Source organism: Heterocephalus glaber, unplaced genomic scaffold (genome assembly GCF_053883595.1).
Source record: "Heterocephalus glaber isolate CG9 unplaced genomic scaffold, H.glaber_assembly_v1.0 deba00001733, whole genome shotgun sequence".
In the NCBI taxonomy this organism is placed as follows: Eukaryota; Metazoa; Chordata; class Mammalia; order Rodentia; family Bathyergidae; genus Heterocephalus; species Heterocephalus glaber.
The window spans coordinates 10,743,265-10,865,160 of NW_028258444.1; the positions used below are offsets into that span (position 1 = coordinate 10,743,265).

Sequence of the window (121,896 nt, forward strand, 5' to 3'; positions counted from 1 at the left end):
ATGAGCAAATGAGCTTCATGGGACCAGGGACTGAAGTATGTTCCCTATATTCCAAATCCATACACGTCTTAAGAATAAAACTGGGCAATTTTTTTAGATTTTTTAAATTTTAAAAAAAAATTGTTATTAAACAAAAATTCTTTTTCCTCCTTCCACATTTTAAAGCAAAAAAATGCCTTTTTAAATTATTTCTTCTCCTCTGTTGAGCTGCATCACATTAAAAACATATCTTTCTAAAAGGAACCCTTCTCCACTGTTGGTGGGAGTGCAGACTGGTGCAACCACTGTGGAAATCAGTATGGAGATACCTCAAAGAACTAGGACTGGAAGTCCCATTTGACCCCGCTATTCCACTGCTGGGTATCTTCCACAAAGAATTAAAGGAATCATACCTCAGCAATATATGTGCACCCATGTTTATAGCGGCACAGTTCATAATAGCTAAAGCTTGGAAACAGCCCAAGTGCCCATCAACTGGAAACTGGATAAAGAAGATGTGGGTTTTTTATAAAATGGAGTACTACTCAGCCATAAAGAATGAGAAACTAGAGACATTTATAGTTAAATGGATGCATATTGAAGCCAAACTTTTAAGTGAAATAAATAAGACATGCATGTGTAAATACTGAATAGTTTCTCTAGTGTGAGAAACTGAAAGTATAAATAAGGATTAAAATGATTAAAATTAATAATTGATAATTTGAAATAGGTAAAGGTCCAAAGGTGTAGGGGTGGTGGGAAGGGTAGGGGGAAGAAAAGAAGGGAAAGGAAAAATTATGAGAAAAGAAAAAAAATGGAAATTAAATCTATGTAAATAGGGAAGGGTGGAGGGGGTGAAGGGTGCACAGGTAATGGGGGAAAAATAAGAACCAAGATACATCATGTACAGATACAAGCACCCAAAGATAAATGTAAACATATTGTATAACTGAAATGTACCAATAAAAGAATAAAATAAAAAATTTTTTAAAATTTTAAAAACATATCTTTCTCTGAGAGGTTGAGAAATTAAGCCAAAGGAAATTTATTTCAGTGCTATTTTCCTAAGGATTATCACTCCATCAGGTGCACAGATTTAAAAAATCTTTTTGAACACTTCTAGGCATGCTTAACATTTGGTCAGTTATCCCAGTAATCTGAAAGGGCCCTTAATGTCCCATCTCCAAAGTAACCTGCTGGTAATATGATCTTACTCCACCCTACTGGGGCCATGCACAACAGTGAGCCTGTAATAAAGGAATGGGATGGATTTCTGAATTGTGCTTCCTTGAAAGAAAGGAAGCATGTATTACTTGTGAAAACAGTTTATAGTTTTAGATGCTACTAGAACAAATGCTTTAAGAGTTCAAGCAGTAGCAGCTGCTGGGGGCACAGTGCTCATCTAGCATGCAGGGGGCCTTGGGGTGTGGGGAGAGAAGGAAATCATTTTTATGTTTGGAAAACAAAGAACTGATACAAAGTTCTTAAAAGGTAGAAGAACCTTTTAGAACAAGGTTATTAGAACCTTCTTAAAATAACTGGCATGTAAAGATAAAATATTCTTTAGCAAACAAATGCAGATATGGTAACCATGGAAATATTCACTGGAGACAGCTGCGGGTAAGTCAAGGCAAATTTGTCAGTGGTTTCAGCTATTATTATAAAAATGTGACAGGGAGGGCCAGGGATTTAGCTCAGTGCTTCTGCCACCTGCCTCGCAAGCACAAGGTCCCAAGTTCAATGCCCCATATGAAAAAAAAAATGTGACAGGGAAGAAAGAATATAAGTTGTCTAGCAAAATAAATAAACAAAAATTGCTATGAAGATGTACAGTAAAAAGAGATGTTTAGAAACCACTAATGAGAAAGCTGATAAAATAATGACAGCCAATTATATGAAAGCTCTGGATAATCTCTCAAAGCTTAGAAAAAAGAATTAGATGTGGTCAACCAAAGCCAGTACAATACAACAAAGATTCTGGGACACAATTTGGAAAAACAGATCAACTGCTTGAAACATCTTCACATACTTTTGAATGAGAAATTCTACACTTATAAATTTAGCCTACACATAATGAGACAAATACATATATTTATATTTATATAAGTGTTTAACAAAATGTTATTTAAAATAATATCTTAGAAATAACCAAAATAGAGAACTGGTTAAAAATATGTACAAATCATTGAAATAATTGTTTTGTTCTACATTATTAATATGTAAAGATCTAATATAATACAATAAAGGTATCTTCAATGGATAAAAGCAAGTTTTAAAATGTTATATAAACTAGGTAAGTGTGCACAGATCCCAGTGAGCAGCAGTGCAGACCAGAGCGGCGTAGCTGCAGGCAGATCCACCCAGGGTCTGCCCCACCAATCCCAGTGGCTGGGAAACAAAGGCCCAAGTCAAAGCCCTGCCCAGAAAAAGCTGTACAAGCACACGAGCATCAGCCAGAGCCCCATCCCAATACCATTGGTAAGTGCATGGAGACCCTAGCATAAAGCCTACTCAGACACCAGGGACTGGGGTGCACAGCCACCAGCCATAGGCCCTCACACAAAACAGCTACAAAGGGGGGCAGGACCCAGCCAGAGGCATTCCTACATACCAACCCAAGAGTGCACAGTCACCAGCCAGAAGCCTGCCCAGACAACAGGTCTGCTCACGGACCAAGAAGGCAACCATTCTGAAACCCAGGAATTGGTGTGCTGGTGAGCACCAGAGAAAAGGACGCTCAGTGGCTTGCTGAGAAGTGAAGACTACTGGGTGAGCAAAAAGATGCCTCAACAAAGGCACAGCAGGCTAAATGTGTTGAAATGAGAAGACATGTAAATAAGTCTCAAAAACAGACTTCCAGATCACCTAAGGCGACCCCAAAGGGAAACGAAATGGAAGAATCTGATACTCAACCACCTGGACTCCCTGAAGTAGCAATGAAAGAGGAACTGGAAAAAATGAAATCAGAAATAATTTCTCATATAACAGCAGAGATTTTGCCCATAGTGCAAGACATGATTATTAAATCATGAGCGGACACAGATAAAAAAAAATAGAGGAGCTGAGGAACATGATGGAATCCCAACATAGGAAACAAATGGAATCCATAAAACAGATGCAAACAGATTTCTAGGAGGCTAAAACTGCATTAAAAGTTTACACAGTAGAATGAGCCAATGTGAGGACAGAATTTCAGATATAGAAGATAAGATTGCAAATAGAGACCAGGAAAAGAAAAATTTCTTTAAAATTGTAAGGGGCCAAGAGAAATCAATCCAGTAGCTGCTAAACAATGCAAAGAATAACATAAGACTGATTGGAGTAAGTGAAGAAATAGGAGAGCATGCAGATGACATAAAAAAAAAAAAACTGTTCACAGAAGTGATGGCAGAAAACTTCCCAAGGAGGGGGAAAGAACCTGACATTCAGATAAGTGAGGCATATTATACTCCAACTAGCCTTGATCAAAAAAATCTACACATAGGCATATAATTGTTAAGATTCCAGAAACGCAACAGAACAACAAAATTCTACAAGCAGATAGAGAAAACAACCAAATCATATACAAAGGAAAGCCCATCAGAAACACAGCAGGCTTCTCAACACAAACCCTCAAGGCAAGAAGAGCTTGGAGTGATGTATTCAAAGCCTTAAAGGAAAAGACCCTCCAACCCAGATTGATGTACCCTGCAAAACTATCTTTCAGGGCTGGGGATTTCACTCAGTAGTTCCAGCACCTGCCTCACAAGCACCAGGTTCCTAACTAGAACCCTGGTACCAAAAAAAAAAAATCTTTCAAAATTGATGGAGAAATAAGATACTTTCATGAAAAAGAGCACCTTAGGAACTTCATGAATATCAAACCAGCACTCTAAAAAATTTTAGACAATATCCTAGAAAAAGACAATCAGGATCACAACCTCAGGAAGCCCAGCAGAATGAATCCATTGGACATAACAAGAAATTAAATGCAAAGGGGGAGAATCCAACAAAAAGAAATAATCATGACAATGATAAGTCAATATGTATCAGTTATAACCATTAATGTTAATGATCCCAATACACCAATCAAAAGAAATAGACTGGCAGAATGGGTCAAGAAGCAAGATCCAGAGCTGAGGATTTAGCTCAGTGGCTCCAGTGCCTGCCACACAAGACAAGGTCCAAAGTTTGAACCCTGGTACCAAAAAAAAAAAAACAGAGAAACAAGATCCAACAATATGCTGCATACAGAAGCTCCTAGGGCAGAGAAGCACCTGGAAGGAAGCTTAGGATTCCAGAAACCCAACAGAAGAACAAAATTCTACAAGCAATTAGAGAAAAGAAACAAATCACATACAAAGGAAAGCCCATCAGAATCACAGCAGACTTCTCAATACAAACCCTCAAGGCAAGAAGAGCTTGGAGTGATGTATTTCAAGCCCTAAAGGAAAACAGCCTCCAACCCAGATTGATGTACCCTGCAAAACTATCTTTCAAAATGGATGGAGAAATAAGATACTTTCATGACAAAGAGCACCTCAGGAACTTCATGAATATCAAACCAGCACTCCAAAACCTTTTAGACAATACCCTAGGAAAAGACAATGAGGATCACAACCACAGGAAACCCAGGAGAATGAATCCATTGGGCATGACAAATAAAACACAAAGTGGGGAGAATCCAACAAAAAGAAAAAGTCATGACAAGGCTTTTAAAACTTTTAACTTCATCTCCCTGAGTATATAATTCAATCTTGTTATTGTACTGATTAGTATTTTTCTGATTCTAGAGTTGCACACCTTTCCTTGTGCTGTACTGGCTATTTATCATCTTCTTATGTCTACTTTTTAATTGGGTTGTCTATTAATGAGTTCTAAGAATGCTTTATATAATCTGGTCATAGGTTATATGCATTGTAAATATGGTCTGTTTAAGGACTTTTCATTTTAATGATGTCATTTAAAGTTCTAAATTTTGATAGAATCTCATTTATCAATTTTTTTCTTTTATACATCATGTTTTTTGTATCCTAGGTAGTTCTTGCCTACCCTAAATTCATAAACATTTTCCCTTATAATTTCTTCTTAAAGTTTTATACTTTTAGGCTTTCATATTTAGGTTCATAGATTCCTTCAAATTATTTTCATGTATGAAAATAAAGGATTGAGGTTAATTTTCTATATACGGATACCAGGTGTTCTAGTGCTATTTGCAGAAAACACTCTCTTCCTCAGCTCTTGAATTGAGTTTATATTGTATAAAATGCTAATGTTAAATAATCTTTCAAAACTCACTGGACCATATATGTGTGGTTCTATTTCTAGATTCTCTGTTTATTACAATGATCTATATGTCTTTCCTTACACCAACACTGCCTTGATTACTGTAGCTTTAAAAGAAGTCTTAAAATTAGGTACTAAACGTCTTCCAACACTGTTTTTTGTCTTTTTTTTTTAACTTTCCTAGGTCCTTTGTACTCCTACATAACTTTTAAATTTCAATATCCAATTCTTCATTTATAGCAAGTATACACAGACCTGAATTTTTATATATACCTTGTGTTTTCTAATCCTGCTAATTTCAAATACAAGTTCTAGGGGCTCCTAGAGATTTCTTAGTATTTTCTTTCTAGATGATCATTTCATCTACATATAAAGATTTTGCTTCTACCTTGCCAATCCTATCCTAATTGTGTCATTTTATTGCCAGACTATTTTGGTTTGGGCCTAGGTTTCAAAGTTTAATGGACAGATGAAGAGTAAGCATATCTGCCCTTGTTCCCCACCTAAAGGAGAAAGCATTGTATCTTCTCCATTCATATAAGGCATTTTTGCTGGAAGTATGGGGTACATGTCTTTAATCTGTTGAGAAGGTTCTGTTCTACTTCTAGTCTCATGATAGCTTTGACCATAAACAGCTGTAGAATTTAGTCCAATACTTTTTCTCCAACTAGTGACAGGATCATATGGCTTTTCCCTTTCCTCTGTTAAAATGATGACTTTTGGGGGTGGATCTTCCAATGCTGAACCAACACCGACATCCCTATAACAAAACCACTTCCTACATACTGCCAGATCTGACTTCTAAGAGTTTGTTTTGTTAAACAAATTTCTATCTATGTTCATACTTTTTTCTTCTTTTATCTTTATCCAGTTTTAGGATTAGCACAATGTTGAGGTCCTAAAATGAGGGGAGAAGTGTTCCTTCTTCTTTCTGCTTTACTTGTTTGATATAATTTATCAGTTAAAATCTATATGAGCCTGCCGTTGTCATATAGGTAGGTTTTCAAGCTAGAAATATACTTTCTTTAATAGGTGCTATTCAAATTTTGTATTTCCTCCAGAGTTAGTTTCATTAATTTGTCCTCCAAAGTACTTCTTAGAAGTTGTCAAATTTATTTCAAAATAGATTTTTGAAATATGCTTTCTATATCCTTTTAAATTCTGTAAAATCTGTAGTAATGTCTCCTAGATCTTGATATTGTAATTTTAAAAATGTATAATTGATATTGTGTAACAGGAAGAAAAGGTCTAAAGGTGCAGGGGACGTGGGTGGGGTAGGGGAAAGGAAAAAAAGGGAAAAGAAAAAATATGAGAAAAGGAAAAAAATGGAAACAAAGTCTTTGCAAATTGGAAAGGGTGGAGGGGGTGAAGGGAGGGCAAGGGAAAGGGAAAAAAAAATAAGAACCAAGATACTCATGTAATGGTACAAGATCCCAGTGATGAATGTAACTGTATTTTATACCTAAAATGTACCAATAAAATTAATGGGAAAACATATACTGCATATAAGAAACACACTTAATTCAAAACAAAACTCATAATTGAAAATTAAAGAGTGGAAATCAATACTCCATGTGAGAGGAACCAAAAAAAAAGCAGGAGCAGCTATCTTCTTTGCAGATGAAATGGATTTCAAATCAACACTGATTAAGTGAGACAAAAAAGGACACTGCATCCTTATAAAGAGAACAATCCAAGAGGAAGAGATGAAAATCATAAATATATATGCTCTTGGGACCAGGGATTTAGCTCAGTGGTTCTGCCACCTGCCTCGCAAGTGCAAGGTCCCAAGTTCAATCTCCAGTACCAAAAAAAAAAAAAAAAAAAATATATATATATATATATATATATATATATATATATATCAAGCACTAGTGTGCCAAACTATATAAAACAACTACTAACAGACATGAAAAGTCAAATAAGAATAGGGAAAAGGAAAGAAGGGAAAAGAAAAAGTATGAGAAAAGGAAAAAATGGAAACAAAGTTGTTGTAAGTAGGGAAGGGTGGAGGGGTGAAGGGAGGGTGGGGAAACGGGGAAAATGTAAGAACCAAGATACATCATGTAAAGGTATAAGATCTCAAGATTGAATGTAAGTGTATTGTATGCCTAAAATGTACCAATAAACTTATTGGGGAAAAAAAGAAAAATCGAATAAGCACGAATACAATAGTAGTGAGGGACCTCTATACCCCACTCTACTCACAAATAGATAGATCAACTAGACAAAAAATAAACAACACATTACAAGAACTCAATAAAACTCTTGAACAAATGAACATAACAGATGTTTACAGAGTCTTCCACCCCACAAAATCAGAATACACATTCTTTTCAGCTGCACACGGGTCATTCCCCAAAATAGACCACATACTCTATCATACAACATGGTTAAGTAAGTGCAAAGGAATTGAAGTCATCCCCTGTACATTATCAGACCATAGTGCAATGAAATTGGACATTAATAGAAAAATAAACTGCACAAATTTCATGAACACAAAGAAATTGAATAAAACACTTCTGAATAACCAGTGGGTTACAGAGAAAATTAAAGAAGAAACCATACAATTTTGACAATTAAATGGCAATGCCAATACAACATATCAGAATCTATGGGACACAATGAAAGCAGTCTTATGAGGGAAATTCATAGCAGTGAATATTCATATTAGGAAAACAGAGGGAAACACTAAACTCACTGGAAGATAAGTTAGGTAGAACTCTTGAAGATATTGGCATAGGAAAATACTTTATGAACAAAACCTCAGTAGCATGGGAACTAGCAGAAAGAATCAACAACTGGGATTTCATCTTATTTAAAAGCTTCTGCATTGCAAGAAAAACCACCAACAGAGCTAACAGACAACCTACATTGTGGGGGAAAAAATTTTAGCAGCTGTAACTCAGACAAAGGGCTACTATCTAGAATATATAAAGACCTGAAAAAATTCACACCTCTCAAATTCAAAGACCCAATTCAAAAATGGGCATCTGAAATGAACAGACATTTCTCACACAAAGAAGTAAAAGCAGCAAATAAACATATGAAAAAATGTTCAACATCACTGGTCATTCAAGAGATGCAGATGAAAACAACACTGAGATTCCACCTCACCCCAGAAGGAATGGCTGCTATCATGAAATCAACCAATAACAAATGTTGACTGGGCTGTGGGGAGAAAGGAACCCTTCTCCATTGTTGGTGGGAGTCTAGACTGTTGCAACCACTGTGGAAATCAGTATGGAGGTATCTCAAAGAACTAGGATTAGAGGTCCCATTTGACCCAGCTATTCCCCTGCTGGGTATTTTCCCAAAAGAATTAAAACAATCATAGCACAGAGATATATGTGTACTCATGTTTATTGCAGCACAGTTTATAATAGCTAAAGCTTGGAAACAGCCCAAGTGCCCATCACCTGGAAACTGGATAAAGAAGATGTGGTTTTTTTACAAAAAGGAGCACTACTCAGCTATAAAGAATGAGAAACTAGAGTCATTTATAGCTAAATGGATGCATATTGAGGCCATACTCTTAAGTGAAATAAATAAGACACATGTGTAAATACCTAATAGTTTCTCTAGTGTGAGAAACTGAGAGGTAAATAAGGATTAAAAGGATTAATAACTAACAATTGATACTTTGAAATAGGAAAAGGTCCAAAGGTGTAGGGGTGGTGGGAGGAGATAGGGAAAGGGAAGAATGGAAAGGAGAAATTACGAGAAAAGAAAAAAAATGGAAATGAAGTATGTAAATAGGGAAGGGTGGAGGGATGAAGAGCGCACAGGTAATGGGAAAACAATAAGAACTAAAATACATCATGTACAGGTACAAGCACCCAATGATAAATGTAAACATATTGTATACCTAAAATGTACCAAAAAAAGAATTTAAGAAACAAAAAAAAAGGTACTGCCAAATAGAATGCGGAAGATCATCCAGAAGATCATGCACCCTGACCAAGTGGGATTAATCCCAGGGATGCAGGGATGGTTCAACATAAGCAAATCAATAAATGTAATACACTACATCAATAGAGCAAAGCAAAACACCATATGATCATCTCAATATATGCAAAAGCATTTGACAAAATCCAACAAGCATTTATGATAAAAACCCTACAAAAAATTGGAATAGATGGTCTCTACCTCAAATTGATAGAAGCCATCTATGAAAAACCAACAGCCAGTATCATACTAAATGATCAAAAACTGAAATCCTTCACACTAAAATCAGGAACAAGACAAGGATGTCCTCTCTCACTGCTCTTGTTCAATATAGTTCTGGAAACATTAGCCATGGCAATTAGACAAGAGAAAGAAATAAAAGGAATAAAGATAGGTAATGAAGAAGTCAAATTGTCATTATTTGCAGATGACATGATACTCTATATAGAAGACCCCAAGAACTCCACCAAAAGTCTTCTAGACTTAATAACAAAATTCTGTAAAGTAGCTAGACACAAACTCAACACAAAATCGAATAGCTTTCCTGTACACAAACAACAGACACACTGAAAGAGAAATAGGGCAAACAATTCCTTTCACAATAGCATCCAAAAAATTGAAATACCTAGGAATCAACCTAACAAAAGAAGTCAAACACCTCTACTCTGAAAACTTTAGCACTCTGAAAAAAAAGATTGAAGATGATATGCGATAATGGAAAGATATTCCTTGTTCCTGGGTAGGAAGAACAAACATAGTAAAAACAGCCATACTTCCAAAACTGCTATATAGATTCAATGCAATCCCAGTTGAAATTCCAGAAACATATTTCACAGAACTTGAGAAAACAATACAAAAATTCATTTGGAACAACAATAGCAAAAGTAATTCTAGGCAATAAAGACAAGGTAGGGGGTATCACAATCCCCAACTTGAAACCATACTGCAAAGCCACTGTGATAAAAACAGAATGGTAGTGGCAAACAAACAGACTTGAGGACCAGTGGAACAGTTTAGAAGAGGCAGAAATAACTCCAGACACACTCAGCCACCTCATCTTCAACAAATGACCCAAACACCCTCACTGGAGGAAAGATGGCCTCTTTAATAAATGGTGCTGGAAAAAGTAGGTTTCAACTTGCCAAAGATTGAAACTAGACCTATATCTCTCACCATGCACTAAAATAAAATCAAATGGATTAAAGATCTAAGTATTAGAACATAAACACTAAACCAGCTTGAAAAGAGATTAGGTAGAACTTTTGAAGACGTTGCTGTAGGAAAGGTTTTATGAACAAAACCTGAGTTGCCCATAAGCTAGGACAAACAATTAAGAAGTGGGATCTCTTCTTACTAAAAAGCTTCTACACACCAAAAGAAACCACCAACAGTGTGAAGAGACAACCCACAATGTGGGAAAACATTTTCGCCAGCTTTTCCTCAAACAAAAGTCTACTATCTAGAATATATAAAGAACTTTAAAAAATCAGACCTCCCAAATTTAAAGACCCAATCCGAAAATGGGCATCTGAAATGAACAGAGATTTCTCACACAAAGAAATAGAAATAGCAAATAAATACATGAAAAAATGCTCAACTTCACTGGTCATTCAAGAGATGCAAATGAAAACAACAGTGAGATTCCACCTCACCCTAGAAAGAATGGCTGCTATCAAGAAATCAACCAATAGCAAATGCTGGCAGGGCTGTGGGGAAAGAGGAATCCTGCTCCACTACTGGTGGGAGTGTAGACTGGTGCCACCACAGTGGAAATCAGTATGGAGATACCTCAAAGAACTAGGACTGGAAGTCCCATTTGACCCCACTATTCCACTGTTGGGGATCTTCCCCAAAGAATTTAAAGAATCATACCACATTGATATATGTGCACCCATGTTCATGGCAGCACAATTCATGATAGCTAAAACTTGGAAGCAACCCAACTGCCCATCCACTGGAGACTGGATAAAGAAAATGTGGGTTTTTTTATAAAATGGAATATTCCTCACCAATAATGAGAAACTAGACACATTTATAGCTAAATGGATGCACATTGAGGTGATACTCTCAAATGAAATAAATATAACACCAAATAGTTTCTCTACTGTGATAAACTGAAAGTGTAAATAAGGACTAAAAGATATAATCGATAATGTGAAATAGCAAGAAAAGGTGCAAAGAGGAAGGGGAAGTAGGAGAGATAGGGAGAAAGAAAGAAGAGAATGGAATTAATATGAGAAAATGAAAATATGGAAACAAAGTCTTTGTAGATAGGGAGGGATGGAGGGGTTGAAGGAAGGGCAGGGGAATGGGGGAAAAATAAGAACCAAGACGGATTATGTAAATTTGCAAATTTCCAATGATAAATGTCATTATATTGTATACCTTAAATGTTCCGATAAAATTAATTTTTAAAATTTTTTTAAAAAGAAAATGGGGTTTTTTAATAAAATGGACTACTACTCAGCCATAAAGAATGACAAGTTAGAGACATTTATAGCTAAATGTATGCACATGGACGCTCAACTCTTAAGTGAAATAAATAGGACACACATGCGAATACTGAATAGTTTCTCTGGTATAAGAAACTGAAAGTGTAAATAAGGACTAAAAGGTATAATAGATCATGTGAAATAGGAAGAAAAAAGGGCAAAGGGGAAGAGGAAAGAAAAGAAGGGAAAGGAATTAATATGAGAAAATGAAAAAATGGAAACAAAGTCTCTGTAAACAGGGAGGGATGGAGGCGTTGAACGGAGGGGCAGGGAAGGGGGAAAAAAAAAGAACCAAGACAGATTACGTAAAAGTACAAATTTCCAAAAATGAAAGTCATTATATTGTATACCTAAAATGCACCAATAAAATTAAAAAGTTATATAAACATTAAATTTAAAGCATGTGAATTTCACTGTATTTAATTTTACCTCAAAATAGAAGTAAAAATCGTACTCCAGTATATGATAAACATTTTAAGTATTTATGTCTTAAATTACTCAGACCTGCTACTTTAAAATGCTTCAAAAGATAAGGTGGGTTGATGATAGGCAGGAAGTCGAATAAGTACAAAGACATATTAGAGCAAATATAAAAAATTTTTAATTGTGAAGAAACAATCCATAAACTGGAAGCCCATTTCAGTTATTTCTGCTGTTAAAGTCATCTATTAACCCAACTTTTCTCACCAATCTATAAAGATTGAAATTATGGAAGTAGAGTGAAGAAAAAGAAAAGGAAAGATGAGATCAAAATGTTGAGTCCTCTGTGGGTCCTCTTTTTACTTTCTTTTTTTTTATATTAAATTCTTTTATTGGTACATTGTAGGTATACAACACAATTACATTTCTCATTGGGAATTATACCTTTATATAATGCATCTTGGTTCTTATTTTTTCCCCATTCCTAGCCCTCCCTTCACGCCCTCCACCCTTCCCCATTTACAAAGACTTTATTTCCATTTTTGCCATTTCTCATCATTTTTCCTTTCCCTTCTTTCCTTTCCCCTGCCCCTCCCACTACCCCTACCCCTTTGGACGTTTTCTTCCTATTTTACATTATCGATTATTCATTCTAATCATTGGTACATTTTAGGTATACAATATAATGACATTCATCGTTGGAAATTTGCACCTTTACATAATCTCTCTTGGTTCTTATTTTTCACCCTTGCCCAGCCCTCCCTTCAACCACTCCATTCCTCCCTATTTACAAAGATTTTGTTCCTATTTTTCCATTTTCTCATATTAATCCCATTCCCTTCTATCCTTTCCCCTAGCCCTCCCACTTCCTTCCCCTTTGCCCCTTTTCTTCCTATTTCACATTACATATTATACATTTAGTCCTTATTTACACTTTCAGTTTCTCACACCAGAGAAACTATTCGGTATTTATACATGTGTGCCCTATGTATTTCACTTAAGAGTATCACCTCAATGTGCATCCACTTAGCTGTAAATGCCTCTAATTTCTCATTTTTTATTGCTGAGTAGTACTCCATTTTCTTTAGAAAAAAAAAAACACACACACAATTTCTTTATCCACTCTCCTGTTGATGGGCATTTCGGCTGTTTCCAAGTTTTAGCCATCACAAACTGTGCTGCTATGAACATGGACACACATATATCACTGTGGTATGATTCTTTTAATTCTTTGGGGAAGATCCCCAACAGTGGAATAGTGGGGTCAAATGGGACTTCCAGTCCTAGTTCTTTGAGGTATCTGCATACTGATTTCCACAGTGCTTGCACCAGTCTACACTCCCACCAGCAGTGGAGCAGGGTTCCTCTTTCCCCACAGCCCCACCAGCATTTGTTATGGGTTGATTTCATGATAGTAGCCATTCTTTCTGGAGTGAAGTGGAATTTCAGCATTGTTTTCATTTGCATCTCTCGAATGACCAGCGATGTTGAACATTTTTTCCTGTATTTCTTTGCTATTTCTACTTCTTTGTGTGAGAAATGTTCGTTCATTTCAGATGCCCATTTTTGGAGTGGGTCTTTAAATTTGGGAGGTCTGATCTTTTTAAGTTCTTTATAGATTTGAGATAGTAGACCTTTGTCTGAGGAAGAGCAGGTAAAGATTTCTTCCCACATTGTGGGTTGTCTCTTCACACTGCTGGTGGTTTCTCTTGCTGGACAGAAGCCTTTTAATAAGAAGAGATCCCACTTGTTGATTGTTTGTCCTAGTTCAAGAGCAACTGAGGTTTTGTTCATAAAATCTTTTCCTACACTGATGTCTTCAAGGGTTCTACCTAACCTCTGTTCCAACTGGTTCAAAGTTTCTATTTCAATATTTAGATCTTTAATCCATTTTGATTTTAGTTTACTGCATGGTGAGAGATATAGGTCTAGTTTTAATCTTTGGCAAGCTGAAGCCCAATTTTTCCAGCACCATTTATTAAAGAGGTTATCTTTCCTCCAGTGAGGGTGTTTGGCTCCTTTATCGAAGATGACATGGCTGAGTGTGTCTGGCATTGTTTCTGCATCTTCTAATCTGTTCCACTGGCCCTCAAGTCTGTTTCTTTGAGAGTACCATGCTGTTTTTATCACAGTAGCTTTGTAGTAGAGTTGCAGGTTGGGGATTGTGATACCCCCTGCCATGTCTCTGTTACCTAGAATTGTTTTTGCTATTCTGGGTCTCTTCTTATTCCAAATGATTTTTTGGATTGTTTTCTGAATGTCCATGAAGTATGCTGCTGGGATCTCAATTGGAATTGCATTAAATCTATATAGCAGTTTTGGAAGTATGGCCATTTTCTCTATATTAATCCTTCCTACCCAGGAGCAGGGGATGTCTGTCCATTTTCTGATATCATCTTCAATCTCTCTTTTCAGAGTGCCATAGTTTTCAGACAAGAGGTCTTTGATTTCTTTTGTTAGGTTGATTCCTAGATATTTCAGTTATTTGGATGCTATTGTGAAAGGAATTATTTGCCCTATTTCTCTCTCAGTGAGTCTGTCATTGGTGTAGAGGAAAGCTATTGATTTTTGTGTGTTGACCTTGTAACCAGCTACTTGACTGAATTTGGTTATTAAGTCTAGAAGACTTTTGGTGGAGTTCTCCGGGTCTTCTATTTAGAGTATCATGTCATCTGCAAATAATGACAATTTCACTTCTTCATTTCCTATCTTTATTCCTTTTATTTCTTTCTCTTGTCTAATTGCTGTGGCTAATGTTTCCAGAACTATATTGAACAAGAGTGGTGATAGAGAACATCCTTGTCTTGTTCTTGATTTTAGTGTGAAGGATTTCAGTTTTTGACCATTTACGATGATACTGGCTGTTGGTTTTTCATAGATGGCTTCTATCAGTTTGAGGTAGAGACCATCTATTCCAATTTTTTGTAGGGTTTTTATCATAAATGCATTCTGGATTTTGTCAAATGCTTTTTCTGCATCTATGGAGAGAATCATATGATTTTGCCCTTGGCTCTGTTGATATAATGTATTACATTGATTGATTTTCATATATTGAAGCATCCCTGCATCCCTGGGATGAATCCCACTTGATCAGGGTGTATGATCTTCTTGATGATCTTCTGCATTCTGTTTGCCAGTATCTTATTAAGGATTTTTGCATCTATATTCATTAGTGAGATTGGCCTATAGTTCTCTTTTTCAGTTGGGTCTTTCTCTGCTTTGGGGATCAAGGTGATGCTTGCTTCCAGGAATGAATTTGGGAGTATTGCTTCCCTTTCAATTTCATTGAAGAGTTTAAACAGTAGTGGCAGCAGTTCCTCTCTAAATGTCTTGTAGAATTCAGCAGTGAAGCCAGCAGGGCCCGGGCTTTTCTTGGTTGATAAGTTTTTAATTACATTTTCAATTTCATTGGTTGATATTGGATTGTTCAGAATTTTTAGTTCCTCTTCATTCAACTTTGGTAATTCATATGCATCTAGGAATCTGTCCATTTCTTCCGTGTTGTCCATCTTATTGGTGTATAGGTTCTGGAAGTAGGTATTGATGATCCTCTGGATTTCTGCTGGGTCTGTTGTAGTTTCACCCTTTTCAATCCTAATTGCATGGATTTGGGCCTTTTCTTTCCTCTTTCTCACAAGGCTGGCTAAGGGTTTGTCAATTTTGTTAATTCTTTTAAAGAACCAACTCTTGGCTTCATTGATTTTTGTATCATTCTCTTAGTGTCCATTGCATTGATTTCTCCTCTGATCTTTATAATTTCCTCCCTTGTATGAGCTTTGGGGTTGTCCTGCTCTTCTTTTTCTAGAAGCTTGAGGTTCAGCATCAGGTTGTTTAATTGGGCTCGTTCTGTTTTCCTAATATGTGTGTTCCCTGCTATGAATTTCCCTCATAAGACTGCTTTCATTGTGTCCCATAGATTCCGATATGTTGTATTGTCATTGTCATTTAATTGAAGGAACTGTCTGATTTCTTCTTTAATTTCCTCTGTGACCCATTGGTTATTCAGAAGTGTGTTGTTCAATTTCCACGTGATTATGAAATTTTTTGAGTTTCTTTTGCTATGGATCTCCAATTTCATCACACTATGGTCTGATAATATACAGGGGATAACTTCAATTCCTTTGCACTTACTTAAACATGTTCTATGTGTGAGTATGCAGTCTATTTTGGAGAATGACCCATGTGCAGCTGAGAAGAATGTGTATTCTGTTTTTGTGGGGTGGAAGACTCTGTAAACATCTGTTAAGTTCATTTGATCAAGAGTTCGATTGAGTTCTAGTATTTCATTACTTATTTTTAGTCTAGTGGATCTATCTATTTGTGACAGTGGGGTGTTGAGGTCCCCCACTACAATTGTATTACTGCATATATGACTTTTCATGTCCATTAGTATTTGTTTTATATAGTTGGTTGCACTAGTGTTTGGTGCATAGATATTTATGATTTCATCTCTTCCTCTTGGATTCTTCCCTTTACAAGGAGGTAGTGTCCTTCTTCATCTCTCTTAATCAGTGTTGGTTTGAAATCTACTTGATCTGCCAAGAGGATAGCTACTCCTGCTTTTTGGGGGGTTCCCGTCACATGCAGTATTATTTTCCACCCTTTAACTTTCAGTCTATGAGTTTCCTTTAGAATTAAGTGTGTTTCTTGTATGCAGCATATTGTTGGATTTTGGTTCTTGACCCATTCTGCCAGTGTATTTCTTTTGTTTGGTGAATTGAGACCATTAACATTGATGGTTATAACTGAAACGTATTGACTTGTCATTGCCATGACTTTTTCTTTTTGTTGGGTTCTCCCCCTTTACATTTAATTTCTTGTCATGCCAGATGGGCTCATTCTGCTTTGCTTCCTGGGGTTGTGAACATCAATGTCTGTTCCCAGGATATTGTGTAAAATTCTTTGGCGTGTTGGTTTGGTATTCACGAAGTTGCTAAGGTACTCTTTGTCATGAAAGTATCTTACTTCTCCATCCATTTTGAAAGATAGTTTTGCAGGGTACATCAATCTGGGTTGGAGTCTGTTTTCCTTTAGGGCTTGAAGTACATCACTCCAAGCTCTTCTTGCCTTGAGGGTTTGCATTGAGAAGTCTGCTGTGATTCTGATGGGCTTTCCTTTGTATGTGATTTGTTTCTTTTCTCTAACTGCTTGCACAACTTTGTTCTTCTGTTGTGTTTCTGGAATCTTAACAATTATATGCCTATGTGTAGATCTTTTTTGATCAAGGCTATTTGGAGTCCCATATGCCTCACTTATCTGTATGTGAAGCTCTTTTCCTCTGCTTGGGAAGCTTTTTGCCATTATTTCTGTGAAGAGATTTTTTATGTCATCTGCACTCTCTCCTGTTTCTTCATTGAGCCCAATCAGTCTTATGCTATTCTTCTTTGCATCATGTAGCAGCTGCTGGATTGATTTCTCATGTTCCCTTATAATTTTGAAGCAATTTTTCTTTTCCTGGTCACTAACTGCAATCTTATCTTCTATATCTGAAATTCTGTCCTCACATTGGCTCATTCTGCTGTGTAGAGTTTCAATGGAGTTTTTCATGTCCTGGAAATCTATTTGCATCTGTTTTATGGATTCTATTTGTTTCCTATGTTGGGATTCCATCATGTTCCTGAGCTCCTCTCTAGATTTATTAATGAAGTCTTGCACTAGGGGCACAATTTCGCCTGTTATCTGAGAAATTATTTCTGATTTCATTTTTTCCAGATCCCCTTTTGTTGCTAATTCAGTGTGACGGAGCCAACTGTCACTTGTTGAACAGCACCTGAATTGGGGAGTGAGGATGAAGAAAAAGAAAGATGCAGAGATAGAGTTGGGAGCCTCCCAGTGAGACTGCTGCTGTGCTTTTTTATTCTCCTCCCCTTTTTTTCACAGGTGAGTTTGGTTATTAATCATGACCCTTATCCAAAGACACCTGCTTCCTTGTTCTCTAGTTCTTTGGAAATTCCCCACCCTCATGGGCTTTCTTGTTTCTCGGGTTTATAAAACATTCCTCGTGTTCCAGGACAATTTCTGAAGGTAAATATCTAATTTGGCAAGGACGCGGTTCCTCATAACATAGTCTCCTTGCTCTATACAATGGAGGGTAAGATTTAACATGGAGCCTCTATGGCTAACACCACTCTCCACATCTCCCCGTTTTATATATTATGATCAAGGTCCCTTGATCACGCAGACAGGCTGTTCCTGTCTTAGGTGAGGAATATAAAGAAATCCCTTACCCGTCATAGAGTCAAGAGCATCACAGTACTCTTGCTCTGTCTTAGGTTGGTGATTTCCTGTATTCCTCTTACCCGTCATTGACTCTCAGCCTCTGCAGGGAATTACACCATGGGTTTAGGCAGTGTAGCATGTGATTGTAGACCATGAATACTTCCAGCCATCCTCATTAAAGAATGCATAAACATCTGTAGTAGTGCCGGAAGGATCATGCATCTAAGAGGCAGCCCTCCTCCAATAATTACTATGGAAATGAGTTACAGCGTAAATGCAGATGTAGATGGAAGAACTTTTCTAATTTGTTCGATAAAATCCTGTGCAGCCTGGGCTGCATCAAATTTTAGGGGTTCTGCATTTTGGAGATCTATAATATCCAAATCTAAGAACACATTCGCAAAACCATTATCTGATTTTCTGTTCGGGTGACACAATTGCTTATTTGACAATTGAAGTAAATTACATTATAATAATCATAATCTTTCTGAACACTAATATTTCCTACAAGCAATACCTAAGAGCACATGACACATGCAGTGACATTTCTTTTGGGATGACAAGAATTTTCAGACCAGTCCAAAACATAAGTATCAAGTCCAGTAATATTATATCTCACAGGGGCACCCGCCACACATCTCTTCTATGGAACAGTCCCATTGGAGCATTAAAAGTTGGAGGCACTACACCAGTGGTCTCTATACCCACAGGTAGATGTAGATGGACTCCAGTGATCCTGCCTTTGCATTGATCTACCTGCCTTCCCGCCAGGGTGCGAGTGCTCAGTCTTATACAATCAGTTCTGTTGAGTTTGAAGAAACATATGGGGATTCTGGTTTCTGATCCCTTATAGTTGAACAATTGGACCTCTTTCTTGTCAGGTGCCACCGGCTCATCCAACAGCATGGTATTGTTCACCCATACCATTACTTCTCCATTTTTTTCAGCTCGTTGGATGTACAACAGGTGGATCAGGTACATAAGTCCAATAAACCTTCTCATTAAATGTCATCATTAGATTTATCAGCAGGACAGTTGTCGGGATCATCCTAAGGGGCAGGAGAATTTCCCGCAAAATGGACCAATCTTTCAGGCAGCCACCTGGCACCTTCAGCGTCCTGCGGAAAAACACAAACATGCCCTCGTCCCCATATTAATACCGGGTCGGGGCCACTCCATACACCCGTGAAGGGATCTTTCCACCTCACTTGAACATACGATGATTTAGTTTTAGGATGCCACAGCCATTCTGCTGCAGTCAATCCATAAGCATCCACAATCAAAAAGTTCAGGATGAAGAGAGCATGATGTAAATAATTCTGTGGGGATAAAGGGTATAACTCCCCCTTTTTTATTTTTTGCAATTGTTTTTTTAGAGCACCATGGGCTCTTTCCACAATCCCTTGACCTTGTGGGTTATAAGGAATATCTGTCTTATGGGTGATACCCATCTGTTTACAAAAGATTTGAAAAGCTTTACTAGTATATCCCATGCCATTATCAGTTTTAAGAACGACAGGGACCCCAGTTGTGGCGAAGCAAACAATGGGCTATCACATGCTTCGTAGCTTCTCCAGTTTGGGCAGTTGCCATAATAAATCCCGAAAAGGTATCAATACTTACATGTATATATTTCTGTTTTCCATATTCAGCAATATGGGTAACATCCATTTGCCATAACTGATTAGGTTTAAGGCCGCAGGGATTTACCCCATAATGAGGGACAGAATGATGTATAGGACAGGCAGAACATTGCTTAACTATTTGTCGAGCGGCTTCTCAAGTTATATGGAATTGCTTCCTTAAGCTGTGGCTATTTTGATGATGTAGATCGTGAGACTGCTGAGCTAATTCCAATTGACTGAAAGCTACTAGCTGTGTAGCCTGATCCGCGAGATCATTTCCCTTTGCCAGGGGTCCGGGAAGCCCAGAATGAGCCCTAATGTGACCCACATAACAAGGACAGGTCCGGACATGTATGCACCATTGTATCTGAGCAGAGAGCGCCTGTATTTGATTATTGGCAGCATCAATATAAGCAACTGTTTCAAGCACCTGTAAAGCTTTAACAATATAATGACTATCTGTATACTAATTAAAAGAATAATGGGCCAAAAGTTCAAATACCACAGCGATGGCATGAAGCTCAACAATCTGAGCAGAGGTGGGGGCAGTATGAACAATCTGTGGCTTTCCCTGAATAACATATGCCGCAATACCATTGGAAGACCCATCAGTGAAAACCACTTGAGCATTTTTTATGGGTTCCTGTTTCATAATCTTGGGAAACACCAAAGCATGAATATTAACAAATTGCAATAATTTATCCTTGGGGATATGGTTATCTACACATCCAGGGTAATGTGATTGGCGAGGTCTGCATATTGCCCTTCTCCTGCCAGCATGTCATAATCAATATCATTTCTATTATCCCGATTTAATTCAGCTGTTCTTTGACACTCCTCAGAAAATTCTGTTTTCCAAAGGAGGTAATCTCCCCCAGAGAGGCATGCCTTAGCAAGCTGTTTCCAATCTCCGGGAGGCAGCGCCTCCATGCTCAATGATTCTAACATAGCCTGAGTAAAAGGTGAGGTAGGGCCATATTGCGCACATGCCATTTTTAACTCTTTGAGTTGCTTAAAAGATATCAGCCGATGGATTCTGACCATATTCCTTTGAGCATCAGCTTCCTCAAATACTGGACAAGCTAAATGAAAGCCCTGGGTATCTTCCCCTCTGTCAACCGCATGTTGCAGGGTAGCTTGTAATGGCGACAGAGACCGAGAACTGACAGACAAAGGCCTGGGTCCTGGGGGATGTTTGATCATGGCTATAAGAGGGTCAGTTTTTTTCATTAATCTTGGACCTGCAACCAGTGGGGGATCGAGACCAGCAATTATACTAGGAACTATTCCTCCCTCGCCCTGAGTCTTCTGGTCTTCCTCTTCCACCGTTAAGCCTGTCTGCCACTGCTGACAATGAGACTCCAATCTCTTTTCCAATCTAGTAATCCTTTCGGTCATGTCCTCATTCGCTGGCTGTCTGGATTTTTCGGTTTTCCTGGCCACAGCTACAATGGGGGTGGGGGGGGAGTCCTCATTGTTATACCTAGGAGCCTCTTCTTCCAAATCATCAGCATCTCCCGGGTTTAGGGGTCCCTCATCCAGAAAAAAAACCCTTCCTTAGTGCAGGTTCTGCATCAGCATATACTGGCAGAGCAGATGGCTTAGTTCCACTTTCTATAGGAGGCGGAGGGACAACCTCGGGAACACCAGCCTTGTCAGGCTCCTCTGAGGAAGGACTTGAGGAGGGTCCTTCAACCCTCTCTTCCTCATACCGAGGATCCAAACTATCTCTAATTAAAGCCCATAAACTAAAAGCATCTATAGGGATTTTAGTGGGTCCATGACCATCGTAATAGTCCTGAAGTTGCCTTCCCACCTTATTCCATACTTCTAAATCTACTGTGCCTTCTTCAGAGAACCAAGGACAAACTTTCTCTACAAATTCTAAAAAATTACATAATTGTTGATGCCCTACCTTTACTCCACGAGCGCAAAGCATATTTTTAAGCATATGTTCAAAAAGCATTCGGCTATTACCAATAGACATCTTGTTACTCCTGAGTGTATTCACCACCCTTAATTTACTTATCTGAGCTCACGATCCGTGGTGTCCTTCACTATGGTCCCCCGTATTCAGGTCCCTGTTCGGGAGCCACCTGTAAGGGAGCCAGCCGTCACTTGTCGAACAGCACCTGAATGGGGGAGTGAGGATGAAGAAAAAGAAAGACGCAGAGATAGAGTCGGGAGCCTCCCAGAGAGACTGCCGCTGCGCTTTTTTATTCTCCTCCCCTTTTTTTACAGGTGAGTTTGGTTATTAATCACGACCCTTATCCAAAGACACCTGCTTCCTTGTTCTCTAGTTCTTTGGAAATTCCCCACCCTCATGGGCTTTCTTGTTTCTCGGGTTTACAAAATGTTCATCATGTTCCAGGACAATTTCTGAAGGTAAACATCTAATTTGGCAAGGACGCAGTTCCTCGTTACATAGTCTCCTTGCTCTGTACAATGGAGGGTAAGATTTAACATGGAGCCTCTATGGCTAACACCGCTCTCCACATCAGTGGGTCCAGGTGGTTGAGTATCAGAGGGTTCCATCTCATTTCCCTTTGGGGTTGCTGTAGGTGATCTGGAAGTCTGGTTTTGAAACTTATTTACGTGTTTTCTCATTTCGACTGGGGTGGGGGGCTGTTAGCACCTGCATGGATTACCTCCTCTGAGCTGGGTGAGGTGGGACAGGGGCCGGGAGCAGCAGTAGGGATGGTGACCCAAAAGCCCTTTCCTGTGGGCTGGGAGCAGTGGGAAGGATGGTGGCCGGGAAGCCCCTTCCTCTGGACCAGGAGCAGTGGGATGGCAGCTCAGAAGCCCCTTCCTCTGGGCCAGGAGCAGCGGGACAGAAGGTGGCCCAAAAGCCCTTTCCTCTGGGCTGGGAGCAGCTGGAGGGATGATGACTGAGAAACCCCTTCCTCTGGACCAGGAGCAGTGGGATGGCGGCTCAGAAGTCCCTACCTCTGGGCTGGGAGCAGCAGGAATCAGTACAGTGGTCTGGTGGTCTGGTGTCCTCTGTGTCTTTGTAGTGTGGAACCAGATGGCTGCCTGTCTGCAGCGGGGTGATTTAGCATCTTCTGTGTGACTCAGGACCTCAGTAGGGCGTGCACAGATCTGCCTGTCTGCAGCGGGCTGATTTGGCATGTTCTGCGGGACTCCTCTTTCTACTTTCCTACATTTTCTGCATCTTCCCACTATAAGTGTACATAAGTTTCATAATTTCAAAACCTGAAATTGTCACAGAGTCTCCTGTTTCCTTTCCAGTATTCATTCACCCCTTCTTTCTTGACAACAAAACCCCAACACTGTAGGTGGGCACAGGACTGGCCCACTTGCAGCCATTTGATTTAGCATGGCCAGGATACTGGCTTGGGGCTGATAGGGGACTGTGTAGAGCTCCATGACAAAGCACACTCTAAGAATGGAAACCATCCTGGCAGAGCAGAGAGGAACAGCCTGGGCCTCTGACATCATGCAACCACTTCCCAAGTCCTGGGCTATCCACTTTTAGAATTACTTTACAGGGAGAAAAGTAACATACATCTTGATTTCAGCCATTATTTCCAGATCTTTGTTGCTCACAGTTGAGTGCATCCTGCCTCATATAACTAGATCAATTTTGAAAATGTTAAAAATTTTAGAACTATCAGTGTTCCTTACAATCTAGATTTCTTAACATATAGGTTCAAATGCTGCAAGTAAAATGAAAACAGAAAAGGAATAATATCTCAGAATGACTTTAAGATTAGAGAATTGGAGGATAAAATGTGAAGGTAAGCCCAGGAGCAAATAAATAGATTTCAGCTACTTGCGAAATGAAAGGAGTTCTGCCCAGCACCATCAGTCACCAGCACTTTCCCTGTCTGACTGTTAGTACTGCCTTATATTATCCTTGCAGTCAGTGGAATCCTGAGTAGAATCAGCATTGGTTGGTGGGTGGAAGATGAGGCAGGGACAGACCCAGACTGGCCTATCCCATCAGCCACAATGACAAGGCTGAAAACATTCAGCCTGAAGACCTGGGTGTCTGGGGAAAGTTTCAGGAAGCTTAGAAAAGAAAGAGAAATATGAGCAAGAAACAGGCAAACACTTCACCACTTTTACAGTTGTGTCCAGGGTTCTCTTTGTCACCAAATCCCAACACAAAATCTGTCATAAATAATATCAAATTATTTACTAAGATCTCATGGGACAATAAGGATAGGCATGAAATAATAAAATGCAGTACTGAAGACAGAGGGAAAGCAGAGTTGGTAAAGAAATTCTATAAAAAGATGTTGATTTCATTAGTTAAAAGGATTTTCAACTGCAATGACAAAAAAAATCTTGTCGTCTGATGTAGAGGAGAAAATGCTATTAAAATCTACATTTGGGCCAGGGACTTAGCTCAGTAGAACCATGCCTGCTTCAAAAGAGCAAGGTCCTGAGTTTGATCCCTGGTACCAAAAAAAAAAAAAGAAAGAAATCTACATTTGAAGATGCTGCTGAGGAATCCATTTCATCCCCACATCTGCTCTATAAAATGGCAGCCAAATAGCCATGAAGTCCCACATGGATTTATTGCCTCAATGCGAAGCCACCTAATGCTGGAAGGGATTCAGGCCCAGGCATCAGAGAGTTTCCATTTTCCTAGCTAAATTCCTACAGTTGCTACCGGCATTGGTATTAGTACCTCCAAGGAATGGAACAAATAGGGTAAAAGCACAGGTCAGCTTGTTGGAGTATCCCACTGCAGAGGACCTCACGACTCCCCCACTTTTTTCTCTGCCCTGAAAAAATAGGGTCTATGACCAGTGAGTCATGAGATTACCTTGCAGGCCTGAGCCAGGCTGGGTCTTGAATGTTCTCAGGCACTGTGAAAGGTGTGCAGGTGGTTGTCTAAAACACAAAGAAACTAGCCCCAGCTCTGAACCACATCTCTGGAACCCTCATACAGACTCTACTCTATGTCCTGACCCCCTCATTGCAGACACAGGAAGGTAGATCATGAACATCTGTCCATCCTCTGTACTAAGTTCCCTAATAAGCACTGGGGACCAACTACTATAATGGTACGTTTAGCATTTTTGAGGGTTTAACTCAGGTATATTTTAAATTTTGAGATACGGTCTTGCTAAATTGCCCAGGCTCATCTTGAGCTTAGGATTCTCCTGCTTAAAGTTCCAAAGTGCAAGGATTACAGGTGCTTTCTTTGTGACCCCAGCCAGCTCATCTCAGAATAGTTGGAGACACTGTCTTGTGGAAATTCCCCTGCTGCCCCTTTGAAGGCATGTATTAGTCATTTTATGGTTACTGAGACATAATAACTGACACCCCTAACTTAAACAGAAGAAGTTCAATTTGGCGTATGATTTCAGTTCATTCAAACCATGGTTGATTGGCTCCAGGGAAGAAGTATCATGGTAAACTGGCATGCCAGAGGACAGCTGATCACCCCATGGCAGCCAGAAAGCAGAGAGACAAGGGAGGAGCCAGAGCAAGAATATATCCTTCTGAGTCAAGCAGGGGACTCAGCGCCACCTCCTAATGGCACATCAAGCTTATCCACTGATAAGTAACCCCCCACGATGATCTAATCACCTTCCAAAAGCCCCACCTTTAAACACATGAGACTACAGGGAGATATTTTAGATTTAAATTATAACAAGGTGACTCCAGAAATAGCAGAACCAACACATATCTAGAGACAGCATCCAATGATAGGAAAAAATAAAAAGAGGACTAGTTCCTAGAAAAACATGAAGTAAAGATGAACAAAGACATCTTATAGGATCCACTGCTCACAGCCCAGAGGTAGGGGCTTCTGGGCTGCCGTTCCACCACTCCCAGCCCATAGGAAGGTGCTTCTAGGCCACCATTCCACTGCTCACAGCCCAGAGGAAGGGGCTTCTGGCCTGCCATTCCACTGCTCCCAGCCCAGAAGTAGGTGTTTCTGGGCTGTCGTTATACCACTCCCAGCCTAGAGGTAGGGGCTTCTGAGTCCCCATTCCACCGCTCCAAGCCCAGAGCAGGTGAGCTGGGAGGGCACCAATAGCACCATCCCACACCCTGGTTGAAATGAAAAGAGACATAAACAAGTCTCAAAACCAAACTTCCAGATCACCTACAGCAACCCCAAAGGGAAATGAGATGGAACACTCTGATACTCAACCACCTGGACTCCCTAAACCGGCAATAAAAGAGGATCTGGGAAAAAATGAAATCAAAAATAATTTCTCAGATAACAGGAGAGAATGTGCTCATAGTGCAAGACATAATTAATAAATCTAGAGAGGAACTGAGGAACATGGTGGAATCCCAATATAGAAAACAAACGGAGTCCATAAGTCTACACAGCAGAATGAGCCAATGTGAGGACAGAATTTCAGACGTAGAAGATAAGATTGCAATGGGTGGCCAGGAAAAGAAAAATTTCTTCAAAATTGTAAGGGAACATGAAAAATCAATCCAGCAGCTGCTAGACAATGCAAAGAAGAATAACTTAAGACTGATTGGAGTCAATGAAGAAAGAGGAGAGAGTGCAGATGACATAAAAACACTGTTCACAGAAGTAATGGCAGAAAACTTCCCCAGCAAAGGGAAAAGAACTTCACATACAGAGAAGTGAGGCATATAGGATGTCAACTACCCTTGATCAAAAAAAATCTACACATAGGCATATAGTTGTTAAGATTCCAGAAACTCAACAGAAGAACAAAATTCTACAAGCAGTTAGAGAAAAGAAATAAATCACAGACAAAGGAAAGCCCATCAGAATCACAGCAGACTTCTCAACACAAACCCTCAAGGCAAGATGAGCTTGGAGTGATGTATTCCAAGCCCTAAAGGAAAACAGCTTCCAACCCAGATACCCTGCAAAACTATCTTTCAAAATGGATGGAGTAATAAGATACTTTCATGACAAAGAGTACCTTAGGAACTTCATGAATACCAAACCTGCACTCCAAAACATTTTAGACAATATCCTAGGAACAGACAATGAGGATCACAACCCCAGGAAGAAAAGCAGAATGAACCCATCAGGTGCGACAAGAAATTAAATATAAAGGGGGAGAACCCAACAAAAAGAAAAAGTCATGACAATGATAGCTCAATATGTATCAGTTATAACCATCAATGTCAATGGTCTCAATTCACCAATCAAAAGAAATAGACTGGCAGAATGGGTCAAGAAGCAAAATCCAACAATATGCTGCATACAAGAAACAAACTTCGTTCAAACAGAAACTCATAGACTGAAAGTTAAAGGGTGGAAAACAATACTCCATGCGATGGGAACTGGAAAAAAAGCAGGAGTAGCTATCTTCTTTGCAGATCAAGTAGATTTCAAACCAACACTGATTAAGAGAGATGAAGAAGGATGCTTCATCCCTGTAAAGGGAACAATCCAACAGGAAATGATGACAATCATAAATATCTATGCACCAAACACTAGTGCATCCAACTATATAAAACAAATATTAACGGACATGAAAGTCATATATGCACAAACACAATCGTAGTAGGGGACCTCAATACCCCACTGTCACAAATAGATAGACCAACTAGATAAAAAAATAAGTAATGAAATACTAGAACTCAATCTAACTCTTCAACAAATGAACTTAACAGATGTTCACAGAATGTTCCACCCCATAGAATCAGAATGCACATTCTTTTCAGCTGCACACTGGTCGTTCTCCAAAATAGAGCACAAACTCACTCATAGAACATGTTTAAGTAAGTGCAAAGGAATTGAAGTTATCCCCTGTATATTATCACACCATAGTGCAATGAAATTGGAGATCCATAGCAAAAGAAACTGCAGACATTTCATAAACACGTGGAAATTGAACAACACATTTCTGAATAACCAATGGGTCACAGAGGAAATTAAAGAAGAAATCAGACAGTTCCTTCAATTAAATGACAATGACAATACAACATATCAGAAACTGTGGGTAACAATGAAAGCAATCTTATGAGGGAAATTTACAGAAGTGAATGCACATATTAGGAAAACAGAGTGAGCCCAATTAAGCAACCTAATGCTGAACCTCAAGCTTCTAGAAAAAGAAGAGCAGGACAACCCCAAAGCTCATACAAAGGAAGAAATTATAAAGATCAGAGCAGAAATCATTCAATGGAGACTAAGAGAATGATACAAAAAATTAATGAAGCCAAGAGTTGGTTCTTTGAAAGAATAAACAAAATTGACAAACCCTTAGCCAACCTTATCAGAAAAAGGAAAGAAAAGGCCCAAATCCATGCAATTAGGAATGAAAAGGGTGAAATTACAACAGACCCAGCAGAAATCCAGAGGATCATCAATACCTACTTCCAGAACCTATATACCAATAAGATGGACAACACAGAAGAAATGGACAGATTCCTAGACATGTATAAATTACCAAAGTTGAATGAAGAAGACCTAAAAATTCTAAACAATCCAATATCAATCAATAAAATTGAAAACGCCATTAAAAATTTATCAACTAAGAAAAGCCCAGGTCCTGGTGGCTTCACTGCTGAATTCTACAAGACATTAAGAGAGGAACTACTGCCACTACTGTTTAAACTACTCAATAAAATTGAAAGATAAGCAATACTTCCAAATTCATTCCTGGAAGCAAGCATCACCTTGATCCCCAAAGCAGAGAAAGACCCAACTGAAAAAGAGAACTATAGGCCAATCTCACTAATGAACATAGATGCAAAAATCCTTAATAAGATACTGGCAAAAAGAATGCAGAAGATGATCAAGGAGATTATACACACTGACCAAGTAGGATTCATCCTAGGGATGCAGGGATGATTCAACATACGCAAATCAATCAATGTAATACCACTATATCAATAGAGTCAAGGACAAAAACTATATGATTATCTCCACAGATGCAGAAAAAGCATTTGAAAAAATCCAGCATGCATTTATGATGAAAACCCTGCAAAGAATTGGAATAGATGGTCTCTACCTCAAACTGATAAAAGCCATCTATGAAAAACGAACAGCCAGTATCACACTAAATGTTCAAAAACTGAAATTCTGGCCAGGGATTTAGCTCAGTGGTTCTGGCGCCTGCCTCACAAGCACAAGGACCTGAGTTCAATCCCTGATAGCAAAAAAAAAACTGAAATCCTTCACACTAAAATCAGGAATAAGACAAGGATGGCCACTATCACCACTCCTGTTCAATATAGTTTTAGAAATTAGCCACGACAATTAGACAGGAGAAAGAAATAAAAGGAATAAAGATAGGAAATGAAGAAGTCAAATTGTCACTATTTGCAGATGACATGATACTCTATATAGAAGACCCCAAGAACTCCACCAAAAGTCTTCTAGACTTAATAACCAAATTCAGTCAAGTAGCTGGTTACAAGGTCAACACACAAAAATCAATAGCTTTCCTCTACATGATAAACACACGCACTGAGACAAAAATAGGGCAAATAATTCCTTTCACAATAGCATCCAAAAAACTGAAATACCTAGGAATCAACCTAACAAAAGAAATCAAAGACCTCCTCTCTGAAAACTATAGCACTCTGAAAAGAGAGATTGAAGATGATATCAGAAAATGGACAGACATCCCCTGCTCCTGGGTAGGAAGGATTAATACAGTGAAAATGGCCACACATCCAAAACTGTTATATAGATTCAGTGCAATCCCAACAGAGATCCCAGCAGCATACTTCACAGACCTTGAGAAAACAATCCAAAAATTCATTTGGAACAAGAAGAGACCCAGAATAGCAAAAGCAATTCTAGGTATTAGAAACATGGCCGGGGGTATCACAATTCCCAACCTGCAACTCTACTACAAAGCTACCATGATAAAAACAGCATGGTACTGTCAAAGAAACAGACCTGAGGACTAGTGGAACAAATTAGAAGATGCAGAAACAATGCCAGACACACTCAGCCCTCTCATCTTTGACAAAGGAGCCAAACACCCTCACTGGAGGAAAGATAGCCTCTTTAATAAATGGTGCTGGAAAAATTGGGCTTCAACTTGCCAAAGATTAAAACTAGACCTATATCTCTCACCATGCACTAAACTAAAATCAAAATGGATTAAAGATCTAAATATTGAAATAGAAACTCTGAACCAGTTGGAACAGAGGTTAGGTAGAACTCTTGAAGACATCGGTGTAGGAAAAGATTTTATGAACAAAACCTCAGTTGCCCTTGAACTAGCACAAACAATCAACAAGTGGGATCTCTTCTTATTAAAAAGCTTCTGCCCAGCAAGAGAAACCACCAGCAGTGTGAAGAGACAACCCACAATGTGGGAAAAAATCTTCACTACCTTTTCCTCAGACAAAGGCCTACTATCTCAAATCGATAAAGAATTTTAAAAGATCAGACTTCCCACATTTAAAGATCCAATCCAAAAATGGGCATCTGAAATGAACAGACATTTCTCACACAAAGAAGTAGAAATAGCAAATAAATATATGAAAAAATGTTCAACATCACTGGTCATTCAAGAGATGTAAATGAAAACAACACTGAGATTCCACCTCACTCCAGAAAGAATGACTGCTATCATAAAATTAACCAATAACAAATGCTAGTGGGGCTGTGGGGAAAGAGGAACCCTGCTCCACTGCTGGTGGGAGTGTAGACTGGTGCAAGCACTGTGGAAATCAGTATGCAGATACCTCAAAGAACTAGGACTGGAATTCCCATTTGACCCCGCTATTCCACTACTGGGGATCTTCCCCAAAGAATTAAAAGAATCATACCACAGTGATATATGTGTACCCATGTTCATAGCAGCACAATCTGTAATAGCTAAAACTTGCAAACAGCCCAAATGCCCATCAACTGGAGACTGGATAAAGAAAATGTGTTTTTTTAAATAAAATGAAGTACTACTCAGCCATATAAAATGAGAAATTAGAGACATTTCTAGCTAAGTGGATGAACATTGAGGAGATACTCTTAAGTGAAATAAATAGGACACACGTGTAAATACCAAATAGTTTCTCTAGTGTGAGAAACTAGAAGTGTAAATAAGGACTAAAAGATCATGTGAAATAGGAAGAAAAGGGGCAAAGGGGAAGGGGAATTGGGAGGGTTGGTGAAAGGAAAGAAGGGAATGGAATGAACATGAGAAAATGGAAAAATGGAAACAAAGTCTTTGTAAATAGGGAGGGATGGAGGGGTTGAAGGGAGGGCAGGGGAAGGGGGAAAAATAAGAACCAAGAGAGATTATGTAAAGGTGCAAATTTCCAATGATGAATGAATTATATTGTATACCTAAAATGTACCAATGATTACAATGAATAATTGATAGTATGAAATAGGAAGTAAAGGTCCAAGGGGTAGGGGAAGTGGAAGGGGTAGGGGAAAGGAAAGAAGGGAAAGGAAAAATTGTGAGAAATTGAAAAACTAGAAACAAAGTCTGTAAATAGGGAAGGGTGGAGGGGTGAAGGGAGTGGAGGGAATGGGAAAAAAATAAGAACCAAGATACATCATGCAAAGGTACAAGTTCCCAATGAAAAATGTAAATGTATTGTATACTTAAAATGTACCAATAAAAGAATTTTTAAAAAAAGAAAGACATGGCAAGTCTTATGTGGGAAAAGAACATGTGAGTAAAACCACCTTGTGAAGTCTTGACTACATTCAGCTTCCATGTAACTGGGTCCCCTTAACAAGCAGTGTTATTGAACTAACCAGAGCGTTCACTTAGAGGCATACTGTAGAAAAAGCTACTTGTGGCTAGTCCACTGCCAGTTACAAATAATGTGTTAGAAGTGATGTTTTCTATGAATTTAATCTGAGTGGTATTAGGTTTAGGTAAAGGTAGTACAGAAGTTCTAAACTCTCATTAAAGAATTTGCTCTACATATGAGAGGAAAGGACTCTCTCATCAATAAGAGTGAAAAATGTTATGCAATATTAAACACTTTACAAAAAGACTCATTGGAACTTTTCTCTGCCCAAATGCTCCATGGCCACAAGGACCACGTGGTACACAGGGTTCCTCATCCATTTTATCTCAGGACATGAGCAGGGAAGCAGCTCAAGACAAGGATTTCACAATTCACTTTGTGTGACACTTGCTCTGAGTGTGAGGAAGGATTTTTTCCAGAGCTTACTCTGTTTAAAAATAGTAATATTTAAATGTTTATCAGTCTCTGAAGATGCTTGTGCTATGCAAATACCTGGGCCCCGGTCCCTCCCAGAAAGTAAAGAACAAAGTTCATGTCCTGGTGAGAAAGCTGGAGCAAGACCTTGTTTGGTAGGAGCTCCTGGCCAGAGACCTAGGATGATCCTCAGTTTAGTAACAGATTCTTATTTGCAGTAAGCAAACAGTAAATATTTATAAGAACCAAACATGAGGAGCATTTGATCAACAAATCCGTCTCCCAGAATGCTTTCCCCCTTGACTGCATGGCTCCTCCCACACTGCCCCATATCGGAATGGTCCCACTTCAGATGATATGTCCTTCTACATAATTCTTTTGCCAAAAGGCCACCCTAGGAATTCACCAGATGCTTACCTTGCTTTAGTTTTTTGTAGCACATGTCCACCTACCTATTATATATTTGTTTGTTGCTTGTTTCCTCGCTAGAATGTTTATCCAGTGAGTCTGAGGATTTTATTTCATTACCTCTGCATCTGGAATGCCTGAGACAGTGCCCCTCTGTCACAGAGTAGGACCTAGATATAGTAAGTATCTGCTGATTAAATACTCAAGATAATCAGCACTGGTTTCTTAGCCCCCTACTACAGATATTTTTCTTTGAAATATTTCACATACTCAAGTATTAAACTCCTTACCCCAGATTCCAGTTAAAAATAGTGAAGAAAGTGACATTTGTCAATGGTCAGGCTCTTTAGGGCTTGTTACATTAATGCTTAAAGTTGGGACTTTGATGGGGGTTTGGGGGGGGAGTACCAGGGATCAAACTCGGGTCCTTCCACTTTCGAGGCAGGCAGTGGAACCACTGAGCTAAATCCGTGGCCCTGGGACTTTCATTTTTGAAATGATTGGCAGTACAAACACCCAATGATAGAATCACCTTTCTATTTAGGACTGATGAGAGGTGAAATTATTCTTTTCTTTCATTTAAAACATTCCAAGCAGCAAGTAAGCAAAATTTCCCATCACATAGACCAAATATAAAATTTGCATAGCATCATAATACTGTTTTCTCTTTCTATGAACTGAGTCAAGTCTCCCAAAATTCATATATTGAAGCCATAACCCCCCCACCCCACCCCACCCCCACCCCCACCCCCCGTGACTGTATTTGGGAACAGGGTCTGCAAGCTGGTAAATAAGATTAGGCAAGGTCATACAGTGGGTCCTGATCAAAATTACTGGTGTCTATGAGAAAGAGAGACAGTAGAGATATTCCTCCCCCACTTGCGCATACATGGGCACATAGTTTGACTGAAAAACAAGCACATGCAAAATCAGAACCCCTGGAAGGCATGGTTGCGGACTAGATCAGCATCCCCCAAGAATCATTTCCCTGTGTTCAGCTGTCCAGGCACTCAGAGGCTACTGCAGAAATGGCCCAAGGAGCACTGGCTGTTGCTCAAGCTGGTAGAAGACACTGGCATTGTCCTCATAATGCTGGTTTTGCAGGCATGCAGAATGCAAGAGTCACGAGGTCACAGATGTATCCAGTCAGGGCTTCAAAGTAAGCCTGGGAGGTGGGGCAATATGTAATAGGGTCAGAACCCCTGAGGCAGCCCAAGAGAGCACAATGTGTGGAGCCACAACAGTGGAACTGAAGCTGCAGTGGAGACCCCAGGAAGTCAGAGATTCCAGGAATGTGGAACATCTGCCAAGGAGAGCTAGAGGCAGTGAGCGCAGCCAGCCCAAGAGAGGGGCCCTGGGAGCTGAAGCCAGCAAAACCACAGAGATGAGGCCACCCAAGCCCTTTGGATCTCACATCACACCATTAAATCCTCCAAAGCCAGGCACAGAGCTACAGGATTTAATGTTTGCTCTGCTGGGTTTTGGTCTGATTCCTCCTTACTATTGTCCTGTTCCTTCCTTTTGCAAAGGGACTGTCCAGTCCATGCCTATCTTACCATTGTATGTTGGAAGTACAAAACTTGCTTTTTTGTCTTTACAGGGGCCTACAGCTGAGAGCTTGTCTTAAGTCCCAAAGAAGATTTTGAACTTGGACTTTTGAGCAATAATGGAACTGCTGAGACTTTTGGGAAAGAATTAGTGCATTTTTATTGTACAGAGGAAAGATATATCATGTTAAATGCAATTCTGGCTTTATCTTATTTATTCTGAGATTAAATATGGTCTAAAGCAATATGATCAGGGAGTCAAGTTGACAAGGGGTGGGCTGAGATTGCATTGAGAAATGCCTAGAGAAGCAGTGGAGCAGAACTTTAGGTGTCTGTGAGGGTGTTTTCAGAGACACTGAGCATGTAGGACAGCAATCTGAGGAAGGAGACTCACCCCAAATATGGGCAGCACTGTCCAACAGGCTGGGGGCCCAGGCAGAACAAACATGGAAACAGCAGGAAGCCCACTCACACAGGTGTCTCCCTCTCCCTCTCCCTCTCCCCCTCCCCCTCCCCCTCCCTCTCCCTCTCCCCCTCCTCCCCCCTTTTGGAACCAGCTGACCATGAAGCCAGCTGAGCCTCTGAAAACATGAGCCAAAATAAACCTTTCTTCCTTTACCTTATTTTAGATATTTTATCACAGAATTAAATACAAGCAGCCCACGCAGACTAAAAGACCTGTCTTTTGCATGTACATTTTCTTGAGAAAACTAAATGATTCAGATCTTGCAAACTCAAACTCTCTGCATGAAGTGCTACCTAGAAACTATCTTGTTATGGATGCAGAAGAAGTTTCAGCCAGTTACGAACACTTTCCAAGGAAGTATGTTTCTCAGCACCAACTGGAACCACCCAAAGCATCTGCACAGGGAAAATTCTGATAGATTGATGTTTTAAAAGGGCATATACCAAAGATAGAAGGGCAAGTGGTAGCATGTGTAAGATTAGGACAGGAAAGTTAAATAGCACAGTGAGCTAAAGCTTAGGAGAAAACCCTAAGACAACACAAAGGTTAACCACATTTGATAAATCAATGAAATTGGAAGGCATAAGCCCACTTCTTGAGAAAGACTGTGTAAGAGTAATATATGACTCAGAAAGAGCACACATGTCTTAACAGCCCCTGTCTCCACCAAAAAGAAAGACATTCATATTGAAAAAGAAGAACAAATATGGTTAGGAGGAAATTGAACAGCTAAGTAAATTACAATACTTCCATCTCTAGCATATGAGGCACCCACTAAAAATTATGTTTATGAATAGTTCTTAGTGACATAAAAAGATGCATGACATAAGATTAAGGGGGAAGCAGGACATGAAATTGAATCATGAATAATTTTGATTTATGAAAAATTAAAATCAGAGTAGATATACCAGATGGTTATATGGTAAAATAACATGGGTGACTTCTAGTAAGATTTTTAGCATTTTTTTCCCTGAATGTTATATTTTTATGAAATTTCAAATAATGAATATATATTACTTTAAAAATCAGAAAAGTAGTCGAAAACTAAAAAGACAAACAAAAATAGCAGTTGAATATACTTCAGACCATTGTAAAGCAGCCTCCAGCTAGTATTCAAAGAGGCCAAGAATCCAGACCCAGGAATTGTGGTGAGAGAATTGTTATCAGTGACACCTCAAGACTCATAGCACTAAGCAAGAGGCAGAAAGCTCTTGTTTTCAAAGTAATGGGAATTTTAAACCCTTGGGCACTATATTGCAAGGAAAGACTTGATTTGATAGCTTTGAAAACCTGAAAAAGGTGATAGAAAAAGAGCAGGCATAGCTTTATTCTGCCCATCACTCCCCCAAATGTGAGCTCTATCTAGCTCGTGATTGTTACCAAACCCAAGTAGAGACAAGACAAGGGCCCCACAGGCGCCAGCGCTGAGATTTCTGTACTCCCACACAGTCCACTTGTAATTGATGGCACCTGGGAGTTAGGGCAGTAGCTTTCTGTTTCCCCCCAGCCAACTTTTTCTATCCACACCCACCCTCCTGCTCCTCGAAGCCTCCTACAGTCGCCCTCTGCTGGCCCCCTCCGTACCCAACAAGGTTCCCTCTGTCCACGCCATCCCCCCTTCTGGTTCCTTTCAGCCTTTCTCTTCCAGAGCTTCATTTGTTCGTGGGCAATCCAGGGTCCACCCTGATGAACATTGGGGTATCTCCCAATGCGTGCTTCTCCAAACTAGTCCTGGACGACACTCCGTGACATTTCATGACCAGAAGAATTGATGGTTTAAAACAGCAGAAACTCCCCTCAGGAGATTCATAATGCCTACTATCATACTAAACATTTTGAAAAAGCCTACAATAAACAACCATGTTTACATCTGACCATATTTAATAAACTGCTTTTATTAAGCCTTTCTTTTAAATCCTGTTCCATTCAATAGATTAGTGATACTGGCATACACTTTGTTGCCCTTGCAGTACACATCTAATGTACCTTCCTTCTCAGTAACACATATGATCTAGAAATAATCTGAAGCTCTTGTGATTTTGTCTAAAATTCTGATGCTGGAGTTAGGACACAGAGCACTCTGGACCACTCCAAGCTACAACTTCTGTTTCAAACCTCCTGATGCCCACATGGTGGGAGAATCCACCCTGCCACAACCAACAGAACAAGGCCTGTTCCTCTGCCTTTCTTCTCTCTGACCCTTTCTCCTGAGCCATGTTTTGCTTTTCTAGCATCTTAGATACCAAAGACCACTTTGTAGCAGAGCTCAGACAAAGAGCAGACATTGGGAAAGAGGCCTTTAAAAGGCAAACAACTTGATACCCAGCCTTGTTCACTATCTGGCTTTTTTAGAGGGCTCTTTATATCCCTCTTGGCTTTTCTGATAATTCACTTTTTGAATCCAGAGCTCTTAGCTTTAGCAAACAGGCTATATTGTCTGGCCATGAGACACTGAATTCCATGAGGAAATGGGTCATATCTAACTTTGTTCACTACTGTACCTGGACTGCCTACCTACCATATCTTTCTTAATATTTTTGAATGAATGCATGAAAGGATAAAAGTAATGCAAGTAAAAAATTTAAATATTTCAGAAATATAAAACATACAATATAAAAAATTATTCATAATCCCACTCTATCATTCACAGAGAAAAATTTTCAGCAGTTTTCTAACTGTTCCTTACAAAGCAAAATTTCACTGGGTAGAGTCATCGAAGAATATTAGGTATGTGGCTGATTCCATGAACTTTTGAAACCTTCATAAAGACAAGAAACTTCCCACTCAGGACATTACCTACCATTCCATTGGTCCATTATGAACTCACAACTTTCACTCACACCTCTCCCACTACCACCACAGACACTGTGATGTCACTTAATATTAACAGATGATGGCTAAACAGATGTTTATCACCGAAGCAAAAAACATCATCACCATGTTAGGAAGAACAAAAAGAACTACAGGCTAAGTTAGGTGAGTGTATGTAGAATCCAATAGAATGTATAAAAAACCTAGAAAGGAATAGTTAGGGAACGCTACAACTGGCAGAGAAAGTCAGGTATAGGGATACACACCTGTAGTCCCAGCACTTGGAAGCCTGAGGCAGGAGGAGCACCATGAATACAAAGCCACCCTCAGCTATACAGTGAGTTCAAGGCCAGCCTGAACTAAATAATGAGACCCTGTCTCTTAAAAAAGGAGTGAGGGGCCAGGGATTTAGCTCAGTGGTTTCACCCCCTGCTGCGCAAGTGCAAGGACCCGAGTTCGATCCCCAGTACCGAAAAAATAAAATAAAATAAAAAAGGAGTGAGGAAGAGAAAAGAGAAGAGGAGAGGAAAAGGGAGGGGAGGGGAAGGGAGGGGAGGGGGAAAGAAAACTGTGAGGGACCCACAGCAACATGCAACTTGTCTGACAATCCTAACGTCTACTCCTATGAAAATAGAAATCATGGGCTGGGCATTTAGCTCAGTAGTTCTGTTGTCTGCCTCACAAGTGCAAGGACCGGAGTTCAATACCAGGTACCAAAAAAAAGGAAAAAAAGGAAATAGAAATCATATTGATCATTTGTCTGGGTAACATAAAACTGAAAAATATTTCAACTGATAAAAATCAGTCCCTAAAATTACTTCAACTAATGGAAATAATAAGTCAAAAATCAACAAGATTGCATTGAGATTCAATATAAAGTCTGAATTTAAGTTCTAAAACTCTATAATATGAATTTAGAAGGAGGCCTTTATTTCCAAGTTGGCTTATGCAAATGGCCTGAATACATCCAAAGAATAATTAAATAATCCACACTTAATGCACTTTTGGGGTGTGTGGCAGAAAATGTTAGCTGCCCAGTAAAATCCATTCTTCCCTTTTTCCACTGCAATTGAATTACAGCAAGTCACATGGCTACCTAACGGGACTGGATTCTCCAACCTCCCTCATAGCAGGCGTGGTCACCCAGGAAGTGATATGCACCACTTCTCACCCCATAATGGCTCTGCCTTCTTCTTCCTGTCTTTTCCTGGCTCTCTACCTAGAACCCACACATGGCCACTCCCAGCTCTACCTAAGAAGAGGGCTATGAGACACTAAAGCAGGGCTGAAAGACTCACCAGAAATAACCCAGATCACTGAATGACCACATGGAGCTGCCCTGCCCACCAAACTAGAATGCTCATCTTCAGTCCAGGAAAAGAAATAAGCTGCTTGCTTCTTTAATTTACTTATTCTGGGGATCTCTCTGATCCCATAATTTTTGCCAAATAGATACACTATGCATCACTAGAAGCCTTACATTTAGCTCCATTTCAGCTAACAATAGAACTCTACTTTTTCAATGATCAAATCTATTTCACTGATGGTCTGAAGAAATAAGTTCAATTTTTAATTCATTAAGTTTATTGGTACATTTTAGGTATACAATATGATGACATTCATCATTGGGAATTTGTACCTTTACATGATATATCTTGGTTCTTATTTTTTCCCCATTCCCCTGCCCTCTCTTCAACCGCTCCACCACTCCCTATTTACAAAAACTTTGTTTCCATTTTTTCCTTTTCTCATATTTATTCCTTTCTTTTCTTTCCTTTCCCCTATGCCTCCCATTTCCCCTTCCCCTTTGGACCTTTTCTTCCTATTTCACATTATCAGTTATACATTTTGATCTTTATTTAGACTTTCAGTTTCTCACACCAGAGAAAGTATTCAGTATTTACATGTGTGTCCTATTTATTTCATTTAAGAGTATGGCCTCAATGTGCATCCATTTAGCTATAAATGACTCTAGTTTCTCATTCTTTAAACCCTACAGAAAATTAGAATAGATGGTGTTTATCATAACCTGATAAAGCCATCTATGAAAAACCAACAGCCAACATCATACTAAATGGTCAAAAACTTAAATCCTTCATGCTACAATCATGAACAAGACAAGGATGTCTGCTATCACCACTCCTGTTCAATAAGTTCAATTTTTTAAAAAGACTCTTAAAAAAAGAATAACCCAAAAGGAAAGGTTTGAATGATCTTGTTATTATGGTGATGGGGGGGACAGGGAGATAAGGGGTGAAGCAGTGACTCGGTCCTGTGACAAGCACTCTGCAGAGCGTGCCTTGTATCTTACCTTATGCCTTTCCATTCTGGGGCTAGGGTTTGCACTGAAGTGAGATACCATCTACAAATATTTGAAAGTTTATGGTTTAGATCTAGAATTATTCGGTTCCCCAAATGCTTGTGGGTATGGAAGGTGATTGAATTGCAGGAACTCTATACTTCCCTGTGGATCCATCCATGGATGAGTTGAGGAGCTGAATGTGCTGTTAGGAGGTAGGGTAGGTTGGAGGAGAGTCACTGGGATAGACTTGGCATGGTGAGTTCTTGTTCTCCATTCCTCCCTTCTCGCTCTGCTTCACAGTTGCCAAGGGTTAAACAGCTTTCTTTTGACATCTCCTTCCACCATGCTTTTTCTGCCTTGGAGCCAACTAAACATGGACTGCAATTGTGAGCCAAAATAAACTTCTCCTCCTTTAAATTGTAGGTCTTAGGTATTTTATCTCAGCAATAAGAAGGTGACTGAGACAGAAAGAGAGAATAAATTCCCTTTTTTTACCTCTGCATACTTTCTATTATGTATATTTTCTCATTGTAACATATCCTAGAAATATAGGAGGACACAGATACATCATGATGGTCTCTGTTCAAGCTCTTCCTCTCTTCCTCAGAGTAATCCATGTTAACCATTCCAGACACGTAAATTCAAAGACTCACTATCTGTACCTTCGTATAAAAACCAACTATTTCACTTCTCATAAATTCTAAAACTCCTTCCTTAAACTTCATATGAGCTAAAGCTAAGATCACTTCTCCAGAACCAACTTCTGACTTTGTGCTGAAACATGAAACATGACATTATCTACTTACTCATCTCCCTTGTTCATTAGACTGTCTGCTCTTTGAGGACAAGATAACCTTTATTTATCTACAGATAACTGCATGGAGACATAATAAGTTTAATAGATGTTTGTCAAAGGAAATGGAACTGAAGTTAAAGGGTATCCGATTTTGTTCAATAAAGCCAAAGTCGAAGAGTCAGAAATTACTGTGGAAAGTAGAACCAAATGTTTGTGGATTAACCATCTTTAAAGTTAACAAGTTTTTAATCAAAGGTTTTTATTCAAAGGTTTTTTTCATTGTAAGAGAATTTGACTCATCGATGATCCATACATTTTAACTTCAAAATGTCCTGGTTTTGCTTTTTTTTTTTTTTTGGTCCTGGGGATCAAACTCATGACTTTGTGCTTCCAAGGCAGGCACAGGGCCACTGAGCTAAATCCCTAGCCCTTAACTTCAAAATGTTAATCTCCAGGAACTTTCCAGGCCACATACCACTACCCCAAGTGCCTAGGAACAGAGCCACCCCCAGCGCCAAGAAGGACCCTTCCAGGCCAGCATATCATTGCCCCCAGCACCAAGGAGCAGACCCCCCCACCCCTCAGCACTGAGGAGGTGAACCTTCCAGGCTACCATACCACTGTCCCCAGTGCCGAAGAAGAGAGTCACCCCCATCACCATGGAGGAGCCTTCTGAGTCACCATACCACCACCCCCAGTGCCAAGGAACAGAGCAGCCCACAGTGCCCAGGATGTGAACCTTCCAGGCCACTGTACCAGTGCTCACCAAGCTGAGGAACAGAGCCACCCCCAGCACACAAGAGGTGAGCCATGTGGGCACTAGCAGCACACACCCTTTCTCCCCACTTTGAAAGGAGAAGACACATAAACAAGTCTCAAAACCAGACTTCCAGGTCACTTAAAGCAACCCCAAAGGGAAACAAGATGGAACAATCTGATATTCAACAACCTGGACTTCCTGGATCAGCAACAAAAAAGCATCAGAAAAAAATGAAATCAGAAATAATTTCTCACATAAGAGCAGACATTGTGCCCATAGTTCAAGACATGATTAATAAATCATCAGAGGATACAGATAAAAAAATAGAGGAGCTGAGGAACATGATGGAATCCCAACATAGGAAACAAATGGAATCCATAAAACAGATGCAGATTTCCAGGAGATCAAAAACTCATTGAAAGTTTAAGCAGCAGAATGAGCCAATGTGAGGTCAGAATTTCAGATATAGAAGATAGGATTGCAAATAGAGACCAGGAAAAGAAAAATTTCTTTAAAATTATAAGGCACCATGAGAAATAAATCCAGCAACTGCTAGATGATACAAAGAATAACATAAGACTGATTGGAGTCAATGAAGAAATAGGGGAGAGTGCAGATGACATTGAAAAAAAAACTGTTCACAGGAATGATGGCAGAAAACTTTCCAAGCAGGGGAAAAGAATTTGACATACAGATAAGTGAGGCATATGTGACTCCAAATAGTCCTGATCAAAAAAAATCTACACATAGGCATATAATTGTTAAGATTCCAGAAACGCAACAGAAGAACAAAGTTCTACAAGCAGTGAGAGAAAAGAAACAAATCACATACAAAAGAAAGCCCATCAGAACCACAGCAAACTTCTCAATGCAAATCCTCAAGGCAAGAAGAGCTTGGAGTGATGTATTTCGAGCCCTAAAGGAAAACAGCCTCCAACCCAGACTGATGTACCCTGAAAAACTATCTTTCAAAATTGATGGAGAAATAAAATACTTTCATGACAAAGAGCACCTGAAGAACTTCATGAATACAAAAACAGCACTCCAAAAAATTTTAGACAAAATCCTAGGAAAAGACAATGAGGATCACAACCCCAGGAAGCCCTGCAGAATGAATCCATCAGGCACAAGAAGTAATTAAGTGCAAAAGGGGAGAATCCAACAAAAAGAAAAAAGTCAGGACAATGATAAATCAATACATATCAGTTATACCATCAATGTTACTTGTCTCAATTAACCAATCAAAAGAAATAGACTGGCAGAATGGGTCAAGAAGCAAGATCCAACAATGAGCTGCATACAAGAAACATATTAATTCAAAAAGAAACTTATAGACTGAAAGTTAAAGAGTGGAAAACAATACTCCATGTGACAGGAACCAAAAAAAAAAAAAAATAGGAGAAGCTATCCTCTTTGCAGACCAAGTGGATTTCAAACCCACACTGATTAAGAGAGACAAAGAAGGACACTACATCCTTGTAATGAGAACAATTCAAGAGGAACAGATGACAATCATAAATATATGCACCAAACACTAGTGCACTCAACTATATAAAACAAATACTAACAGACATGAAAAATCAAATAAGCACTAATACAATAGTAGTAGGGGACCTCAATACCCCACAGTCACAAATAGATACATCAACTGGACAAAAAATAAACAACAAAATACTAGAATGCAATCAAACTCTTTAACAAATGAATTTAACAGATGTTTACAGAGTGTTCCACCCCACAAAATCAGAATACACATTATTTTTAGTTGCACATGGGTCATTTTCCAAAATAGACCACATACTAGCTCATAGAACATATTTAGGTAAGTGCAAAGGAATTGAGGTTATCCCCTGTATATTATCAGACCATAGTGCAATGATATTGGAGATCAATAGAAAAATAAACTGCAAAAATTTCATAAACACATGGAAATTGAACAACACACTTCTGAATGACCAATGGGTCACAGAGGAAATTAAAGAAGAAATCAGACAATTTCTACAATTAAATGACAATGACAATACAACATATCAAAATCTATGGGACACAATGAAAGCAGTCTTAGGAGGAAAATTCATAGCAGTGAATACTCATATTAGGAAAACAGAGCGAGCTCAATTACACAGCCTGATGCTGCACCTCAAGCTTCTAAAAAAAGAAGAGAAGGCCAACCCCAAAGCTCATACAAGGGAGAAAATTATAAAGATCAGAGCAGAAATCAATGCAATGGAGACTAAGAGAACAATACAAAAAAATCAATGAAGCCAAGCATTGGTTCTTTGAAAGAATAAACAAAATGGACTAACCCTTAGCCAGCCTTATCAAAAAAGGAAAGAAAAGGCCAAAATCCATGAAATTAGGAATGAAAACAGTGAAATTATAGTGGACCCAACAGAAATCCAGAGGATTATGAATACCTACTTCCAGAACCTATACACCAATAAGATAGAAAACACAGAAGAAATGGACAAATTCCTAGATACATGTGAATTACCAAAGTTGAACAAAGAAGACCTAAAAATTCTAAACAACACAATATCAATCAATGAAATTGAAAATGCACTTTAAAAATTAAAAACTAAGAAAAGCCCAGGCCCTAATGGGTTCACTGCCAAATTCTACAAGACATTTAGAGAGGAACTGCTGCCACTACTGTTTAAACTCTTCAATGAAATTGAAAGGAAAGCAATACTTCCTAATTCATTCCTGGAATCAAGCACCACCTTGATCCCCAAAACAGAGAAAGACCCAACCAAAAAAAGAGAACTATAGGCCAATCTCACTAATGAACATAGCTGCAAAAATCTTTAATAAGAAACTGGCAAATAGAATGCAGAAGATCATACACCCTGACCAAGTGGGATTCATCCCAGGGATGCAGGGATGGTTGAACATATGCAAATCAATCAATGTAATACACTATATTAATAGAGCCAAGCAAAAAAACCATACGACAATCTTAATAGATGCAAAAGCATTTGACAAAATCCAACATGCATTTATGATAAAAACCTTACAAAAAATTGGAATAAATGGTCTCTACCTCAATCTGATAAAAAGTCATCTATGAAAAACCAACAGCCAGTATCATACTAAATGGTCAAAAACTGAACTCCTTCATACTAAAGTCAAGAACAAGGCAAGGATGTCAACTATCACAACTCTTGTTCAATATAGTTTTGGAAACATTAGCCACAGCAATTAGACAAGAGAAAGAAATAAAAGGAATAAAGATAGGTAATGAAGAAGTCAAATTGTCATTATTTGCAGATGACATGATACTCTATATAGAAGAACCCAAGAACTCCACCAAAAGTCTTCCAGACTTAATAACCAAATTCAGTAAATTAGCTGGATACAAAGTCAACACAGAAAAATCAATAGCATTCCTCTACACCAACAACAGGCTCACTGAGAGAGAAATGGGGCAAACAATTCCTTTCACAATAGCATCCAAAAAATGAAATACCTAGGAATCAACCAAATAGCACTCTGAAAAAGAGATTAAAGATGCTATCAGAAAATGAAAAGACATCCCTTGCTCCTGGGTAGAAAGAACCAACATAGCGAAAATGGCCATACTTCTGAAACAGCTACATAGATTCAATGCAATCCCCCAAGTGAAATTTATTACTTCATGGACCTTCAGAAAACAATCCAAAAATTCATTTGGAACAAAAAGAGACCTAGAAAAGCAAAAACAGTAAGCAACAGAGACATGGCAGGGGGTATCACAATCCCCAATTTGAAATTATACTACAAGCTACTGTGATAAAAACAGCATGGTACTGGCAAAGAAACAGACTGGAGGACCAGTGGAACAGATTAGAAGATGCAGAAACAACCCCAGACACACTCAGCCATCTCATCTTCAACAAAGGGGCCAAACACCCTCACTGGAGGAAAGATAGCCTCTTTAATAAATGGTGCAGGAAAAATTAGATTTGAACTTGTCAAAAATTAAAACTAGACCTATATCTCTTGCCATGCACTAAACAAAAATTGAAATGGATTAAAGATCTAAATATTAAAATAGAAAAGCTGAACTGGCTGGAACTCTTCAGGTAGAACTCTTTTCTTCCCCCCCCCCAATTAAGTTTATTCGTACATTTTAGGTATAAAATACATTTACATACATCATTGGGATCTTGTACCATTACATGAGTATCTTGGTTCTTATTTTTTTCCCCTTCCCCTGCCCTCCCTTCACACCCTCCAACCTTCCCTACTTGCAAAGACTTTGTTTCCATTTTTTTCCTTTTCTCATATTTTTTTCTTTTTCCTTCTTTCCTTTCCCCTTCCCCTGCTCCTTTAGATGTTTACTTCCTATTACACAATATCAATTATACATTTTTAAAATTACCATATCAAGATCTAGGAGACATTACTACAGATTTTACAGAATTTAAAAGGTATAGAAATCATATTTCAAAAATCTATTTTGAAATAAATTTGACAACTTCTAAGAAGTACCTTGGTAGACAAATTAATGAAAGTAACTCTGGAGGAAATATAAAATTTGAATAGTACCTATTAAAGAAAGTATATTCCTAGCTTGAAAACCTACCTATATGACAACAGCAGGTTTATATACATTTTAACTGATAAATTATATCAAACATTTAAAGCAGAAAAAAAAAGGAACATTTCTCCCCGCATTTTAGGAACTCAACATTGTGCTAATCCTAAAACTGGATAAAGATAATAGAAGAAAAAAGTATGAACATAGATAGAAATTAGTTTAACAAAACTATTAGAAGTCAGAGCTGGCAGTATGTAGAAAGTGGTTTTATTATAGGGATGGCAGTGTTGGTTCAGCATTGGAAGATCCACCCCCAAAAGTCATTTTAACAGAAGAAAGGAAAAAGCCATGTGATCCTGTCACTGGTTGGAGAAAAAGCATTGGACTAAATTCTACAGCTGTTCATGGTCAAAGCTATCATGAGACTAGAAGTAGAACAGAACCTTCTCAACAGATTAAAAACATGTACTCTATACTTCCAGCGAGAATGCCTTATATGAATGGAGAAGATACAATGCTTTCTCCTTAAGGTGGGGAACAAGGGCAGATACGCTTACTCTTCATCTGTCCATTAAACTTTGAAACATAGGCCCAAACCAAAATGGTTTGGCACTAAAATGACACAATTAGGATAGGATTGGCAAGGTAGAAGCAAAATCTTTATATGTAGATGAAATGATCATCTAGAGAGAAAATACTAAGAAATCTCTAGGAGCCCCTAGAATTTGTATTTGAATTTAGCAGGATTAGAAAACACAAGGTGTATATAAAAATTCAGGTTCGTGTATACTTGCTATAAATGAAGAATTGGATATTGAAATTTAAAAGTTATGTAGGAGTACAAAGGAAATAGAACAGTTTTTTTAAAAAACAGTGTTGGAAGATATTTAGTACCTAATTTTAAGACTTCCTCTAAAGCTACAGTAATCAAGGCAGTGTTGGTGCAAGGAAAGACATATAGACGATTGGAATAAAGCAGAGAATCTAGAAATAGAACCACACATATATGGTCCACTGAGTTTTGAAAGATTAACATTAACATTTTATAGAATATAAACTCAATTCAAGAGCAGAGGAAAAGATAGTGTTTTCTGCAAAATGGCACTAGTACACCTGGTATCTGTATATAAAAAATTAACCTCAACCCTTATTTCCATACATAAAAATAACTTGAAGGAATCTATGAACCTAAATATGAAAGCTTAAAAGTATAAAACTTTAAGAGGAAATTATAAGGGAAAATGTTTACGAATTTAGGTAGGCAAGAACTTCCTAGGATACAAAAAACATGATGTATAAAAGAAAAAAAATTGATAAATGAGATTCCATCAAAATTTAGAACTTAAAATGACATCATTAAAATGAAAAGTAGTCTTTAAACAGACCATATTTACAATGCATATAACCTATGACCAGAATATATAAAGAACCCTTACATCTCATTAATAGACAACTCAATTATAAAGTAGGCACAAGAAGATGATAAATAGCCAGTACAGCACCAGGAAAGGTGTGCAACTCTAGAATCAGAAAAATACTAATCAGTACAATAACAAGATTGAATTATATACTCATTGGGGAGATGAAGTTAAAAGTTTTAAAAGCCTTGTCATGACTTTTTCTTTTTGTTGGATTCTCCCCCTTTGCTTTTAATTTGTCATGCCCAATGGATTCATTCTGCTGGGCTTCCTGGGGTTGTGATCCTCATTGTCTGTTCCTAGGATATTGTTTAAAATTTTTTGGAGAGCTGATTTGGTATTCATGAAGTTCCTAAGGTTCTCTTTATCATGAAAGTATCTTATTTCTCCATCAATTTTGAAAGATAGTTTTGCAGGGCACATCAATCTGGGTTGGAAGCTGTTTTCCTTTAGGACTTGAAATACATCACTCCAAGCTCTTCTTGCCTTGAGGGTTTGCATTGAGAAGTTTGCTGTGATTCTGATGGGCTTTCCTTTGTATGTGATTTGTTTCTTTTCTCTAACTGCTTGTAGAACTTTGTTCTTCTGTTGTGTTTCTGGAATCTTAACAATTATGTGCCTATGTGTAAATATTTTTTGATCAAGGCTAGCTGGAGTCCTATATGCCTCACTTATCTGTATGTCAATTTCTTTTCCCCTCCTTGGGAAATTTTCTGCCATCACTTCTGTGAAGAGTTTTTTTATGTCACCTGCACTCTCTCCCATTTCTTCATTGACTCCAATCAGTCTTATGTTATTCTTCTTTGCATCGTCTAGCAGCTGCTGGATTGATTTCTCATGTTCCTTTACAATTTTAAAGCAATTTTTCTTTTCCTGGTCACTAATTGCAATCTTATCTTCTATATCTGAAATTCTGTCCTCACATTGGTTCATTCTGCTGCATAGACTTTCCATGGAGTTTTTAATCTCCCAGAAATCTGTTTGCATCTGTTTTATGGATTCCATTTGTTTCCTATGTTGGGATTCCATCATGTCCCTCAGATCCTCTATTTTTTTATCTGTGTCCTCTCTAGATTTATTAATCATGTCTTGCACTATGGGCACAGTCTTTGATGTTATCTGAGAAATTATTTCTGACTTCCTTCTTTCCAGATCCTCTTTTGTTGCCAGTTCAGAGAGTCCAGGTGGTTGAGTATCAGATTGTTCCATCTCGTTTCCCTTCAGGGTTGCTGTAGGTGATATGGAAGTCTGTTTTTGAGGCTTGTTTATGGGTCATCTCATCCCCCCCCACACCAGGTGGGGGGTTCTGGCACCCACATGGCTAACTTTCTCTGCCCTAGGAGCCCAGAATGGGGGCAGGGGAGCCTCTTCCTGGGCCCTGGGATTGGCTCACCTTCTCTGCCCTAAGAGCCCGGAATGGTGGCTGGGGAGCCTCTTCCTGGGTGCTGGGTTTAGCTCACCTTCTCTGCCCTAGGAGCCTGAAGTGGTAGTGGGGGAGCCTCTTCCTAGGCACTGGGATTGTCTTGCCTTCTCTGGCCTAGGAGCTCAGAATGGCAGTGGGGGAGCCTCTTCCTGGGAGCTGGGATTGGCCCACCTTCTGTGCCCTAGGAGCCCAGAATGGTGGCTGGGGAGCCTCTTCCTGGGTGCTGGGATTGGCTCACCTTCTCTGCCCTAGGAGCCTGAAATGGCAGTGGGGGAGCCTCTTCCTGGGCACTGGGATTGGCTTGCCTTCTCTGCCCTAGGAGCCTGGAATGGCAGCAGGGGAGCCTCTTGGTAGAACTCTTGAAGACATTGGTGTAGGAAAAGATTTTATGAACAAAACCCCAGTTCCCCGTGAACTTGCACAAACAATCAACAAGTGGGAACTCTTCTTATTAAAAAGCTTCTGCACAGCAAGAGAAACCACCAGCAGTGTGAAGAGACAACCCACAATGTGGGAAAAAAATCTTCACCTGCTCTTCCTCAGACAAAGGTCTGCTATCTCAAATATATAAAGAACTTTAAAAAATCAGACCTCCCACATTTAAAGACCCAATCCAAAAATGGGCATCTGAAATGAACAGACATTTCTCACACAAAGAAGTAGAAATAGCAAAGAAATACAGGAAAAAATGTTCAACATCACTGGTCATTCGAGAGATGCAAATGAAAACACTGAGATTCCACCTCACTCCAGAAAAAATGGCTTCTATCAAGAAATCAACCAATAACAAATGCTGGCAGGGCTGTGGGGAAAGAGGAACCCTGCTCCACTGCTGGTGGGAGTGTAGACTGGTGCAAGCACTGTGGAAATCAGTATGGAGATACCTCAAAGAACTAGGACTGGAAGTCCCATTTGACACTGCTATTCCCCTGCTGGTTATCTTCTCCAAAGAATTCAAAGAATCATACCACAGTGGTATATGTGCACCCATGTTCATAGCAGCACAATTTGTAATAGCTAAAACTTGGAAGCAGTCCAGTTGCCTATCAACTGGAGAGTGGGTAAAGAAAATGTGTTTTTTTAATAAAATGGAGTACTACTCAGCCATAAAAAATGAGAAATTAGAGACATGTATAGCTAAATGGATGCACATTGAGGTGATACTCTTAAGTGAAATAAATAGGATACATATGTGTAAATAGCAAATAGTCTCTCTGGTGTGAGAAACTGAAAGTATAAATAAGGATTAAAGGTATAATAGATAATGTGAAATAGGAAGAAAAGGGACAAAGGGGAAGGGGAAGTGGGAGAGGTAGGGGAAAGGAAAGAAGGGAATGGAATTAATGTGAGAAAATGAAAAAATGGAAACAAAGTCTTTGTAAATAGGGAGGGATGGAGGGGTTGATGGGACGGCAGGGGAAGGAGGAAAATAGTAGAACCAAGAGAGATTATGTAAAGGTGCAAATTTCCAATGATGAATCATTACATTGTATACTTAAAATGAACCAATAAAATTAATTTTTTAAAATGTTAGTAATAATATTCAACTTTGAATGGTCAGGCATGGTCAAACAATATATAATATCAATTACATGAAATTTAAAGATCTTTTTAAAAAAACAAAATGTTAATCTCCTATAAAACTTTGTCCCACTTATAACAACATTTTCTGTCTTTCCAAAAGCTACAAGCCAGCAGCGTCACAATCTGATATTCTGCCATTCACAGTGGGGCACACCTGTAATCTCAGATACTTGGGAAGCAGAAGCGGGGGCACCACATGTTTAAGGACAGCCTCGGCAACTAAAGGCATGGACCCAGCACTCCCTGGGTTTAATCCCCAGTCCCCCTCAAAAACACTAATATTCCATGCCGTACTGAGGTCCTGAGTCGCACAGAACACACTGAATCAGCCCGCTGCAGACAGGCAAGTCTGTGCATGCCCTACCGAGGTCCTGAGTCATGTGGAAGACACCGAATCACCCGCTACAGACAGGCAGCCACCTGATTCCACACTACAAAGATGCAGAGGACACCAGACCACCAGACCAAGGTACTGAGTCCCACTGTTCCTGGTCCAGAGGTAGGGGCTTCTGAGCCATCGTCCCACTGCTTCTGGTCCAGAGGAAGGGGCTTCCCAGTCACCATCCCTCCCGCTGCTCCTAGCCCAGAGGAAAGGGCTTTTGGTTCACCATCCCTACTGCTGATCCCCGCCCCTGTCCCACCTCACCCAGCTCAGAGGAGGTAATCTGTGCAGGCACTAACAGCCCCCCCAGACTGAGTCAAAATGAGAAAATACATAAATAAGTCTCAAAACCAGACTTCCAGATCACCTACAGCAACCCCAAAGGGAAATGAGATGGAACACTCTGATACACAACCACCTGGATCCACTGAACTGGCAACAAAAGGGGATCTGGAAAAAATGAAATTGGAAATAATTTCTCAGATAACAGGAGAAATTGTGCCCCTAGTGCAAGACTTGATTAATAAATCTAGAGAGGAGCTCAAGAACATGATGGAATCCCAAAATAAGAAACAAATGGAATCCATACAACAGATGCAAATAGATTTTCAGGACATGAAAAACTCCATTGAAAGTCTACACAGCAGAATGAGCCAATGTGAGGACAGAATTTCAGATATAGAAGATAAGATTGCAATTAGTGACCAGGAAAAGAAAAATTGATTCAAAATTATAAGGGAACATGAGAAATCAATCCAGCAGCTGCTAGATGATGCAAAAAAGAATAACATAAGACTGATTGGGCTCAATGAAGAAACAGGAGAGAGTGGGGATGACATAAAAAATCTCTTCACAAAAATAATGGCAGAAAACTTCCCAAGCAGGGGAAAAGAGCTTGACATACAGATAAGTGAGGCATATAGGACTCCAAATAGCCTTGATCAAAAAAAAATCTACACATAGGCATATAATTGTTAAGATTCCAGAAACTCAACAGAAGAACAAAGTTCTACAAGCAGTTAGAGAAAAGAAACAAATCACATACAAAGGAAAGCCCATCAGAATCACAGCACACTTCTCAGTGCAAACCATCAAGGCAAGAAGAGCTTGGAGTGACATATTCCAAGCCCTAAAAGAATACAGCTTCCAACCCAGATTGATGTACCCTGCAAAACTATCTTTCAAAATTGATGGAGAAATAAGATACTTTCATGACAAAGAGCACCTTAGGAACTTCGTGAATACCAAACCAGCACTCCAAAGAATTTTACACGATATCCTAGGAACAGACATTGAAGATCACAACCCCAGGAAGGAAAGCAGAATGAACCCATCTAGCATGACAAGAAATTAAATATAAACGGGAAGAACCAAACAAAAAGAAAAAGTCATGGCAATGACAAGTCAATACATTTCAGTTATAACCATCAATGTTAATGGTCTCAATTCACCAATCAAAAGAAATAGACTGACAAAATGGGTCAAGAAGCAAAATCCAACAATATGCTGCATACAAGAAACACACTTAATTCAAAAGGAAACTCATAGACTGAAAGTTAAAGGGTGGAAAACAATACTGCATGCGACAGGAACCCGAAAACAAGCAGGAGTAGCTATCCTCTTGGCAGATCAAGTAGATTTCAAACCAACACTGATTAAGAGAGATGAAGAAGGATGCTTCATCCCTGTAAAGGGAACAATCCAACAGGAAATGATGACAATCATAAATATCTATGCACCAAACACTAGTGCACCCAACTATATAAAACAAATACTAACGGACATGAAAAGTCACATATGCAGTAATACAATTGTAGTGGGGGACCTCAACACCCCACTGTCACAAATACATAGATCAACTAGGCTAAAAATAAGTAATGAAATACTAGAACTCAATCAAACTCTTGAACAAATGAACTTAACAGATGTTTACAGAGTCTTCCACCCCACAAAATCAGAATACACATTCTCCTCAGCTGCACATGGGTCATTCTCCAAAATAGACCACATACTCACACATAGAACATGGTTAAGTAAGTGCAAAGGAAGTGAAGTTATCCCCTGTATATTATCAGACAATAGTGCAATGAAATTGGAGATCCATAGCAAAAGAAACAAAAAATTTCATAAACATGTGGAAATTGAACAACACATTTCTGAATAACCAATGGGTCACAGAGGAAATTAAAGAAGAAATCAGACAGTTCCTTCAATTAAATGACAATGACAATAAAACATATCAGAATCTATGGGACACAATGAAAGCAGTCTTATGAGGAAAATTCATAGCAGTGAATACGCATATTAGGAAAACAGAACGAGCCCAATTAAACAACCTGATGCTGAACCTCAAGCTTCTAGAAAAAGAAGAGCAGGACAACCCCAAAGCTCATACAAGGGAGGAAATTATAAAGATCAAAGGAGAAATCAATGCAATGGAGACTAAGAGAACGATATAAAAAATCAATGAATCCAAGAGTTGGTTCTTCGAAAGAAGCAACAAAATTGACAAACCCTTAGCCAATCTTGTCAGGAAAAGGAAAGAAATGGCCCAAATCCATGCAATTAGGAAGGAAAAGGGTGAAATTATGACAGACCCAGCAGAAATCCAGAGGATCATCAATACCTACTTCCAGAACCTATACACCAATAAGATGGACAACACGGAAGAAATGGACAGATTCCTAGATACATATGAATTACCAAAGTTGAACGAAGAAGACCCAAAAATTCTGAACAACCCAATATCAACCAATGAAATTGAAAATGTAATTAAAAACTTATCAGCTAAGAAAATCCCGGGCCCTGATGGCTTCACTGCTGAATTCTACAAGACATTTAGGGAGGAACTGCTGCCACTACTGTTTAAACTCTTCAGTGAAATTGAAAGGGAAGCAATACTCCCAAATTCATTCCTGGAAGCAAGCATCACCTTGATCCCCAAAGCAGAGAAAGACCCAACTGAAAAAGAGAACTATAGGCCAGTCTCACTAATGAACACAGATGCAAAAATCCTTAATAAGATACTGGCAAACAGAATGCAGAAGATCATCAAGAAGATCATACACCCTGATCAAGAAGGACTCATCCCAGGGATGCAGGGATGGTTCAACATACGAAAATCAGTTAATGTAATACACTATATCAATAGAGCCAAGGACAAAAAACATATGATTCTCTCCATAGATGCAGAAAAAGCATTTGACAAAATCCAACATGCATTTATGATAAAAACCCTACAAAAAATTGGAATAGATGGTCTCTACCTCAAACTGATAGAAGCCATCTATGAAAAACCAACAGCCAATATCATACTAAATGGTCAAACACTGAAATCCTTCACACTAAAATCAGGAACAAGACAAGGATGTCCACTATCACCACTCTTGTTCAATATAGTTCTGGAAACATTAGCCATGGCAATTACACAAGAGAAAGAAATAAAAGGAATAAAGATAGGAAATGAAGAAGTCAAATTGTCATTATTTGCAGATGACATGATACTCTATATAGAAGACCCCAAGAACTCCACCAAAAGTCTTCTAGACTTAATAACCAAATTCAGTCAAGTAGCTGGTTACAAGGTCAACACACAAAAATCAATAGCTTTCCTCTACACCAATGACAGACTCACTGAGAGAGAAATAGGGCAAATAATTCCTTTCACAATAGCATCCAAAAAACCGAAATACCTAGAAATCATCCTAATGAAAGAAATCAAAGACCTCTTCTCTGAAAACTATGGCACTCTGAAAAGAGAGATTGAAGATGATATCAGAAAATGGACAGATATCCCCTGCTCCTGGGTAGGAAGGATTAATAGAGTGAAAATGGCCATACTTCCAAAACTGCTATATAGATTTAATGCAATTCCAATTGAGATCCCAGCAGTATGCTTCATAGACCTCGAGAAAACAATCCAAAAATTCATTTGGAGCAAGAAGAGACCCAGAATAGCAAAAGCAATTCTAGGTAACAGAGACATGGCAGGGGTATCACAATCCCCAACCTGCAACTCTACTACAAAGCTACTGTGATAAAAACAGCATGGTACTGGCAAAGAAACAGACTTGAGGACCAGTGGAGCAGATTAGAAGATGCAGAAACAACGCCAGACACACTCAGCCATCTCATCTTTGATAAAGGAGCCAAACACCCTCACTGGAGGAAAGATAGCCTCTTTAATAAATGGTGCTGGAAAAATTGGGCTTCAACTTGCCAAAGATTAAAACTAGACCTATATCTCTCACCATGCACTAAACTAAAATCAAAATGGATTAAAGTTCTAAATATTAAAATAGAAACTCTGAACCAGTTGGAACAGAGGTTAGGTAGAACTCTTGAAGACATCGGTGTAGGAAAAGATTTTATGAACAAAACCTTAGTTACCCTTGAACTGGCACAAACAATGAACAAATAGGATCTCTTCTTATTTAAAAGCTTCTGCACAGCAAGAGTAACCACCAGCAGTGTGAAGAGACAACCCACAATGTGGGAAGAAATCTTTACCTGCTCTTCCTCAGACAAAGGTCTACTATCTCAAATCTATAAAGAACTTAAAAAGATCAGACCTCCCACATTTAAAGATCCAATCCAAAAATGGGCATCTGAAATGAACAGACATTTCTCACACAAAGAAGTAGAAATAGCAAATAAATACATGAAAAAATGTTCAGTGTCACTGGTCATTCGAGAGATGCAAATGAAAACAACGCTGAGATTCCACTTCACTCCAGAAAGAATGGCTGCTATCATGAAATCCACCAATAACAAATGCTGGCAGGGCTGTGGGGAAAGAGGAACCCTGCTCCACTGCTGGTGGGAGTGTAGACTGGTGCAAGCACTGTGGAAATCAGTATGGAGATACCTCAAAGAACTAGGACTGGAAGTCCCATTTGACACTGCTATTCCACTGCTGGGAATCTTCCCTGAAGAATTAAAAGAATCATACCACAGTGATATATGTGCACCCATGTTCATAGCAGCACAGTTTGTAATAGCTAAAACTTGGAAACAGCCCAAATGCCCATCAACTGGAGACTGGAGAAAGAAAATGTGGGTTTTTTTATAAAATGGAGTACTACTCAGCCATAAAAAATGAGAAATTAGAGACATTTATAGCTAAGTGGATGCACATTGAGGCCATACTCTTAAGTGAAATAAATAGGACACACATGTGTAAATACCAAATAGTTTCTCTGGTGTGAGAAACTGAAAGTGTAAATAAGGACTAAATGTATAATAGGTAATGTGAAATAGGAAGAAAAGGGGCAAAGGGGAAGGAAGTGGGAGGGCTAGGGGAAAAGGATAGAAGGGAATGGGATTAATATGAGAAAATGGAAAAATAGGAACAAAATCTTTGTAAATAGGGAGGACTGGAGGGGTTGAAGGGAGGGCTGGGCAAGGGTGAAAAATAAGAACCAAGGCAGACTATGTAAAGGTGCAAATTTGCAATGATGAATGTCATTATATTGTATACCTAAAATGTACCAATGATTAGAATGAATAACCAATAATGCAAAATAGGAAGAAAAGGTCCAAAGGGGTAGGGGTAGTGGGAGGGGCATGGGAAAGGAAAGAAGGGAAAGGAAAAAATGATGAGAAATGGAAAATATGGAAATAAATCTTTGTAAATAGGGAAGGGTGGAGGGGGTGAAGGGAGGGCTAGGAATGGGGAAAAAATAAGAACCAAGATGCATTATGTAAAGGTACAATTCCCAATGAGAAATGTAATTGTGTTGTATACCTACAATGTACCAATAAAAGAATTTAATACAAAAATTTAAAAAATACTAAAAAAAAAAAACAAAAAAAACCACTAATATTCTCTCTTCAGTTTCGGCTCTTCTCTATTATGATCCTCCCTGAATCTTTCCTCCAGATTCTAAGAAGAGACTTAGAAAATAATCCTTTTGTTATGAAAATAATTAAATCTCTTTGTCCATTTTCCTTAAATAGTTTAATCATACTTTCCTCTCTTCTTCAGCAGAACAGGGTAAATATGAGTGTTCAGAGTTTTAAAGCAATATTCTTATAACACACATAGGAAAATAAGCATGCTGTTTTGCTTACCGAGTTCTTAAATGTTAATGATTTTACTTTTCTAACCAAAATATTGCCCAAGACACCTTACTTTCCTAAAGGCAATATTTAAGCTGAAACATGATCACTTTTCTTCGCTTATGGATAAAGAACAAATAGGTTAGATTTTATTTAATGAGGATTTTCCTGTTTTTATTTTTCCTGTTTCCTCTACTCTTTTATTTATTTCTTCTTCTGGATCTATTGTTCCCATTAAGTTTTCATGCTATCCCATTAACTCAAAAGAATTCTGCATGGTATGAGATTAAAAGAAAAGCATTTCCTTTCAATATTATCATGAGACATTTTTCTAGTAAAAGATTTTTTTTCTTCTCCCTGTGGACCTTCAGTTTGTTCTCCATCATTTTTGTAATTATTCTACTGTTATCAGTTCCCTGTCAAGGCCAAATTCAATTGCTTTGAGTTTATCTCTGACCTTTAGCATTGCTTTCATATTATTGGGAATCTAATTAGAGAAGATACTTTTATAAATAGCATTTCAAAACCATACCACTGAATGGCGAGGACCTGCTGTTACCTCCTCAATCTCTTCTCTCGGGTTCTCCAGAAATAGTGTTGGCTAAACAGTGAACACTGTAGCTGAGTTGCAAAGATGAAAGCACAAATCCACGTGTGAAACCCAAATTGAAATCACAGAAGGCAGGATTCACACTGTTAATTGTTGCTTAGCAATAAAATGTGTAAAACATGCTAATGGGACAGTGACACAGGCACCAGAGGGGTCTGGATCCACACTGGCAGGGAGTCAGGGAATTAGAAAGCCAGCAATAACTGTCAGGAAAAGAATTCTATCCCTTAGGAGCCCAGGGAGGGTTTCTGCTTCATTCCTACTTCTAATCTGAAAAGAAAGTCTGTTTACCTTGAAGATTCCAAGAAAATAGATATTTAGAGGCTTATTATCCCCAAAGAGTCATTGATGGATATGTACATGTCAAAGGAAAAACAGGTTTCTTCTCTCTATTATAAAAACATTCTCAGTGAGGATAGACATTAAAATCCCAGTTTGAGCCAGGAATTGTAGCACACACCCTGTAATCATAGCACTCTGGGAGGCTGAGGCAGAAGGATCAAGAATTCCAGTGCATCCTAGGCATCTTAGCAACTTAGCAAGACCCTGTCTCAAAACAAAAATAGATAAAGAGCTGAGGGTGTATGTAGCTCAATCCAAAGGTCCTAAATTCAATCTGCAGTACCACAAAAAAAAAAATCCTCTTTCATGCCTCTGCAAAGGGAGGTGAGTAGAACCAGACCCACCCTCACTGTCCTCCACCATGCATGCTCCGTGGGCAGGACTTACACCTCAGGATGAAGGCTGACTCTCCAAGATCCAGAAGCAGCAAGCCTCAGAGCACAGGAATAAACAAATAGTCTTAACCTGGGACCTGATTCCAGCTCAATCTTGGGTTTTGTTCTACCTTTGTTTGTTTCTGAGAGTGTTTCCAATATAACAGGCTCCAAGCTGCCTGCACTGGAATCAGTTTTCCTACCATCTCCAATTATGCAGTATGATAGTTAGGCAGGAATATATGGGAGTAAAATACATGGAATCTGGGTTCATATTAAATCAATTTTTTTAAAAAATCATACCAAAAAACATAAGATAACAGATGCTTTCAGAGAAAGATAGGGTCTCCTGTATAGCCAGGGGTCATTGTTGAGCAACAGAATGCTGGCAAGTCAAACCACAACCTACTTTCCTTAGTACCTCTCCCCCCAAATCCTTGTGGAGCACATCTACATATCCTGCTCCTTGTTGTGTACTTTAGGCTACACAAAGGTTTATACATGGCCTCTCACTTGTAGATAATGCCTGGGCCAATCAAGGGTATACAAAAGACTACATAAAACTTGATAAACCTTATATAAATGAGGCCATAGGGTATTTTAACTCTTTAATATCTGGCATCTTTCACTCAACATTATATGGGGAGATTCGTCCATGTTGCATATAGTAACACTTTGGTTTTCATTTCAGCGTAGTAGTATTCCATTGTGTGGATATAACATAGTTTATTCATCCTCCTTCAACAGACATTTAGAGTTTTCTTCCATCTCACTAATGCAAAGCAGCTATCGACTGTACATGTCTTTTCATGGACATGAGCACACGTTTCTGCTAGGCATATATGTTATGTATATTTTTAGCTTTAGCAGATACTACCAGTTTTCCAGGTGGTTTTACTAACCTACATATCCACCAGAGATGGAGTTTCACATACTCTACATACTTGTCAACATTTGCTACTGATAGTCTTATTAATAAAGTATTATGGTTTTAATTTGCAACTTCTGAATTATTGGTGATGTTGAACTCTTTTCAATATGCTCATTGGTTACTTAAACATTCTTTTTGATAATAAAATTCTACCATATCTCTTTGAACAGGGCTGAAGTTTCAAATGATCATGATGTAAGTCTGCTGATGTCCCTGGCCTCCAAGAACCTATTTTTACAACAATTATATAAGATAGATACTGTTCCTATTACTTAGCTATTGCTGCATAACAATATAACCACAAGCTTCACAGCTTAAGACAGCATATATTCCTTTGGTAGCCAGTTGGAATGGCTTGCTGTGAATAAGCCTTGAAAATAAGTTGGAGACTCACAGGAACAAGGAGGCAGGAAAGGATGGGAATATTGTAGAAGAGATGGGAGACTCGTCCTAATGGAGTACATGGATTATTTGGGCGAGTGGTAAGGGAAAAGACTGGACAGCCAGAATAGCATGAGAAGTCTAGCAAGTCAGAGATGCATCAACCTGATGCAGTATTCAATGGGGAATTACTGTCATTTCTAAGCAGCGATTTTTAAAATATTAAGATGAATCAAGTGTGGCAGTCTCATGCTAATCAATACATCTGAAATGCCTCAGAAGAATAAATCTTAATATTAACCACAGTAGTTACTCATCTGGGCAATGCCTCTTAAAACATGGCTGTAAATGATTTAAACAAATATATATTGACTATTAGCTTAAAAATACTTCTTACCAGACATCTTCAGTGAGATCTAAATGGAAGAAGGCTTTTCAAAATAAACAGCAACACTTTTTTAGGAAGTCTTCCTCACTCCACTCAAGTCATAAATCCTAGAGCCTGTGCTTTTAGTCACTCCTGTCAGTGATGAGCTGTGAGACAGGACATAGTGGAAATCATTGGCTAAGTGCAAGATCACACAGTCCTCTGACATACAGGACAGACTCAGGCCAGCTTGACCCTCTAGAGGTCTTATGATGTGTAGTAGAGAGAAAACTTGGGGTTTGGGGAAAGAAGGCTGTATAAAAGCAGCAGCTTTTATAAAATCAAATTTCTGTCCAACATTCATGCTGCTTGCCTTCATGCCTTACTTTCACTCATTCCAAATAAACAAAATCAACATGATGTTTGGTATAATGAGAGGAGATGATCTGTTATCTGAACACTATCCAGACTGTGGGTTTGGACTCAGGCCACCTCTGGTGTTAGAATCCTCCCTCCTCAGCTTGCAGAATGGGTGACCACGAAAAACTACTTCACTCGTTCAAATCTATTTCCTCAGACCTAAAGTGGCAAGCAAAAATGAGCTAATGCAAAAGATTGCAGAAGGAGAAGATAAGATAATGTGTGTCACGGGTTTCACTTAGAGAATAAATGATACAATAAAGCATTCATGATTTTATCATTAGTGTGAAGTATAATGATTTGCTAATAAAAATATGATGAATTTTGTTGAATAAAAAAATCCAAGAGAAAACACATCTATGAATCTTTTTCTGTCTTTTCCTTTTCCTACAATGACACAGGTACCTACAGTAGTGGAGCCACAGTGTGGATGAACTTGATCCCTTTCTCTGGAATATCCACTTCCCTGATGGAAGGGAAGATAAAATTACCTTTAAGAACATTTTAAATTATGTTTATATTAAATTCATGAGAAATTTTTATGTGGTTAAATATACAGGTTTCCCAATAATAATGATTAAAAATATCTATAAGCATACTTTTAACCTAACAATTGAGAACTATCAGTTATTATGTCAAAATTATTATTATTAATTATTAAAGTAAATTATGACTTGATAAGTTATAATACACAATTTTATACTATATATCAAAAGGAACATCTCTATTCCAAACAAAGCCTGATACATGATGTACATGTCTTTCTCTGTATTTTTGTCACATTAATTTTTAAACTATACTTATCTTTTGCATGTCATATTCAAAATATTAGAAATCTTTCAGTCTTAGTAAACCTTACCCCAGATCAAAAGGAATTTTTATATTATCTTGGTCAAAGCCAAGAGAAATATTATAAATAAGTAAATATCCACCTGAATTTTTAAGACAAAACCCAAGATTTCAAAGCATCCTGTATAAGATATCCAGAGAGTTAAATCTTTTTAGGTATTTGAAAATTTTAGCTAGATTTTTATTTTTATTTTATTTTATTTTTTTTTTTTGGTACTGGGGATTGAACTCAGGTCCTTGCGCTTGTGGGGCAGGCAGCAGAACCACTGAGCTAAATCCCCAGCCCCTAGATTTCTTTAAATTGATTGCACAGCAATTGTATTTGAATATATATAATAAAATGCCACCCAAAACATCATATTATCTCACATGAGGCCATGTCAATAAGTTCTATGTCCAAAACAACTCTTAACCAACCAAAGAAAAAAATTCACTAGCTTGAAGTTACAGAAAAAAAGGAATATCTTCAAATTCAAACACATTTAAAGGAAAAATAAAAACTACTTTTCTCTGGGTGTGTGTGTGCATGCACACACACTCAGAGAAAATTTTTCAGCTGCTACTTATACCGTACCCCACCTCCTTTTCCACAGGGTCCATTTCAAGATCGCCCCAGTGAATGCCTGAAAGCAAAGATAGTACTGCACTTTATATATGCTGGGTTTTCCTATACATATATTCCTATGATAACATTTAATTTAGGGTGCAGTAAGAGATCAATAAGAAAATAAAGCAATTGTAATAATATACTCTAATAAAAGTTATATAAATAGACATAGTCTCTCTCCTCTATCTCTCTAAATATCTTATTGTAATTTCATCTTCTCACATAAAGGAAGCACTTTATGGCTTCTCTCTGGCATATCCAAATTGTGATCATTACATTACTGTCATTGCACTTGAGGGCCATTATTAAGTAAAAACAAGTTACTTGAACACAAGCACTGGAAAAGATAGTCAGTGGAATACCTGACAGGTAGATAGTATATACATAATGGATGCACTTCTCAGAACCAAGGGAGCTGGTGGCAAAGGGATGATTCATATCTGGGGTAGGATAGAGCTGGACAGAGTGAGATGAGACTGTTCATAACAGTATGTAATTCAAAATTTATGACTTGAGCATCTCTGAAATTTTCCATTTAATATTTTTAGGCCAAGAACTGAAATCTGGGAAAGTTAAACAACAGATAAGTAGTATGTACATGTTTAAGTACATTTTCATATCATTCCATATCTATGGGCTTCCATTTATTTTTTTCCCCAAGTACTGGGAATCAAACTCAGGACCTTGCACTTGCCAGGCAGGTGTGGCACCACTGAGCTACATCCCTGGCCCAAATTCCTTTTGAATACATGTTGAACATAGCAGCACAATTTATAATAGCTAAAATTTGGAAGCAGCCCAATTGCCTATCAACTGGAGACTGGATAAAGAAAATGTGGTTTTTGTATAAAATGGAGTACTACTCAGCCATAAAAAATGAGAAATTAGAGACATTTATAGCTAAATGGACTCACATTGAGGCAATACTTAATGAAATAAATAGGACACTTAAGTGAAATAAATAGGACACACATGTAAATACCAAATAGTTTCTCTAGTGTGAGAAACTGAAAGTGTAAATAAGGATCAAAATGTATAATATATAATGTGAAATAGGAAGAAAAGGGGCAAAGGGGAAGTGGGAGGGGTAGGGGAAAGGAAAGAAGGGAATGGAATTAATATGAGAAAATGAAAAAATGGAAACAACGTCTTTGTAAATAGGTAGGGATGGAGTAGTTGAAGGGAGGGCAGGGGAATAGGGAAAAAAATAAGAACCAAGAGCGATTATGTTCAGGTGCAAATTCCCAATGATGAATGTCATTATACTGTATACCTAAAATGTACCAATAATATCAATAAAGCAAAAGAAAACATGACCAAACTTGTATGGTTCTCACCAAGAAGTTGGTCTGTATGCATTTTGCAAAGAAATGGCTTCCTCTGCAAGTCTGAGGGTTTTAAAAAAAAAAAATACATGTTGAACATTCAAAAGGTATTTATATACCATAAGCTCCAAGCATGACTCTGATTTCTGAAAGGTTCAGCTTTCTTTAAATTTCCCTCCCCCATCTCCCAAGGCAAACAGGTTAGATTTTGTTTCTCCAGAACATTTTCCCCACTGAGGAAGAAAGATTTTCAACAGCTATTAAGGTAGATGTTTAAACAGAGTTCTCTTAATATCTTAGTCACTTTCTTGTCACCAAGACACAAAACCAATATCCAAAACTTAAAGGAGAGGTTTATATTGGCTCATGGTTTCAGAAGGTTCAGTCCAAGTTGGCTGGCTCAAAGACAGAAATGGCATGGTTGGATGGGCCCACGCTGGAGGAAAGCTGTTCACATCAGGGCAGCCAGGAAACAAAGAGAAAAGGGAAACGCCTGGGAGGGAGATCCACCCTCCCAGCTCAGAGGCCCGGATGACCACCCTCTTCTGAGCAGGCCCCACCCCCAAACAGCAAATCTGCAATAGTGCCCCCTTGGTGCAGTCACTTTCCAAAAGCACTGCCACTGAGTGCCTGAGAGTTTGGGGGTCATTCTTGATCTAAACCCTAACATTCTACCCCACTCCCAAAAGACTCATGTGCATTCTTTTATCCAAAATGCATTTAGTCCATTTCTAAGTCACCACAGTCTTAACAGCTCCAGCATTGCTGAAAAGTCCAGGTCCAAAGTCTCCTCTGAGACTCAGACAAACTCAGCTATGAGCCCCTGTAAAAGTTAGAAATAAAATTAAAGCCATTGGAATACAACGATGCGTGGGAAACATTCCCATTCCACAAGGAGAAAGTGAGTGGATTCAAATAAATCAGATCTGAGCAAGAACAAACCCCAGGAGGGCAAACATTAAATCCCATCGTTCTGTGTCAAGTACTTGGATCAAGTTGTGGCAAGACGTGAACCCCAAAAGGCTTGAGCACCCCTACCTCTATGGCATTGCTGGTTGCAGCCCTAATGGCCTCTTTTTTGGAGTAGATTTACTTGCTGCCTGTGACTTTACTCGGCAGATTATCCACATGTCTTGCACCTCCAACGTCCTGGGGTTTCCACTGGATTTTCGGCTTCATTTGCACAGGTTTATATACTGGCCCCTCAAGGGCACACTGCCTGACCTCTCTGGCCTTCTTCTGAAATCTGGGGGGAAGCTTCCTGAATCCATGACTCTTGCATTTTGCATGCCTGGAAAACCATCACCATGTGGATGACATCAAAGTCTTCCACCAGTTCAAGCAGCAGTTGGGCTCCCTTGGATCATGACAACAGAGTGCCTGGATAGCTGAGTACTACAAACCAAACTCTAGACATCTTTCCTATTGTCCTGATGCAAAGTACTTGGCTTCTTTTTAATGCTAATCTTGTTAGCAACCATGCTCTCCTTTGCTCTAACTTTGTAGACATTTCTTTTTGACAGTAGTGAAAACTTTAAATGGGCTTTTTGCTCCTGTTTCACAGTGTAACTTTCATTAAAAGCAGAAAGCAATATCCATGTCACAGCCTGAACATTTGGCTCCCTTGACATTTCCTTCTGCAGATTAATTAGTGTACAGACCTTAATCTAATTCTCCTGTAAACTCTCAGGATGAGCAAAATTTATACAAATTTTCTGCCATAACATAACACATACGAGTCCTTGTTTCCAACTGGTCTTCTGAGCTCTGACCAGAATCTCCCATCAGGCTCAGCTTAAAGCATTCTTGGGCTTCTCTAGTGAGCATGTCCAAATCTTCCCAAACTCCTTCCACAAGCCAGGTCCAAAGGCTCTGAACCACCTGGTCAGGTATAACCCCTCTCCCAGTTAGACACAATGCAATCAAAACTTTTAGTCACTATCTTTGTTTCCAGGAAGTTCATATCCTAATAGAAAATTGAGGGCTGGGGATTTAGCTCCGTGGTTTGGCCACTTGCCTAGCAGGCACAAGGACCCAAGGTCGATCCCCGGTACCAAAAAAAAAAGAAAAGAAAAGAAAAGAAAATTGAGCAAAGCAAAGTTATCTTCCCATATTTTCACAGATAATAGGGCCAGGCTTAGATTTGAATCTAGGTTTCTGATGTCAAAGCCTGCACTGCTTTTATGATGCCATATTGAGATCTATCATGATTTCCCCCACTGAGAATCACACAACCATGTCAGCCACCTGTCACTCCCCTAGGACTCACTTGTTGACATAGGAAAGTGCAGGCCAGCATCCAGAATTATCTGCACCTGTTCTTGTCCAATATCCACAACCACTGAATTAGCCAGGGTTCTCCAAAGAAACAATCAGTGATAGATAGATAGATAGATAGACAGACAGATAGATAGTGATTTACATAAATAAATACAGATACATAGATATACATATTTATATGTGTATATATTGATGGAGGGTGAGAAAGAGAGACGGAGACAGAGAGACAGAGATTGAGATTTGAGGAACTGGTTTATGTGGCTGAGAGGCTGAGAAACCCCATGACTTGCCATCTATAAACTAGAGAATGAGGAAAACCAGTGGTGTAATTCAACTTGAATCCAAAGGCCTGAGAATCAAGGGGGCTTGATGGCACAACTCCCAGTCCTATATAAAGGATTGAGAATGGAACAAGCCACTAGTTAAGAACCTCAAGGCCCAAGAAGCAGGAGCTCCATGCCTGAGAGCAGAAGATGTTCCAGCTCAAGAAGACAAAAAGCCTTAGCTTCCTCTCTGCTTTTATTTCTATGGAGCACTGAACAGTTTGGATGATACCCACCTACACCGGTAAGGGCTCTCTTCTTTACTCAGTCTACCAATTAGAATGCTAAGCTCTTCTGCAAGTACCTTCATAAACACATCCAAAAATATTTTTCCAGCTATCTGAGCAACACATCCCAGTCAAGTTGATACATAAAATTTGTCACCACACTCAATGACAATTATTTTCAAGTTTTAATCCAAAATAGCCCCGTACCCACTGGCCAAATGTGGGATAATTCTAACATCAAAAATAACAATGACCACTGTAGAAAACAGTTTGAGGAAAAGAGAAGATAGCCACCTAGGTGGTGACAGAAGGGTGAGTGTCTCCAAATTGGCACTGAAGAAAAGCAGGTAACCTGAGCCGAGAACAAAAGATAAAGCCTGATATGGGAGGATGAAATGAAAAGAGATCTAGCTGGACCAAATTCCAGCATCTAGGGAGTCCATGAGGAGAATCCAGACCACTCCTGAATCATGGCACCCACCCACCCCCAACCCCATACACAACAAACATGCTATCTTGGGAACAGATTGAACTGAGGGAAGGAGGCAACCCTTCCGTGATGGCCTGGCTGGAAGAACAGACTCACAGTCACTCCAACCTCCCTACTGGGCACAGGGTATGCGATACATGCAAACTGGGGATTAAGAGGAGCCAAAAGCAAGAGAATAGGACAGGACAAAATGCCACCCACTCGGGTCCTGAAAACAGTGCTGTAGCACCTGCTAACAATAGGACTGTTGTGGAGAGAGAAGGCTTGCCCAACATAGGAAACAAAATGTCACCCATTCCCATTGGATATTCAGTGTACTACTACCTATGATTATCTACCTGCAAGCACCTCCTAGCTAGCGATTGCACAGGGCAGGGAGACCCAAAACTGCAATAAATACAAGGAATAAAGTGTGGAGCAGGGGAGATCTTTGAACGGAGAGATGGCCAGAGGGTGATTCTCCCTTTTGAGGGTATTGTAGTTTTCATTGCAGCAGTGCTTCACTTCCAATTTTAGTATATGTGCTGCTGAAGCAAACATAGTATTTCACTTCCTTGATTAGGTTAATTCCTAAGTACAGTAACATGTTATTTGTGTGAAAAATTTGTTTCATTCATAATCCAAAGCAAGCAATGAGAAAGAGAGACAGAGAGAGAGGCCGACAGAGAAAGAGAGGAACCACTTGTGATCATGTGATATTTGGCAGGATATACTACTAGTATTGCAAGATATCACTTATTGATCGAGATAAAATTTCTTAGAAATGGACTTCTGGGAGGATGGAGGAGTGGTAAGCAGCAACAAATCAGCCTTTCCAAGATTTGGAATTCAGACACTGGAAAATAACAACTTGGAGGAAAAAAGAAGGATGGAGGTAGATTACTAGACCCCAGGAAGGATCCAATGGGAAAATTAGAACATACAGAAAAATTGAAGAGACAGAGAACTACGCAGTAAAAAGAAGGGGCAATCTGCACTTTTTCCCTGGCTCCTGGTTCAGGGCTTATGAGAAAGGAAGATTGAATCTACAGAGGCACAGTGAAAGTGGGAGAATCCGGATGCTTTCAATGCACCAATGGAATGGAGCTGTGGATGTGTGCATTGTAATGGCTGGTGAGTGACTCCAATCCAAGCATCTGCCCTATGCCCTGGAGAGGGTGCTTGGTTGAACACCATTCTAGGGAAAGACCAACTGAACTTGGGGCTCAGAGCAGCCACGGGATGGCTTCATCTCAGGGCTCCCAGTGTTAAACTCCCACAGAGACTGGGAGCAGGACAACCACAGGAGACACCCATGGTCAGGGATTGGTGCTCAGGCTGCCAAGAGACAACGAGAGTCCTATAAGGTAAATGACTCAGGTCCCACCCCCACGACCAGAGGCTAGGTTCAACCTGAATTTCAACGGATTTGTGTCTCAGAACCACACCCGGTCCTAATCCTGCTGCTGGCTTGCTGGTGATTACCCAGCATAGATCTGGGCTCTGACTGCCTCCTTTGTCTACTAGCAAGAGCAGAGTCACACCTTGAATTGGAAACTCCCACAAAACTGTAGACATCAGAAAATAACAATGTGCTTGAAATCATGGAGGAATTTTTTTTATTGTTTGTTTGGGGGTTTTTTTGTGTGAGTGTAGACATTGTTTTTAGTTTTATGTTTTGCTTTGTTCTTGGTTTTTTTATTTTATTTTATTTTTTCTTCTCTCCTGTCTTCTTCACCAGTTTCCTAAGGCTGGGGTAATCTTCCTTTGTCATTCAGCCTTGCTTCTAATCTCTTCTTTCATTTCTCTACATTTTCCTCTTTTCCCTTTTAAATTTGCTCAGCTTAATTGCTTCTTTCTTATTTTTATTCTCTGTATGATTTTTTTCACCCTCTTTTTTATTTTATCTTCTATTTCTTGCCAATTTTTTGTCCTATCTTTATCTAATTCTATGGACATCCTTCTACTCCACAATAAGATCGTTTGTACCACTTCTTGCTCCACCTTCTCATATCATAGAGTTTAAGGTTTCAAAGTTTTCCTTTCCTCCCCACTCCCAAATCCTAAATTATTAATAGCATAATCATAAAGCTTTGTTAATCTTTTGGTAGTTAACTCTGTAAAATTATAGTTGAACTCTTTTCTACCATTAGCAGAGTTACAGCTGCTGCATTTAGTAAATATTAGCTGTAAGGCAATACCTCTGTTGCCTTAATGATTGCATCATAATTGATGGTTTCTTCTCATCATCATAATTGGTTTCTTCATAATGGTTTATTCATCATCATAATGATGAATTAAGAGTTGTACATAATTGGTTCTTGTGGTATGTTAATATCTGACTCGTTTCAAAGAATATTACCATAGCTGCTTCACCTGATATTAGCAAGGTCAAATAATTTTCACTATTGCTCTATAAGCCAACACTCAGATTGCCTTTGTGACATTAACAATACTAAAGTACATTCCCAGAGAACTTGGTTGCTAGGCTAACTACACAGAATCCTCCTTCCCCAAAATAACCAAGATGGTCAAATCATGGGGCTGTGGCAAAGGATTATAGTTAGCCATAACCAAAGTACATCACTTGCATAGCAACTAAAGAGATCTCTATATTAGCAACAAAGTCTTTAGAATATAAGCATCCACAAACCTCATCACAAAACAAAAGTAATAGAAACATGGGAAGGAAAAGCAACAAAATCCCTCCCAGAACCTCTAACCCCTCATAGCTAATCCTGGGCCACCAAGAGGCAGAATAGTATAAGCCACTTACCCAAATTATTCAAAAGCATAGTGGAGAAGGTTAGAAAACACTCAAAGAGATAATCAGCAGGATTCAAGAAGATATGACTAAACATTTAATAGAAGTAGTAACCAAAAAGATGTGGGAATTCTCAAAAGAAACTAATAAAAAGCTGGATGACACTAATAAAAAGCTAGTTAAACAAAATGATATAAAACATGAATGACCAGTTTACCAAAGAATTAGAGTTCATGAAAAAGTTTCAATCAGAAATCCAAGAGATTAAAAATCCTATTGAGGCGGGCCGTGGCGCTGCTGGGACAGCGGGGCGCCTACGGGCTTTTCCCACGCGGTGGGCGCTGCCTGGTCCCGGTCTGCGCCAGGCCGAGGTCGCGGCCTGAGGAGGTGGTGAAGCCGCCCGCCCCCCCTACCATCTGGGGGCTGCAGGTCTCCAGTTGTGCCCCTCAGCGCGTCAGCCTGAGGACGCCGGACTGTCCGGTCATGACTGTCCACGGAATGATAATTACATGAGAACACTTATTGGTACAGATGTCATTCTGCTCATCAGAGAACATCTATCTAAATGAAAATGTCCATATGACCACCTCCATTTCTTTATCAAATAGCTTGATGGATTCCCTTTGCTCTGATTCATGCCAAAGCCATCCTTCTCAACCAAAGCAAGAAAGGATCCTGAATGAATCTGTCCCAGGATGCCATTTTTACATCACCAAGAGGTGAAGAAAACCTCATGAACAGCAATCAGAAAGACTCGGAGAGCATCACTGATGTCTGCTCCGATGGGGACCTCCCTGAAGTGGAGCTGGTGAACCTGCTGGAGGAGCAGCTGCCGCAGTACAAGCTGAGGGCGGACTCGCTCCTGTAGGAGAACCGGGACTGGGCGCAGTCACAGCTCCAGCCGCAGCATGCGTCTGATACCCTCTCCCCAGTCCTTGCTGAAGAGACTTTCCGCTACATGATTCTAGGCACAGACAGGGTGGAGCAGATGACCAAAACATACAATGACATTGACATGGTTACACATCTCCTGGCAGAGAGGGATCGTGACCTGGAGCTAGCTGCTCGAATTGGACAAGCTCTCTTAAAGCGGAATCATGTCTTACCTGATCAGAATGAAGCCCTGGCGGAGCAGCTGGGGCAAGCCTTTGATTAAGTTAATCAGCTGCAGCATGAGCGGTCCAAGAAAGACTAGTTGCTTTGAATCGTCTCCATTGCTTCTGAAGAGAGTGAAACTGATTCCAGCTATTCTACACCTCTTCAATTCAATGAGTCCTTTAGCTTATCTCAGGGTTTGCTGCAGTTGGATATGTTGCAAGGAAAGCTCAAGGAACTGGAAGAAGAGAATATGGGCCTTCGGTCCAAAGCTTGTCTTATCAAGACAGAAACTTTTACCTATGAAGAGAAGGAGCAACAGCTGGTCAGTGACTGTGTTAAAGAACTCCGTGAAACAAATGCTCAGATGTCCAGAATGACTGAAGAATTGTCAGGGAAGAGTGATGAACTGATTCGATACCAAGAAGAGATCTCCTCTCTGTTGTCTCAGATTGTAGATCTTCAGCCCAGACTTAAGGAACATGTAATTGAGAAGGAAGAGCTGAGACTTCACCTGCAAGCTTCCAAAGATGCCCAGCGCCAGCTGACGATGAAGCTGGGTGAGTTACAAGATAGGAACATGGAGTGTCTGGGGATGTTACACAAATCCCACGAAGAAATAAAGGAACTTCGTAGTAGATCTGGCCCTGCTGCTCATCTCTACTTCTCCCCGTCCTACACCTTTTACTGGGGAATCTTTGGCAGCGGAGATTGAGGGGGCCATGTGTAAAAAGTTGATTTTGGATGAGGAATCTTCTTTCTTTCTTTAAACAAAAAGCCCAACAGAAATGGGTATTTGATACTGTCGAGGTTGCCAGTGACACACGGGGCCGCTCTGAGCCTCTTCCAGCTCTGCTACCCATCCCAGGAGCCAATCATTCAAGTGTCATTATGACAACAAAACCTTTCGACACTGGTGTACAACAGACAGAGGACAGAACACTGCTGGTCCAGGGGAGTGACTCCAAGGGGGTTCCAGAGTAAGAAACACATTATGTCAGGAATTGTGCACTTCTTTGGCATTGACGTGGCAGGGTCACGTGCTCAAATTCAAGCATTTCTCTCTACTGTCCCATGAAGTTCTGGGACTGTCAGTTTTCATTCAGGTTCTTTTTTCTTTTTTCTTTTTTCTTTTTTTTGGTACTGGGGATCAAACTTGGGACCTTGTGCTTTCGAGGCAGGTGGCAGAACCACTGAGCTAAAAATCCCCAGCCCTTTCATTCAGTTTTAATACCCTGCATCATTATTTGTAGGATACATCATTGATTTCACAAAATTTATTGGAATGGAAAGACATTAAAATATTCAAAACAGAAAAGAAATCCTATGGAAAGGCTGGGAATTTAGCTCAGGGGCACAGCACCTGCCTGGCAAGCATGAGGTCCAGAGTTCGATTCCTAGTACCAAAAAAATTATACTGAACGTGTGGGCAGCAGGATGGACCAATGTGAGGACAGAATTTCAGAACTAGAAGACAATGATCCCCTCAAAGACCACCTATTCAAAGACACCTTAAAAACAAGGGAAAATGAAAACTTGATCCAACAACTGCTAGGTGATGTAAAGAAGACTAATCTAAGAATAATTGGAAACAATGAAAAATCAGAAGATAATACAAATGGCATAAAAATCTGTTCCCAAAAATAATGGAAGGAAACTTCCCAAATATAGAGATAGAAAGAAACATACAGATAAATGAGGCTTATAGAACACAAAATAGCTATGACCAAAAGAGAACTTCTCCATAGCACATTATACTCAAATTCCTGGAAGTCCATCATAAGGGCAAAGTTTTTTAAACTGTTAGAGAAATGCAATAAAGCACATATAAATATAAACTCATTAGAATCCCAGCAGACTTCTCTATACAAACACTCAAGGCCAGGAGAGCTTGAGCCAAAGTGTTTCAAGCCCTAAAAGATAACAACTTCCAACCTCGACTTATGAATTCTGCAGAACTTTCCTTTAAACACTTAACAGTTTACCCCAAGCATCACTCAGGCAGTGCATTTGTTTACATACTGACTATCCTGAGGATCGCTTTAGCAGGTTCTCAGCACAAGTGTTAGAAGATGGGAGTAAGTTTCAGGAGTAAGCATTTTGAAGAGAGCTTAGACATAGTAGGCAAGTGGGAAGGACAGATGGAGCCCATGGAGATCACGGAGCAGGAAATTTTTTTTTTGAAGCTAGACATGCTATTATAAGAACTGATAAGTGGGCCCAAGAAAGTGCTGCAATTAGGAATGAAAAGGGTGAAATCACAACAGACCCTGCAGAAATCTAGCAGATCATCAATACTTGCTTCGAGAACCTGTATTATTTTTTTTAATTCTTTAATAGGTACATTTTAGGTATACAATTCATTCACATTTCTCACTGGGAATTGTACCTTTACATGCTGCATCTTGGTTCTCATTTTTTCCTCATTCCTAGCCTTCCCTTCACCCCCTCCACCCTTCCCTATTTACAAAGACTTTGTTTCCATTTCTCATAATTTTTCCTTTCCCTTCTTTCCTTTGCCCTGATCTTCCTACTACCCCTAGCCCTTTGGACCTTTTCTTCCTATTTTGCATTATCAATTATTCATTCTAATCATTGGTACATTTAAGTGTACAATATAATGACATTTATCAATGGAAATTTGCACCTTTACATAACCTCTCTTGGTTCTTATTTTTCACACATCCCCTGCCCTCCCTTCAACCACTCCATCCCTCCCTATTTACAAACACTTTGTTTCCATTTTTCCATTTTCTCACATTAATTCCATTCCCTTCTTTCCTATTCCCTACCCACCAACTTCCCCTTCCCCTTTGCCCCTTTTCTTCCTATTTCACATTATCTACTATACCTTTTAGTCCTTATTTACACTTTGTTTCTCACACTAGAGAAACTATTCGGTATTTATATATGTGTGTCCTATTTATTTCACTTAAGAGCTGTGCTTCAATATGCACCCATTTAGCTATAAATGTCTCTAATTTCTCCTTTTTATGGCTGAGTTGTACTCCATTTTATTAAAAAACCACATTTTCTTTATCCAGTCTCCAGTTGATGGGCATTTGGGCTGTTTCCAAGCTTTACCTATTACAAATTGTGCTGCTATGAATATGAGTGCACATGTATCACTGTGGTATGCTTCTGTTAATTCTTTGGGGAAGATACCCAGCAGTGGAATAGCTGGGTCAAATGGGATTTCCAGTCCTAGTTCTTTGAGGTATTTCCATACTGATTTCCACAGGGGTTGCACCAGTCTGCACTCCCACCAGCAGTGGAGCAGTGTTCCTCTTTCCCCACAGCTCCGCCAGCATTTGTTATTGGTTGATTTCATGATAGCAGCCATTCTTTCTGGAGTGATATGGAATCTCAGTGCAAATTTCATTTGCATCTCTAGAATGACCAGTGATGTTAACCATTTTTTCATGTATTTATTTGCTATTTCTACTTCTTTGTCTGAAAATGTCTGTTCATTTCAGATGCCCATTTTTGGATTGGGTCTTTAAATGTGGGAGGTCTGATTTTTTAAAGTTCTTTATAAATTTGAGATAGCAGACCTTTGTCTGAGGAAGAGCAGGTGAAGATTTTTTCCCACATTGTGGGTTGTCTCTTCACACTGCTGGTGGTTTCTCTTGCTGTGCAGAAGCCTTTTAATAAGAAGAGATCCCACTTGTTGATTGTTTGTGCTAGTTCATGGGCAACTGAGGTTTTGTTCATAAAATCTTTTCCTACACCGATGTCTTCAAGGGTTCTACCTAACCTCTGTTCCAACTGGTTCAGAGTTTCTATTTTAATATTTAGATCTTTAATCCATTTTGATTTTAGTTTAGTGTATGGTGAGAGATATAGGTCTAGTTTTAATCTTTGGCAAGTTGAAACCCAATTTTTCCAGTACCATTTATTAAAGAGGCTATCTTTCCTCCAGTGAGAGTGTTTGGCTCCTTTGTTGAAGAGGAGATGGCTGAGGGTGTCTGGCGTTGTTTCTGCATCTTCTAATCTGTTCCACTGGTCCTCAGGTCTGTTTCTTTGCCGGTACCATGCTGCTTTTATCACAGTAGCTTTGTAGTAGAGTTTCAAGTTAGAGATTATGATACCCCCTGCCATGTCTCTAATACCTAGAATTGCTTTTGCTATTCTGGGTCTCTTTTTGTTCCAAATGAATTTTTGGATCATTTTCTCAAGGTCCATGAAGTATGCTGCTGGCATCTCAATTGGATTTGCATTGAATCTATATAGCAGTTTTGGCAGTATGGCCATTTTCACTATATTGATCCTTCCTATCCAGGAGCAGGGGATATCTGTCCATTTTCTGATATCATCTTCAACCTCTCTTTTCAGAGTGCTATAGTTTTCAGAGAAGAGGTCTTTGATTTCTTTTGTTAGGTTGATTCCTAAGTATTTCAGTTTTTTGAATGCTATTGTGAAAGGAATTATTTGCCCTATTTCTCTCTCAGTGAGTCTGTCATTTGTATAGAGGAAAGCTATTGATTTTTGTGTGTTGACCTTGCAGCCAGCTAATTTACTGAATTTGGTTATTAAGTCTAGAAGACTTTTGGTGGAGTTCTTGGGGTCTTCTATATAGAGTATCATGTCTTCTGCAAATAATGACAATTTGACTTCTTCATTACCTATCTTTATTCCTGCTATTTCTTTCTCTTGTCTAATTGCCGTGGCTAATGTTTCCAAAACTATATTGAACAGAAGTGGAGATAGAGGACATCCTTGTCTGGTTCCTGATTTTAGTGTGAAGGATTTCAGTTTTTGATCATTTACTATGATACTGGCTGTTGGTTTTTCATAGATGGCTTTTATCAGTTTGAGGTAGAGACCATCTATTCCAATTTTTTGCAGGGTTTTTATCATAAATGCATGTTGGATTTTGTCAAATGCTTTTTCTGCATCTATGGAGATAATCATATAGTTTTTGCCCTTGGCTCTATTTTACATTATTGATTTGCATATGTTGAATCATCCCTGCATCCCTAGGATGAAACCCATTTGGTGAGGGTGTATAATCTTCTTGATGATCTTCTGCATTCTGTTTGCCAGTATCTTATTAAGGATTTTTGCATCTATGTTCATTACTGACATTGGCCTATAGTTCTCTTTTTCAGTTGGGTCTTTCTCTGCTTTGGGGATCAAGGTGATGCTTGCTTCCAGGAATGAATTTGAGAGTATTGCTTCCCTTTCAATTTCATTGAAGAGTTTAAACAGTAGTGGCAGTAGTTCCTCTCTAAATGTCTTGTAGAATTCAGCAGTGAAGCCAGCAGGGCCCAGGCTTTTCTTAGTTGATAAGTTTTTAATTCCATTTTCAATTTCATTGGTTGATATTGGGTTGTTTAGAATTTTTAGGTCTTCTTCATTCAACTTTGGTAATTCATATGCATCTAGAAATCTGTCCATTTCTTCTGTGTTGTCCATCTTATTGGCGTATAGGTTCTGGAAGTAGGTATTGATGATCCTCTGGATTTCTGCTGGGTCTGTTGTAATTTCCCCCTTTTCATTCCTAATTGCATGGATTTGGGCCTTTTCTTTCCTTTTTCTGACAAAGTTGGCTAAGGGTTTGTCAATTTTGTTGATTCTTTCAAAGAACCAACTCTTGGCTTCATTTATTGTTTATATCGTTCTCTTAGTCTCCATTGCATTGATTTCTCCTCTGATCTTTATAATTTCCTCCCTTGTATGAGCTTTGGGTTTTTCCTGCTCTTCTTTTTCTCGAAGCTTGAGGTTCAGCATCAGGTTGTTTAATTGGGCTTGTTCTATTTTCCTAATATGTGTATTCCCTGCTATGAATTTCCCTCATAAGACTGCTTTCATTGTGTCCCATAGATTCTGATATGTTGTATTGCCATTGTCCTTTAATTGAAGGAACTGTCTGATTTCTACTTTAATTTCCTCTGTGACCCATTGGTTATCAGAAGTGTGTTGTTCAATTTCCACGTGTTTATGAAATTTTTTGAGTTTCTTTTGCTATGGATCTCCAGCTTCATTGCACTATTGTCTGATAATATACAGGGGATAACTTCAATTCCTTTGCACTTACTTAAACATGTTCTATGCAGGAATATGTGGTCTATTTTTGAGAATGACCCATGTGCAGCTGAGAAGAATGTGTATTCTGATTTTGTGGGGTGGAACACTCTGTAAACATCTGTTAAATTCATTTGTTCAAGAGTTCGATTGAGTTCTAGTATTTGATTACTTAATTTTAGTCTAGTTGATCTATCTATTTGTGACAGTGGGGTGTTGAGGTCCCCCACTACAATTGTATTACTGCATATGTGACTTTTCATGTCCGTTAGTATTTGTTTTATATAGTTGGGTGCACTAGTGTTTGGTGCATAGATATTTATGATTGTCATCTCTTCCTCTTGGATTCTTCCCTTTACAAGGAGGTAGTGTCCTTCTTCATCTCTCTTAATCAGTGTTGGTTTGAAATCTACTTGATCTGCAAAGAGGATAGCTACTCCTGCTTTTTGGGGGGTTCCCATCGCATGCAGTATTGTTTTCCACCCTTTAACTTTCAGTCTATGAGTTTCCTTTTGAATTAAGTGTGTTTCTTGTATGCAGCATATTGTTGGATTTTGGTTCTTGACCCATTCTGCCAGTCTATTTCTTTTGATTGGTGAATTGAGACCATTAACATTGATGGTTATAACTGAAATGTATTGACTTATCATTGCCATGACTTTTTCTTTTTGTTGCATTCTCCCCCTTCACATTTAATTTCTTGTTGCACCTGATGGGTTCATTCTACTTTGCTTCCTGGGGTTGTGATCCTCATTGTCTGTTCCTAGGATATTGTCTAAAATGTTTTGGAGTGCTGGTTTGCTATTCATGAAGTTCCTAAGGTGCTGTTTGTCATGAAAGTATCTTATTTCTCCATCAATTTTGAAAGATAGTTTTGCAGGGTATATCAATCTGGGTTGGAGGCTGTTTTCCTTTAGGGCTTGGAATACATCACTCCAAGTTCTTCTTGCCTTTAGGGTTTGTGTTGAGAATTCTGCTGTGATTCTGATGGGCTTTCCTTTGTATGTGATTTGTTTCTTTTCTCTAACTGCTTGTAGAACTTTGTTCTTCTGTTGAGTTTCTGGAATCTTAACAATTATATGCCTATGTGTAGATTTCTTTTGATCAAGGCTATTTGGAGTCCTATATGCTTCACTTATCTGTATGTCAAGTTCTTTTCCCCTCCTTGGGAAGTTTTCTGCCATTACTTCTGTGAACATATTTTTATGTCATCTGCACTCTCCTGTTTCTTCTTTGACTCCAATCAGTCTTATGTTATTCTTCTTTGCATCGTCTAGCAGCTGCTGGATTGATTTCTTGTGGTCCCTTACAATTTTAAAGAAATTTTTCTTTTCCTGGTCTCTATTTGCAATCTTATCTTCTATATCTGAAATTCTGTCCTCACATTGGCTCATTCTGCTGTGTAGACTTTCAGTGGAGTTTTTCATCTCCTGGAAATCTATTTGCACCTGTTTTATGGATTCCATTTTTTTCCTATGTTGAGATTTCATCATGTTCCTCAGCTCCTCTCTAGATTTATTAATCATGTCTTACTGTATGCACACAATCTGTGCTGTTATCTGAGAAATTATTTCTGATTTCAGCTTTTCCATATCCTCTTTTGTTGCCAGTTCAGGGAGTCCAGGTGTTTGAGTATCAGAGTGTTCCATGTCATTTCCCTTTGGGGTTGCTGTAGGTGATGTGGAAGTCTGGTTTTGAGACTTGTTTATGTGTCTTCTCATTGCAACCCAGGGTGGGGGGTTGCTGTTGGCGCCCATGTGGCTCACCTCCTCTGAGCTGGGAGTGGTGGGACAGCAGCTCAGAATCCCCTTCCTCTGGCTTCAGCAGGTACAGTGGGATGGACGGTGGCCTGGAAGCCCCTTCCCCTGGGCCAGGAGTGGTTGGATGGCCGGTGGCTCAGAAGTCCTTTCATCTAATCCAGGAGCATGGGACTGCTGTTCAGAAGCCCCTTCCTCTGTGCCAGGAGTGGCAGGACAAATGGCAGCCCAGAAGCCCCTTCCTCTGGACAGGGAGCAGTGGAATGGATGGTGGCCCAGAAGACCCTTCCTCTGGGCTGGGAGCAGTGGGACGGATGGTGGCAGCCTGGAAGCCCCTTCCTCTGGGTTAGGTGTGGTGGGACACAAGAACCTGTATTCTAACAAGATGGAAAATACAGAAGAAATGGACAGATTCCCAGATACATATGAATTACTAAAATGAATCAAGAAAATACAAAAATTCTAAGTAAACCATTATCAGTCAATGAAATTGAAGATGTAATTAAAAACCTACCAACAAAGAAATGGCCAGGCCCTGATGGACTCACTGGTGACCTCTTCAAGAAATTTAGAGAAGATCCAATGCCACTACCTCTCAAACAACTATATTATAAAAACCCTACAGAAAATTGGCATAGACAATCTTTATCTCAATCTGATAAAAGCCATCTATGAAAAACCAATTGCCAACATAATACTTAATTGACAAAAACTGAAAGCTTTCACTCTAAAATCAGTAACAAGACAAGGATATCCATTGTCACCACTCTTATTCAACATAGTTCTGGAAACACTAGCCAGGGCAATTAGACAAGAGCAAGAAATAAAAGGAAAAAGATAGGAAAGGGAGAAGTTAAATTATCACTATTTGCAGATGACAAGTCTACATAGAAGACCCCAAAAACTCCACCAAAAATTTCTAGATTTAATAACCCAATACAGTAGTGTAGCTGGATACAAAGTTCATACTCAAAAGTCAATAGACTTCCTGTACACAAATAACAGGCTCATCGAGAGAGAAATTAGGGAAACACCTTTCATAATGCCATCCAAAAAAATGAAGTACCCAGGAATCAATCTACTGAGGGAAGTAAAAGACCTTTATATTGAAAACTACCATACACTGAAAAAGGAGATCAAAGAGGATATCAGAAAATAGAAAGATATCCCTTGTTCTTGGATAGGAAGAACCAATATAATAAAAATGGCCATACTTCCAAAACTGTTGTATAGATTTACTGCAATTGCAATCAAAATTCCAGTAGAATATCTCACACAATTAGAGAAAACAATTCTAAAATTCATTTGGAACCAGAAGAGACCTAGAATGCCAAAAGCAAAACTGGGAAACAAAGGAAAGTTAAGAGGAATCACAATCCCTGACTTGAAATTATGCTTCAAAGCTGCTGTGGTAAAAACAGGATGATACTGGCACCAACAAAGTAGACCCAAGGATCAATGGAACAGATTAGAAGATGCAGAAACAACTCCAAACATACTCAGCCACCTTTTTTTTTGCTTAAATTTTTTATTGGTACATTTTAGATATACATTATGTTTACATTTATCACTGGGTGCTTGTACCTGTACATGATGTATCTTGATTCTTATTTTTTCCCCATTACCTGTGCACCCTTCACCCCCTCCACCCTTCTGTATTTACACAGACTTTGTTTCCATTTTTTTCTTTTCTCATAATTTTTCCTTTCCCTTCTTTCCTTTCCCTTTCCCCTCCCACTTCCCCTGCCCCTTTAGACCTTTTCTTCCTATTTCAAATTATCAATTATTCATTTTAATCATTTTAATCCTTATTTACACTTTCTGTTTCTCACACTAGAGAAACTATTTGGTATTTACACATGTGTGTCCTATTTATTTCACTTGAGTATTGATTCAATATGCATCCATTTAGCTATGAATATCTCTAGTTTCTCATTCTTTATGGCTGAGTAGTATTCCATTTTATTTTTAAAAACCACATCTTCTTTATCCAGTTTCCAGTTGATGGGCACTTGGACTGTTTCCAAGCTTTAGCTATTACAAACTGTGCTGCTATAAACATGCATGCACATATATCGCTGTGATATGATTCTTTTTAATTCTTTTGGGAAGATACCCAGCAGGGGAATAGCGGGATCAAATGGGACCTCTAGCCATAGTACTTTGAGGTATCTCCATACTGATTTCCACAGTGGTGGCACCAGTCTGCACTCCCACCAAAAATGGAGAAGGGTTCCTTTCTCCCCACACCCCTGCAAGCATTTGTTATTGGTTTATTTCCTGATAGCAGCCATACTTTCTGGGGTGAGGTAGAATGTCAGAGTTGTTTTCACCTGCATCTGTCGAATGACCAGTGATGTTGAACATTTTTTCATATGCTTATTTTCAGCCTTATCTTTGACAAAGGAGTCAAAAACCTTCACTGAAAAAAAAGACAGCCTCTAATAAATGGTGCTGGAAAAACTGGCTTTCTGCATAACAAAGACTATAACTAGATCAATATATTTCACCATGCACTAAACTAAAATCAAAATGGATCAATGGCCTAAATATTAAGACAGAAACATTAAATCTGCTTGAGGATAGAATAGGTACAACTCTTGAAGACATTGGTGTAGGCCAACGGCTTTATGAACAAAACTCTGACCACAAGGCAGGTCTGCGGACACCCTACCAAGGTCCCAAGTCATGTGGAACATACCTTATCAGCCCACTGCAGACAGGCAGGTCTGCGCACGCCCTACCGAGGTCCCAAGTCATGCGGAACACGCCGAATCAGCCCACTGCAGACAGACAGCCAGGCCTGTGGACACCCTACCAAAGTCCCAAGTGGTGTGGAACATGCTGAATCAGCCCGCTGCAGACAGACAGGCAGGTCTGTGCACGCCATACCGAGGTCCCGAATCAGCCCCCACCCAGGCAACCATACATTGGACCCTCCCCCCCACTCCTCTGTACAGCCACCTGGTTCCACACTACAAAGATGCAGAGGACAGCAGAACATCAGACAATGGTACTGAGTCCCGCTGCTCCTGGTCCAGAGGTAGGGGCTTCTGAACCATCATCCCACTGCTCCTGGTCCAGAGGAAGGGGCTTCCTGGCCACCATGCCTCCCACTGCTCCCAGCCCAGAGGAAAGGGCTTTTGGGACACCTTCTCTCCTGCCACTCCTGGCCCAGAGGGTCTTCCGAGCCACCAACCCTCATACTGCTCCCAGCCCAGAGGTAGGTTCTTCGGAGCCGCCATCCCACTGCTCCTTGACCAGAGGAAGGGGCTTCCTGGCCACCATCCCTCCCACTGCTCCCAGCCCACAGGAAAGGGATTTTGGGCCACCATCCCTGCTGCTGCTCCCAGCCCCTGTACCACCTCTCCCAGCTCCGAGGAGGTAATCCGGGAAGGCACTAACAGTCCCCTCAAGTTGAAATGAGAAAACACGTAAATAAGTCTCAAAACCAGACTTCCAGATCACCTACAGCAACCCCAAAGGGAAATGAGATGGAACACTCTGATACTCAACCACCTGAGCCCACTGAACTGGTAACAAAAAGGGACCTGGAAAAAAATGAAATCAGAAATAATTTCTCAGATGACAGGAGAAATTGTGCCCCTAGTGCAAGACATGATTAATAAATCTAGAGAGGAGCTCAGGAACATGATGGAATCCCAACATAGGAAACAAATGGAATCCATACAACAGATCCAAATAGATTACCAGGACATGAAAACTCCATTGAAAGTCTACACAGCAGAATGAGCCAATGTGAGGACAGAATTTCAGATATAGAAGATAAGATTGCAATTAATGACCAGGAAAAGAAAAATTACTTCAACATTATAAGGGAACATGAGAAATCAATCCAGCAGCTGCTACATGATGCAAAGGAGAATAACATAAGACTGATTGGGCTCAATGAAGAAACAGGAGAGAGTGCAAATGACATAAAAAAAACTCTTCACAGAAATAATGGCAGAAAACTTCCCAAGGAGGGGAAAAGAACTTGACATACAGATAAGTGAGGCATATAGGATTCCAAATAGCCTTGATCAAAAGAAATCTACACATAGGCATATAATTGTTAAGATTCCAGAAACTCAACAGAAGAACAAAGTTCTACAAGCAGTTAGAGAAAAGAAACAAATCACATACAAAGGAAAGCCCATCAGAATCACAGCAGAATTCTCAACACAAACCCTCAAGGCAAGAAGAGCTTGGAGTGATGTATTCCAAGCCCTAAAGGAAAACAGCCTCCAACCCAGATTGATATACCCTGCAAAACTATCTTTCAAAATTGATGGAGAAATAAGATACTTTCATGACAAAGAGCACCTTAGGAACTTCGTGGATACCAAACCAGCACTCCAAAGAATTTTATACGATATTCTAGGAACAGACATTGAGGATCACAACCCCAGGAAGCAAAGCAGAATGAATCCATCTGGCATGACAAGAAATTAAATGTAAAGGGGGAGAACACAACAAAAAGAAAAAGTCATGGCAATGATAAGTCAATACGTTTCAGTTATAACCATCAATGTTAATGGTCTCAATTCACCAAACAAAAGAAATAGACTGGCAGAATGGGTCAAGAACCAAAATCCAACAATATGTTGCATACAAGAAACACACTTAATTCAAAAGGAAACTCATAGACTGAAAGTTAAAGGGTGGAAAACAATACTGCATGCGATGGGAACCCCCCAAAAAGCAGGAGTAGCTATCCTCTTTGCAGATCAAGTAGATTTCAAACCAACACGGATTAAGAGAGATGAAGAAGGACACTACCTCCTTGTAAAGGGAAGAATCCAAGAGGAAGAGATGACAATCATAAATATCTATGCACCAAACACTAGTGCACCCAACTATATAAAACAAATACTAACGGACATGAAAAGTCACATATGCAGTAATACAATTGTAGTGGGGGACCTCAACACCCCACTGTCACAAATAGATAGATCAACTGGACTAAAATTAAGTAATCAAATACTAGAACTCAATCGAACTCTTGAACAAATGAATTTAACAGATGTTTACAGAGTGTTCCACCCCACAATATCAGAATACACATTCTTCTCAGCTGCACATGGGTCATTCTCAAAAATAGACCACATATTCCTGCATAGAACATGTTTAAGTAAGTGCAAAGGAATTGAAGTTATCCCCTGTATATTATCAGACAATAGTGCAATGAAGTTGGAGATCCATAGCAAAAGAAACTCAAAAAATTTCATAAACATGTGGAAATTGAACAACACACTTCTGATAACCAATGGGTCACAGAGGAAATTAAAGTAGAAATCAGACAGTTCCTTCAATTAAAGGAAATGGCAATACAACATATCAGAATCTATGGGACACAATGAAAGCAGTCTTATGAGGGAAATTCATAGCAGGGAATACACATATTAGGAAAATAGAACAAGCCCAATTAAACAACCTGATGCTGAACCTCAAGCTTCGAGAAAAAGAAGAGCAGGAAAAACCCAAAGCTCATACAAGGGAGGAAATTATAAAGATCAGAGGAGAAATCAATGCAATGGAGACTAAGAGAACGATATAAACAATAAATGAAGCCAAGAGTTGGTTCTTTGAAAGAATCAACAAAATTGACAAACCCTTAGCCAACTTTGTCAGAAAAAGGAAAGAAAAGGCCCAAATCCATGCAATTAGGAATGAAAAGGGGGAAATTACAACAGACCCAGCAGAAATCCAGAGGATCATCAATACCTACTTCCAGAACCTATACGCCAATAAGATGGACAACATAGAAGAAATGGACAGATTCCTAGATGCATATGAATTACCAAAGTTGAATGAAGAAGATCTTAAAATTCTGAACAACCCAATATCAACCAATGAAATTGAAAATGGAATTAAAAACTTATCACCTAAGAAAAGCCTGGGCCCTGCTGGCTTCACTGCTGAATTCTACAAGACATTTAGAGAGGAACTGCTGCCACTACTCTTTAAACTCTTCAATGAAATTGAAAGGGAAGCAATACTCCCAAATTCATTCCTGGAAGCAAGCATCACCTTGATCCCCAAAGCAGAGAAAGACCCAACTGAAAAAGAGAACTATAGGCCAATCTCACTAATGAACATAGATGCAAAAATCCTTAATAAGATACTGGCAAACAGAATGCAGAAGATCATCAAGAAGATCATACACCCTGATCAAGTGGGATTCATCCCAGGGATGCAGGGATGGTTCAATATACACAAATCAATCAATGTAATACACTTTATCAATAGAGCCAAGGACAAAAACCATGTGATTATCTCCATAGATGCAGAAAAACATTTAACAAAATCCAACATGCATTTATGATAAAAACCCTACAAAGAATTGGAATAGATGGTCTCTACCTCAAACTGGTGGAAGCCATCTGTGAAAAGCCAACAGCCAATATCATACTAAATGGTCAAAAACTGAAATCGTTCACACTAAAATCAGGAACAAGACAAGGATGTCCACTATCACCACTCTTGTTCAATATAGTTCTGGAAACATTAGCCATGGCAATTACACAAGAGAAAGAAATAAAAGGAATAAAGATAGGTAATGAAGAAGTCAAATTGTCATTATTTGCAGATGACATGATACTCTATATAGAAGACCCCAAGAACTCCACCAAAAGTCTTCTAGACTTAATAACCAAATTCAGTCAAGTAGCTGGTTACAAGGTCAACACACAAAAATCAATAGCTTTCCTCTACACCAATGACAGACTCACTGAGAGAGAAATAGGGCAAATAATTCCTTTCACAATAGCATCCAAAAAACTGAAATACCTAGGAATCATCCTAACGAAAGAAATCAAAGACCTCTTCTCTGAAAACTATGGCACTCTGAAAAGGGAGATTGAAGATGATATCAGAAAATGGACAGACATCCCCTGCTCCTGGGGAGGAAGGATTAATATAGTGAAAATGCCCATACTTCCAAAACTGCTATATAGATTTAATGCAATTCCAATTGAGATCCCAGCAGCATACTTCATAGACCTCGAGAAAACAATCCAAAAATTCATTTGGAACAAAAAGAGACCCAGAATAGCAAAAGCAATTCTAGGTAACAGAGACATGGCAGAGGGTATCACAATCCCCAACCTGCAACTCTACTACAAAGCTACTGTGATAAAAACAGCATGGTACTGGCAAAGAAACAGACTTGAGAACCAGTGGAACAGATTAGAAGATGGAGAAACAACGCCAGACACACTCAGCCATCTCATCTTTGACAAAGGAGCCAAACACCCTCACTCGAGGAAAGATAGCCTCTTTAATAAATGGTGCTGGAAAACTTGGGCTTCAACTTGCCAAAGATTAAAACTAGACCTGTATCTCTCACCATGCACTAAACTAAAATCAAAATGGATTAAAGATCTAAATATTAAAATACAAATGCTGAACCAGTTGGAACAGAGGTTAGGTAGAACCCTTGAAGACATCGGTGTAGGAAAAGATTTTATGAACAAAACCTCAGTTGCCCATGAACTAGCACAAACAATCAACAAGTGGGACCTCTTCTTATTAAAAGGCTTCTGCACAGCAAGAGAAACCACCAGCAGTGTGAAGAGACAACCCACAATGTGGGAAGAAATCTTTACCTGCTCTTCCTCAGACAAAGGTCTACTATCTCAAATCTATAAAGAACTTAAAAAGATCAGACCTCCCAAATTTAAAGACCCAATCCAAAAATGGGCATCTGAAATGAACAGACACTTCTCACACAAAGAAATGGAAATAGCAAATAAATTCAGGAAAAAATGTTCGACATCACGGGTCATTCGAGAGATGCAAATGAAAACAGCACTGAGATTCCACTTCACTCCAGAAAGAATGGCTGCTATCATGAAATCAACCAATAACAAATGCTAGCGGGGCTGTGGCCAAAGAGGAACCCTGCTCCACTGCTGGTGGGAGTGTAGACTGGTGGAAGCACTGTGGAAATCAGTATGGAGATATCTCAAAGAACTAGGACTGGAAGTCCCATTTGATCCCACTATTCCACTGCTGGGGATCTTCCCCAAAGAATTAAAAGAATCATGCCACAGTGATATATGTGCACCCATGTTCATAGCAGCACAGTTTGTGATGGCTAAAACTTGGAAGCACCCCAAATGCCCATCAACTGGAGACTGGATAAAGAAATTGTGGTTTTTTTATAAAATGGAGTACTACTCAGCCATAAAAAATGAGAAGTTAGAGACATTTATAGCTAAGTAGATGCTCATTCAGGCGATACTCTTAAGTGAAATAAATAGGACACACATGTATAAATACCGAATAGTTTCTCTGGTGTGAGAAACTAAAAGTGTAAATAAAGACTAAATGTATAATAGGTAATGTGAAATAGGAAGAAAAGGGGCAAAGGGCAAGGAAGTGGGAGGGCTAGGGGAAAGGATGGAAGGGAATGGGATTAATATGAGAAAATGGAAAAATAGGAACAAAATCTTTGAAAATAGGGAGGACTGGAGGGGTTGAAGGGAGGGCTGGGCAAGGGTGAAAAATAAGAACCAAGAGAGATTATGTAAAGGTGCAAATTTGCAATGATGAATGTCATTATATTGTATACCTAAAATGTACCAATGATTAGAATGAATAATCAATAATGCAAAATAGGAAGAAAAGGTCCAAAGGGGTAGGGGTAGTGGGAGGGGCTGGGGAAAGGAAAGAAGGGAAAGGAAAAATGATGAGAAATGGAAAAAATGGAAATAAAGTCTTTGTAAATAGGGAAAGGTGGAGGGTGTGAAGGGAGGGCTAGGAATGGGTAAAAAATAAGAACCAAGATGCATCATGTAAAGGTACAAGTTCCCAATGAGAAATGTAATTGTGTTGTATACCTACAATGTACCAATACAAGAATTTAATAAAGTCAAAAAAAAAAAAAGAAATTCTGATCACACAGGAAATACCACAAAGAATCAACAGCTAGGATCTCATCTTATTGAAAAGCTTTTACACAGCAAAAGAAACTACCAACAGAATGAAGAGACAACCTACAGAGTGGGAAAAATTTTTCGATAACTGTTCCTCAAAGGACTAATATCACAGAAAAGACTGATATCTAGAATATGTAAAGCATTCAAAATATCAAACTCCCTAAATTTAGAGACCCGATGCAAAAATGGGCATCTGAAATGAATAGACACTTCTCAGATAAAGACATAAATATGGCAAATAAATATATGAAAAAATGTTCAACATCAGTGATCATTCAAGAAATGTAAATTAAAACAATGCTGAGATTCTATCTATTCTATCTCACCCCAGAACGAAAGGCTGCTATCAAGAAATCAACCAATAACAAATGCTGGAGGGGCTTGCATTTTCCTTCTTGGCTGCCCAAGGCAGGCACTGTGAACACTCTGACTGTCCAAAGTCCCAAGTGAGATGTTCATTCCACACCTAGGACATAGCTACATAATTTTCAGGGCCATTCAATCTAATATAAAATTGTGGGACCCTTTGTTCAAATGTTATTAGAAATGTCAAGATAGTACTAGCACAGCTGAAAGCCAAGCATGGGATTTTCCTCAGCCTGAACTCTGTGTGACCCCCAAGGCTGCAAGCCATAGAACCAGCCTGCCCATATCTGCCCTTCTTCCCTCGCCTTCTCAGTCACAGACTAAAAAAAGAAAATGACTTTCTTAAAGTAATTATGTGAGTTGAAAATAATTATATTAATGGAGGAAAGGCCCTCACACTGCTAGAGGAAAGGTTTTACTTCACAATGGACAGAAAACAAACAAGAAAAAAAAAACACCCAGCTTAAATCATGAGCTTATTTTTTAAAGAGTATTTTCTAAATGAAGGTTGTGAATGTGACACATTTTGAAATCATTTCAAAGACAAAAGAATGAGTTTAGTCTTAAATGTGTTTAGGCTAAAAAGAGAAATTTTGGAGGTCAAGAAAGAATCACATGGTACCTATTTAGCCATGACAGACTCATGGAGCTAGGTCTTGAGCTAAAGTCTGACCAGGATGTCATGAGGACTAGAGGTGGAGCTACCACAGGCAAGGGACTAGTGTGTATCAAGCAACAGGGAACTTTTCTTGGTAAAACTCTCTTCCCACATACAAAGATGATAAGGCTGCTATTTCCCTTGTGCTAAAAAGCAAAAAATCTTGAAAGCAAGCAGAGGAAACAAACATATTATATACAAAGGAACAAATATGAGAATCACAGCCAGAATTACAGCAAAGTTTCTTCTCAGAAACCACACAAACCAAAGACAAAGGAATGATCACTTGAAAGTTCTGGAAGAAAAAAGGCGCCAACCAGAACTCTATATGCAGCAAAAGCATCTTTCAAAAACTGAGGGAGAAGCCAGGTATGGTGGGACATGACGGTAATTCTAGCACTCTGGGAGCTTGAGGGTTCACTGAAATGTTTACCATAAAAGTAAACCACACAAAAATAAATGAATGAATGAATGAATGAATGAAAGAACAGCCTGATCTTGGTTTTTACACAGCATTCCACACTGAGGGAGCTGAGCAGTGGGAAGCTCTTTGGAAAAAAGATGTATTTCAGGGTTTGGGTGGAGGAAGTACACATAAGCATGGAACATCTTGTGCCAGAAAGTAAGAAAGTACTCAAAATAATGATTAGAATACACCAAAAAAGAGCCTGAGACCCTCCTCCCCACTTGCTTTTATTAGTACATGTTTGTAGTACCTAATGATTACGCTCATCACAGGGAGTTTGTGCACGGGCATAACACATCCTAATTCTTTTTTGTCCCCTACATCTCCCTGCTCCCTCCAACTCTTATTCCCCTTCCCACTAGAAAAGTTCTATTTCTATTTTTTCCTTAATTATCTCTTTTTTTCATTTCTTTCCCACTCCTTCCCTCTCCCCTCCTTCCATCCTTGTGCCCTTTTCCATTTGAGGCATTTGCAGGAAAATGGATGCACCTCAAGACCATAATGTTAAGTGAAATAAATCAGACACACAAGTTTAAATATCACATGGATTCTCTTATATGAGAGCAAAATATGAAGAGTAAAATAAAAGGTAGATAATAGGAAGTAGGGAGATCTTTTTCAAATAAGACTTCCATTGACCAAAAGCAAGATAATTTAAGCATTAGAATAAATAACAGTAATAAATTATAAATCAATGACTAAGAACCCATTTGTTTATACTGACAAGAATAAATAATTAGATAAATGAAAGACACAAGAAAACACTTCCTTATAGTAGAATGCTAGCTAATACATATAAAAGGAAGGACAGATGTAAGAAAATTACAATGAGGGCCGGGGATTTAGCTCAGTGATTCCGGCTTCTGCCTCACAAGCCCAAGTTCCCAAGTTCGATCCCCAGTACCAAAAAAAAGAAAATTACAATGAATACTAAGATTAGTTACTGAACATTTGATAAGGAGCAAAAATATACACAATATCTGAAAGTATTTCCCAAAACTTATTAATTATAAAGGAAAATAATACATTTCAGTGAAAAATCTGGCAGACATCATCTTAGCCAAGTGATAAAAGTTAATCTCATCAGTATTGGAATAAGCCAACCTCATGTGCCTTCTGATATAATGCACCAAGAAAGACACAATATCACTTCTGTGATTTTCTTGCCAAAGATGCACATGGTGTGATCAAACTTTATGGTGAATATTTAAATTGTAAAAATTTTATCACAGTAAAACACATATTGCCATTAATCCCCCTTACTTCAAAAGCATTTATCCCATCATTCTTGCCCATTTCTGAAGCAGTTCTGGAAGTCCTCTTTCTCAAGTGTTTTTAGTTGCACTATCGTGGTCATCTTAATATTCTAGTCAATTCAAAATATTTACCTTCCATGATCATTTTGACTTTGGTGAAGTGGCAGAAATCCCATGGTGCCAGATAAGGTAAATAAGGTGCCTGAGGACACACCATAGTATTTTTATTTGAAAGAAATTGACATAAACATTTGATCAATGAGAGATGATTAAAATATATGCCGAATGTTTACATTTAAAAAATTATTGCAGTAAGAGACACATTGCCATTACTTCCCATCAAAATACTCCCCCTTATTTTGAACATATTTAGTACATTATTCTTGTCAACATACCTTTTACTGTATTAAGTTTTCTAACTTAAACATCCACTGTACTTTTTGATCACCCCTTGTATAACTCAAATTTAATCATGAAGAAATATCAGACAAGCCAAATGAGGGATAGTCTAGAAAATAACCTGTGTCACTCAAAATTTCAGACTTCAGACATCCAAAATAAAGGCTGAAGAACTCTTCCGGGACTGAAAGAGAATAGAGAGATGACAACCAAAAGCAATGGGTAAACTAGACATGGTGACACATGCCTATAATTCCAGTACTTGGGAGGCTAATAATGCAAGAGGATCATGACTTTGAGGTCAGCCTTTTCTACATAACAAGTTCAAGGCCAGCCCAAACTATATAATGAGACCACATCTAAAATATGAAACAAAATAAAACGACAATGATCCTGAACCAGTCTTAGAAAATTCATAATATTTGAATACAGATTATTGATTAGATCATTGCATTGTGTCAATGTTATAATTTGTGGTTTTAATCATTATATTTTATGATATGCAAGAGGTTTTCTGTTTAGAGGAAATACACACTACAACACAGAGTGGTAAAGTACGGTACTATGATGTATCTAATGTCTTCAACTTATTCTGGAGTGATTCAGGAGAGGAAAAAAATTTATGTGTTTTTCACACACATCCATATATTACAAATATAATGACAAAGCAAGGGAGGCAAAATAAGTATGTTCTGCATTGTTGATTCTGGATAAAGTGTATATGGGAGTTCATGCACTGTTCTTGCAAATTTTTATGTAAGTTTCAACATATCAAAAATAAAAGTTTTTTTAAAAAAAAAAACAAAGGAACATTTAAGGATATGGAAAGATCTGCAATTCTGAGTGCTACCACCAGGATCATGTGACTGATGGAATCCAGACTCCCTACCTTGCATTCATAGATCACCACTGCAGAAGGTGGCACACATATGTTTTCACTAAAAACCAGATGTGTGCAAACTTAAGAAGAAATAATTTCTTTCAGACCCATGGTCGGAAAACTAGTCAGAAATTTTCATGGGAGGAAATTACAAGACCTACCATGTGGGAAGGAACATGATAAAGACCCACACTGGAAAATCCACAGGCAGGTTTGAAGCCTACTTCCACTCTTTTTTAAAATTTTTTTATTAGTACATGTTTTCAGCACATGGTGCTTACATTCCTCTTAGGGGGTGGCTACGTGTACTTAACATATCTTAATTCTTTTTATTTCCCTTACCCTCCACTCCCTCCCTCCACCTCTAGATCCTCTTTCCCCATTTTCTTTCTTTTTTTTCTTTAGTTCATATTTGAGAGGTATGATTACACTTGTTGTGGATAGTTGGTACATGGACATAACACAGCTTAATACTTTTTATGATCCCTTCTCCCTCCTCTGCATCTCTTGGTCCCCTTCCCATTCCGAAAAGATCTATCTCCCTATTTCCTTTTATGTATCTTTTTTTTTGCTCTTTACTTACACCTAGGATTTCTCATATGAGAGTATGTAAGCTTGTGTATGTTATTTATTTCACTTAACATGTTTTCAATCAATTTTCCTATAAATGATTCAAATGTGTCATTCTTTATAGAAGAATACTATTATATTATGTAGAAATAACACATTTTCTTTATCCATTCTTCTGTTAATGGACATATAGGCTACTTCCAAGATTTAGCTATTATAAATTGTGCTGCTATACACATAGGTATGCATATGTCACCATAGTATGATGTTTTTAACTCTTTTGGGAAGATACCTAAAAGGACAATAGCTAGGTCAAATGGAATTTCTATTTTTAGTTTTTTGAGAAAACTCCATACTGATTTGCATAGTGATTGTATCAGTTTACACTCTCATCAACAGTGGAGAAGAGTTCCTTTCTCCCTAGTCTCACCAGCATTTGTTATTGGTTGATTTCTTGATGGTAGCCATTCTTTCTGGGGTAATATGGAATCTTAATATTGTAATTTGCATTTCTCAAATGGCCACCAATGTTGAAATTTTTTTTTTTTGGTACCAGGGATCGAACTCAGGTCCTTGCGCTTGCGCAGCAGGTGGTGAAACCACTGAGCTAAATCCCCAGCCCCATTGAACATTTTTTGATGTATTTATTGTCCAATTGTATTTCCTCATCTGAGAAGTATCTATTCATTTCAGGTGCCCACTTTTGATTGGGTCTTTAAATTTGAGGAGTTCTAATTTTTTTCGAGTACTTTATGTATTCTAGATGTTAGTCCTTTGAGAAGTAGCTAGCAGAAATTTTTTCCCATGCTGTAGGTTGTCTCTTCACTCTGTTGGTGGTTTCCTTTGCTGTGCAAAAGCTTTTAAGGGTTAGAATTATACTTCAAAGCTACAGTGATCAAAGCAGCATGGTATTGGCAAAAAAGACTTGTGGCTCAGTGCAACAGAATAAAAGATACAGAAACGACTCTAGGCACACTCAGCTACACAATCTTTGACAAAGGGGCCAAATATCTTTGCTGGAGGAATCATAGCCTCTTCAACAAATGGTGCTGGGGAAACTGGCTATCCACATGCTGAAAGTTGAACTTAGACCCATATCTCTCACCATGTACTAAAGTCCAAGTGGATCAAAAATCTCAACATCAGAACAGAAACACTTAATCAACTGGAAGACAAAATAGGTAAAACTCGTGAAGACATGTATGTAGGCAAAGACTTTCTCAACAAAACCCCAGCTGCACAAGAAATAATGCCGAAAATCAACAAATGAGATCACATTAAATTGAAAAGCTTTTGCACAGCAAAGGAAACCACCAACAAAGTGAACAGACAACTTACAGAATGGGAAAAAATTTTGTCAGCTACTCCTCAGACCATGGACTAACATCTAGAATATATAAAGAACTTATAATCCCATTTGTTGACTCTTGATGTTATTTTTTGTCTGGTTTTTGGGGTTTGGGTATTTTTGGTACTAGGGATTGAACTCAGGACCTTGCACATGCGAGGCAGGAGCTATTGTTGTTATTTTTTATGCAACTGGAATTCTGTTCAAAAAGACCTTGTCTATGGCTATGACTTTAAGAGGTTTGCCTATTTTATTTTCCAGCAGGTTAAGTGTTTCTGTTTTAATATTTAGGGTTTTGATCCATTTTTATTTTTTTTGTTTTTGTTGGTTTTTTTTAGTACATAGTGAAAGACATGGGTATAGCTTTGATCCTCTGCATGTGGACAGCTAGTTTTCCCAGTATCATGCTATCTTTCTTCCAATATATGTTTCTGGCCCCTTTGTCAAAGATCAGGTGGCTGCATGTGTCTAGGGTTGTTTCTGCATCCTATATTCTGTTCCATATGTGTATTTTTGTGCCAATACCATGCTGTGTGATCACTGTAGCTTTGCAGGGCAACTTGAAGTCAAGTATTATGATGTCTCTTGCTTTGCTCTACTCTTTATTATGTAACATCAAATCACTTAACATCTCTGGGATTTTTCTTCACCAAAATAGAACCAAAGTATCATCCAGCCAGGAGGGAAAGGAGGCAGAAAAAGAATCACAATGTGTTATGTATATGCACCAATTCCTCCTGATGAATGTAATCAGTATGTACTGCAAACATGTACTAATAAAAGAAGGTATTATCTAGTAAAATTGAGCATGAAAGAAAAATGAAAAAATCATGGAGTAGGTATACAATAAGTTACCAATTTTTTCTTCTGGGAATTTCTACACATTATCACATTTAATCTTCACCATCACTAGGAGGAAAGTATAATCATCCCCAATTTTACATTTTAGAAAGTAGAGGCCTAACAGTTCAACATCGCACAAGGTTTGTGGGTAACCCTAGAATTGAAGGCTGCTCTGACTGATTGCAAAGTCCACACTCAGTTCGCTGAGCCATGTTAGGTACAGGCAAAATGTGCAGGAATAGAAAAGAGAACAACAATTTGGCCTCTGTATCAAAATGGAGTTACAATGACCCTGCAGCTAATGGCTCAAGGAACACCCACTGATCTTAGCCTATATTTTGAGGATTCCATTTATATCTTCTTAATAAATGATAAAATAACTTGAAATGACATTGTCATTATTATCTCAAACCATAATGCCAAAGGACTGCTAGTGACGTGTCAATTATATTCTGTTACAGTGATGAGTCTTTGCCCATCTATCATTTCCCTGCTGGGACCCACATCACTACTAGCACTGGCATTATTAAGGAATATCTAGACATCTTTGTGATCAAATTCATCATGCTTTGCTTTAAAGGCAAATTTCATAGGTTAAAGTTGGGACCTTGGGGCCGGGGATCTAACTCAGTCATTTCGCCACCTGCCTCGCAAGCGGAAGGACCCAAGTTCAATCCCTGGTACCAAAAAAAAAAACAAAGTAAAGTTGGGACCTTAAAAGGCCATCAGCCAAAAAATTACATAGTACATTTCAACTCCTGTACTTTAGAAGAATGTTAATCCTGTCATTTCGCAGATGAGAGAACTCAGACTCAGTGATTCCCAGCATTTCTGAGTGCCTCATGCCCATAGCTCCCTGAGTCTCAAAACTGAAAATCATAAGCCAGGGTAAACAATCATAATTGCTGCCACAGTGGATGAGAGAGAGAAAAACTAACAAAACTGGGTCACAAACTAGGACTGTTTTAATCAGTTTTATAAATTGGCTCCAAACCCATAGATAAAGTCTGTAGAGACAAAGAAATCAGGCTAGTTGCAAAGATAAATAACTATATAAAGAAATATTTACAGTATATTTAAGACATTAACCTGTACATTCCAACCCTTAGTTGCATGCTACAGAGCCCAAATAAATGTTTCAGGAAGAAGGGAAAGAAGAAAGGAAGAGGTGGTGTTTGCTAGGGCTGTGTCTGATTAGTGGCCAGTGCATTGCTTCTAACTCTAAGAAGAGTAAAAAGAAATGGTGAAAGTTTGCTAATTCCGATACTAATCTTTTTTTTTTTTTTTTTGGTACCAGAGATTGAACTTGGAACCTTGCAATTGCAAGGCAGGCAGCAGAACCACTGAGCTAAATCCCCAGCCCCAAGGCTAAATCATTTTTAACTAGCCTACAGTCTTGGCATGCATTGTGGATTAAATTTGCCACTAAATTTGAATTCATCAAAAAAAATCACTAAAAATTACAAAACATAGTGCAATCTTAACTATTCTCATAGCAGCTGTTCAGTCCACTTTTTCCCCCCCAAAAGCAATAGACTAACTTGATTGAATTCAACCAAAAAAATAGAAGAAGTGATATTTCCTCTGCCAAGAACATTGTGACTGCTACGATGAGGTCATGACTTTAAACATATACTCCATCCACGCACTTTGTTTTGAAGACCCTGGGAAGTCAGCAGAGGCCTTGCCAGGGGCTGTGTATTATGCAGCTCTACAGTGGTAGGAATTACTGTCATTGTTATTGTTCAGTATTATTCAGTACACCTAGATGTCTCCCCAAAGCCTCATGTGCTCATAGGTGGGGCTTTTGGGAGGTGATCGGATCATGTGGCCTGACACTCGTTAGTGAATTAGTCCACTGATGAGTTTATAGCTAACTGTGATTTGAGAGGTGAAGCCTGGTTGGAGGAGGTGGGTCACTGGGGGCGTGGTCTGGAAGAGTGCATCTCCCTTGCTCCTTTCCTTTTTTTTTTTTTTTTTGGTACTGGGGATCGAAGTCAGGACCTTGCGCTTCTGAGGCAGGTGGCGGAACCACTGAGCTAAATCCCTAGTCCCTCCTTGCTCCTTTCTTAATTTCTTTGTTTCCTCTGTCATTCTATAAGCAAGCCTCCTTTGCAATGCCCTTCTGCCATGCTGCCCTGCCTTGGAGCCAGCTAACTATGGACTGAAACCTCTATAAGCTGTGAGGAAAAATAAAGTTTTCCTCCTTTAAGATGTGAGTGTTGTGCATTGTGTCCCAGCAATGAGAATGTAACTAAGACAACAAGGCCCCAGTCACATCATGAAAAGACCTTGGTTTATCCAAAGTACACAGATACTCATCACTAGTACAGGGCAAGTTCTTGTGGGCAGACAGACATGAACAGTGCAGAGATTGGAGCCAATGGGAACTTTCCACCCTGGGATCAGAGAAACTTTCTCCTTCATTCTTAGGTACTCAAGAAGAGGGCATGGAGCCTCCTAAAGGTGGGAAATGTGGGAAAATTGAGGAGATCCAACAAAGAAATTATCCCTCTTCAATCATACATATAAAAGAGGAAAGTAGAAAACACCCCAGGAAGCGTGGAAAAATAAAGAGAACAGAGACAAAGAAGCCTGGTCATTTTATTATAGGCAGCTAAGTCAGATAGAAATTAATGTGGAGTCAGAGAGGGACTGTGCTCTCAAAGAAGTCAGCAGAATAAATAAAGCCATCAGAATTGTGGCTAGAGATGCAACTGAAGAAGACCAGGCCTCAAGATAAAGATGAAATGACCAGGCCTACATGCCTCCCCAAAGGTTTATAAGCAATAACTTGAGATTATACTATAACTGGCATCACCTGGTTCAGTAAGGTCCAGACAGGCATCAATTGCCCAGGTTGGTGACCAGAGCATCCAGACCCATCCCTTCCTAAAATCCTAATATGCCTTTGTTCTTTCCACATACTCTGGCTATATGAGCCACTTTCCTACTGAACCAATATTGGTTAAGCAGCTGGACTTGTAATCCCATCAACCGACTGTAGCTCGACCCGCATTGTACCCACATTGTGACTTTGCTGTATAAATTACCCCTGACAGGGCTGGGGATGTAGCTCAGTGGTGCCATGCCTGCCTTGTAAGCACAAGGTCCTGAGTTCAATCCCAGGTATGGGGGAAAAAATTTACCCCCAACAAAGGGCCTTGGTGGCAACTCACTTCCAGGACCCCTCCTGTCTCTCAGGAGCTATTTCTATTCCCAAGTAAGCTTTTCCTACTCTTCACCTCCTTTCTCCTTTGGAATCCATTCTTCAATTTCAGGGTACACGAACTTGGTATATTTTACATCTGGCAGGTTAGGAGTTATATTTTCTCCTGTATCAACTTCATGTTCTTGCCAAAAACCCAGGTCTCTCTGGGCCATCTTTCCTATTCTGCAATACACTCTATTTTCTCTAAAACTAAGACTTTGCTCGTGTGTAGTCTCTCACTGTTCAGGTTGGGCAGGAGGAATGAAATCTTCTCCTTGGGCCACCAAGAATGAGGAAAATTCAGGTTACACTCTATTGAGGAGGAACTTCCCTGAACAGCAGAATCTTTCACATACAAATGAAGTGCCCAGTGAACTTCTGACGACTACATCCAAACCCCAGTGCTCCCTTGAGTTTCCTTGAACACCTCACCCTACAGGCAACATAAGAACAGTAACGATATCAGCTATGTATTATCCCTTATGATGTAATAAGCTAAACATGCTAATCCCTACAACAAACTTCTGAAGTACTGACCTTATCCCCATTGCACACATGAGAAAACTGAAGCTCCAATATCACATGAAGTCATTCACCCAAAGGTAAACGAGGAGTAAATAATGGAAGTGGGTTTCCTACTGGATTTCTGTAACCTCAGTATCTAGGCTCTTGATCATAGATGAGATGTAAGATCCTCTTCTAACCTTCATGTTGGATGAAAAAAATATATCTCCAAAGAGGCTAATATGTTGTAGGGCCAGGCAAGTTGCAACTACAGAGATGCACCACACCCTGAATTAAATAAAATCCTTTATTATCATAGCTGGTGTTCCAGAGTGGGCTCATGTCTCCAAAAACTCTGGACAAAGGAAAGGTAGTTTGCAGGGTCCTTTTAAGGGCTCCTTTATTTGGGGAGGGCTCAGGGAGAGGGGGAGCACAAGCTGAGTTTCACAGGGGCAGAACTTTGCTAAGCCAGTTGGGGTTGGGGAAGTTTCACACAGTTTAATTAAAACAAAGTATCACACAGGTGCAGGAGTCTTCTGTTTACAAGGCAGAAAAGATAACATAGTTGCAGACTGCTCTACCAAAAAGTCACAAAGATAACATATAGTTGCAGACTCACACAGGATGTGGTGGTATGGTATGTTATGTTATGTTATGTTATTAACTGAGGGAACACCCAAGGGGGAAGGGCAAGGCAACCACCCAGAGTCACTCAACTTTACACAAATGGAGTCCGGTACACAAATGGAGTCAGGTTGGCTATCACAAATAAAAGAGCAGCTAAAAGTATGGATGGTAGTCCAGGGTTCCCTTGCAATTGAAAAGCCCAGGGGGTTAAGTCTGCCTCTTGTAAGTGGGAATTTGGAAGGTCATACAAATCCATGCATCCTGTTAAATATGCACTCATAGAAAAGCACCCATGTCTGTAGCCTTCACAAATGATTGAGTTCATTGTGGCTTTGAGGCTTAGACTTATACCACTCATTCTGGTTTAACAGGTTTGCACTTTCTGCCCTTGCTAATGAAGCAAGATCTTTCCCTTTCCACTCAGGAGAGAGAAATCTCTCAAGGAGCTCTGGCAGCTTGCCTTTGAAAATACTGGACTTTGTAGTTAGCCTTTGATAGGGCTGGCAGAGATGCCCCAGGCAGACACTGCCCTCCAGCATCTCTGACTGCATCCACTGAAGCCCTAAAGGCTGCTGCTCTTAAGATTCCTCTATTAAAATGCAAAAGTCTTCACTGCTGCCAGACTAAAAGCCTGAGCCTGGGTTCCTGCAGAGTTCCAGATGTGGCCTTGGGCCACTGGATTCACAGCACCTGCCAGAGCCTCTTCAGTCCAATTGTGTTCTCAGCAAGGCTCTCTGGCCAGCCCTGGCTTGTTGCTTCCCAGCCAGGACCTGGCAGGGCTTGCTCCCTCCTCGTGCATGCTCTCTCTACTGGCTCATTTCCCTCATCCTTCAAATAACGTCCCCATGGGATTTGCCATCCACACCAGTATAGTTCTTAGAATGAAGGGAAACACTGTGTTAGTGACGGCCCTGCACAACAGGCATAAATCTGCAACCTAGATCCAGTCACCCCATCAAACATCCACGAGTCCCTGTCTTAGAAATTAAAGTCTACGCCTTTGCTAGAGACTTCTCCAATTTCTTCTCCTTTCTTCTCTGCCCATATTCTAGAATTAGTTACCTACAAATGTGACCTTCATATATTTACCATCTGCTTTCTCTCTCATCTACAGTCTTCTGCAGCCACCATTCCATGGATCTTTCTACATATTAAGTCAAATTTCCTTTTCTTGGCCTTACTCTCCTAAATCTCTACTGTTTTCATCAGTCTTCCTGCCCCAGTCTTCAGCTGCCTGAAGATCTCTCGATCTCATCTGATCTTTGAGTGTTCCCTATTGCAAATGGCAGATACTATCAAATATTTGAAAGACTTGCCTTTTCCAAGTTGAACTTGTTACCCCTCATCTAATATAATTACAAAATCCTCTCAGTCAAAGCACTGGTTCATCAATATACTCCTTGAAATGTTTCGTCCAGGAGAGAGCAAGCCCAGGCCAGTATGGGAAAACCCAAGAAGGCTTCTTACTACTCCATCTCTCATACTCCAGCTCCCCATTGTCAGTTTTGCAGACAGTCTCGTCACTCTGGAAGCATATATCATGGTCAGAGTCAACAAAATCTCCTGAATGCTCATTTGTGAATTTTTACTAAATTGCTTTCTTCCATCTTGACTTTGTGCAGTGGATTTTTTTGTCAACCCGAATATAGGATTTTATATTTATCCTAGTTACATTTTAACATCTTAATTTCAATCCTATTTCACAGCCTGTCAAGACCCTTTTGAGTTTTAATGCTACCATCTATCATGTTAACCCTTCTTCTATTCAGTTGTCTACAAATTGGATAAGCATCCCCTACATGATTTTCTCCTTTCTGTGTCAATTTCAGCTTGGAGACAGCTGATTTTTCAAATGTAAGTTAAAGACATTTTCACTGCCTCTCAGCTGCTCTGTGCGATACAGGGCGTGTGATGCAGCACATCACCAGGAGCCCTCCCTGCCTATCTGAGGTTGTTGATTCTAGTTCTCAAACCATAGCGGACATCCACATTACTTGTCACAATTGCTAGAATGCATATTCCCAGGCCCACACTTCAGTAATTCTGATTCGGTAAATCAGAGGTATCCAAGAATAAGAGCTTTGAATAAGCACCCTAATAATCCACAAATAAACTGCACATAATATTTGAATGCTTCTTTAGGACCACAAACTTTTGCCTTTCTGAACTGAGGAAAGGGTGAGGTGGTTAGAAAAACTTCAGCTTTCTAACTCCTCCTCAGCTCTCAAATATCGTTGCAGGAAATTTAACATAATGTTACCCTGCCTACATTTAGCTATTGTTCGTGCATTTTCTAGGTAAATTCACATTGCAGGTAAATAGTACCAAATGACTCCTTAAATGCCATACAATTTCAAATTATTTAATAAAGTGAAAAGAGTCAAATGGCTTCTTTATGGTCTTAAATTTAAATAATTTACTTAGGGCATTAATTTATATGTCTTTGACCTGGGATACGTAAAAAAGATTCTTCTGGTCCCATATTTATGTAATGTTATATCTCAGTTGTTAAAAAGAATTTCAACTGTTTCTGTGCTTTCTTTCTAGTTTATCTCATTTTAAATTTTATTTTGTGTTTACTTTTAACTCAGAATTATTTTATTGGCCTTTAACAACATGAATTTAGTCCCCTAATTTTCTTATGCTCATCAGTTTTAAAATGGTTTTTTTTGTTGTTAAAAACTACATACTTTTAATTTTTGTAAATACTCATACTGACTTTTCTTCTGGAGTCACTATGACAAATGTTCCTTAAGTTTCTAGAGTTGCCAAAATCATGCATGTACAATATCTAAATTTTTTAATTAAATTCTTTTATTGGTACATTGTAGGTATACAGCACAATTACATTTCTCATTGGGAATTGTAGCTTTATATAATGCATCTTGGTTCTTATTTTTTCCCCATTCCTAGCCCTCCCTTCACGCCCTCCACCCTTCCCTATTTACAAAGAGTTTATTTCCATTTTTGCCATTTCTCAGCATTTTTCCTTTCCCTTCTTTCCTGTCCCCTGCCCCTCCCACTACCCCTACCCTCTTGGACCTTTTCTTCCTATTTTGCATTATCGATTATTCATTCTAATCAATGGTACATTTTAGGTATACAATAGAATGACATTCATCATTGGAAATTTGCACCTTTACATAGTCTCTCTTGGTTCTTATTTTTCACCCTTGCCCAGCCCTCCCTTCAACCCCTCCATTCCTCCCTATTTACAAAGATTTTGTTCCTATTTTTCCATTTTCTCATATTAATCCCATTCCCTTCTATCCTTTCCCCTAGCCCTCCCACTTCCTTCCCCTTTGCCCCTTTTCTTCCTATTTCACATGACCTATTATACATTTAGTCCTTATTTACACTTTCAGTTTCTCACACCAGAGAAACTATTCAGTACTTACACATGTGTGTCCTATTTATTTCACTTAAGAGTATCGCCTCGATGTGCATCCACTTAGCTCTTCTCTGAAAACTATGGCACTCTTAAAAGAGAGATTGAAGATGGTATCAGAAAATGGACAGTTTTAAAAATTTTTATGTAAAAAGAGTTTTATGGTGATAGTTACCTTAAGTTTTAGTAAGTCTCTGTCTTGCTTTCTTTCAAATCTTTCATTTTGCTTACCCATCCTTATTCTCATCATTGGACTTCCTTTTTTTGGTCGCTTGCTTACACAGTACCTGACACCCCACCTCCACCCAAAAGTGGGTCATAGGGGTATTCACAGTGGAAAGGATCCATGGCACAATAGGCAAGTGTTAGAGCTGCCCAGCCTCCGCTGGCTTCTAACTGCTCATCCAGAAGACTCAAGAGATTCACAGTCACCCACATCAGGAACCTTAAATAACCTACCTAGAATACCTTATGTCATTTTTCTTTTGCCCTCAGTGTATAAGAGAAAGTCTGTTACATTATGACTGCTAGTTTTAGGATGTACATAGTCCAAAAGATTTGTGTTTTATTTTTCTTAACCTAAATTTATGCTATAACTACCTTCATGCAGTCGAATTGCTCAGTTAAATCTCCCATCCAGCATACACTGATTCATTAGGGCCCAGCCAGGAAGAGACAGAAATGATGGTGGTTGTTGTTTATTTAGTGACTGCTGCATGGCACACTCTGTGATGTGAGATGATAGATAGATGCTAGGTAGATAGATAGACAGAAAACCTAATTAATCCTCACAAAAATTCTGCAAAGATGTCTTAGTCCATCTGTGCTCCTCTGACAAAATACCCCTGCGCAGGGAATGCATACAGAGCAACAGCGCAGTCCGCACAGTTCTGGAGGCTGGGAAGCCCAAGATCCAGGTGCTGCATTTGGAGAATGCCTTCTTATTGCACCCTCAGATGGCAAAAATAGCAAATGCTATGTCCTCAGGCTGCAGAAGAGAGTAACCCACGCCCACGGGCCTTTTATAGTCCACTCGTGAAGAGGAAGCCAACAAAGGCAGTTTTCACAGATATGTAAAATACAACAGATTACTATATTAGAGGTGGCAGAGAAAGGATAAAGAAAAGCAAGCCATACGTGGTGAAGCACACCTGTAATCACAGCTCCTCAAGAGTCTGAGGCAGGAGGACTGCAAGTTTGAGGCCAGCCTGAGGGACTTGATGAGTCTCTATCTCGAAATTAAAAAAAAAAGCTCAGTGGTAGAGCAACTGCCTAGAATGTGTGAGGTTCAATCCCCAACAGGCAAGAAGGAAAGCAACAAAAGGAAGGAAAAAAGAAAGAAACAAAAGGAAAAAAGGGATGGGGAGGTGGAAGGGGAGAACATAAAATGGAGCCAGGAATGTGGCTAATACAAAAAAATAATCCCTTAGATGGGTGAGAAATTTTGCTCTTTTTTGCCAACACAAGAAAGAACAAACTCATCAATTCTATAATTCCTAGTAACCTTAAGAAATTGGGTCAAATACAATGGGTCAGGAGAAACCTAGATCACAGAGAAATACCTCCAGAGTGTTCACATAAAGATCTTCACAGCCTCACATGAAGTGGGCAGATGTGGTTCACGGGGATGTTAGATTGGCCAGGAGGGAAAGCAGAGGTCCAGGATGAGGACATTTCCTGGGACATGAGACTTTCAGTTGTGAACTGAGTAGCCGCTGGGAAAAGCAAGTCCAGCTGATGGTCCTGGGCTGGCGAAACTCCAACATCATGTCAGTAAAACAGCAAGTCTACTGGGGGCCAGTATGAATCCATTCCTGCTGGTCTGGCCCGTGTGGGGGTATTTTTTAGGTTACCTAATGAAGTGTTTAAATTTCATGACCTCCACACAATTCTCCATGACTTTACTTTCTGCTAAGCTCTTCAGAGATGATGCATACAGCAACAGCTTTATTTAATGCTGCACCCCTCAAAAATAACCAAAGTACAGCTATTTTATGGTGTCCACTCAGTAAAGAATCATAGCTGTAAACAGGCAATTGAACTAGAGACAGAGTTATCATTCTAAAGTGAAAATGGAAAAAGGCTGACAAGTGCACAAGTGATTTTACCTCCACTTGGCAGAGAGCTAAGGGAAAATTCAGACACAGGAACAAAATTATCCTTTGAAAGTAATTTTGAATCTTCTCTATTACATAAATGCCTGTGCTAAGGCAGTAATGGTGAGCCTTTTAGAGCTTTCAATGATATAAATAGCCCACTGCAGCACACATGCCATAGGTTCGCCACCACTGTGCTAAGGTAAAAATACTCTATTCAAAATAAGTGGCTTGCTACAATTTTAGACTGGAAAAATCAGGGCCTGAAAATGGTAGGCACTACCCCAAAATCAATCACAATAAAACATGTACAGAATAATTAACTTAATTCTTTGCCACTTTTCAGGTATACCCACCATGATAAACTATTTGTGGAATTAACAAAAAAAGGAACCGAATAATTTCCCACTACCTGCACCTCATTCCAATGAAAGATTCCTATATATCCACTATGTAGTCCATAACTAAAATAATAAACCACTAGTTTATCATTCTGACTTGTTTCTAATGGACTGAGTATACAAGTTTCAGCCAATAGTCCTGATTTAGAAGTTCCAGTTTAGCAGCTGTCTCTTCGCAAATAACCTTTGAAAGTCTTTTAACAAATAAATATTCCCTATTCCTGAGGGATCTAATCAACAATCATGGATTTTCTTTTCTGGTCAAGTTCTACTTGTCAATTGTAATTTGTAAAAGAAACTAGGAGGAAGTTAGAAACAAAGATGGCAATTATCCAACTAATCTGGGTTTTGTATACAATGGTGCACCTGCCAGATGTGTATCATAATATTCTTTATCTCCATTGACAACATTTCTGGATGATTGCTATCATTCTTTTTCCTGTTCTAGTGTATAAGCAGTCACAAGTAAAACTGAAATGAAGACTTTCCATGATGCCAGACCTCTGAGCATGCTGTTCAGGTGTAGTGACAATTGTCCCTCAAATTCAGAAGGTGAACCATGGAGGTAGAGTCCATTTTATCTTTTAAACCATTATTTCCTCCTCTCCTAATATATGAGTTGGTTGAAATATCTCCAATGTGACTAAGAAAAGTCAATCTGCTGGAAAGTCAAAACAAAGACAATGGTCTTTCTTGTACATCATCTGTATTTTTCCAGGAAGATGATGGCTCTATCAAAGTATGTCAGGCTTTTGCTTCCTAAACGTTAGGACACTGCTAGGGGTGGTGAGGTACATTTGTAATCCCAGCAGTCTAGGCCAAGCTTGAGTCAGGAGGACTGCAAATTTTGAGCCGAGCCTGGGGAATTTAATGACATAGAGATACCTTATCTCAAAATAAAAATTTGGGGATAGGATCAAAGAATATTATATCTATGTATGAAAATATCACAATGAAACTCATTATTCTGTGTTATTAATATGCATTAATAAAAAGTATCCCTGGACAAAAGGGGTGAGGGATCTGGGGATGTGGCTCAGTGTAAATGCAGAGACCACAGGTTCAAACCCTATTGCAGGAAAAAAAAAAAAAGTATTAACATCTGTGGAGAGGAGGGGGTTTCCGCACCGTGGCAGTGGCCAAAAGCTTACTCTGAAAAAGCCTTGTTTGTATTTCTTCATTGCCTTATTCACCAGCTAATTTCTAGCCCTCCATTTCATTTTCTGCAGAGTCAATCCAGTGAAAAGCAGAATAGCTGGGTGCCCAGAGCCATGTACTGTGGCCACACAGTGAGGCATTATGCATCCCTTTCCCCTGACTTCTTCACGGTCCCCTACCCACTTCACAGCTACCTAAATTCCATTACATGCCATTTGACTATTTGCATTGGCAGCTTTAAGTCATTAAACAGGAGGGAAAGAGCACCATCGGCTGCACAATGAAGTTATCCCTTTCCTCAGCTCAGTACCCCAGCAAGCTTTTCTTCCTTCTGAATACCTAGTTTTATCTGTGGACTAAGAGCTCTGAAATTTTACTACTCAACCTGCTTACTTTTGCATTGCATCAAAGGGGAGGGCAGTAATCTTCTTGACAAAAGATTTAAGACATAAGAAGCTTAGCATTCAGGTCTAGGAATTTAACCCTCCGTGCCCTCTCAGGGTGCTGCTAATGTAGCTCCATCTCTGTTTCCAGCTGGCTTTTCAAAAAAGCACGTGAGGACAGAATGGCTCCACTACCCCTATAGTGAGGCATTTTTATACACCTCCAAACAAGAAGAACAAGCAAAAACTTCCTGGGGAGAAGCAGGACTGTAGCAGGCATCCTGGCTCTGGTTTTGTGAACTCTTGAATCAGAGTAATTTCCAAATACATCACTGTCAGTCCATACTGTTAAGCCTGCCATCACAGAGCCCAGAAATTAGATTGCTACCTCATTCTTTTCTAAAGGTGAAGTGAGCCCCTTTAGAAAATTTAGTTATATTTTATTGTGACTATTACATTTTTCCATGCACAAATGAATCATATGTAAGCATTTTTCACTCTCTAAAGAACATAAACATTTCTATTTCCAAAATGTACATGCATACATTTGTTTAAAAATAGCTGCCTTCGTTATCATAATGACTTTCCCCTGTGTTCAGGAGCTCAGGGAATTAGTGGTAAATGTAAATGTAATCAAGGGCACCACCATGCTTTTAATTTGGCAAGTGAAAACCATTTATATCTTCCATCATTGTGGCAGAACAAGGCAGTTTTATTACCAAAAGAAAAGTTAGGAGAGATCTGTATTTTTTTATGGTTTATATCTTGTCTGAATAAAAATCTTGCTCTTAATGTCAAGTGTCACCTTTCTGGGAGACAATCAGCCAAATATAAAACAAAAACATGAATATTCTTTGACCTAGAAATTCCATTTTATAAATTTACCCTGATATAGTAGCAAACACAGAGAAATAGGTACAGGTCCATTGTGTTTCTGTGTACAAAAGAAAAAAAAACAGGATGTAGCTTTAGTATCAAATAAAAGGCAATAGTCAAATACAGTAAGATATGCAAATGAAATTTAAAGTAATTGTGTGGCTCAGATATTGAAAATATTTGAACTAAGAAACATCTTGTATAATGCATAGAATTTAAATAAAATTTATTCATGCAACAGGGAGATAAACTATGTGGAAATGGGAAAGGAATCTGGGGATGGAAGGAAAACCAGAGGGAGGGGAGGTGAAGCAGAAATAAAAAGGATCAAGAAAGTTGGGCACAATGGTGTGCACACCTGTAGGCCCAGCACTCAGGAGGTTGAGGCACGAGATTGCCAAGTTGGAGGCCAACCTGAGTTATAGAATGAGTTCAAGATCAGCCTGAACTACATCGTGAGACCTTGTCTCAAAAAAAACAAAAGAAAGATACAACATATATGTGTACCAATTCACCCAACGAATGTACTTATGCTATATCACAAATACATACTAATGAAAAGTTACAGCAAAAAAGATTATCTGGCTGAAAAAAATGTATTCATGCCACAAATGTTTATCAAAGACTTACTGAGAGGCATTATTCCATACCAGGGTTCACCAAACTTTTTCTATAAAAGTCCGGAGTAAACGTTTTAGACTTTGCAGGTCATAGGGTCTCTGGGTAAGTTCACAACCCCACCACTGTTATACAAAAGCTGTGCTCCAACTAAACTTTATTTACAAAAACTGGGTTCCTGAATAGATCTGGCTCCTGGCCATTAGTTTGCTGAGCCCTGTTCTGGACAATTGGAATAAAACATAAAAAGTTATGAACTCAGTTATAAACTCACGGATCTTTATATATGTTTATCTGTGATATACAGTGGATCCCCAAAATTTGTGGGGTTACGGTCCTAGAGCACCCACAAATTTTGAAAAACTGCAAGTTTCACATATGGTCAGAAAAATGCCTATAAATGCCTATTTTTATAGTTTAAACCCTAAATATGCCATGTTTCCCACCATTATGTCATTTAATAAAATACTGCATTAATAAAGCCTTAGCAGGTACAGGGTGTTTGGGCGGCACCTCAGAGATCTCAGGGCTATAAGAACAAAACCAAGAACACTGGAGACAGCTACACATGGTACAAGCAACCTGTTACGTCGCAGGAATGCTGGTCCATCTGCCCAGATGAGTTACAGGTCAGCAGCCAATCAGCAGCAAGAAGAACTGAATAACGCTCTAGGATTGGCCGCTTGCAAACCTCCCACCCCCCAAAAAAATTACGAGGATATTTGCAGCTTCCTCAAAATTGCGGGATTTGGGGGCCGGGGATTTAGCTCAGTGGTTCCGACACCTGCCCCACAAGCACAAGGACCTGAGTTTGATCCCTGGTACCAAAAAAAAACCAAAAAAATGCGGGATTTTCTGCGAACAATTATTAGTTGGATTCTAAGGAAAAACCTGGGAACAACCAAGGCCGCAAACTCAGAACAGCGACTTCGCAGAGGTATACTGTATATCAACATTATGATTTAATAGATGCTCACCAGGCATTCATTAAGCAAATCTTTGGGATTGTGAAAGACACTGTGCTACAATTAGCTACTGATTCAGTGGTTTTTAAAAAGAGAGATTTGCTCCCTGCAATCATTAAGCTCAGGGTTCAAAGAAGAAAGAGAAGAAAGCAAATAAAAACAATAATTCCACATTGTTAAAATTTTTAAGGAAATAAAATTATTAACAAGGATATCACTGGGCAGTAAAATGTCTGAGCTTTTGTCATTTTTTTCTTACTTTTCTCCACTATTTGAAATTTTTGTAATAAGCATGTATTATCATTTCAAAAACAAAACTAGTCTCAAAAAATTATAAGTAATGAAAAAGGATAAAAATCTTGATTTGTGACTTCTTTAAAATTTGCAAACTTGGGCCGGGGATTTAGTTCAGTGGTTCCGCCACTTGCCTCACAAGCACAAGGTCTTGAGTTTGATTCCCCGTAACAAAAAAAAAACAAAAGCGGGCAGAGAAGGTGAGCCAATCCCAGTGCCCAGGAAGAGCCTCCCCCACCGCTATTCCACGCTCCTAGGGCAGAGAAGGTGAGCCACGCGGGCGCCAGAGGTACTACTACCAGCCCCACCCCACCCCCATGGAAATGAGAAGACACGTAAACAAGCCTCAAAAACAGACTTCCAGATCACCTACAGCAACCCCAAAGGGAAATGAGATGGAACTATCTGATACTCAACCTCTTGGACTCCCTGAACTGACAACAAAAGAGGATCTGGGAAAAATGAAATCAGAAATAATTTCTCAGATAACAGCAAAGATTGTGCCCATAGTGCAAGACATGATTAATAAATCTAGAGAGGACACAGATTAAAAAATAGAGGAACTGAGGAACATGATGGAATCCCAAAATAGGAAGCAGATGGAATCCATAAAACAGATGCAAACAGATTTCCAGATTAAAAACTCCATTGAAAGTCTACCCAGCAGAATGAACCAATGTGAGGACAGAATTTCAGATATAGAAGATAAGATTGCAATTAGTGACCATGAAAAGAAAAATTGCTTCAAAATTGTAAGGGACCACGAGAAATCAATCCAGCAGCTGCTAGATGATGCAAAGAAGAATAACATAGGACTGACTGGAGTCAATGAAGAAAGAGGAGAGAGTGCAGATGACATTAAAAAGCTGTTCACAGAAGTGATGGCAGAAAACTTCCCAAGGAGGGGAAAAGAACTTGACATACAGATAAGTGAGGCATATAGGACTCCAGCTAGCCTTGATCAAAAAAAATCTACACATAAACATATAATAGTTAGGATTCCAGAAATCCAACAGAAAACAAAGTTCTACAAGCAGTGAGAGAAAAGAAACAAATCACAGACAAAGGAAAGCCCATCAGAATCACAGGAGACTTCTCAGTGCAAACCCTCAAGGCAAGAAGAGCTTGGAGTGATGTATTTCAAGCCCTAAAGGAAAACAGCCTCCAACCCAGACTGATGTACCCTGCAAAACTATCTTTCAAAATTGATGGAGAAATAAGATACTTTCATGATAAAGAGCACCTCAGGAACTTCATGAATACCAAACCAGCACTCAAAAAAGTTTTAGTCAATATCCTAGGAAAAGACAATGAGGATCACAACCCCAGGAAACCCAGCAGAATGAATCCATTGGGCGTGACAAATTAAACGCAAAGGGGGAGAATCCAACAAAAAGAAAAAGTCATGACAAGGCTTTTAAAACTTTTAACTTCATCTCCCTAATGAGTATATAATTCAACCTTGTTATTGTACTGATTAGTATTTTTCTGATTCTAGAGTTGCACACCTTTCCTGGTGCTGTACTGGCTATTTATCATATTCTTGTGTCTACTTTTTAAATGGGTTGTCTATTAATGAGCTGTAAGAGTTCTTCATATATTCTGGTCATAGGTTATATGCATTGCAAATAGGATCTGTTTAAGGACTACTTTTCATTTTCTTAACGATGTCATTTAAAGTTCTACATTTTGATGGAATCTCATTTATCAATTTTTTCTTTTATACATCATGCTTTTTGTATCCTAGGAAGATCTTGCCTACCTAAATTCATAAACGTTTTCCCTTATAATTTCTTCTTAAAGTTTTATACTTTTAGGCTTTCATATTTAGGTTCATAGATCCTTTCAAGTTATTTTTATGTATGGAAATAAAGGGTTGAGGTTAATTTTTTATATATGGATACCAGGTGTTCTAGTGCCATTTGCAGAAAACACTACCTTTTCCTCTGCCCTTGAATTGAGTTTTATATTCTATAAAATGTTGTTAATCTTTCAAAACTCAGTGGACCATATATGTGTAGTTCTATCTCTAGATTCTCTGTTTTATTCCAATGATCTATATGTCTTTCCTTATACCAACACTGCCTTGATTACTGTAGCTTTACAGGAAGTATTAAAATTAGGTACTAAACATCTTCCAACAGTTTTGGTTTTTTTAACTGTTCTAGGTCCTTTGTACTCCTACATAACTTTTAAATTTCAATATCCAATTCTTCATTGATAGCAAGTATACACAGACCTGAATTTTTATATATACCTTGTGTTTTGTAATCCTGCTAAATTCAAACACAAGTTCTAGGGGCTCCTAGAGATTTCTTAGTATTTTCTCTCTAGATGATCATTTCATCTACATATAAAGATTTTGCTTCTACCTTGCCAATCCTATCCTAATTGTGTCATTTTATTGCCAGACTATTTTGGTTTGGGCCTAGGTTTCAAAGTTTAATGGACAGATAAAGAGTAAGCATATCTGCCCTTGTTCCCCACCTAAAGGAGAAAGCATTGTATCTTCTCCATTCATATAAGGCATTTTTGCTGGAAGTATGGGGTACATGTCTTTAATCTGTTGAGAAGGCTCTGTTCTACTTCTAGTCTCTTGATAGCTTTGACCATGAACAGCTGTAGAATTTAGTCCAATACTTTTTCTCCAACTAGTGACAGGATCATATGGCTTTTTCCTTTCCTCTGTTAAAATGATGACTTTTGGGGGTGGATCTTCCAATGCTGAACTAACACTGCCATCCCTATAATAAAACCACTTTCTACATACTGCCAGCTCTGACTTCTAATAGTTTGTTTTGTTAAACTAATTTCTATCTATGTTCATACTTTTTTCTTCTATTATCTTTATCCAGTTTTAGGATTAGCACAATGTTGAGTTCCTAAAAGGCGGGGAGAAGTGTTCCTTTTTTTTTCTCTTCTTTAAATGTTTGATATAATTTGTCAGTTAAAATGTATATGAGCCTGCTGTTGTCATACAGGTAGGTTTTCAAGCTAGGAATATACTTTCTTTAATAGGTGCTTTTCAAATTTTATATTTCCTCCAGAGTTAGTTTCATTAATTTGCCTTCCAAGGTACTTCTTAGAAGTTGTCAAATTTATTTCAAAATAGATTTTTGTAATATGCTTTCTATATCCTTTTAAATTCTGTAAAATCTGTGGTAATGTCTCCTAGATCTTGACATTGTAATTTTAAAAATGTATCATTGATATTGTGTAACAGGAAGAAAAGGGCTAAAGGAGCAGGGGAAGTGGGAGGGGTAGGGGAAAGGAAAGAAGAGAAAAGAAAAAAATATGAGAAAAGGAAAAAAGTGGAAACAAAATCTTTGCAAATAGGGAAGGGTGGAGGGGGGGAAGGGAGGGCAGGGGAATGAGGAAAAAAATAAGAACCAAGATACTCATGTACAGGTACAAGATCCCAATGATGAACGTAACTGTATTTATACCTAAAATGTACCAATAAACTTAATGGGGGAAAAAAAGCCACCTTGTAATCTTAGTGGATTTAGAGCAGTGAGTGATCTCTATGTCTTTCACGGTAGAGATCCCATTTGTCTTTGAAATTGACTGCCTAGAATAAAAAGCCTTACTATGCTCTAAAGAAATAAAAATCTTTGTCTTTGGTATATGGATGAAGGGCTTAGTGAGGGACAAAAGAAATCTAGTTCTTCTCCCTTCACTTATTAATTCTGAATATAAAATAAACAGCTTATGGAAGTATAGGAGAAAGATAATTGCAAACACTGGCAACCTTTTAATAATACTGGGTCTTTTTTAAAAAATCTGTATTTTTGTTTTAAAAGGGAAGAGTGTAGTAAAAAGGGAAAATATTATTGGTGTAGTATTATCACGCCTGATAATAGCATCTTTGTTTAGGGATGAGGCCAGCCACACCTCACCAAAAAGACCAATCCTATGACTTAGGGGGTCTGATCTGTTGACTGATGTTAGCAACATGGACAATCAATCAATCACACCTATGTAATGAAGTCCCAATAAAATCTCTGAACACCAAAGCTCACTTGAGCTTCCCCAGTTGATGACAGTCCCTGTGTGTTGTCACATACCAATGCCAAGAGGATAATGCATCCTGAGGACCACAAGTCTTTATGTTGGAACCCCACACTCTGCCAGGTGGGTCTCTTCCTTTAGCTGATTCCAACCTGCATGTTTTCCCTGTAATGAACCATAACCATGGGTATTGTCAGTTTCGGTGTGTTCTGGGAGTCTTTCTAGTGAATGATGGAACCAAAAGATATTTGGGGGAACTTCCTGAACTTGCAGTTGGCATCAGAAGTGAGGGTGATCCTGTGGAGGGCTGTGACCTCAAATCTTGTGGTCTGGCTCACTCCATACAGGGAGCATTAAGAGGAGAAAGAAGACAACTGGTGAAATTACTCTCAAATTTGTGCTCTGGGCTTCTTTCTCCTGCTGCAGTTTCTGGAGCCACACGTCGTTCACCAGGTTTGAGGGGAGTAACTAACTGCAGTGTATTCAGATCTTACAAGGATGCACACTGTCCTGAGAAATCCCCATCTTTAGGGCATTTACAAATATTTCCATACTTTACCCATAACTTTGCTTTGGAAAGATATAAGTACGATCTTTTTTTGTTTCCAATATATAAGAAGCAAATAAGAACTCAAATACTCTAATCACTGTATTTCTTTGATGCAAAAAGTATAATCTTTGCTAAAACATTTGACCAACAGCTTTTTAGTGAGTCAGAGGAAAACATGTTTCATTTAGTTTTCTGATTTAGTCCTTTTAAAAATTTCTTTCCTAGGGCCGGGGATTTAGCTCAGTCACACTGCACCTGCCCCAAGATCCTGAGTTTGATCCCCTGTACTGCAAAAAAAGAGAAAGAAAGAAAAGAAAAGAAAAGAAAAATATCTTTGCTAGAACAAGGTTTAGATACATTGCATTCTTTGAAAAGTGAAAATTTAGATGCAAGTACATGTCTGTCCTCTGAATAATGCAATGGTTTGATTAGTCAGGTACTTGCCTGGACCTCCTTTGGGGTCAGCTTGGGTTTGACCTTGAGCTTTTCACAAAGGCAACCTCTAGTCTAATCCATTTATCTTTAAGGAATAAAAATTTGAGAAACTCTTTAAAGGCTTGTGTGTCATTTCCTGAGAGATTTTCCCAGTGGCTATGCCAGTCAAATGTGGGCATATCATAAATCCTAGGTCATCCAGCCCTTGACTTTTTTAAGTATCAAAAATAACTCAGGCAAAAAATAATAATCCAGACAAATTAACCCTAGGAACCTCCAACCACTAAGGCTTTAATGCAAATGTAGTTCTTCCTTTGCTGCATTTCACCTACATAAGTCATTTGCTAAACATTTGGGGGGCTTGAATCCAAGATGGCTTCAACCTCTAAAAGCTCAGTCTAGTTCTGAGCTTGTCCTTGACTCTGAGCTCCAGTGCCTTGCACTTGAAAAGATCAGGCGCAATTCAATTATGAAGTTGTGTCTGACTTTTTGAAGTGTAAATCCACCTCGCTTGAAAATGGCAAGTGTAAAATCCATTCTTAAAAAGCACTTGACATTTTCACATACAGCTTCACAGCATGGGAACATGAGGAAGCTTACAAGAGATGGTCAGAGTGGCTTAAAAATGAAAGATGAACAAAGGTTCTAATATTTCATCAGAAGTGGAAGTCTAATTTTTACCTCTTTGTTCTGACTAGAAAATTAAAGCTTCTTTAATAGCTAGGCTTTGTAAAGCTCATCTCTGTGAGTTGATTTGTTTTTTTTCAGGTAACATTTCCCCGCTAGTCTATATGCTTAATACTGCATGCCTTCCTATTCACAAGGCCTCCACAGGTTATCCTAATGTCTTTGTCCTGTCCCTGCATCCGGAAGTCATCATATACACCAGGGATTGGTAAACTATGTCCATAAAGGGCCAGATAGTAAATGATTTCTGGGCTATCTCACAGTGATTCTGCTGCTAAGGCATGAAAGCAGCCATAGACAATATGCAAACAAATTAGCTTGACCACTTTATTTATGGACACTGAAATCTGAATTTCTTTTAATAATCATGTACCACAAAATATTATTTTTCTTTTGATCATTTTTCAACCATTTAAAATAAAGCTATTCTTACTTGTTGCACTGCGCAAAAATAGGGACCAGGCTGGGATTTAGACCCAACCCCTGATGTAGGTAGCAAAACTAATGTCCCAAACTAAAGCATAAAGAGCAGAGCACATTTTCTGGAGTCTTACACATTCTGTGGAAAAGATCTATTGGGGATCTTCAGTATCTCTGAGCATCAAGAAGTCAACAAGGCCATTTGATTCCAACAGCAGCTCAACATCCTGCTAAAGCCACCAGCTAAGCCTCTAACCCACCCTGTCCCTCAGTCACCACCTGCAAGTCCAACACCCCTCTAAGAAGCCACTGTCACACTGACAGCCATATCACCTGGGGCTGTGGTAGAAACGCAGGGCCTGAGAAGGCTCTTTCTAAATCAAAATCTGCCTTATATTGTAAGAAGCCAGATGCAAAACATATCACATGAGTCTGTTCAAATGAAGTATGGAGATCAGGTAAATCCATACAGAAAACAGATTAGTGGCTGTCAGAGGAACTCCCTGGGTGGGGAGGGAGGAACAGGGAGCGATAGCTTGATGGACTTGGAGTCACCTTGATGATGAAATATCTTGGAACAAGACAGAGGTGAAGGTTGCACCGCATTATAAATACATTCAATGCCACTGAATTGCATTCATTAAAATGGTGAATAATTTTATTCTATGTGGATTCTGCATCAATTGAAAACGAGCTGCACACCCGTAATTACAGCTGTGCAGCTGGTTGAGGCTAGAGGAACACAAGTTTGAGGCCATCCTGGGCAACTTAGTGTCTCAAAATTTAAAAAACTAAATAAATAAAGGGCCAGGGATATAGCTTAGTGACAAAGCACCTGCCTAGCATGTGTGAGTCTCTAGGTTCAATCCCCAGTACCAAAACAAACAAACAAAAACGAGCAGGAAAAAAATCTTCATTTTAAGAAGATCCCTAGATAATTCATAGGCTCATGTACATTAACATTTGAAACACAACCTCTACTAGACAGAGAATCAAGTATTTTCAGACTGGCTTATAGGTTTTCAGACTAGATTTTCAATATAAAGGGGCAAGGCTCCATTCACTGATATTAGTGCATATAGTATCATGACATTAATAGTTATCTAAATACTGTTGAAACATTTTCTTATACCTTGGGAGTAGGAATTGTTAAAATAGTCTCACTTTTAAACTCTTTTCCAGTGTTTCTTACATACTCAATAGGGAAATTGCTAGTGCCGAAGAGATATCTCATATCTTTCACCCATTGAATCTGAGTTTATGCAATTCTTTTCTTGTTCCAAAAACTGCTCCCTAGCACCATCTATTTCTTCCTATTACTTATTCAACTGTAATATTCTTTAAATATTTTTTAACTTTCACAGATTAACTTCTCCAGAAGAAGTGTTACCCTGCTTGATATTCAGTATATATTTTCTGGTGACAGCTTTATGGTACAATTAAATTTCATACATTTTTTCAGCCCTCCCTGAATATGCATTAGAACACCAACCGTCATAATTCTAAACCAATTGGCTTGATTTGCTTATTTCATCCCACATCTCACAGGCCTGCTACATTTCCATATGTCCTATCCCCATCTACCCTCCATCCCTCTGCCCAAAGTTATTGATTGTGCTAACAGTGAAGAAAGCTATATGCACTGATAGTCAAAATATAATTTACATTGGAGAGCATCTTACAAAATATTCTGAACCTTATTATGCCAAGCTGTAGAGGTGCCAGTTCAAGCCAGGTCACAAAGGAAACTGGAAACCAATCTGCAGCAGACTGGACCTGCACTTTTCAAAAATTATTATCAGAGTTCAGTATGGAAGCCATTGTTATCACAACTTAGCACAGCAGAAAGAAATCCTGATGTTTAGATGGACTAAGTAACTTAATAAGGCTCATTTGAATGCAAAAAATAAATGAGCATCAAGTTAACATTAACTTTTAATGCTTGCCATTTTATGTTAATTCATATTTTTAAACTGTGGCTGATTCTTTGCAATCAGTCTATGGCTAATTATATCTCCAACATGTAAATCCGATGGAGTGCTGGGACCAAAGAACAACAAAAATACCCAACAAAGACCTTGGAGACTCAGAACCGTCATAGTGTCAACCGATAAAATCCTAGTCTGCGGAGAAGACCTGAGCTTGACTACTATCACCGTTTCCCTCAAGATGAAAGCTGTGTTTGCCTAACCACGGAAACCATATTGATCCATTCTGTGTGCAGATGGTTTTCCCTGACATTTTTCTCTGTAACTGATGGCTGTGTCTTAAGACACAAGATCTATATGTTAGGTAAATGCAGACTACATTTTTAGGAAACCTCCAAGCTGAAAACATCTAAATATAAGAAGAAATCTAGACTTACACACATTCTCCTACTCAATACTGCTGCTCTTCCACACCAGACAAAATATATCCATATGCGATCCAACTCTTTCATGAGATCCAGCTCTATTAATGATGATCCATTCTAGGGGCACAGTTCATCAAAGCTTAAATTCTAATACTACAAAAAAATTTCCTGTCATTTAATGAGGGTCCTCCTTTGGCCAGGCATTTTATAAATGCTACTTATCTCACTCTACTTTGTTACCACTCATGAGACAGTTGACTGTCACTTGATTAAAGTTACCAAGCTAGGAAATGACCAAAGCAGAGTTGTCTCACTTAGGAGTAGGATAGCTCTTCTTGTTCAAATCCAGATCCATTTATGAGTCCACTACTGGCTAGCTATGAGAATCCAGCTTTTGTACTTAACTGGCCAAGACTCTGAGGCCCAGAGAGGCTAAGAAATTTGTCCGAGTGGATGCAGCCACTGACAACAAACTCAAGACCAGACCCCAGATCTTCTGGCAGCTGAGCCCGTCTGTCTGTCTTCACATCAGGGCGGCAGAGCTTGAAAGTGCAGGTGCGTCACTTGGAGAGCTTGTTCCAATGCAGTTCTGACTCGATAGGTATGGGAGGCACCTGAGACTCTGCTCCAGCCTTAAAGGGCCCAGGCCCACTGCCATGCACACTACACAGCCATCCTCACTGGCAGAAAGAGGCTCAGAGGACCATTTCTGGATTTCCCATAGGTGAAATGACAGCGGAAAACATTGCTTATCTACACTGATTTGCCCAGGCTTTTCCCAGTGTAGCACTGATAATCCTACCTCCCAGGAAATAAGTCCCTAGCAAACTTGATTAGGCACTCTATCCTCCACTGCTTTAGATACCGCAGACAACACAGTGATAAATGTGGGAGAAAAGGCCCAGCATGGGTTGGAAGAGAAGGGGCAGAGGGTGAGAGAACCCAGCACACCACAGGCAGGCTCTGCTCCATGGACCCACATCTGTGCAAAGGCACGTGGGCCCAACCCACACGGACCACAGGCTCACTTTAATGCCTGGCTATTACCATCTTGGAATTCTTAATAATTTGTTTTAGCATATAATTCACATACAGTAAAATCAGCTTTCAGAGTGCTCTACTTTGTTAGCATGTACACAGAGTTGTGCAAGCATCACCACTATCTAATTCCAGAACATCATCATCCCCCAAATGGAAACCAGGAACCCATGACAGTCACTCTCCATTCCTCTCTTGTCTGGACCCTGGCACCCACTAATCCACCTTTAGTCTCTATGGATCTGCCGACTGTGGATGTTTCACATAAACAAAATCATGTAATATGTAGCCTTTTTTATCTGACTTGTCTCACTTAGCATAAACTTTCAAGGTTTGTCCATGTTGCAGCATAGATAATTACTCCATTCCTCTTATTAATGGTAATATTCCATTATATGGATGCAAGGTAGACAACAACCAATTGCACAGATGTATAACATTCTATTTATTCATCAGATGATGGACATTTGGGTTCTTCCTACTCTTTAGCTATTATGAATAGTGTTGCTATGAGCATCTATGTACAAATTTGTATATGGACCTATGTTTTTAACTCTGTCAGGTTAATATATAGAGTGGAATTGCTGGATCACATGGTAACTCCAACTTTAAGGAACTCCCAGTCCGTTTTCCATAGTGGCTGTACTATACCAAATTCCTATCCACAGGATATGAGGCCATGAATTTCTTAATTACCTTTTAACAAGGAACTGCTCATTTTACCTGACCCAGCAATCTATAATGCTGGGACTAACTATAAAAGGTGTACTTAGGTGATTCTAGCTCTTCTCAGAAGCTACAATCCACACCTCTCTCTCCAGAGACATGAAGATCTGAGGTGCGGAAAGAAACCCACTCATTCCTAAATAGGCTCATCAGGAAACCTAGAAGAATCAAATAGGGAAACCCACTCATTCCTAAATAGGCTCATCAGGAAACCTAGAAGAATCAAATAGGCTTATTCACAGTGTAGACCGACTGGCATATCAGTTCACCCCCAAACTCTCCCCCACCTCCCTACCCAAGCCTGTCTGACTCCAGCAGCAAGGACTCCTTCAAATAGGAGGGAATTAAGTCTCATATTCAGTCTGAGGCGATACTCTTAAGTGAAATAAATAGGACACACACGTGTAAATACCAAATAGTTTCTCTGGTGTGAAACACTGAAAGTGTAAATAAGGACTAAAAGGTATAATAGATAATGTGAAATAGGAAGAAAAGGGGCAAAGGGGAAGGGGAAGTGGGAGGGGTAGGGGAAAAGAAAGAAGGTAATGGAATTAATATGAGAAAAGGAAAAAATGAAAACAAAGTCTGTAAATAAGAAGGGGTGGAGGGGTTGAAGGGAGGGCAGGGGAATGAAGGAAAAATAAGAACCAAGAGAGATTATGTGCAGGTGCAGATTTCCAGTGATGAATGTCATTATAGTGTATACCTAAAATGTACCAATAAATTTTTTTTAAAAAAGTTTATTTGCCTGCCAGGAACTGAGCTAGATTCCTCCAAGGATTCTCAAAGCTCATAAAAGCGTAGAATTCAAAGGTTGAGCTGATTTGCCACATCAGTTAAAATTCATTCCCATTAAATTAACATCCTGTGTATTAATCAACAAATATAATTGATATGAAACTCATTTCTATTAGAGAAGGGGGAGAGAGGATATGAGATTCCTTCCATCAGGAGGAAAGGCAGTCCATTAAAAAGCAACAGAAACTAGAAGGTGGAAAAAAGAGAATTTGGGAATACTTTACATATTTGCCGAGGCTGACTGTTTGCTGCCATCTGGGCCGGGGGCTAAGAGGCCCTCTGCTCAGAAGTTTTTGTCTCACCAGTGCCTGGAGGCAGTTCTGCCTGGCTTGATTTAGGAAGGAGATTGGAGCATATATTTTTTTTTGCAACACTGCCTCTTTCCCTGAGGATTTGTTAATTGAGGTATCACCTCTCAAGAATCATTGAGCAAAACTAATATATTACATTGCATGTTTCTGATTTCCACCAGGGCAATTATTTCACAAGGCTTATAAAAGAGAAGACCAAGCTCTTGAGCATGTCAAATAGAAAGCAGTTTATTCAGGACCAAATGGGAAGGGGTTGATCTTCCTAATTTACACACTGGAATTAGACTTTATTTCATTTCTTTATCCTATTTCAAGAAATGAAATCATAAATTCCTCCTGACAGGTTAGCACAGATTAGTTTTAAGTGCTCATAATTCAGTTATCTTTGGGTCGTCTTTGACCAATGATCAACCGAAGTCCATCACGTAACTTTAGGACACACAAAATGGAATGCTTAACTCTTTTCAAATATTTTGGAACATTTATTCTCTATAAGGTTTATAAAATAATCTAGGATAAATTCCAGGCTACCTAGACTCCTAGCAATTGAGGAGTATGGAGATGGAGACCTTTTAGTATTTTTATGTTTCTCAAAAGTCCAGTGATAATAAAACAATACATTTGTACAAGCTGGCAACAACAAAGTTAGTTTCTTTGCTATGGGCCACATTTATATCAATTGTCATTCACTAGACATTCTGATTGACAATGTGCTATTGATGATTCATAAAAATGTTACTTAATAAAGTCATTTTGTAGACAAAAGATTTTAAAACCTGAGTATATGACAGAGGTGTCAATTACTACATAGGTCCTTAGTATTGAAATTCTGGGGGAACCTGGAATGCACTTTAAACCTACAGAAAATTTTATTCTTTGAGCATGCATATATATATATATAGTTTGTTTTGGCAGTACTAGAGATTGAACCCAGAGCCTTCACACTGAGCTATATCTACATCCCCAGCCCATTTTTATTTAGAGATAGGGTCTTCCTAAGTTGCCCGGGCTGGGCTCAAAGTTGTGCTCCTCCTGCCTCAGCCTCCCAGAGTTTTATGATTATATGTGCCACCATGCCTGGCTCAACTACTGTTTTTGAGTGCAAGGTTATTCGGGAATTTGTGTCTGCTATTTCATCCCTGTTTATAGCTCTTTCTCCTCACTCCCCAACTCCTTCCACCTGAGACCTAGAATAAAATACACCTGAGGGAGGATGCTTCTCAAGCAGGTCCTTTTTGTTGTTAATCAATCCAAACAGTCTTGGCAACAATGGTTTAAATTTAATCTTTGGACATTAGCATAACTGTTTTCTCTCTGCTTACTGGAGGGGCCCTTACCCAGCATGGACACCTACCAAAGTCAGAGTGGACATCTCTGGTCTCAGGAGACTTCAAACAAGAACATCTCCAGCTTACATAGTGCTTCTCCACTGGGAAGTTTGAAGAAAGACCAGCGCACACCCAGTCTTATAAAAAGTTTAAGTGAGTGTATCAAAGTCAAATGGAAGCAGGAATGAGGCAGGCCCAGGTCATTCCCTCCATATTGAAGTTTCTTGCACTCTATTTCATTAATACAATCCTTCCCTAAAACATTGAAGTGCTTCATAAACATCTCCACAAGCTAAACTTTTCCTCTCATAACAGGACTTAGTTCAACAAAGATAAACTGACCAGGTTAGCCCTAGCTACACCATGTGGGAGGGAACAGCTCGCCTCCACTCCAGGTGGGGTCTCCAACACGTGTAGCTTCAAACCCTGAAGGGTCAAACAGAATGAAGGTTGGACACTACGCTTTGTTTTCAGTTAGTAAATACCACCACTACTGGCCATAAATATTCACATTTTAAGCTTTTTTAAAAAAAATTTGTCTTTATTCCATAGGCAATAAAAAGCCATGAACGTCTTTTGAACTAGCAAATGACAATCTGGAGCTTGTGCGTGAAGTGTAAATGACACCATGGAAAGGCTGGACAGAGAAGGAGCTTCTTGCACAAGGCAGCACGAGGGCAAACCAGAATAGAGCAGAAAGGGCAAGCAAGTGACAGATCAAAGCCATGCTGCAAAGAATAAAAACATTAGCAGTGATCTGCTGATTGGAAGGGAGGGTAGGTGGGTAGGAAAGATACTGAGCAACTGGCTAGAGGATCGGCAACTGTACAGTAAGAATCCATTCTGTGAGCGCATCAGCATGTAAACAGCACGCTCTGCTCACCCCAGGACAGGAGCCAAAGCCAAGATCAAAACAGGTCAGAGAAAGAATTTTCCTCCCAGAAGCTAGCAGATGGGAAGATACAGTACCGTCTGGCCTGGAGCCTGATTTAGAGCCAGTGTCTGTGGGAGAGCTGATCACAGAGCTTCAGCATCGTCTCACAGGTGGAGGCTGGTGACCAAGTGATGCACATCTGATTCTCACTGCTCCGTCAGGAGATGTTTTTCAGTTCTGCAAATCACAAGAAAAAAGATCATTATTTCCTCAGGCTGTTCTTGTCTCTACGTGGCCCACATGCAGTTCCTGATATTGCAGTTAGGAGTCGCTCCCCCTACGTGATCTTGCTGATCACGAGTTCTGTGGTGATAAACAAAACAGACTTCACCTGACTAATGTGGAAGACAAGCATTGAAAACGTTAAACAGGGGGTCTGGCCCAAGATCAAGCCTCAATACGTGGCTTCAGG

The 121,896-nt window shown here is 39.1% G+C and overlaps 1 long non-coding RNA gene and 1 pseudogene across 1 annotated transcript; one reads left to right on the top strand and one right to left on the bottom strand.

Annotated features, from left to right (window-relative positions):
• Positions 1 to 12,762: 12,762 nt before the first annotated feature.
• Positions 12,763 to 121,662, bottom strand: LOC147821487 (uncharacterized). The gene is made up of 3 exons (XR_015446893.1): positions 121,520 to 121,662; positions 22,895 to 23,127; positions 12,763 to 22,080 (listed from the first exon to the last, which is right to left on the bottom strand). It is a non-coding gene; the product is annotated as an uncharacterized LOC147821487 (long non-coding RNA).
• LOC101723736 (trafficking kinesin-binding protein 2 pseudogene) lies at positions 69,299 to 70,841 on the top strand (annotated as a pseudogene).
• Positions 121,663 to 121,896: the final 234 nt, after the last annotated feature.